Genomic DNA, 106,880 nt, shown 5'->3' with positions numbered 1-106,880 from the left:
ATTTCAAACAGTCTGATAGATTGTGTAAATCGGTGATTTCATCGTATGTGTTAACTGTATTAGTTGTGTTGGCTGTCATGACTTACCAAAAACATAATAATCGCCAAATTTATTTCAGGACAAATTGCCAAAGGAAGTTGAAAACTAAGTGTTGATTAATTAATAGATAAATAAATGAAAATGTTTAATATACATGCTATCAATCACGTTAGTAACGAACTCTTGACGGACCACATAACTGATTATATACTCTGGAACTGATTCAACGAGCAGTGTCATCGAACCAGTGCAATAACAAAAAAATCTATTTATTTAAAGAACGAATGAAATATCCCAATAAAAGAAATTAAGGACTGAATTTGTGTATTGAGAATTAAATCAGCCAAAATACTGTATGCTAGATTACTGCATATAGGTGTAACACCACAAATTTTGTTCCGGTTAGAAAGCATTTACCAGAAACTAGTACATATTTAACACAAAATGGTTCCTATGCCTGGATGTTTCTTCTCAAATTATGTAGACCATTTTGATTATTTTGGTATTCAATGAAAACTGAATGACTGGTGAACATTGTAGAACACTTTTGACTTTTAATTTTGAATAATACAGTTAATGAAGTTCCGGAGACCACTTCTCTCGTTTATGCAATTATCGTTTTTTTTTTTTTTTTTTCGTACAATACACCATGAACTGTTTCTTTGACATGCAATGATTGTCATATTATTTGGTCTTAACACAGAATACCTTTGCCTGCTTGAAACTGAGAAATGAATCATAGTAATACGGGATTGAATTAGTGGTGTACCTGCAGTTGTGTTTTGTTCACGCATTCGTTGTAAATATAAGGAAATTTGATGCGATTGTCATATAAGTGGGAGGTTTACCGCTTTAAAACCAGGTTTAATCCACCATTTTATACATTTGAAAATGCCTCAACCAAGTCAGAAATATGACATTTGTTATCCATTCGTTTGATGTGTTTTTCATTTCATTTTGCCATTTGATTCGGCACTTTGAAAGTTCCTCGGAGTTCAATATTTTTGTGATTTTACATTTTCTAATACAATGCACATGCTGAACACAAAATTTTACAAGAACATCCATGACTGTGTTCATTTTATTTCAAAACTCAAACTTGGTTTGATCTTCTTTCAGTCGGAAAGACAATTAATACCACAAAATTTAACTAAATTCAACCGAAAATAAAGATAAAATATAAGGGATATAACAAGTAACCTATAATACATAATTGGTGGTCGTCGTGGGCTATTTAGTCGGACTGATGGTTCTTTGACACATTTGTTGTTTTAATTCTCAATTCATTGGTCTACGACGAATTGTCATTGAAGCATGCATGGTCACAAAGATTGAACGTTCTTACATCTTATGAACAATGTAAACGTTTGTATATAACATGAAACCACTGATACAGTCTTCTCCGAAACGAAGATTGAACAAGCATGAACATTACATATTTTACAATTTAGAAAGGAAACGGTGAATGTGCCAAAGAGACAACAATCCGACGAAAGAGGTGGGCTTCAGGTGGCCCCTTAACAAAAGAATGTACTTGTTCAGCGAGAATGGAAAATAATGAAAAACAAAACAATTATCAAAAATGATAAATATTGTTCAAACAAGCATAAAATAAAGTAGATAAAGAAAGACAAATATACATCGTTGCGTTCACTGACTATCTCCGAATAAAGCTACTTATATGTCGTGTAGTAAATACCTCGAGAATTTTAAGGCCTTGCAATCCTGGTATTTCATTGCAACTATATAAAATGTATTTAATTGTATCTAATCTTGTGTTTAAAGGATAGTGACGTATTTCATGACACTGCCAACATTTTGATTTAAAGGGCAGAAATAAAAGACGCAAACACATCTCCGATATATCTTGCCGTTCTAAGAGAACAATATTCTGTTAACACCAGTCTGTTGTTATTTTAACCGAAAGTTTCTGAATTTATCTTTTGTCATTAACCTTTAGTATTTTATGTGTCCTTTAGAATCGTCTGGTAGCTTACGTATATTGTTTGTTGCTGTATATCATATTCGTTTTCCATTTATTGTTTTAACCATTAATCAGAACTGTGTTTTGTTGTTTGAACTGCTTTATATCCAATTTGCCATTTCAGGGATTTTATAGCTTGCTATGCGATCTGGGTTTTGCTTATTGTTAAAGGCCAAGCGATGAACTATAGTTGCAAAATTCTACGTCCTTTTGGTATCTGTTGGAGATTAATTACATGAGCAATATACCTTATCTTCATATTCATATTTAAATTGATATACTCTATCTTAAAAGAGGGACGAAAGATACCAAAGGGACAGTCAAACTCATAAATCTAAAATAAACTGACAGGCCATGGCTATAAATGAAAAAGACAAATAGTAGACCTGCACAACATAGAAAACTAAAGAATAAACAACACGAACCCCACCGAAAACTAGGAGTGATCTCAGGTGATCCTTAAATTAGTGTTTGATACTTCGAAAATGTTATTACCAGGCATTTACGTTTTTCTCTTCCAAAGACAGATATTCTGTTTTTACATAAAAAGAAATACAAGGAAAACAAGAGAAACATCTTTGTTAAAGGTAAAAATTGAAATCTGTAAATAGAAACATAGATGTGATCTAAATCAAAACTATAAACAAGGCATAACCTTGTATTTTGACATTACATTTGACGACTGTTTCATGATAAATTCATTTATATATTAAAAATGCGATGCTTTATCATGCCAGGAATAAGACAGTTGTGTTCAGTCTTCAGACCATTGTTTGATACAGTCGATCGTTGAATTTTTTTCAAATCTCTAAAATTGTATTTTGATCTACTTCAGAATGCTAAAAGTACTACTAACTATTTGGTAGATGTTATATTATTTTGTTATATGTAAGAAACTAGAGTTAAAAACGATATGAGCACCCTTTTTGATATCTTTTACAAACATGATTCAAAATTGTTTTAAATCTATCATCCATCGAAATGTTGATAACAAACAACAACTAATACCACTTCTGTGTTGACCTGAATTATCATTGATATAGTCATAATCATAAATAAACTGTTTACAAAACATTGATTTTTTGAAGTAGTAAGGCTTTTCTACCTCAGGAATAGATTAACTTTTAAGCTAACCTTTAGGAATTTTTGTTGCTCAATTCTCTTCAACATCATACAATATTTGGCCTTTTAAATATTTTTTTTTTTATTTGATTATAACTTATGAGTCTTTTTTAGACGAAACGTGAGTCTGTTGTCAATAAAAAAAATCTGGTATCTATGACGAGTTTATTGGCAATTACAAAGGTTAAATGTAGTCGCCGCTTAATCTAATATTCTTCGATAACAAGATACCTAATTGTTTCTGTAATGCATATTCGTAGATCTGTTCATATCAAATCCTCTTAATAAATCATATTCTAAAGATATAGAGAAGGAAGGCAAGTATATAAATCAAAATGATAAAAAAGTCAAATAAGTTTACGAAATACATTCTATAGAACTTAATACTGAACAACACGAACTCCAACAAAATAAGGATAGATATCAGCTACCCCTGAAAGTCCTTAACTTTTATTCTAAATTGATTTACCAGAACGTTAATAGAACAGATTGGTGAAAAAATTTCAGTTTAAACATAAGACAAAATTTGTAATTCATTTTTTTTTTTTTTGTAATCCATAATCACAATAGGTTAACGGAAACTATACGGGAAATCATCCTTTAGTCTTGGTTGCTATGCGACTCAGTGTTGTTATGATGCTGTCCTTGAGGTATGCGGTATTTGTATTTTTAAACACCAAAACATTTTGCTAGTTCTTTCATTTTGTTATTTGGTTGTGTTGTACTTTCTCAAACATGATAAAATGCGCATCTATGATGTCTTTGATGACTTTTCATCCATTAGACGACTATTTATTTACAAAATGACAGCCCTTTTTTATCCCTTTACAACCATCGTGAAACAACAAAGTCAAATAAACCATATAAAATAAATGTACATACAAAAAAAAGAAAAAAAGAAATGGAGAAAATCAAAGTACACAACAAACATCCATAGATACTGAAACGACTATTTCACTGTAAATAATGGGAGATGTGTAAGGTGCAGTATATGTTTATGGGTTAACTGATTCGCATGTACTACAATTAGTACTACGCAAAATCTGCAACTATAGGTTTCAGTATTATTGACATAAAGATTAAAGGATATGGTATCTAGCTATCGAACAGAACTCAAATGCAAGTAAGTGAAAAAATACAAGTGATGGTACGGCTTTATGCTTTCCACAGAGTCTGTGTTTAACGTACAAAACATACGCACAAAATATATCAGGCATTTATAAGTGTTTTGTTTTAATATATTTAATATATTAGCGAGAGAGAGAATAACACAATTAACATAATTAACACCCGACTACGCACTAAAGTTTGACCTAACGTGTTTGACATTTACTTTGCAATTAACTTTTATTAGTTAATTATACTTATTATTTGTATTATAAGCATGCGTAAATCTCTGATTTTCTTATTATTTTTGATAACCCTATATTTATTCTATGATGCAATACCAGACTATTTAGACTTCGCTTTAATCACACGTGTAATAAAACTAATAAGAAAACGATCTGTGATGCGATGCCACAGCATTTAACAAATGTTATAATAACACAACTAATCAAACGTGTAAGAAAACAGTCTGTACTTCCTTGTGCTTTGGTCTATAAAAAGTAAAATGACAAAAATACAGAGCTCCGAAAAGAAATCAATATGGGAAAATCAAAAGTTCAAACACATGAAACGAATACATAACAAGTGTCATATTTCTGTATTGGTACAAACATTTTCTTGCGTAGAACATTGTAGATTAAACCTGACTTTAAAGATATCTAAAACTTGTATGACAATAGATAGAGTCTCATTGGAAATGATTCCTTATATGTTGCATGTAAGATATAAATAGAAACCTGCCCGTCTTTTTCAAACATTGAAAATTTGAATATGGAGATGAAGAGAAGAATAACTGTATATTAATAAAACGGCTTTACGATAAATCCATGTACATGCACTAGAAACTATCGCAGACAAATCTGTTTTATCAAACTAGCTGAGTGACCCTTAAAACCAATACTTATTTTATTTTATAAAGTAATACATTGTCTTGCAGCTATTCCATCGCATATTCTTGAACAAACAGACAGCAGAACAAGACAAAATCATACTCAGACATACAGACATATCCAAACTTCCAAGGACACATAACAATGGTCATACTTCCAGCGAACAATTATTCAATGGAATTTACTACCACAAACTGAAATTGAAACCACCACTGTTGACAGCTTGAGAGATCAACTAACACCAGCTGTGCTCTCGGACTTCAAATAAACAAATTCAAACCAAAACATGTACATGTATTTTTAATCACAATCTGTATATCCAAACACTTAAATTGTTATAAAAAAAATTATGAGTTTGTCTAAATTTTTGTCAATAACGCAGGCGCAACAACATGTATTCTTCAGTATTGAAACCTTGTTGGCCTTAAAGAAAAAGAGAAGAAGAATCGTTCATTAACCAAGAGGACATAAGCTTTTGTTATTGTAAATGTACGTGTAAACAAAACAAACTGATCGTACGAAAAGGCCAAATCATTAATACGTTATTTACTAAATTCAGACGTTTCAAGATACAACTTTTAACAATATGCTATGTGGTAATGATACCTAGACAGTTTCATTGAATACGGAATAATGGTTATTGGGAAGCGACGGATTTACGTGAACTACAATGTGAAAATATGACGAAATTTATGTTATCACAGAGTAAGCGGTTCAGGTGAAGCTACAGATAAGAAATATGGAACACAAGGACGAACACACGAATGGTAGGGCGAGCGAACGCATGAACAACAAAGGGAAGGACTCTCCCATCACTACTTACCACCTGTTGTAATTGTATTGCAAAAATCAAATTTTGGTAAACGAAATTTTTATATATCTGTTGTGAACTCTGAGGAGCTAAGGTCAAAATAAAGAACATAAAATGTGACATTGACTTCAGCTCCCATTTATTAAACCAACGACAAATTTAATGTCCTAAGATATCTGCTGTATACATTTTATGTAAAAATAATAAATAAATCACTTATCAAAAAAATCAGAAACGGTAAAGTCAATAAAAAAGGAGTCACTGTTCGCTTTGATTACATAATCATTGTAACATTGACGTGGCTCGGTACTTATACATCCTGTCAATGTGTTGTTTGTATTATCTTTCACTTTTGCTGGTGCGATTTGTACTTTTTGTGTTTCTTTTGTACATATGTACCTTTAAACATCCCGCCATTATGTTATTGTTCTATTATAATGCTATTATGGTTTTGTTCTATTATAATTTTGAAAAAACTTTGAATGACAAAATTATTTTATATCTCTTCCTCCGCCTCATTTTTAGACTTATATCTCGAATTTGACTTACACAGTCGTCTCAATACCAGAATCTATGACAAACAGGCAATTTTAATTTTGAATTTATGAATTTTCCCCACCTTAGTAGCAATATACCACCTGCATATGGGATATACATTTCCCAACTATTCGATATTCAAGAGCTTGCAGCTCCTAATCAGACTTTGTAAAACTTCATCAGTGTTCGAGCAGAAAGTTGATAAGCCAGGGGTATGTCAAAGATCGTCCAAAAAAGTTCATTGGAAGGAATTCCGTATCAACTTCACAAATAATACATGATGGTCTGCTTGCTGACGTTGATTATCATCTTAACAACGTGTTCTATTGTTCTTTCATTTGTCTTTGTTCTATTATTAATATTACTTTTACTTATAACGTGACTCTGTACTTTTAAATATCCTGTCAGTTTGTTATTGTTCTATACTATGTATTTAGGTTATATTTCTATTATAAATTAGAAAATACGTTGAGCCACAAACGTCAAAACTATTTAATCGCGTAGTGGTATTAACCAGATATGGATTCTTTTAAATTCTATATAACTTTTGTACTATTTTAAATCTCGGTCTATTCCTAAAAATAATTCTTACTGCTTTTGATTTTTTTTAACCCTGTATGCTAACATTGCCCAGTGAAATTTTAAAATTGTTTGTATAAACATTGAACGACAAAAAATATGTGACGTAGAAATTTTCGGACGTCAGACACGCGAAGCAATGAGTCTGTTTTTTATTTGATAGATGCTTTTGTGTTCTGTTCAAGTGTTTCTTTTAAAATTGTAACACGATGATGACTGATGTACCCATATTTAGACTATTTTATTTAATTATGTCTGTTTAGTTCACGCATCACTGTAAATATAACGGAATTTGACGAGACTGTTGTACACAGTGAGAGGTTTACCGCTATAAAACCAGGTTTAATCTACCATTTTCTACATTTGAAAATGCCTGTACCAAGTCAAGAACATGATCGTTCGCGTCCATTCTTTTTTTATGTGTTCTGTCATTTGAATATGCCATGTGATTAGGGACTTTCAGATTTGATTTTCCTCTGAGTTCAGTATTTTTGTGATTTTACTTTTTCCTGTGATACGTTTACATTCGAGTAATGTATCATTATGAAAGAAAAGTGCAATAAAGATATTATTTTAGAAAAAAAAAAGAGAAACAAAATTAAATTCTGACGTTAAACACGCAACTCTACAATAGAGTGGATGTGAACGTTGCCATTCAGTCATAGGACTTCAAACATTTCAGTCCTTTACAGGTTGATGATTTAAAATACATATATAAGTAAGCATTGAATGTGGTTGTTAAATTTCATAGATGCTTGCTTGTGCTTCTTTGTTAAATATTTGTTATTTTTTGTTTTATTTGAGATTCTGAACGGTGATGACTGTTGTACCCCTATTTTGACAATTTTACCTATTATGCCTGTTTTGTTCACGCATCGTTGTAAATATAATTAAAATTTGATCCGACTGTCATACAAGTGAGAGGTTTAACGCTATAAACCAGGTTCAATCCACCATTTTCTTCATTTGAAAAGGCCTGTACAAAGTCAGGAATATGACAGTTTTTGTCTAATCGTTTAATGTGTTTTATCATTACGGATTTTCCGTTTTGAATTTTCCTCGGAGTTCAGTATTTTTATGATTTTACTTTTTAATTCAATCTAAATCTTTGAATATTTTTCGTCTCCATTGTTTTATACATGTGTGCAGTCTTTGCAAAGGTAGTAATACCCGAATATTTTCTCTATGAATTTGGACCGAGGTATTGAAAGAGTGACGAAAGATACCAAAGGGACAGTCAAACTCAGAAATCTAAATTAAACTGACAACGCCATGGCTAAAACTGAAAAAGACAAACAGACAAACAATAGTACACATGACACAGCATAGAAAACTAAAAAATAAACAACACGAACCCCACCAAAAACTAGGGGTGATCTCAGGTACTCCAGGAGGGTAAGCAGATCCTGCTCCACATGTGGCACCCGTCGTAATGCTTATGTGATAACAAATCCGGTAAATAGTCTTTTTCGGTAGGTCACATTCTTGAAAGGGAAGGGGATGGTAGTTACGACGTAAGGAACATACCCGATATCATTTGTGAAACGGTTATTCCATAACGGTCAACCAACTCGTGATGGCGTCCGTAAAATTTACGAAGGGATGATTTCAACTTCACCATTTGGAACTCTTGGTTTAATAGCTTCCTTGTGAGCAGCACCCCCTATCAAGAAAATCATTATAGGAAATGCAAGCACGTGAATATCGTATCAATTGGGAGATGTATACCCCGTATGCAGGTGCTGCTGGAATGTTGCTACTTAGAAATAGAAAGTTCACAACTGGAAAGCCGAAATCATCACTTTTGTCGTAAAGTTTTGTTTTCAACCGACCCTCATTGTCAATTTCTAGATGTAAGTCAAGATATGAGGCCGACTTAACTGAATCTGTAGTATCCTTTATCTCTAGTTTGATTGGATAGATGCGTTCCACATAGTCACAAATTTTGAATTATTTAGTGAAAGAACATCATCTATATAGCGGAAAGTAGAGTTAGAGGATATTGCTAACTTCTTATCTTTCTTCCTAAGAAATTCCTGCATGAAGTCAGCCTCATAATAATAAAAAAACAAGTCGGCAAGTAGAGTGGCACAGTTTGTTCCCATTGGATTGCCGACAGTCTGTTGAAAAACACGTCCTCCTAACGTAACAAATATGTTGTCAATCAAGAAATCAAGCATTTTGATAATATCAGTTTCAGAGAATTTTTTGTTTGAATCTGTCTCTACGTTGGCCATTCTTTTTTGTGAAGCAAAGGAATACCAACTCTTTCAATTTGTCTTTTAGTTTGGCTTGCTCATGTAGAAACCAAACCAAAATATAAAATAAATCATTTGGAATGTCTATGCATAACAATATTCTAAACTAAATTGCCATTAACCTCCTTCTATTTTTTACTTACCACATTTATATTCTCACATGATGTCTAATACTCAACTTCTGGACGTTCTGATCTGTAACTTGAGAAAAATGCAACTAAAATCTCGTACATGTGGTCATTATTTAATGAATAGCTATTATTTATTTTGAATTTATTGAACCATAAAATTAATTTTTGACTCTTCACATTGAATAATCCGCGAAGCGGATTATGTAAAATGTGAAGAGTCAAAAATTAATTTTATGGTTCAATAAATCCAAAATAAATTATTGCCATTCATTATAAATAAATTTCTATCAAAAATAAAGCTCAAAGAACTTTTTATATTATTTATATTAACAATAACAACGTACACACATGTTGGCGTATGAATACACAACGTCAGAGTGGGCGTGTCCCCATGAAAATTGACAACATTGAAAATAAAACTAATCATTTTAACCAATCAGAAGACAGTTAATACACCAAATTTATTTATTTCAAAGTATAAAAGTCTTTATGTATAAACACAGTATGCGATAATAGCATATTAAGATGATACTTACAACCAAATTCAGGCAGCTGATTGTCTACCTTTTTTGTTTTTGCTATGGTGATATAAGTTTTTCTTCTTGTTTGGAAGTTCAAGATCTTTTTAAATCTTCTACATTTTTTATTTTTTACTAAGTTAATATACTTAAAAAGTATAAAATCAGGTGTCAGGAATGTTATTTAGAACTTTTACGAAAATAATTATCAACAAAAATGGAAATAAATTTCTAAAAATTCCCTGTAGTATATATAAAACAAAGAACATTTCAGACACATAATACATTATATCTAGTTTCGATCACTATTTGTATCCGTATTGTCCCTCGTGTCACAAGTATAATTACCAACTAATACAATCGTACCGTTTATGTCATCAGATGTCGTAGGTCAAATTTATGTTTATTATTATATACAGAAATAACCTCATAAAATTAGGTAGATAGTACTTAGTATATATAAGTTCTTAATTTTGTGAAAAAACATTTAAAAAGGATGTGGTATGATTGCTAATGACATCTCAAACAGAGACTAAATGACGTAGAATATAACAACTAAATGACACCATACGACCTTAAACAAAATGAGCAAAACACATTGCGTTCTTGTGTCAAAAACTCTGGTTTTTGATGTGTTTTGTTATTTGATTTTGACATGTGATTATGAATTTTCCGATTAGATTTTCCTCTAAGTTCAGTATTTTTTTATTTTACTTTTTTTTTATATAGTTAGCTTCACTCAAGATTTTTATGACAGGTATTTATAGGTCCGTTATATTGACAAAATCTGACGAGCAACACAACCAGACATAAAAGGTTAAGATGACTATAGTTGTGATCCAACAGTCAAAACTGTGAAAACATACATGACAGAATATAACACAACTGACTTAAAACTCAAAATCGACAGCGCACAAATTACAAAATAGAAAATTAAAGACAGAGTAACACAAAACCAACACAATTTTTCTTAGGTTTTCCGGAAGGTTCAGCAAACCATGCATCACACGTTGTATCTGTCCTTTTTTCTCATGTATTAACTAACTTGTTAGTGTAAACATCTTTTATTAATTAAATTCAAGTTAAATAATGTATACAATTTTGCATTAACATATTAATAGATTTCAATAATTTGCTCGTATTCCAAAACGCATTTATACTATATTTAAAAACAATTTGTATTTCCCATTATGATTTTCTTGACAGAGGGTTGCTGCTTACAGGTAAGCTATTAAATCAATAGCTCAAAATGCTGAAGTTGAAATCATGCCTTCGTAAATTTTACGTACACCATCTAGAGTTGGATGACCGTTATGGACTATCCATTTCAAAGATGAAAGCGGATATGTTTCATTATTGCTGTTTTGTTCATTTTTCGCTTGATCTTCTTTTGTGATAATGTTTCATATCATACTACTCGCTTGAGATGGGAAATTATGGCTAAAAAGTAAGGAGGCACGTGGCGTTGCTAATGAAATTGACATGAAATTGACAACGTCGTAATAGGTAAAATAGCGATAAATAGATTATCATTGGTCATCTCAACTCGATTGCTTTTCTGGCTTTCGCCGTACCGGCTCAAGCGAGAAAATCAATCTCGTTGAGATGATCAACGATAATCTATAAATATCGTAACTACAACCCCGTCCGCTTTTCAGCGAATGTAATCTTCCGAATAAGACTTATCATCGGATGTGTACCACATGACCAACATGACGCGTTACATGTGGAGTAAGATTTGCTTACTCTTCCACCTCCACCTCTGATCCACCCGATATGTTCAATTTATCTTTGACTGATATGTTCAAATGTTCCTTTAATATTTGTCGCCTCTCTTTTACTGTAAATCCAAATGATACAGACATTAGAATATTTTAAGATTGATAACAAAGAATTTGAAATAGATTATATAGAAATTGTGTATGTCGGTCCGTATACGGCATTCAAAAATGAGCAAAGCCCATACAATACTGTCAGATATACAAGGTCCCGACATGACAAATGTAAACAATCTTGATTATTTATTTGTATTCAATAAATAATTGATTGATGGTTGGTGTTTGAATGCCACCTTTAAGCGCCGCATTTTTGCTATTTCTTGGTGATCAGTTTTTATTGGTGGAGGAAACCGGAGTCTCCGGAGAAGCCACCAGTCTTTGCTAGGAAAACGTACATTCCTAGTCAATTAAGATTGAAGTCGAGTGCACCTCGCCGACCGAGTACCCTTTCAATAAATAAATTTTAACTATAACTTACATATTAACATGTGTTTTGTTTTGAAAAGGGTTGATCTTTGAATAATAATTTAAATGTGTAAAAGGAAGTAATGTGAAAGCATTATAGATACATTATCTCTTCGTTTATGGTCGAGATCAGGACAATAAAACAAAACGATATAAGTAACTATTCTGATTATTTTTTTTCGTTAAGAAAAAATCTTTTATCACTGACAACGTCTAAAATGACCATTAACAGATATGTCCGTACAAACGTTTCTTTTATTATTGATATAGTCATATTTATAAATTAACTGTTTAAAAAACTTTTTTAATTTTTACAATAATACTAAGTCTTTTCTACCTCAGGAATAGATTATCTTAGCTGTATTTGACAAAACTTTAAGGAATTCTGGTCCTCAATGCTCTTCGTACTTCATTTGCCCTTTTTAACTTTTTTTGGATTCGAGCGTCAATGATGAATCTTTTATATACGAAACGCGCATCTGGCATAAATACAAAATTAAATCCTAGTATCTATGATGAGTTCATTTACAATCACTGGGTCGATGCTACTGCTGGTGGAGTTTTAATTCCCAGAGGGTATCACCAGCCCAGTAGTCAGCACTTCTGTGCTGACATGAATTATCATTGATATGGCCATATTTATAAATGAACTGTTTACAAAACATTTGAATTTTTTTATAAACTAAGGCTGTTCTACCTTCGTACTTTGGCATTTTTAACTTTTTTGGATTAAAGCGTCACTGACGTGTCTCTTGTAGAAGAAACCTGCGTCTGGCGTAAATACAAAATTTGATACTGGTATATATGACGAGTTTCTTTACATTGACACAATTCATATTCGATTTCTTAAAATAAATAACAAAAACAAACCGTTGATCGAAAGTTACTTCTAACTTTGATATCACATTTCACTGATTAATTAGTGAGATATTGTTATATTAATACACTTTGGATGTCATCCAATTAATTTATCTTGGTTTATTTTCCTAGAATCAACGCTTCGTAATGCGGTTGCCGACATAAAGTCGGTGACCTATATTAGCTTACATGTACGTTATCACGTCCTTGATATTAATACATAGTTGTCGAATAGGCAACTACATCAAAATAAATTATTATAATATCGACCACATTTGAATTGTATGGTTTATATTTCTAACATTTCTAACAAAGAAATTGTATAATTTTACTCTTTTAATTATTCATTAGATGTGCTCTTACATGAGCAAAATTAAGGGTGTCACATGTAGAACATCTGCCTACCCTGCCAGAGCACCTGATATTGCCCTCAGATTGAGTTGCTCTGTTGTTGTTGTTTTTTTTTTTTTTTTTTGTGTTTTGTGTACTGTTGTGTCTTTTTTTTTATATATTTTTCCGTATTTTACATGGCAATGTCAGTTTATTTTCGAGTTTGAATGTTCCTTCTGTATCTTTCGCATCCTTTTACCTCCATCATTTTTGTCATCAGACTTTTATCAAAGAAATGACAAACACTGGTACAATTGACGCATGTGGCGTTTTCCACTTTTTATGTAAACTGCGTTCGTTTTTATGAGTTTATAACCACTGGATAGATGCCACTGCTGGTGGCGTTTTTATTCCCCGATGATATCATCAGCCGTGTAGTCAGCATTTCTGTGTTCACATGAATTATTATTTAAATGGTCATATTTTTTAATTAACTGTTTCCAAATTTTCGATTTGTAATATACTAAGGCGTTTCTACCTCCGGATTAGATTACCTTAGCTGCATTTAGCAAAACTTAGGAATTTTTAGTCCTCATTGCTTCTCAACTTCGTACGTTATGTGGCCTTTTCAACTTTTTTTATTCAAGCGTCACTGATTAGTCTTTTGTAGACAGAATGCGCGTTTGGCGCAAACACAAAATTTTAATCCTGGTTTCTATGACAAGTGCATTATTATACATATAGTTCGTAACCATGAGTTTAAAACGAAATAAGGCATTACCTTGTTGAGTAAAATTTGTAGCTGTATAAAAGACTCTCTGTTTAATTATTTTTTTTTTTTCTGATTTTGTATGGAATTAAGAAAGTAAATGCCGTATGGAATTTCATTTTTTTCATATGAGATTAATAGCTGTGGTGTGATTGTCAATGGTACAATTATCCGCCTGAAGGAGTTGAATTGGTGCATATATATTACTGCTTATATTATACTGAAAATAATCCGTGGAATTCAGTGTAAAAATATCATAAATATCTATAAGCCTGCACATAATCTGTTTGCTTACTTATTTATGTCTATATCAAATTCTTATTAATTATTCAACTCTCAAAATTAAGGAGTGTGTATGTCATGATAAATCTATCGAAAAACAGCTGAAATTTTAAATAAATAAGAAATATTTTTCGTATTTTACTCCCATTTTATTGTTTGTTAACCTATTGCCTTGACCATGTTGACCTAAAATATCATTCATTTGTAATCTACTGTGGTTTGTATAATCATCCACTTTCTGTATTTGTACGAAGTAATACAGGTGGGAAAGAATAAAACTAATTATCGCTATTGAAAAACGCAATTGTTTGGGGGTTTTTTTTGTGGGGGAGGGGGTTCAGCTGAATTATGGGTGAATTCACATGACTGAAACTCTGCTGAGGCATTGTTATAAAAAAAACCGAAGGAATTCAAATTGTGCTGTTGGTTCTTAGTTTTTCATAATAACATACTGTTAATGATTTGTTAAAACGTTTTGCTTTTTCTACAAATCGTACTACTTCATTTAGTTTCCGCAGTCTTTTCATGCGATTTTTGTTTTGTCTTGAAAAAAAAAGCGAAAATACAAAAAAAAAGAGAAAAATAAACATTCATTTTTTTGTCCTAACGTTTTGCTTTCACCCAAATTGTCATCTAGATGTAAGTAAAGGTGTGAGGCAGACTTAAGTGCATCGGCTGTACGTTTTATCTAAAGTTCGATAGGACAGAGGCGTTCAATCAGTCAAAAAACATTCAATATAGTCACCAAACATTTAATTATTATGGTGATAGATCATCTTCTTCATAGCGGAAATTAAAGTTAAGGATACTACTAACTTCCTTTGTTTTATTTGTTAGGGGTTCTTGTATGACTTCAAACTCATGTGAGTCATGTGAAAAAGTCGGTAAGAAAAGGGACACAGTTGGGTCCATTAGAATGCCGATTGTTTGTTAAAAAACACGTCATCAAGACGTCACAACACATCTGTCATGGAGGTAAGACAACTGTTTTGAACCATTTGGGATGATTTTTAAAGATGGATGTATCATTGGTATTCTTACAACCATTTATTTTCTTTTATTTTTGATTTGTATTGATGATCCCACAGCTTAAATCTATTAAAAAAAGCTATGTCTTTCACCAATTATTTTGAAGTTGTGTTTCAAATTGATATTACGGGTCTTTGGAAAACATTTCGTAGAGAAGTGTAACTGACCGTATTCAAGTCACCATTATTAACGTCTTCGGCAGGATTGTATATGAATGGCGAACAAGCAAAGGTGCAATCGAGGAGTTGCACTTTAAATCGTCAATATTGAGGTCCGGCAACACGTGTTTGTAATTGAACATTTTAGTTGCAATTGGTTCAGTAAATGTATAAATAATGAAAAGTACAGTAGGATCTTTACAATAAGAAGGTCCTTTTTTAATGATTTATGGTGGAGGATGTCCATGTCATGAAGCCCTTCGTCGATTTTTCCAAGGCGAACTAGTTTAAAAAGTCTGTGACTAAAATAATGATATTAATAAATATGGTCTGTGTATTAAATAAGGAGTTAATCATTTATTGTTTTGCCTCACAGCACAGGGAATTTCAAATTTGAAACTAATAAAAGTGACGGGAGGGATTGTACTTGATTTTCATATGATGAAGACATAATCTTTCTATCAGTTTAATTGAGGTAACTGTTAGTAGTCCTTTGTTGATTTATGTATCATTATCATTTTGCTTAGCATCTTTTGATAACTATTCTGATATTGGAGTCTGACTTCTTTTAAATTGAGTTTTACTGTGCGTATTGTTCTGTGTTTCCGTATTCTACATTGGCTACATGAAATGGGGGAAGGTTTAGATCTCACAAAACATGCTTAACCCTGCAGCATTTGCACCTGTCCGAAGTAATAAGCCTCTACCTGTTGTTAGTCTTGTATGTGAAAAATGTATGTACCAAGTCAGGAATATGACAGTTTTTTGAGCTTTTGATTTTGCCATTAGATTAGGAATTTTCCTTTTTAAATTTTTGAGTTCAGTATTTTTGTGACTTTACAATTTACATGTTGTACTGCACGCACGTATTATATGTTTATGTATTTCTATGTCCTGTCACGTTATGTTGTGACTTTAGTGGTATTTTTAACATTTTCATACAAGCGGGAGGTTTGGTTCACCGTAAAACCAGGTTCAACCTATAATCTATATTTAGTTGTCCTTTTCTAAGTTAGGAATATGACAGTTGTAATCATTTAGTCCGTTTCTATGTAATTTGACGTTTGTTTTTTGTTCACATTTCAATGTGCATGTTGTTTCGTTGTTTTTCTCTTATAATTGATGTGTTTACCTCTGTTTTAGTTGAAGATTTTTTACTATTAAACAGCGAGATACTAATGTTGCATTTATTTATCGAGAAAACTTAACTTTGTTATTTTTTTTTTTTTTTTTTTTTTATTTTTTTTTGTAGTTACAGGGATTGCCTGACTGATCTTTAACTGATATTTCTTTTAAATTTATATGGGAGAAAAAACGCGTGTAAAAAGGTGCGTGAATTCATCACATTATTCTAATTATTATACGCCAATAATCTAGCGATTTCCTGTAATTTTGGTTTCATTTAGTATACAAAAACCCGTTCAAGTTTTCATAAAATACCAGTCCATCACGCGATGATCAGATAAATGGGTTCCATGTTTATTTATATTGGGTATTCAGATCAAATCAAACCTGTGATAGAATTCTGTCCTCATCGTTTTATAATGGGTTCAAATAGTTTCATTAAAACATCGATGATCGTCTGTATTTATACAAGGAATACAGAGTTATGAAGCACACCGTTTGTTCTTCCTTATTACCCGCCTACTGTAAACTATTATTTTTACGACATGTATTTTTCTTATCAGAGTTATACGCTAAAATAACAAATAAAAACCTTTGACATAATCATCAGATAATTATGTGTCTAAAATAAATAATGTAATTATATACTAATAAAAATACGTAGTCGATGACATTTGTCTATTAGTATCACTATATACCTGATCCTCCACTATCTGAACCAATTTAAAAACAATGTATGATAATCGCAATATGTTTGCTGGTTCTCAACGAAACTTCTAATTAATAATATTTTATTTGCATCGAAGTATTTGAACTCTGAAATATGTCAATAACAGCAACCAAACGACATAATAAATACAAAACAAACTCAATGAGTAGAGAGTTGTCTCATGAGCACTCATTGTGCATCTTATTATATCTATCGAATATATCACACTTTTCATTGTGTACGCCAGATACTTATCACAAACCTCACTAGTGATACTCTAAATAAAATAATCAAAATGTCAACTAAAAAGTTGAAGAACATCGTGAGCTTAAATTTTCGAAACAGTTCAAAGTTTTGTAAACCGGGCCGTACATTAATAACTATAAACATACCAATTACATTTTATGTCATTACAATCGTGCTACTAGGCATTGTTTTCGCCTTTTCATAGATTATGTGAATGATTCTCTCTCTTCATAATTCAAAACGCGTGCCATGCGTATTGGAGTCGGTATTGTATGTGCATGTCACACACAGAAGACATGGGCTATTTAGTTTCCTATATATTCAATGCTCCGAAAGGAGAAAAATCGCATTGGTATTTGATATTAGCACTTATAATAGCTAGAGTATTATGACATAAGTCAAATATTCAAAAGTAACATAAAGTAAGAAGATAGATAAGTTTAAACATTCCAAGACTACAAATCTAAAAAGGACATAAAGCACCATGGTAAACAAAGACTGAAAAATAAATTAAATAGTCCAAAGATTAGGCACGAACACAAATCTTATCACAGACCTGCTATTTAAAATAGATTGATTTCAGGAAAGTCTAATTTTTTCTTGTTAGTTCCATGATGAGTATGATTGAAAATATCGTTTCAAATCTAATGTTTATTTTACGAATATTTTTTATCAAACATGAAATATATCAATAACCTTTAATATATTTCTTGTTAATTCCGTTAGTATGATTATGATTGAAACATCGTTTCAAATCTAATGTTTCATTTTACGAATATTTTCTGTGGATTCTTTAAACAAGTATATAATATAAAAAAGAAGATGTGGTATGATTGCCAATGAGACAACTGTCCACAAAAGACCAAAATGACACAGACATTAACAACTATAGGTCACCGTACGGCCTTAACAATGAGCAAAGCCCATACCGCATAGTCAGCTATAAAAGGCCCCGATAAGACAAGGTAAAAAAATTCAAACGAGAAAACTAACGGCCTTATTTATGTAAAAGAAATGAACGAAAAACAAATATGTAACACATAAACAAACGACAACCACTGAATTACAGACTCCTGTTTAAACTATCTAAATATCTAATATTGATATATTTCATGTTCAAAATTAAAAGGCGCATTTTATCCGGCTTGCAATTCTTTAAGAATCATCTAATTTAAGAATTATGGTTGAAACGAATGACTTAAGAAACATACATTTTCGTCTTTGGTGTTGATTTATTAATTTTTTTGGATTCGAGCGTCACTGATGAGTCTTTTGTAGACGAAACGCGGGTCTGGCGTATATACAAAATTTAGTCCTGGTATCTATGATGAGTTTATTTACAACCACTGGGTCAATGCCACTGCCGGTGGAAATTTATTTCCCCGATTTTTGTGCTGACATGAATTGTCATTGATATGGTTATATTTATAAATTAACTGTTTACAAAATTTTGAATTTTTGAAAAACTAAGGCTTTTCTACCTCAGGCATAGATTACTTACCTTAGCTGTATTTGGCATAACTTTTAGGAATTTTGGTCCTTAATGCTCTTCAACTTCGTTTTTTATTTGGCCTTTTTTTACTTTTTTGGATTCAAGCGTCACTGATGAGTCTTTTGTAGACGAAACGCACGTCTGGCGTATATACAAAATTAAGTCCTGGTATCTATGGCATTGTGTTTTGTGTTTAAGAATATTTGCAATTACTAATCGTTGTGGCCAAAGATATAGATTTTTTTGTTTTTTTATTATGTCGAGTGATTAAAAAAAAATGTACAAAAGAAACAGACTTCGATTGAATTTTCCCATATCTATATGACACATTTTTCATGCAACGAAGTTTTTTAAACATTTATGTTTCGAAAAATAAACGGTTTTCATTTAGGAGTATTGCTATGAGTACAGAAATTTCAACAAAGGTACTACTAGACTGACAAAAAAATATAATAGGTCTGATTTATCCAATTCAGAATGCATTGCATGATATTGTGGTTGTAATGTTTGCTTTATAATATTTCTAAATGAGACTCGATAAAACATAAGTATACGTGAATTCTCAGAAGATCTCTGTAATGGTTGGATTGACACATTTGTTTTTAACTACATTATTTTTTATTGTGAACTTATTGGACATATTCCATTACAGTTGAGAGAAGAAAAGACGAATTACTTGCCGTAACTATTGGGAGTAATATCAATAAATTCAGCATGATCTACGCTGTCCCCGTTGTCAAATATATAAAACACTTTTAATGAGTTTGTACTTATATCAGCACCACGACGGGTGTCACATGTCGCCATGATCTGCTTTCCCTTAAAAAGCACCTGAACTAGTTTTCGGATTTCTTAGGGTATGGTTTTGTTCAGTCTGTAGTTGTCTATAAAAGATAAAAAATGAGAATGTCAAAGAGTCAACGACCTGACAAAAAATTTTTATGAGTTTGAATGTCCGTTTAGTATATTTTGCCTCTTGTATCTTAAGCATTATATTCTAGCACAACAAAAGCTAATCATCGTGTTACATTATACAAAGGGAAATAGATATATTCGGTGAATAAGTAGAGTCGGAATTTCTCGCTACATCTAAGACCTGTTGTTGTTGTCTGTTCTATGGTTGAGTTGTTGTCTCTTTGACACATTCCCCATTTCCATTCTCAATTTGAGTATAAACGTGACTACGTAAATTATTCCAGAGCATACACGTTCGATTACATAGAAGTACGACCCTTCGAGTAATGCGATTGTAAAATTCTCATCAACCTTATTTTCATAAATTGAGTTAATAACAATGATTTAGAAGAAAAAATATCAATTATTTCAATTAAGCACCATTTAAAGAGGGACGAAAGATACCAGAGAGACAGTCAAACTCATAAATCGAAAATAAACTGACAACGCCATGGCTAAAAATGAAAAGGATAAACAGACAAACAATAGGTCACATGACACAACATAGAAAACTAAAGAATAAACAACACGAACCCCAACAAAAACTAGGGGTGATCTCAGGTGCTCTGGAAGGGTAAGCAGATCCTGCTCCACATGTGGCACCCGTCGTAATATAATATACGTAAGGCTATGATTTTATAACACAATTCCACTTTGAATTGAAGCATCAAACGTTGCTGTATACTAATTCAGAACAGGGTTATAACCATAAAACCAGGTTTAATAATAATGTTTACAGCTGTATATTAATAATCGTCTCGTCCTTCAACTTGGCATTTTATAATAAAATAATACGAATATTTAAGTTGATATTGTAGCAGCTCTTCTGTATTATTTCTGTGTTAAAATATATATAAGAGCTTTAGTCGTTATGAACGACATAAAAATTATCATTAAGATGTCTTGTCGACTTGATTCTATATTCATATGAGCCTGATTTTATACAGAAACTTCGTAGGAACAAAGAAAAGAGTTAAACAATATCCTTTAACGTCACTTTCCGCTATAAAATGATGTTATCTCACTAAAAAAGTTAACATTTGGTGACTATGTTGAACGTATGTATGTCATTCAACTTGGGATAAAGGATGCAACAGATACAGTTAAGTCTGCATCATATCTTGACTTACATCTAGAAATTGACAATGAGGGTTTGGTGGACAAATACTACGACAAAAACACATGTATTCAACTTCCCAATTGTGATTTTCAATTTTTTATGTAGCATCATTACAGTATGCATACGGTGTTTATATCTCCAAGTTGATACGATAATTCATGGCTTGTATTTGAACATGAATTAGCATTACTACATATCATTGCTCTCATATCTCAACCATGTCGTAGTCCAATAGTAAGATTGAAGTAATTTTTTGGCTAATGAAACATCAAAAGAATATCAACTCTTGTTAAAACTTATGTTTAATCTATTTATTTAGATAGTGTCATCGGTTATATAACTGAGGCATGATTAAGAAGACTGTGTTTATAATTCTACTTAGTAGTTAGACGCGTTCTAATGTATCATCAAATCAATTATTTCAAGTTTATCATATGTTCAAATTTTTAATGCCTTTTCACCATCGTATGTGACGTAATTTTTAATGCCTTTTCACCGTCGTATGTGACGTCATTTTCATAATTTACTGCGTTGAGGCCTGGACTGAGTCGGGTGTGTCTATTCTGTGTTGGTCATTCATTATGTATTCGTGTTTGTTTTATGTAATGAGTTAATACTTCAGTTTCATTATGTATATCTGTTATATTCATTTGATAAAATTTACTGTTTGCAATAGCATTAATTGTTCTAAATAATTAGGATGTTCTTATCCCAAGCATACAAACTTAGCCGTATTTGACACAACCTTTTTCAACTTTTGATCTTCAGTGCTGTACAACTTTGTACTTTTTTTCGCTTTCGATCTTTTATATCTGGGCGTCACTGGTGAGTCTTGTGTGGACGAGGCGCGTTTTTGGCGTATTAAATTTTAAACCTGATGCTTTTTGTTATTCATTAATCATGTGTTTCTTTGTCTAATACGTTTTCCTATTTATTTGTATTGTAGTCCTGTAATATTATGTTGTCATTTCTATGTTATATTTAACATTGCCATTAAAGTGCGAGGTTTGGCATGCCACAAAACCAGGTTCAACCCACCATTTTTTCCTTTAAAAATGTACTGTACCAAGTCAGGAATATGGCCATTGTTATATTATAGTTCGTTTCTGTGTGTGTTACAGTTTAACGTTGCGTCGTTTGTTTTCTCTTATTTTTGAGTGTAAATTGACATTGCGATAAGACGTGACACGGTACTTGTCTATCCCAAATTCATGTATTTGGTTTTGATGTTATATTTGTTATTTTCGTGGGATTTTGTCTGATGCTTGGTCCGTTTCTCTGTGTGTTAGTTACATTGTAGTGTTGTGTCGTTGTTCTCCTCTTATATTTATGCGTTTCCGTCAGTTTTAGTTTGTTACCCCGATTTTGTTTTTTGTCCATGGATTTATGAGTTTGAACAGCGGTATACTACTGTTGCCTTTATTTATCTTCATTTTTTTTTTAGTTTATGGAAAATATTCTAGTTTTTGTTTGTTTATTTTAAAATGATGTGAAGAATTTCATCATGGAAAAAAACTCCATAAAAAAACTGATTGTACTAAAATATAGTTCAATTCAATTTAATTCTTTTTCAGTCTTTTCTCTCAACAATACATAATACAACATTACATTAATGTCCAATAAAGATATAAAATAAAGAGGCATTCTGTATGGGTTGATGTGAGACAATAAAAATACAGCATTACAGCAGTACAGCATTACAGCTTTACACCATTAGCATTACAGCATTACAACATTACAGCATTACAGCATTACAGCTTTACAGTATTAGCATTACAGCATTACAGCATTAGCATTACAGCATTACAGTATTACAGTATTACAGATTTACAGCATTAGAGCATTACAGCTTTACAGCTTTACAGCATTACAGCATTACAGCATTACATCATTACAACATAACAGCTTTACAGCATTACAGCATTACAGCATTACAGCTTTACAGCATTACAGCATTACAGCACTACACATTTACAGCATTACAGCATTACAGCTTTACAGCATTACAGCATTACAGCATTACAGCTTTACAGCATTACAGCATTACAGCACTACACATTTACAGCATTACAGCATTACAGCATTACAGCATTACAGCATTACAGCTTTACAGCATTACTAATATGAATCATTTTATTATCGGAGAATCGAAATATTTATTCATGTTCTTTTATCAAAAGTCTTCAAACCGTTATGAAAATGCACTTCTCCGTAAAATAAGGTTTGTCTAAAATCGTCATACGATCGGCACGTTGAAACTACATTAACTTGATCTTATTTTTATAATTATTCTAGACTCGGTGTTCTCTAAGTACGTTTTCGAATTCTCTGTTTTGATTTTAATGTTGCAATCCCAGATCGAAAGTTTTTTTACAATTATCAAGTCAGGAATAGGCCAGTTAGTTGTATCAAGTTCTGTGAAGTCGAAGTGATACCGTTTGATTTTCGTCGGTTTTTAAGAAATCCCTGTACCAAAAGAGTAATATGACAGGGTTTTTTTATTCGTTTGATGTGTTTAAGCTTTTGATTTCGTCATTTGATAAGTGAATTTCCGTTTTAAATTTTCCTTGGAGTGTTGCTTAACTTTTCAATACATTTTCTTTAAATTTACATTAATATTCTTCATTGTACTCTGAAAATGTTTCCCACACAGAAAAGTCCCTTTTCATACGCTTGATGGTGTAACATTTAATATATATTTTTTTAACCGTGTAGACTCATATTGTTGAATGGCATCAAGGTCGTATGAAACATTCATATTGTTTTCGAAAGATAAGAAATCAGACGGCGTTTTACTACTGAAGTACAAACTATCAACATTAAAGTCTTCCTAGTTCTAGTCCTAGAGTACTTCTGGAGATTGTAATTCTGGTTTTGAAATTAGCCTTGGACTATAACGTAACAATAAATCTACTGAACACTTGCATAATCTTAAATTTGAAGCATTGGCAGGTGTTATGGTGAATTAGAAATTTTTCGGCTTTTTTTATTTTTTGTTTGAAGTTGTTTATGTGTTACAAACATAAATTATCACTCAGGAAATAATGAGAACTATTAGTGTATTATTCTGAAATATTCTGTATGGTTCATTAAACTTAGTAGAACAAAGCACGAAAGATACCATCCTTTTATCATAATATTGAAAATATTGTATTTCTCATATTTCGCTGAGGGGGTATTGTAATCCATTTCGATAACATCAATATAAGCATTGTTTGCCTCATAAACGTCTATTATACGGAACATGTCGTGACCGGAAATGATACAGCGTTAGTCATTTTTCTGAACCGTCTATAATCAAGCTAGTGCGAATTGACCAGTCGCATAGACACCTACATATATATCATTATAAGGATTGAAAATGCTAGATGGAATGGAAAATCACGATACAGTATTTTTTTCTGTATATTTTACCTCAAGTTCACCTTATAAAACGCAACATTTAAATTTGTTTTTAAAACTGAAGGTTTTACAGTAATACTTTGTATGATTTTTTAGCCGGATCCTCGGAGAAATCATGTCTAAAATAAATTGCAATCTAATTCTCCTCAACAATATTTGTTATTCAAAGGCATAAATAAATTCAATGAATATATCTCCCTGAAATCTGATTCCTTGTATGGGTTTAGTTAGTCTTTTTTTTTACCTTTTTTGTGTTATCATCTCATCACCGTTTGTTCGAATAGCGGTATACTACTGTTGCCTTTATGTATCATTTATCCCGAGTGTAATTACACATTTTGTCAGAAATGCATCCCAAGTATCCAGATACAAAAAAATATCAAACATAATGTGCTCCGTGTATGGCTTTGTCTTTTTATGAAATTTATTGTTGTACAGCATATTTAATGCAAAGGTGATGTTGAAATATTGGTATTGATTTTTATAAGATGTATTTATACCGTGTAGGACATTTCGCCTTTGAAATATAGAAGATTCCCAAGATGTTGAGCTGAAATAAATATAAGGCGACAAGCCTATGAAGGTTATACCCTTAATTCTCATTATAACATCATCTTTATACAATTGGTATACGTAGTGTACTCTTTCTTAGGTTATAAATAATGGTCAGCAGTAATGCAACTGAAAGAGACAAACAGCTCTATGGTCAATAATTACCCTGATAATGGACGGAAAACAATAAATCTTTGACCATAATGGAATGTCAGTATGATAAAATATAATAGCCATCATTAATAACTAATACATAAATTGATAACCGTAGATTAGTGATAAATATGAACAAATATGTTATGATAGCATTGTAAGCCTAGCCATGATTCTTCTCAGCAACAAAGGAAAAATTGGTATCAATAAGTAAAATCAAGAGCTCAAACACATCAAACACATAAAACGAAGGGATAACAACTTTCATATTCCTGACTTGGTATATGCATTTTCACAAATATTTACAAAATATTCCTCATTGAATATATGAAGTTTGATACTACGATTAAAACCATCATTACATGTCCATTTGACAGTTGTTCGATTTTTATCCTTTTTTTAACATGATAGGGTTATTACTGAGTAAACACCGTTTTAAAATAATTAAAAGTCCACGTCAACTGTAATATATAGTAGAGTTAGTTGTACTTAAGAGCGTGACAGGAAACTGTACGTGTAAGAAAATTGGACGAACTTCCTGTTATATGGTGTGCCCCAGAAATCAATTACAGCTATTTGAAATTAAATGCTTTAGCATTGTGTGATAATAATTGACCTATGATATGTCACACAACATTGCCATCGAAAAATGATTAACGTTTGTCTTTATATACTTTTTTTCTGCGGTGATCATTAAGTACATCAAGAAATTTAGACAACGTTATTGTTTTCTAAACACAATTAACTGCATGTTACTCTCATTACAAAAAACACGATCCCTCTACCAAAAAGGTATAGGAAAATTAATAATGGATTTTTCAAAATGTTGCTTCAAATGTCTTAAACATGAACAACCATTTTGAGAAAGTTTAAAAATTATAAGAAGGGTTGACAAAGATACCAGTATTGCTATAAAAAGACTTTAACCAGACTGTATTCAAATGATAAACAGTACTTATATCATTGCCGAAGTTACTGTCCATATGTTAAAAATACACATATTTAAAATTTGTCTTGATATTGATAAAAATTCTGTTCACGTTTCGTTACGTCCACAAAGGATTGACAAAGTAAGTGAAACCTTAAACGCACTTAAACTTTAGAAAATATCTAAATTTTACCTGCCAAACAAAATTAAATATACCTATCAGTAAAATATCGCAAATTTACAATAATGTTTATAAATGCTGCTAAAGTTCTGTTAAATTCTGTTAGTTTTTACAAAGTTTTTGATTTAGTGATGTCTTAAAAATCGTGAACCACAAAAAGTATTATAAAAATACTATTTATCAGAATGTAATACAAAATGGCGCAGGTACATATTAAACAACAAAATGAGTAAAATTGAATAATAAAACAAACTCGGTTAAAGAGTTTAAGAATCTGAAAGTTATTTTTTTGTGTCATCAATTCCATTATTCTATTGTTTATCTACTGCTCTTTAAGGTTGTTTGTCTTTTCAATATATATCTTTACAATGTTCATATAATACTTCTTAAAGGTGGCGAGTCTCTCACATCACGTCCATTCCGTCTTTGTACCGGAAAATATTGTCATAAACACAATACCTCGTCAGCTTCAGCGGAAGCTACAACAAGAGATTGGTCATCCGAAATAAAAACTATTATAATAGAATGTTGTAACTTGACCACTGGGATGAAGTTAACGTGGGCTAAATGCTGTTCTCTGTTTGGACATTTTTGTTATTTACTATTGATATTAATGATTTTGTATAATTCTTATCATATATGACGACAGCGTGTTTAAATTTAAAAAAGGCGTGAAAAAATTGGAAATCAATCCTTATTAACCTTACCATCAATTAGTTATCAATTACGCAGTGTTTATGGTATTATACAAATAACGTCAGTGCTAATTATCACACAGTAAGTACCATGATTACCTTGCTGTAATTCATTTTGTCGTTTGCCTTTTGAATAATATTACTTTTAATAAACGAAAACAACAAAACAAAATTATACAAACACATCTTCATTGACTCCTATGTCTTAGTAATATTATCAATGTTTGACCATTCTTCTTTTATTCTTACTGCTTTATTGTTTGAGTACATGTTAATTCTATAATAATACCTAAGCCATTCAATTGCTTTAGCAACAGATGGGACTATTATCTTACTCTACATAAGTTAAAATATCTCTTCAATATCAAAAGAATATCCTTAAATACATGATATTTAACACCTAAAATTATATTTGATAAGGTTTGGAGAAAATTTCTTTTACATACCTCTTCCAACTTTTGAAATGGTTCGAAACCCAGAATGTTCGAACATATCTGCATTCCAAAAAAAAGGGATGTACATATCTTTCTTTAGTTTTTGTACTCAAAGTGCACAGTTCTGTTTCACTATATTTGAAGTTCATTAAAAATGGTAAAGATTAAAAATTATCATTCTTACTCATAGGGATTCAAAATTGCTATTTACAAATGGGATAATGTGGTTTGATTATCAACTATCAATATGAAGTCCAAAATGTGATCAACTACAGGTCAATAAGCGACGTTTAACAAAGAGCAGAACCGTACGTATGAAAAGCTATAAATAAAATCGCTATGAGAACCAATTTAAAAGACAAAACCAACGTTGTTTCTGTACAATAATGAACGAAATCCACATATGACAGACATGGAATTAACATACACAAAGATTGAAGCGGGGCTTGACGTGCATTTGAGACCGCAAAGCCGATTGAATAAGTTTGACCCAATAGATTCGAATTCAGCACTATTTCGGTTGTTTCCTGTAATTAGTTAATACTTCAGTTTTATCATATATATATTTTGTATAGTCATTTTATAAACTTTACTGTTAGCAAAAGTATAAATCATTCTAAATAGTAGGGATGTTCTGGTACCTAGCAGATACCCTGGCCGTTTTTGGAACAACTTTTTTGAACTTTTGGTCTTCGATGCTGTTCAACTTTGTACTTGTTTCGGCTTTCAAACTTTTGCATCTGGGCGTCACTAGTAAGTCTTGTGTGGACAAAATGCACTTCTGGCGTATTAAAATTTTAAACTTGTTGCCTTTTGTTAGCTATTATTCGGGTGTTTCTTTGTCAATTGTGTTCTCCTATTTATTTATATTGTAGTCCTGTAACGTTGTGTTGTCATTTTAATGTTATATTTCACATGGCCATAAAAGAGGGAGGTTTGGCATGCCACAAAACCAGGTTCAATCCACCATTTTTTCCTTTAAAAATGTCCTGTACCAAGTCAGGAATATGGCCATTGTTATATTATACTTCGTTTCTGTGTGTGTTACATGTTAACGTTGTGTTTCCGTTGTGTCGTTAGTTTTCTCTTATTTTTGAGTGTGAATTCACATTACTATAAGACGTGTCACGGTACTTATCTATCCCAAATTCATGTATTTGGTTTTGATGTTATATTTGTTAATCTCATAGGATTTTGTCTAATGATTAGTCCGTTTCTGTGTGTGTTAATTTTAATGTAGTGTCGTTGTTCTCCTTTTATATTTAATGCGTTTCCCTCAGTTTTAGTTTGTTACCCCGATTTTATTTTTTGTCCATGGATTTATGAGTTTTGAACAGCAGTATACTACTGTTGCCTTTATTTATGCAACACCACTAATTCTTGCCACAAAGTAAAAATTTATTGAGAGTTACTCAATCAATAATTTCCTTCACAAAAACATTATATCAGGTAGTTAAAAAGAACTTTTCGGAACATGTCATGATCGTAGATTGTTTGTGGATACCACACGATACAAAGTGATACAAAATCATTAGAAGTATTCGGTAATAAGATAAATTTCTGAAACAGTAACTAATAAACAGGTACCAAGCTTATAATTCAATTTGCCAGACGCGCGTTTCGTTTACATAAGACTCATCAGTGACGCGCAGATCAAAATAGTTAGAAAACAAAAAAGCACAAACAGGTACCAAGTTGAAGAGCATTAATGACCCAAAATTCCAAAACGTTGTTACAAATACGGCTAAAGGTATCTGTAAGTGGGATAAGAAGATCCTTAGTATTTCAAATAATTTCTATTTTTGCAAACAGTGAATTTATAAAAATGACCATGTAATTGATATTCATGTCAAAACCGAAGTGCTAACTACTGGGCTGGTAAGATATGCTATTCATAGTATCTAACCGATATGTTGTGAAACAAAAAGTAATTTAAAGAAATAATGTTGGCGATAAAAAAATAAATCATTTAAAAAATCAAAAGTGTTTTCAATGTAAGTTGGAACTACCTAAATATCGACTTCATAAGACATTACATGTCACATATGGGCAAAGGGGAACAACTACAACTTATATCATTCCTAAATGATTCTCTCTTTTGTTTATAATTTTTAGTTAAATACATTTATTTATAGTGCTTTGGAAACAAGTTCTTGTGACTTATACTAATCCCTTTCTACTTTGCGGATGCGAGTGCTGCCTTGTAGCGGCATTAGCTTGCTCCGAAATGTACAAGGGTTTCTTTAACGTCCAAGATATATTGTTCTCTCTTCACAAGAAAAACTAAGGATTGTCTACCCTGGAAATATATATCCCCAGCTGCCTTTGGGAAAACCTTTGATGAGTTAAGCCTTTTTCAACTGATTTTTATAGTTTGTTCTTATGGTGTACTGCTATATCATTATCCCAGGTTAGGGGAGGGTTGTGATCCCGCTAAAATGTTAAGCCCCGCCACGTTATTTATGTATGTGCCTGTCCCACGTCAGGAGCCTGTAATTCAGTGGTTATCGTTTGTTTATTTGTAACATATTTGTTTTTCGTTCATTTTTGTATATGAATAAGGCCGTTAGTTTTCTCGTCTGGATTGTTTTACATTGTCATATCGGGCCTTTTATAGCTGATTATGCGGTATGGGCTTTGTTTATTGTTGAAGTCCGTACGATGACCTATAGTTGTTAATGTCTGTTTCATTTTCGTCTCTTGTGGACAGTTGTCTCATTGGTAATCATACCACATCTTCTTTTTTATATTTAAGTACTGAAGATTACTTTGAGATAGGCTCGACGAAATTCATTTACAATTAATATAAACTATTAGTTGATAAACCTTTTCTGTCGATTTCCGATTAATAAGTTCTTCAACAAAAAAAATAGTGAATATATTGGTTGATTTTTAATTAAAGTCACAACATTGACAAATCAAGAAATGAAATAACGCGTAAATTCAAACCTAATTTCATTTAAACTACTAAACAAGTTGCTTTTTTAGAAAAAAAAGTCAATACGTGCACCTTAGAACTTTTTTTATGCAAATCTTATTTCAACTGAATTGTAAATTATACTTTAGTGTTTTCATTATCATCTGTGTGGAGGATAATGTTTTCTTTTTATTGTAAATCAGGATGATTTGGATATGTTGAGAGTGGTGTTAAATATAAAGTGAGGAGATAATCAATGTTTTTAATTCGATATTAATTTTTACCAACGTGAAAGGTCAAAATACTACCAATGGATGACACTTCTAGGGTTCTTATTGGTAGAGGTAATATTTCACCGAAGTCAAACAGTCATTTTATTTACTTTTCTGTGAAAAAAACATATTAGATAGATATAGGAAGATGTGGTATGAGTGCCAATGAGACAACTCTCCATCCAAGTAATAATTTATAAAAGTAAATTATTATTATAGGTCAAGGTACGGAATTTAACACAGAGCCTTGGCTCACACCGAACAGCAAGCTATAAAGGGCCCAAAAAATACTAGTATAAAACCATTCTAATGGGAAAACTAACGATCTATATTAAAACGAGAAACGAGAAACACGTATGAACTACATAAACAGACGACAACTACTGTACTGTCAGATTCCTGACTAAGGACAGGTGCAAACATTTGCAGCGGTATTAAGTACGATTATTTTGCTTCATAGAATATGGAATGTTTATTCCTACCAATAAGATAAAAGCAACTTACTTATCATTTGTTTGTGCATGCCGTAAAACCCCGTTCCACACAAGAAATGAGTTTGGATCCAGCAAATACATTTAATTTGCTGCTTATACATGTATATTTAATATACCTGTCCGAAATCAGGAGCCTGTTTTTTTGTTTGCTTATTATCGTTGTTTGGCATAAAAAAAATGCCATTAATTTGATGCATATACATGTATGTGCATAGTGATGAAAATATACCACCCATGGGCGCTCTTATGACTTGTTTGTATAACTGTCCATTAAACCCAAATTCATTGTTTCTTAGAAATAATTTAACAAATGCAGTTAAACCTTTTTGTTGGGAATCTTTAAAGGATACTCTTGTGCATCAATTAATTCTACTGTATTGATAACCGTTTCTTTTAAATTAACAATGATCATATTTGTGTACATTTACATTGTACGTTACATCATAGGCAATAAGAAAGGATTCCCTTTTTATCTTGTGTGTAACTCTATCTTATTAATGAAATCCGATGTATCTAGAATTCAATTCTTAAGTTATGCCTCTTCAATAATGGTTTTATATTAGGTCAAATAATTTCTCAATCTCAATCCATCTCGTGGGAGAGTAACATCTATTGATGGTCGGTGGTAAGGAACATTAATTAATGTATATTGTATATTACTAGTTGACCAGTTCGCAATGCCTCATTAATAATTTCTAAATGAATTTTATGAATGTTTGGAAGACTGATGTAAATGTGTCCATGTTTTGAATCATTATTATTCTTTAAAAATTATACGTAATATTGTACCTTTTCAACACTTCGTATGGTTATGACTTTTTGCGTTCAGGCGTGGTTTGATAAAATTTACTGTTTGCAATAACATAAATTGTTCTATATAATAAGGATGTTCTTATCACAAGCAAAATCCCTAGCCGTATTTGGCACAACTTTTTTCAACTTTTGATCCTCAGAGCTGTACAACTTTGTCCCTCTTTTTTTTGACTTTCGAACTTTTATATCTGGGCGTTACTGGTAAGTCTTGTTTGGACGAGGCGCGTTTTTGACGTAATGAATTTTAAACCTGATGCCTTTTGTTATCTATTATTCATGTGTTTCTATGCCTAATACATTCTGCTATTTATTTGTATTGTAGTCTTGTATTATTATGTTGTCATTTTAATGTTATATTTAACAATGCCATCAAAGTGCGAGGTTTGGCATGCCACAAAACCAGGTTCAACCCACCATTTTTTTCTTTAAAAATGTCCTGTACCAAGTCAGGAAAATGGCCATTGTTATATCATAGTTCGTTTCTGTGTGTGTAACATTTTTACGTTGTGTTTCCGTTATGTCGTTTGTTTTCTCCTATTTTTGAGTGTGAATTCACTCTCAATTCCCTCAGGAGTTCACACAATAACGGTAACAGTAGTATACTGGTGTTCAAAATTTGTGCAACAAAAATAAACGCCAAAATACATAGAAACGAGCTATTTGATTACAACTGCTATATTCTTGACTCGGTACATGACATTTTAAATGAAAATTAACTAACAATTATCATGAAAACATATTTCATAATTCTTCATTATATTGACACATTTCCTTAGTTGTTATTTCATTACTATTTATGTGACTTGGGTTTTATATAAGACACCAATAAAGATGTCAACCCATTTGAGGAATTTATAAAATTTTTACAGAAATTTTATTATAAAACAACAATTTCTTGCGCAAAATACTGAAAATATCATTTTTTATTTTCTCGTATTTCTCTAATTACTTTGGCAGTTAACTTTGAGTCAGGTGTAAAGTTAAAGTTTTTTTAAACATTAAATTACTTTGTGACACATGGAATTAAACGAAATCTGGAGAGAACTTCTTTATTTTCACTTGACAGAATTAAGAGCAACATTTTTCAGAAATAAATATTGGTCTTCAACTTTAATGATAAATAGACACAGTTTGTTAACAGTTTATGTTAACATACAGTCTAGGATCAAATCTTCGTGGATTTTTTCAAAAAGAAGATTACCCATGAGTAAAATACATTATATGGAGCAAAATTCTGTATTTTTCTGTTGAGTGGAATAGTTTTATTTTTACAGTAAAACTTACACTTTAAAACTAACATAAGAATCGTGGATAGGTTCCGTTGAAATAATTGCGAGCTTATCTATACGGAAAGAGACTTGCAACGGATCACTGTATGTACACCACATCTTAATAAACACATGATTAAAAGTTTTTTATCACAATTTGATCGTTGACGTTGTGTGACAAATCTTAAGTCAAATTATCATCAGATACAATAATACTAAGTTATTGAAAAAATAAATAATATTACCATAAAACATTGGATGTGAAATACCTGAACGTATAAGATGTCTGCATGTTGAATTATATTTCGAATAATGTCCTTGTACCGATGATAAAATTTAGTAAATGTTTTGACTAGTTTGTGATGTCGAAAACCCTGGTGTTATAATTTTTCAGAAAAGGACAAATTTCTTTCACTAAAATCTAATACGTTGTTACATACACGAGTGAATCTTGCAAATTGAGATATATAAGAACGTCACCATCTAAAAATGGATAGCTAACGAAAGGAAATTAATTCAAATAGCTGAATTTTCCCCATTATCTGATTACTGATTAAAGCAAAACCATAACTGAACGAAACTTTATACTCTACATATTTTAACAAGAATGTTTCTTTCGTATAAAGTATTTGAAATTTAGGGACCAAAATTTAAAGTACTGCATGTTTTCTTTTTTTTTTTTTTTTTTTGTGTCCTTTTCAATCGATTACTTTAGACAAACTTCTATCTGCCTGTTCCAAGTCAGGAGCCTGTTATTCAGTGGTTGTCGTTTGTTTATGCGTTACATATTTGTTTTTCGTTCATCTTTTTATATAAATAAGACCGTTAGTTTTCTCGTTTTGATTGTTTTACATTGTCATTTCGGGGTCTTTTATAGCTGAATATGCGGTATGGACTTTGCTCATTGTTGAAGTCCATATGTCTCATTTGCAATCATACCACATTTTCTTTGTTATATTCTTATAAAAGATCCCATTTTTGCGATAGGCTACTGCTGAAATAATAGTTACTAACATAGTTTCCACTGTCTTGTTCGATTTTGAAGCGCATAAGGTGTCTTGAAATATCTGTTTGATGGTTGTCTACGTAATTTGGTCTATGATGAATGGTTGACCCTTTTCTTTTCTGTAATATATATTAATCGTTTCCACAATTTACTGAACTGTTTTTCCAAAGGCAAACATACCAAGGGCATGCAATATTCATTAGTCGAAGACAACAGATAACCGTTGTCACATAAAAAAAAAAAAAAAAAAACGAACAGGTGAAATATATATATAGAAAAGTAAAGATGTCCAACAAAATTCAAATCGGAAACTTCGTTATCAAATGGCAAAATGAAATTTCAAACACATCAAACGAAGGGAAACAGTTGTCATATTCTTGACTTGGTACAGACATTTCATCGTCAAAAGTCCATAATTGTTAATTATATAGACATAATAGGTTAATCGTTAAGTAATTTATGCAGTGTTATTTTCTTGTTTTCTAAGGAGCTTATTATTTGAAGGGTTCTTAGAAATCCTTTTAAAAGGTTGGGTCTTAAATTTGTAAAACGTGTAAATAATTTGATAAACAACTTACGACAAGACCTATGCAAACGGAATTAAATACTTTGCATATATGTTTTATTGTTAATTTTAAGACGAATTAAGTATCTCCTGTTTAACATTTTCCGTTTGAATTAAAAGTGCACTAGTGAGCCCCAAAATGACTAGTTTATAACAGTTTAATTTCAATCTAGTCCGTTGAATATTTTTCACATCCACATACCATATGGTATATGTTGAAATACTAAACAGTATACGTATAACAACACTGAATTGATGGTGCCTATATATAATGAAAGTCGATTTCTTGAAGAACATATTATTCCGAGGGAATCGCTACTTCAGTTTTAGCAGATAAAATATTTGTATTTTTAAAATATTAGCACCATCTCATTAAAATCATATCAATGCAGAAGCACTGGGTAATGACATGCATCTAAGGAAACTGTGCGTATGCTGTCTATCCGATTTAAATATTAAACTATCGAACAGTGGCAGTATACTGCAACCAAAACTTCCAACTATTCAAATCTATATGATTCTTCATAAAAAAAAGTCTCCCTTTATCAAAAGTTTGAATTGATTTTAAGTTGAATCACACAAATAGTTGTTAATTGAAATGTTTGACCTGAATATCTTCCGATTAAGTATATTATTGTTTGTTCTATATTCTATCATAATTGCTTTCAACAAAGCCTATAATAGATTTAAACAAAATTATCTAAACATTTCAAATTATGACTGTGATTCATAAAACTTGTGAGCTTCAATGTATTACTCCTTATGTTATAAATACTTAATTATGTCTTTGCATAACTACATTCTGCGAGTAACGTTTTCTTTTAATCTCTCCTTCTTGGATTAAAAACATTTAGTTTGTTTTTGCAACATTTTTATTTTTTCTTTCTTTAAGATCCATTATAGTGTTTATAGTGTTTAAAATTACACAATTAAAAATTGTAAAAACAAAATATTCTTTTCGATTCATTCCTGCTGTTAGATTTGTAAATGTTTAGCTTATTTCAATCTACCTCAAATAGTTTGTTTTAAAATAAGATAAGCATGATAAGTCAGATGCCGATAATTCAGTGCTTTCCGTTTATTGCAAATTTTTTTATTTTATAATATTGTTCTGTGTTGTATGTTCTTGAACTGTATAGCTACACCATTGTCACTGGTAATTGGGAGTTTGACGTATCATACATGTCTGAACCCCGACATATCTGATATGTGCCTGTCCCAAGTCAGAAGTCTCTATTCCAGTCGTCGTTGATTTAGGTATTTCATTGTATTATTGTGCTGTGGCACATTTTTGTATTTTTTTTCATTTTTGCTTATGTGCTTTGTCTTTATGTCCATTTGTGTTTCTTTGTTACATATTTGTTTGTTTTTGTAGTGATAAAGATGATAACAGATTGTTGAAAGTTGTACCATTATTTCGACAATTTTACTTTTCATGTCTGTGTGTTTTGTTCATCAACGTCGTCAATATAATATATATTTATGGAGCGTCATACAAGTGAGAGTTTTAGCTAGCTATAAAACCAGGTTTAATCCAACATTTCGTACATATGTCTGTACAAAGTCAGGAATATCACTGTTGTTATCCATTCGTTTGATGTGTTTGAGCTTTTGATTTTGCTATTTAATAAGGGACTTTTCGTTTCGAATTTTTTCCGGAGTTCGATATTTTTGTTACACTTTTTTTTTTATTTGTGCAAATTTGTCTTTAAATTTATAAATCGTGTAATTAAATAAACAACTTATGACTAAACCTACGCAAAATAGAATTGCATAATTTGCTTGTTTACTTATAACAATAATTTTAAGAGGATTTTGATAACTCATGTTCTAAATTTCCCACTTGCATACAAAGTGTATGATTAACTTTTGACCTTGCAGTTACTACAGTCTTGTATAAATAAAAGATTTCGTTTCAAATTCTATATATTTCTTAAATCAGTCCAGTGAGTGTATCGAAAACGTAAGTTTATTTTTTACTTTATGATATCAATGGTATCGGTAGAATGTTATATTGAAAAAAAAATAATGCAAGTAGTAAGAAACTCCTTCATAGCTTTTTCTAGTTTCTTAGTTTTGATTGATTTGACATTGAAATGTTTTATATGTAAAAATATACCCATCAACTGTTTGATTAGAGCTCTTCTTATGAGGTAGATGATTTTAACATGTGTGACGTGTGACGTACCAGGTTATAAGCCTGGTATCGTTGTTGAGTTGTTTTAAAATTTGACTATCTTACTTATGGTTATCGAAAGAACATATTCAAAACACATATTGTACGTTTACTGTCTATCGACCTTAATTTGATATGGGACAACTGGACGATTTTTCATTCGAGCACTAACACCAGTCTACATAATTATTCAGAATTTTTTAATAATGATATCTCACGTATTCTTTGTTTTATAATTAAGCTTCGTATTGTAGATGTCTTTAGTATTACGGATGACGCTTTTGTTTGTTGTTTGTTGTGTTGTCATTGGCATGTCGAATGCAGCTTGCTGTCACAAACCTTTTTGGAAACATTGCTGGGACTGCACTGCGGGAACCCCTTACTGTGGATATCGTTCATGTAACATATTCGGCTGTGGATGCACTTGTCGTACAGAACCCTATGGTAAATCGTGTTATGAACGTGGGAACCGATGTCGTTGTTACACTGACAAACGTAAACGTCGAAGTTTGTCGTTTGAAGACATTTCTCCAAACATAAAGTTTGCTGGTCTAGATATCAACAGGTTAGTACTGACTACAGAATTTTAGATTACATAAAATAAAGAAAGTTCACAGAAACATGTTTGCACCGTACATGATTTTGTCATTCTTTTTTGTTGATTCGTTGCCATCTCATTGTCATTTTACCTATAATTCCATTTTTTTCTTATCAAGGATGCTTTAAGAATAAGAAAAGGCGTTTCTTGAGAAAGGACGGTTATTTATTTTATATTTAATAAATTCTCGCTATTTTTTTTCTTTATACCGGTCGAATTTAACATGTGACATTTAAACCTTCTGATAGTCCTTTGTAAAAGAGACTAATGAAATATAATTAAAAAAATAAAGATACACTTGTATTTCAAACTGCTTAAGTTCAAAATCCCGATCGACAGGGAGAATCAGGAATAGTTTGGCGTACTAAATTATAATCCTGGTACTTTTTTACCATTTACTCAGTTGCAATAGCTGTATTACACAAAGTTGATTTGTCGATAGTCTTTACCGGTTTTTTATTCATTTTGTTTATAATATTATGTATTACTATGATTATAAATTTCTTAAAAAGATTAAATGTGAATATAAAGCTAATTAATGTTGAGTAGTAATTATGTAGCTTTTTTGTTATTTTGAAATTATCAATTTATATATTCGGCATTCAAGAGCTTGCAGATCCTACTCAGACTTTGTAAAACGTCAACAGATTCTGAGCAGAAAGTTGGGTCATGTCAAAGAATGTCTCGTCCTTTTTCTAAAAAAGTTCATCGAAAGGTTCCAATGTTGGTAAATATTCCGTACGGAATTCACAAATAATACACGATAGTCATGAAGTATAGGTTATGTGTACTACTGACGTTGTTTATCATCTTAATAACGTGTTATTTTGTTCTTTAATTTGTCTTTATGAAAAGACTTTAACTGTTTACTCTGTGTTTGGTGATATCCATTAGACGTGACACTGTACTTATTTGTCCCTCATTGCCATTTGATAAAACCTTTCCGTTTTGAATTTTCCTCGGAGTTCAGTATTTTTGTGATTTTACTTTTTGTTAACAAATTACAATATACACCAGGATAAAGCTCTAGGAACGATTGTTTGTAAAGGGTATTTTCTAACTCTTTTTTACCTTTAAGTGATGGATTGATTGAACAGTTTGAGTTCATTAAAGCCTTGGAACAGATGGACATAATAGACAACACAACGATGTTTCATCATTGGTCAATCATGGACGAAGATAAAGATGGAACAATCACTCTGGAAGAATTCGACAAAGAAAAATAGTTGACTCTGATTCATTATATAATTAGTTTTATATAAATATACAAATGATGATTGCATAATCGAAATGTATTCAATTTTGAAATGAATTAAATAGTATACTGCATTGATTTAGCCTTTTTCACATTCTTTTATTCGAGCGTTACTGAAGAGTCTTTTGTAGACCAAACGCGCATAAGGCGAATATACAAACTTTCAATCCTGGTGATTGGTTTATTGATCTGTGTGTTTTATATATAGTAATAAATGTGATATCTCCCAGCTCTAAACCAACAAGGTATGCAATCAATTTTGACGATCATTTCCATTAAAAATCATCACGGGTCCAGTGCAGGTCAAACTAACACATTTTATTCGTACAAAGTTTATTCATTGATAACAAAAAATTGAAAACAACACGTTTCATAAAATGGACAAGAAAATACTTGAAAGAAACATATAGGGTTCACTTCAAAACACTTCACGAAAAAATAGGCAACCACACGACCAGAAGACAAACCAACAGTAATCACAGAGGATAACCCCAACGCTGGGACACTAAGCAGCTCTAGAAGTGTCAATTATTTATGATTAATAGTAACATCCCGTTTAATATATGCACCAAAGCAGATTGTGAATGTCTCTTTGCAAACATGTGTTCATTAGAATAATCATTAACCAAAAATGCAACGGGAAACTTAATAAAACTATGAAGAGGTTTTCTTATATATATGATTAAAAGAATGTTACCAGTCGAATCAATACGGACATTGCAAATTTCAAAAAATTATGTAACAGCAACTTCAATTTACCATTTCTTACACTTTGATCAGTATTTCTCTTGTGAGAAACGACCCTTGACCAATACATAGATGGACAAAATAATAATTATTGTTAGAGAAAATGAGACGCAGGGTATACATCGATGAAACAGCAATTTCTCCAAAATTCAAAAGACAAATGCTGTGCTAATATGTCAACCTCAATAGCGTCCTGAGCTTCAAAAAATCAAATAAAATTAGATAAATTTCACCAACAACAGTTTTACTAGAAGACTGAACCAGTGATAGCTCAACGACAGATTATATCCATCGGATCACCAGTGATCGTGATACAAGACTAAAAACACTTTCTGTATACATAATTCGTCTAAATTACAGTTTAACATCTGTAAATTATTAACTTCGAACTCATGTTAATTTTATTACTACCACTGGGTCGATGCCTCTGCTGGTGGACTATTAGTCCCCGAGGGTATCACCAGCCCAGTTGCCAGTACTTCTGCACTGGCATGAAAATACGGAGTTTTTGTGTTATTAAAATTTGCTGTTACAAAATGATACAAATTATTATAAATTAAGGAATGTATCTCCCTCATGCAAAGCTCTGATTCCTTTCACGGATTTTGCTATACTTTTTGGACCTTTTGGATCATCGCTCTTCATCTTTTATATAAGCTTTGGATTTCAAATATTTTGGCCACGAGCATCACTGAAGAGACATGTATTGTCGAAATGCGCATCTGGTGCAAGAAAATCGGTACCGTTAATTTTATTACTACCACTGGGTCGATGCCTTTGCTGGTGGACTATTAGTCCCCGATGGTATCACCAGCCAAGTTGCCAGTACTTCGGTATTGGCATGAAAATACGGAGTTTTTGTGTTATTAAAATTTGCTGTTACAAAATGATACAAATTATTATAAATTAAGGAATGTATCTCCCTCATGCAAAGCTCTGATTCCTTTCACGGATTTTGCTATACTTTTTGGACCTTTTGGATCATAGCTCTTCATCTTTTATATAAGCTTTGGATTTCAAATATTTTGGCCACTAGCATCACTGAAGAGACATGTATTGTCGAAATGCGCATCTGGTGCAAGAAAATCGGTACCGTTAATTTTATTACTACCACTGGGTCGATGCCTTTGCTGGTGGACTATTAGTCCCCGAGGGTATCACCAGCCAAGTAGCCAGTACTTCGGTATTGGCATGAAAATACGGAGTTTTTGTGTTATTAAAATTTGCTGTTACAAAATGATACAAATTATTATAAATTAAGGAATGTATCTCCCTCATGCAAAGCTCTGATTCCTTTCACGGATTTGGCTATACTTTTTGGACCTTTTGAATTATAGCTCTTCATCTTTTATATAAGCTTTGGATTTCAAATATTTAGGCCACGAGCATCACTGAAGATACATGTATTGTCGAAATGCGCATCTGGTGCAAGAAAATCGGTACCGTTAATTTTATTACTGAGATATCGTGGCACCAAATCGCCATGCAAAATTTCCGGTGCGTTGGACCATTCGGCCACATTGGTTCGACAAAAATCAAGCTTTTGGTGGTCGGGTGTGACCTTCCCGCGACCCCGAGACATAAGTCTGCCTGACTTTCATATACAACTGTCGTTCACGTCTTTGGCTTAACTTGGCCGGGGGTTGAACCCACATTCTCTTAACTCGAGGAAAACACGAGACGAAGTTTATCATTTGGGAAAAACTTTTGCTATGTGTTTTGGATAAACTAGGTCTTTAGAGATATAAGAATTATTTATTTAATTTGTACCAAAAAAATCAAATGTTTTAAAAAAGATTCTTGAATAATCAGTGCAGAAAATGGGATAATCAGAACAGACAATAAAAAAAAATATCAGAATAATGAGATGTTTTCACTTCAATACTATAAATTGAGGAAATGAACTCAACATTTAAACCAGAGAAGAACTCATGTGCTCAAGGTGGGTACGAAGATTCAGATAATTTTGTAGAAACCATGGTACAAATCAAATAAAGAGTTACGCTTGGTGATGGGTCAATCGAGGAACAGAAGACAGGATCGAGGCTACGTAAAACGGCTATTGAAGTTATAATACCGGACAATAATATTCAGAAACAACTAGAAGCTCTCAAGAGCCTGTGTCGCTCACCTTGGTCTATGTGCATATTAAACAATGGACAGAGATAAATTCATGACAAAATTGTGTTTTGGTGATCATGATGTGTTTGTAGATCTTACTTTACTGGACATTTTTCTTGCTACAATTATCTCTATCTATAATGAACTTGGCCCAGTAATAACAGTGGAAAATGTATTCTTAAAATTTACAAAAATTTACAAAAATTTATGAAAATTGTTTTAAAATGACTATAAAGGGCAATAACTCCTTAAGGGGTAAACCGACAATTTTGGTCATGTTAACTTATTTGTAGATCTTACTTTGCTGAACATTATTGCTGTCTACAGTTTATCTACAGTTTATCTCTATAAATTATAAAATTCAAGATAATAATCAAAAACTGCAAAATTTCCTTAAAATTACTAATTCTTGGACAGCAAAAAAGGTTGTTTGTTTTGTCTGAAAATTTCAGGGCAGATAGATCTTGACCTGATAAACAATTTATTCCTGTCAGATTTGCTCTAAATGCTTTGGTTTCAGAGGTATAAGCCAAAATCTACATTTCGCCCCTGTGTACTATTTTTAGCAATGGCGGCCATCTTGGTTGGTTGACCGGATCACCGGACACATGTTTTAAACTACATATCCCAATGATGATTGTGGCAAAGTTTGGATTAATTTGGCCCAGTAGTTTAAGAGGAGAAGATTTACGAAAAATGATTAAGAATTGACTATAAAGGGCAATAACTCCTTAAGGGGTCAACTAACCATTTCGGTCGTGTTGACTTATTTGTAAATCTTTCTTTGCTGAACATTATTCCTGTTTTACAATCTATATTACCTAAGGAAAGGATTATTTATTATGCCTTATGTTCTTCCCTTCATCATTTGTATTCGTGTATCTTTCTTTTACAAACGTTACTTGTAAGTACCGTTCTCTGTTTATACATTTTGTTAAAAAAAAAAACAACGTTTTTCCGGATAACAATGTAGTGTTAGAGTATTTTTTTACAGCGTGAACGTACGTTTTATATTCAAGATCTCTTGATATTATATCGGCGGAATGTTAAGTTGCGTAATTGTATAAGAATAACAACTAAGAAAATTTCGAACGATTACTATGAATGATGAAATCAGTATTGATTATAATTAGATGTAGTTTTTTTATTGGAAAGTTTTGAATTTTTGAAAAATCTGAGTTCTTGAAATACCAACGCCCTTACTAAATTGTTACTGCTTTAATAAAAAGTACTCTTCGAATACTGAACATCATTTAAATACAGACCAAGCTACACAAAATTGAAAATTAACAGTAAGTATTTGTGGATCCAGTTTTAATAATTTCCTGTCGAAATTATAACCATATGTTCCTGTACAGAAAGGGTTTGTATACTGATAAATAAAGCACAGGAAACATATGCTGTCACCAACTTTGATTAAGATTCTTTAAATAATTAAAACTGTCGCTATTGTTAGTAAATTGAGACAACGATTAAATTATCAATTAACCACAAAATTCTGGTGCAACGGAATTTCATACTTTGCATGTACATTGTAAACAACAATTTAAAAAAGAACCTAGTATCTCAATTTGCACATTTTCCTGTTGTATATAAAGTGCATGATTAATGTATGACCTTGTAAGCTGGAGCTATTCCTGTCATACGTTGAAAGTTTCTCGGTTGACCACAGCAAGTATATCGATTAAGTAGTTTTATATCAACGTACAAAATAACTTCAGAAACTTGTCTATCCAACAAAATTACTTTTTATGTAATCATGATGATCTTAAATCCTATGCTAGAAAAACGGTCGTTTAATCTATTGAATAAGCCTGCATTTTTATTTTTTATTTTTTCTACAGATGACATCTTTTTTTCGGTAACTGTAGCATAAGTAGATGCAATACGTATATAATCACTGCATTTTTTTTTTTCAATCGTACATTAATCACATTATGCAGTTACAGTTTTATCTATTGGTTATCTTTGTTCAATCATACTTCATATTTACACACAACAAAATTATCATACAATAATGATATATCATAGTTTGAAGATAACCTTACAGTATAATACAAAGATTTTGTTAAATAGGTTTTTTGTTATATTTAAATCAGAATCGTCAGATTGCTTCGATCGTAACGAACAAATAGTAATTCTTATTCATATTTCAGATACCATTTAATTTAGTTAAAATCAAGGATCTTTTCTTCGATCAACTTCGGAGGTTTTGTCCTTGAAATCTTTTATATTTCAAAACATACCTTTCAATTGTTTAGATTCGTATAACGTAGACCAAAGGCTGATATCTTTTATGAGTTGTTTTATAATTTGGACTTTCTACTTTTTCTTTTGTTCTTTTCTTTATGCCATCTTTTCATGTTTAACCTTGGCGTTTGTCAGGGTTTCTCATGTAACTCTTTGGCCTCTCTTCTACTGTCCATCGACCTTAGTCTTGGTATGATATTTAATTTTGTGTACTTAAAGCAGACAACATTATATAAATAACACATAGCTGTGAGGGTGATAGAGCAGATTGTAACATGTAACAAATTTCTTTAAAATATTTTCTTTCTTTTTTCACCTGTATTGATTGAACAATTCGAATAGATGGACATAACAGACAACATAACGATGTTTTATCATTGTCTAAATAAAGGCAACGGTAGTATACCGTTGTTCAAAAGTCATCAATCGATTGAGATAAAACAAATCCAGGATACAAATAAAACTGAGAGAAACGCATCAACTATAAGAGGAAAATAGCGAAATATCAGAACACAGAAGTGCAAAGAAAAACCAACAACAATGTAACATTCATAGAAAACAAATTATTAGATAACAACTGCCACATTCCTGATTTGGTACTAGGCGTTGAACCTGGTTTTGCGGCTAGTCAAATCCACGCGCTTTATGGCAGTGTTAAATAAAATGCTAGAATGACAACTTTACATGACGGAAACAGAGTACAAATAAATGCATAAATAGAAAACAGAAAAATACATTGATGAATAACATTATAGTACATTTTGACATGTAAACTACAGAATAACAACAAACAACCAAATAATTAAGGACAGTACACAAAACAGCTTCATAGAATTACGGGTACATTTTATAAGCATTAGATATAAATCAAGGTTAGGTTTTTAATTATGTTATTTCGTGTATTTTATAACATTTATAAAAAAAGTAAAATCACAAAAATACTGAAAAAAGTAAAATCACAAAAACACTGAACTCAGAGGAAAATCTAATGGGAAAGTCCCTAATCAAATGGCAAAATCAAATGATAAAACACATCAAACGAATTAATGGACAACAACTGTCATATTCCTGACTTGGTACAGGCATTTTCAAATGTCGAAAATGGTGGATTAAACCTGGTTTTATAGCGCTAAACCTCTCACTTTGTTGACAGTCTCATCAAATTTCGTTATATTTACAACGATGCATGAACTAAACAGACATAATAAATAAAATAGTCAAAATATAGGTACATCAGTCATCACAGTGTTACAATTTTACAAAAAATACAAAAGCATCTCTCAAATAAAAACACAGAAAACTTATACGTCACATAGGAAGAAATTTTGTCGTTCAATGTTTATACAAAACAATTTTATAATTTCACATGGGTAATGTTGGCATACAGGGTTTAAAAATCAAATGTATGTTAGAATTAATTTCAGAAATAAACCGATATTTAAAATTGTCCAGAAGTTCTTAAGAATTGATAAGAATCCACAAATTTGTAATACCACTACACCATTAAATAAGTTGACGTTTATGGTTCAATGTATTTCTCAATTTATAATAGAAATATAACATAATGACATATGATAGAACAATTACATACTGACGGGATCGTTTAAAGTACAGAGCCACGTTATAAGAACCAAAGAAACACAAAAAGTCGCACATACAAAACACCCTAGCAAAAATGAAAGATAACAGAAACATTGACGGGATGTATAAGTACCGAGTCACGTCAAATGGATATCACAGAGAACAATCAGAGTAAAAGTAATATTATTAGAACAAAGACAAATGAAAGAACAATATACGTTGTTAAGATGATAAACAACGTCAGTACGCAAAATCTATACATCAAGACCATCATGTATTATGTGTAATATTTATCAACAAGGCCTTGGTACCTTCCGATGAACTTTTTATTTTTAAAAGGGCGAGACGTTCTTTGACATATCCCTGGTTCATCAACTTTTTGCTCATACACTGGTGACGTTTTACAAAGTCTGAAAAGGAGCTGCAAGCTCTTGCATATCGAATAAGTTGCGAAATGTATATCCCATATGCAGGTGAAGTTGGTTTATTGCTACTAAGGCGGGGGAAATTTATAATTTCAAAATTACTATCGTCTCGTTTGTCATAGATTCTGGTACTGAGATGACTGTGTATGTCAAATTCGAGATAAAAGTCTAAAAATGAGGCGGAGAAAGTCATGTCTGTTGTTTCTTTAATTTCTAGATCTGGGTGATATATTAATGCATGGAACCCAATCAGAAAAGTTCGGATTGTTTATGGAAAGAACATCATCAATATATCTGTAGGTAAAATTAAATAATCTGGCTTCTTTGATCTTATTATTTTTGACAAGTGTCTGAAGGAACCCCGATTCATATGAAAATAGGAAGAGGTCGGCGAGAAGAGGCGCACAGTTAGTTCCCATAGAAATGCCGACAATAGAAGTCTACCTCAAAACTCAACAAATATTCGTGGTACGTGTATATACGTCCGTATAGTGTGAACATGTTCGAGCATAACGTATCAATTGAGATATGAAATCGTCCCGTTTGTCATAGATTTTAGAGTGAAGTCGTCCCTCTGTCTCAATATTGAGGAAGAGATAAAGGTATGAAGAAGTCCTTCTAGTATCAGTAGTATCCGTAATTTGAAGTTCGCTGGGATATATAAGATGTAAGTACTGGCTGAAATATGGTTCTTTACACTACACTTCCACACTATCTTATCAAACAAAAGTTTTCCTATTTAATTAAATAGTCGTTTGGTAAATCTGAATGCAAATATATTTGCTGCAACTCATTTAAAGCCTTCTTCTCTTATAAGAAAGGTAAATATGCTAGATATACTTACTGGAGGTGTGATGAGGTGTTTGAAGCTGTTAATTTTCTCCTTGATAATATTTTTGTACGTTCCGGCAACAAAGTTTATCGACAGGTTGTAGGTATCCCTATGGGCACTTATTGCGCCCCTTTAATAGCAGATTTGTTTTTGTACTGTTATGAATCACAGTTTATGACTAAAGTCAGTAAAGACCCGTCAAAATTGCATTTAATTGATAAATTCAACAACACTTACCGTTATCTTGATGATATTTTTTCGTTAAATAATCAAGAATTTTCTCAACACACTGCTGAAATTTACCCCAAGGAACTTACTTTAAATAAATCAAATTTTAACTATAACCAGTGTCCTTTCCTAGATTTAGATATTTCGATTTTAAACGGGAAACCACCACACTAAAATTTTAGACAAAAGGGACAATTTTTCGTTCCTTATTGTTAATTTCCCATTTTTAGATGGTGATGTTCCTTTGGAACCATATCACGGTTTTAATATTTCACAGCTCGTTCGCTATGCTCGTGTCTGTTGTGACATTTTTTTATTTTAACGAACGTAATCTATGTATTACCGGTAAATTATTATGCCAGGGATTTCGGTACCATGAATTACTTAAACCTTTACTAAATTTTTCCATAGATATAAAGATTTAGTTTTGAAGTTTGGTTGTACCTGTAGAAAACTTATTTCACACGGGATAGCATATCCTCATTTTTACGGAAATGTTGTTAACCGTGCCCGGTAATTTAGAAATGATCCTGGTAAACTTATTGCTCCTTTAAATAAACTTATCCAAAAATGTTACCATTCCAACACTGTATTAACATCATTGAATATTGTTTTCATTGGTATAAATATTGATTTTGTAATCAGTAAATAAAAAGCAAACTAAATATTACTAGTATGTTATATACGTATATACATTCATGGATCTATAATCTGTCGACACCGAAATCTTAGGATTGCACAAGGTCATATTTTTCTCTGACGGTTTATGACGTCTTTACACTAAATCCATTGGATGTTGGATGTGTATGGATTAATAATTAAGTCTTAGATGCTTGATTTGTTGTTAGTGGCTTCGAACTACCTAGTGTCTTTTTGTTGTTGGGATGTACAAGTACCCGGCCAAGTCCACTTGTATTTTTGTCCATCTGATGAGTTAAGCCTTTTTCAACTGATTTTAATAGTTCGTTCTTATGTTGTACTGTTATACAAATGTCCAAGGTTAGAGGATGATTGGGATCCCGCTAACATGTTTAACCCCGGCACATTATGTATGTACAAAAAAAAGGCCGTTATTTTCTCCTTTGAATTGTTTTACAGTGTCATTTCGGGGCCTTTTATAGCTGACTATGCGGTATGTGCTTTGCTCATTGTTGAAGGCCGTACAGTAACCTATAGTTGTTAATTTGTGTGTCATTTTGGTGTTGGAGAGTTATCTCATTTGCAATCATACCACATCTTCTTTTTTATAATTATTCAGTTATAGAACATCGTAAAAATAAAAAATTTCGCAAGTTGCTTTTTCATTTTGTCTTTTAGAAGGTTCGGAATGAACTCTGCTCCGTACGAGTACAAAATCAAATCGACCAATAGGGATGCACAATTAGTACCTATTGGAATACTGACTGTCTTTTGAAATATCAATCCTTCAAACTAAACAAATATATAGTCGATCAAAAAGTCCAACATTTTGATAATATCACCTTCGTGATATTTTCTGGTAGGATCAGTGGGGATCTTCACAAAATATTTTATAAATCAAAACAGGAAATTTGTATCTTCATGGATGAAGATAAAGATGGAGCAATTATTTTAGATGACTTCGACAAAGAAAAAACCATAGTTGAGTCTGATAACATTTCGTTTTGTTTACAGAAATGGATACTGATTGCACGATCGGAATGTGATCAATCAATGAAATAAACAAATACTGCATTGATCTGTGTGTAGATATTACTTTATGATTGGTCTAAGCAGAAAGTTGATGAATCAGGGGTTGTCAACCAACGTCTCGTCTTTTGTTTTAAAAAATAAAGGTCATCGGAAGGACTGGTGTTAAGACCTTGTTGATAAATCTTCGGTATAAACTTCACAAATAGTACACAATAACCTTGAAGTATAGATTATGAGTACTGACGTTGTTTTTCATCGTAATGGCGTGTTAACGTATTTTTTGTCAATATTGATTTGGCAGTTTGGTCTAATGTTGGTGTTGTATTGTGCTGTGGTGAGATTTCTGTTTTCTTACCTTTCGTTTTTTGCTTATGTGTTTGAATGTGTCTTTTAATGTTTCAAGTTCTTTGTTAAGCAGGTGAATGCCTCTCAATATTGTTTTTCTGATTGTATTACATTGTCGGGATGATAAGAAATTACAAAGGTCACAAATCAATCATGAACTATGCATACAAACGAAACATGTAAAATAAAAGATACCAGATTGCTCCTAAAATGCACTTTATACATGTATTTGATAAGTATTTAATTCGTTTTGCGTATGTTTTCTCATAACATTGACACGATTTACAAATTTAAACCACAACGTTACACTTTAAAAAGTTTTCTTAGAACTCTTCAAATAAATAGCTTTTTAGACATAAAAGGACAACACTTTATACATTACGTCACACTAATTCGTTGAACTTTATAAAAGCCTTTGTTTCAGATATTTCAGGATATGATCCTCAAAAGATGTTATTTTTAATCATTTAGTGCAAGTTGTCACCGATATGTTTCTCAAAAGAAAAAAACACGTAGATCTGGTACTGCTTATCAATCAACTGCACACAAATTTTATGACGATTTTTCAGTGTTTCGTATGTACTTTGACTATATGGCATTTTGTTTTTCTTTGATGACATATTTGTTTGTGTTATGGTGATTAAGATTATTACATAATGTTGACTGCCGTACCCAAATGTTAAGATTATTACATAATGTTGACTGCCGTACCCAAATGTTAAGATTATTACATAATGTTGACTGCCGTACCCAAATGTTTTACACTTTAACCTTTATGTCATTTTGTTTTGCTCACAATTATTTTCATTATAATGCGACTTTTATACAATGACAGGTTAAGCTAGCAATAAAAATTTGAATTAATCCGACATTTTCTACATAAGGAAATGTTTGTACCTAGTCAAGTTGTTTTCTATTTGTTATTTTTACTTTTTTATGCTGATGTAAGCCTCTATGAATATTTATTTTTGCATGTCTCATTAATTCTCTATTATCTTCGACTAGTGAACATCGCATGCCCTTGTTAGGAAGTTTGAGTAGCAGCTGCGACCTCTTGAATGCGGAATGATTTGGGAAATGTTTATCCCATATGCAGGCAAAGCTGGTATATTTGCTACTTAGGTGAGGGAAATAGATCATTTCATAAAGACTGCAGATGCTGATATATCTCGCTTTGTGTTATAGATAATATCATATACATGAGTATTTTAAACGTTGACCAATGAAACATTGATTAACAAAACCTAACCTTTCAGTACATGGCAAAATTAAATGAATACAATGAATCATGATACTTTGAGTTTGAGGGAGGCAGATCTAAACAAAACTGCAAGAACCATTTACAGGTAAACAGTGCCTGAGGTACTTTAGTCGTACCAGAACAACCACAACTATAGGACAACAGTGCCCGAGGGAGTTAGGTCTAACTAGCACATCTATAACCAGTTTAATGTACTTGAAATAAATGAAAACTGTGTCATATAAAGTACTGGTTATTAAATGGATAATATATATTGTACATTAACTCATTCAACAGAGTTATCGATCCCGTGGTAGTGAAATTCTTTCATCAGATACGCCAGGACCAAAACTTCACCGAGTATGACTGATAATATGTATGGGACATTTACTCATTCAACAGAGTTATCGATCCCGTGGTAGTGAAATTCTTTCATCAGATACGCCAGGACCAAAACTTCACCGAGTATGACTGATTAAGTTTGGTAATGATAAACACAAGGTGTGTCTATAGTGCACCAGCAACAGCTAACCCTCCTGGAGCACTGTAATGATAAACACAAGGTGTGTCTATAGTGCATCAGCAACAGCTAACCCTCCTGGAGCACTGTAATGATAAACACAAGGTGTGTCTATAGTGCACCAGCAACAGCTAACCCTCCTGGAGCACTGTAATGATAAACACAAAGTGTGTCTATAGTGCAGCATCAACAGCTAACCCTCCTGGAGCACTGTAATGATCAACACAAGGTGTGTCTATAGTGCAGCAGCAACAGCTAACCCTCCTGGAGCACTGTAATGATAAACACAAGGTGTGTCTATAGTGCAGCATCAACAGCTAACCCTCCTGGAGCACTGTAATGATCAACACAAGGTGTGTCTATGTAAAGCAAAATTATATCCGGGTGAAATTTGATCCGGAGGAAAAAATGTCACAGTAGTTGTTGTTATTTTTTATCCGGAGGAAAATATTTCCCTGGGATATTTTTTCCTAAGTCGTGAAATTCTATCTGGGTAGTTAACTTATTGAATAGTTATTAGAAAAAAAACTTATCCTTTAAAAATACTTTGAAATAATTAATAGTGTATTTGAAATAAAGCGAAATTGTTAAAAAAAAAATGTACATTTGTATTATAATGGGAAATAATTTCACAAATTATTCAAGTCAATATCATCCTTTTAAAAAGAAAATTATCATGAAACATAGGGAAGAAAACCAGAAGTAATTTCAGAGATCGTAATTGTGAAAATAATATCATGATTAAATAAAGTTAGTGAAATACATGTAAAAGTGAGTTGTTTTCAGATCTCAGTACAAATATAAATTTAAAAGTAAGCAAGGTAGAAATATAGTTGAATTACTACTGTTAACAGTATTAGAATAATTGATTTTGATGATATTTTTAACTATATAAATTTTTGTCTGGGGACAGAGATGTAGTTGTTGATTATATGGAAATCAGATAAACCATGGCATAACAATATATTGGAACAAAAGCATGTTTAACAGCTGGATAGTTTTTACCTGTGAAATTTTATCAGTCTTATTAAATCAAGTTGTAAGTCATCTTTTTATATAAATGAATATATAAAAAATAAGATTCAAGTAAAAATTTCACTATAAAATTGATTCAGAAATATATTATACTAATATCTTTTAAAATATAAATTGCTCATAATTACCTCCCTTTGATAACTTATGCAAATTTGGTCTACCTTTGTGAAACATTTTATAATTATAGTCAGGTATATAATGATTGTGAGTAACTAACATAGTAGTTAATGGGACTCTATTTCACACGGTTCTGTGAAATATAGTACGGCAAATATATACCGGTACATACTATCCGCATTACACAGATAGATTTTCACTCCTCTGGAAAAAATCAACCTGTGAAATACCATGCCTGGAAAAAAATCACCAGGACAAATTATCCTCAGGATAAAATATCACAGAGGAAGAAATAAACCGTTACATCTATAGTGCAGCAGCAACAGCTAACCCTCCTGGAGCACTGTAATGATAAACACAAGGTGTGTCTTGTTCTGGAACTCATTCATCATTTATTCTTCATTTGATCATCATTTTATATTGTTAACGTTTCATTGCGTACATCGCTTTATGTGCGCCAGTTTTAGGAGTTTTATACAGGACAGTGTAGGAATCCGCGTTACTTTCCCCTCTCTTCTAATGACGTAAACTGCTCAGCGAGTCGTGTGCACAACTGCAAAGAACATTCAGCGGACACGTTGTCCAAAAGAACAATTCGTGGCTAACCACAGCGTGAGTTACCTTTAAAACATTACAAATTATGTCTTTACATTAGCGATGAACTGTTTTAATATATTTCTCTATGTTATAAAGAAACTATGAACATTTAACCGTTCAAACTACGTATCTGCGATAACACAATTTAATGCAAGACAGAACCCGACGTGCGCAAGAATATTCATCTATTTATAATTACAAAGAACTTTAACAGCTTTATATATCTACGAACTTTTTATCCGTATTTTTAATGGACTTTAATTATCATTGAACACATTGTAAAATTGTATTTATATTTGTATTTTCAGTTTTTCACCATTTGGATTGGTAGTGAAATAAAAGTCAGCTCCTGATTGTTTTATCTTTACCTAAACCCAGTCGTCTTGGTTACACTCACTGGTCAGGCCAGTACAGTGAAAAAGCTTCAACTTGCCTGTTGCTTTTCTTGGATAACGTACGCCACCCCACGACAGTCAACAGACCAACAACGTAGTTTCAACGACAACGTTTCGTGCTAGTAAATTGACAACAACTTGTCTACACATCTCCTGATCAGGAAATACAACGGAGCATCGTTCGTAGCTGTTACATCGACACTACGCAACACAGTTTGTGCGTCCTAGGCAGCAAACCAACAACGTTGAACAAACATTGCCGATTTACATCATGGAACCCAGTCACGCGGAACAGCAAGAAAAGGTTCAGCCCCCAGAGGGAGATGTCACTGAAGAACCTATAGAGAATCCGTCTATAACCACACATGTAGATGAAAATCCCGAGACGAGGCGAGTACGCGACCTCACAGAAAAAGGTAAAGGCGTTTACACAGAAAAACGTAACAAGTTCTGTGAGGAACTAGAGGCCCTTTGGTCAGATATAACAACCCAGTTATTGGAAATCACCACACCTCCCAATGAACTTCAGCAAGTCTTAACAACTCAGGACAATCTTGTAAAAGCCTGTACAAATTATCGTAGGCTCACAGACGAGTATCTGGACTTCCTAAAAAGGACCAGAACGTTGGACAGTCAAAAAGACATTGACGCATGTAACCTCACATTAGATCTTCGTCTGTCCAAAGTGGAACTGGCCATGGAATCTCTACACGAGCATCGCCTTACCCTCACTAAGGCTAAATCAACTAAAACAAAGACCTCAAAGGGTAAGAAAACCTCACGCAGTGGTAGCTCTAACGTGTCAGACATGTCAAGTCTAGCACGGAGGAAGCGTGCCAAAGCAGAGGCCGCTAAATCAAAAATAGCCTTTGTTGAACAACATTCACTTATCTTACAACAAGAGGCAATGTTAGAGGAACAAGCCCTGTTCAGACAATCTGAAATGGAACAGGAAGCAGCACGCAAAAAGGCTGAAATGGAACAAGAAGCAGCACACAAAAAGTCTGAGATGGACCAGGAAGCTGCACGCAAAAGAGCTATAATTGAACAGGAAGCCACATTTAAAAAGGCCGAAATGGAACAAGAAGCCGCACGTTCAAAGGCTAAAATGGAACATGAGGTAGAACAAGAGGCTTTACGCAGAAAAGCACAAATCAAACAAGAGGCTGCACGTGTAATCCGAGAAAAAGCCGAGCTGAAGGTCAAGTTAAACCTTCTAGAAGCACGCAGAGAGGCTGCAGCCGCAGAAGCCGAGGCTCGTATCCTGGAATACGATGACAGCCAAACGTTTAGCGATCTCCCTGACGAAAAGGAAGACCCGATCCAGCGTGTGCAAGATTTCGTCAATAAACTTCCTGTATCAACCGCTGTAAAGGAAGTAACAGGACCTCAAAAGAAAAAACAAATTCCTGTTAAAATTGAGCTGAGTCATGAAGCACCAGCGTTCGTGCCATCTGTGGCACTGAACTTGCCATCACAAACACCTGAGGTCTTGCCTACACGTACTAAGTCACCAGATGTTAATGTATTCCCAGATCTGGGAACTATAACTGGCATAGGAAAACAGGGCGTTTCAGAAAAGATCCCTGTCTTACACCAATATCAAGGCGTCATAGAAGAGATCCCTGCTGAACACCAAAAACAGGGAGTTAAAGAAGAGATCCCTATTGCACACCAGCAACAAATCAACCTTACATCGGAGATAACAAGATTCCTCTTACGTAAGGACCTGCTTTTCTCCCGGTTAACAAGCTTCAATGATCGGGCAGAATCCTTCCATACTTGGAAAGCAAGCTTCAAGAACGTGACTGATGAGTTACAAGTCTCTGACTCAGAACAGATCGATTTACTGATCAAGTGGCTCGGTCCAGAGTCTGCTAAACACGCCATTAGCATAAGAGCGTCGAACGCCAATAATCCTACCATAGGTATACAGAGATTATGGAAAAGGCTTGACGAGCGGTATGGTGCTCCAGAAATGTTGGAAGCCTCTCTCATATGTAAACTTGCCAAATTCCCAACCTTGACGAATAAGGACAACGCACGTCTTTATGAACTGTCTGACATTCTATCAGAAATAGAATATCACAAAGAAAATCCCAAGCTGGGATGTTTGCTAGCTTACTTCGACTCGTCAAAGGGGGTAAATCCTATTGTGGAAAAACTACCATACGGACTCCAAGAAAAGTGGATAACAAGGGCTTCAAGATACAAGTCTAAATATGAAGTTGCCTTTCCACCTTTTACAGAATTCTCTGCCTTCATCAGGGAAATGAGCAAAATTAAGAACGATCCTGGGTTCATCTTTGGTTCAAAGGTAACACCAAATACAAAAGACGCTACGCCAAGGTTCACACCTCAGACCTACTCTAAAGTCAACGTCCATAAGACGGCTGTTGAACGGCAAACTGAAGACAGCAGTCAACAACAAGGTCTGTGTATCCTACATAATACAAAGCATACCTTGAATGAATGCCGAGCATTCCGAGCCAAAACTATAGAGGAACGCAAGGAACTGTTGAGGCAAAAACAATCTTTGTTACAAATGCTGTGATTCGACTATGCACAGAAGTCGTGATTGCAACGCGAGTATCAGTTGCAATGAATGCGGAAGTAAACAACACACCACCGCATTACACACTAATCGAGTGTACCAAACCAAAGGTGCACCGCCTTCAACGCCTAGATCAGTCGACGGCGGAGAGCAACTTGAGTTAGCTGAAACCAAGCTAACCTCTGTTAGTTCAACTTGCACAGATATCTCCAAAGACGGCAACAGCAGTAAATCTTGTGCCAAGATACTTCCTGTGAATGTCTTTCACAAAGATAATCAGGACAAAGTAATTCGCATGTATGCAATTATTGACGACCAAAGCAACCGGTCTCTCGTGGCTCCTGAATTCTTCAGCCTATTCAACGTACAGGCAGAAACAAAAGATTATTTGTTATCCACATGCTCCGGCAGCAAGGTTACTTCCGGTAAACGAGGAAACGGCTTTGTCGTGAAGTCTGTACAAGACAATACTAGATTCAATCTGCCTGAACTAATTGAATGCGATAACATTCCCAATAATCGGAACGAAATTGCTACACCTGAGGATATATTGCAATATCAACACTTGCAAGAACTACAAAAACATATCCTCCCGATTGATGGAAAATCCAAAATCCTATTGCTCATTGGAAGAGACCTTATAGAGGCACATCATGTCCTTGATCAACGTCTAGGACCACCAAAGGCTCCATTTGCGCAAAAGTTAAACCTGGGTTGGATTATCGTTGGAGAAATACGCTCCGATAAGCAACATGTTCACCTTGAACTCACTACAAAGGAAACAAATCCAACTTGCAGTGTTGTGAAACCACAGACAAAGAAATTACCTGAGTGTAATAAAACCAACACCCAGTCAAGTGAAATTCAAACTGATTCGTCTAAACTTTATCCCCGTTTACATGGGCAACCGAAAACGAAATCAGCGACTTCTATCGTCAGATTTGCAGAAGCCGAAAACTTCACTTCGGAAACAACGCCACCAAAAGTGAATGCCGACAAAGAAAAGTAAATCCGAAAACATTCAATTCCCATAGAAAGCTTCAATTCGCCTTTGGATACGCAAGGACAAGAGGAAAGCAGAATAACCAATTCCAACTTAAGTCACAGAGAAAAGGAACATGGTACCGGATGTTCTACTGTGCGCCGTAAACGTCAAGGAAAGCATCCGTCTCGCAAGACGTCCTCGTTAGATCGCATATCCGTGTCGAAAGGAGATTCTTCCATCAGAACTACAGCCATGGAGTTGGATCTTAGATCGCCGCGATCTCGTCGGAAACACCATCATATCTAGTATAGAAGCTGTGAAATACCCAGCCTACCGTTGGACTACTTCTAAGTGAATATTTGTACTGTTGTTATATATTTAACATTTTATTTGTTTTCGATAATGGAATAGTGATGTCAGATAGACCTCAGACGGGGAGTGTTCTGGAACTCATTCATCATTTATTCTTCATTTGATCATCATTTTATATTGTTAACGTTTCATTGCGTACATCGCTTTATGTGCGCCAGTTTTTGGAGTTTTATACAGGACAGTGTAGGAATCCGCGTTACTTTCCCCTCTCTTCTAATGACGTAAACTGCTCAGCGAGTCGTGTGCACAACTGCAAAGAACATTCAGCGGACACGTTGTCCAAAAGAACAATTCGTGGCTAACCACAGCGTGAGTTACCTTTAAAACATTACAAATTATGTCTTTACATTAGCGATGAACTGTTTTAATATATTTCTCTATGTTATAAAGAAACTATGAACATTTAACCGTTCAAACTACGTATCTGCGATAACACAATTTAATGCAAGTGCGCAAGAATATTCATCTATTTATAATTACAAAGAACTTTAACAGCTTTATATATCTACGAACTTTTTATCCGTATTTTTAATGGACTTTAATTATCATTGAACACATTGTAAAATTGTATTTATATTTGTATTTTCAGTTTTTCACCATTTGGATTGGTAGTGAAATAAAAGTCAGCTCCTGATTGTTTTATCTTTACCTAAACCCAGTCGTCTTGGTTACACTCACTGGTCAGGCCAGTACATGTCTATAGTGCAGCAGCAACAGCTAACCCTCCTGGAGCACTGTAATGATAAACACAAGGTGTGTCTATAGTGCTCCAGTAACAGCTAACCCTCCTGGAGCACTGTAATGATAAACACAAGGTATGTCTATAGTGCACCAGCAACAGCTAACCCTCCTGGAGCACTGTAATGATAAACACAAGGTGTGTCTATAGTGCACCAGCAACAGCTAACCCTCCTGGAGCACTGTGATGATAAACACAAGGTGTGTCTATAGTGCACCAGCAACAGATAACCCTCCTGGAGCACTGTAATGATAAACACAAGGTGTGTCTATAGTGCACCAGCAACAGCTAACCCTCCTGGAGCACTGTAATGATAAACACAAGGTGTGTCTATAGTGCAGCAGCAACAGCTAACCCTCCTGGAGCACTGTAATGATAAACACAAGGTGTGTCTATAGTGCAGCAGCAACAGCTAACCCTCCTGGAGCACTGTAATGATAAACACAAGGTGTGTCTATAGTGCAGCAGCAACAGCTTACCCTCCTGGAGCACTGTAATGATAAACACAAGGTGTGTCTATAGTGCACCAGCAACAGCTAACCCTCCTGGAGCACTGTAATGATAAACACAAGGTGTGTCTATAGTGCAGCAGCAACAGCTAACCCTCCTGGAGCACTGTAATGATAAACACAAGGTGTGTCTATAGTGCACCAGCAACAGCTAACCCTCCTGGAGCACTGTAATGATAAACACAAGGTATGTCTATAGTGCACCAGCAACAGCTAACCCTCCTGGAGCACTGTAATGATAAACACAAGGTGTGTCTATAGTGCACCAGCAACAGCTAACCCTCCTGGAGCACTGTGATGATAAACACAAGGTGTGTCTATAGTGCACCAGCAACAGATAACCCTCCTGGAGCACTGTAATGATAAACACAAGGTGTGTCTATAGTGCACCAGCAACAGCTAACCCTCCTGGAGCACTGTAATGATAAACACAAGGTGTGTCTATAGTGCACCAGCAACAGCTAACCCTCCTGGAGCACTGTAATGATCAACACAAGGTGTGTCTATAGTGCACCAGCAACAGCTAACCCTCCTGGAGCACTGTAATGATAAACACAAGGTGTGTCTATAGTGCAGCATCAACAGCTAACCCTCCTGGAGCACTGTAATGATAAACACAAGGTGTGTCTATAGTGCACCAGCAACAGCTAACCCTCCTGGAGCAATGTAATGATAAACACAAGGTGTGTCTATAGTGCAGCAGCAACAGCTAACCCTCCTGGAGCACTGTAATGATAAACACAAGGTGTGTCTATAGTGCACCAGCAACAGCTAACCCTCCTGGAGCACTGTAATTATCAACACAAGGTGTGTCTATAGTGCAGCAGCAACAGCTAACCCTCCTGGAGCACTGTAATGATAAACACAAGGTGTGTCTATAGTGCACCAGCAACAGCTAACCCTCCTGGAGCACTGTAATGATAAACACAAGGTGTGTCTATAGTGCAGCAGCAACAGCTAACCCTCCTGGAGCACTGTAATGATAAACACAAGGTGTGTCTATAGTGCACCAGCAACAGATAACCCTCCTGGAGCACTGTAATGATAAACACAAGGTGTGTCTATAGTGCAGCAGCAACAGCTTACCCTCCTGGAGCACTGTAATGATAAACACAAGGTGTGTCTATAGTGCAGCAGCAACAGCTAACCCTCTTTGAGCACATGTATGTATCCTAATAGTTGTCCGTCTCTTTCATTTTCTAAATTTGTGACTATTTAGATTCTTTTTAGGGCATAAAGCTGTCTATTTGCTTCGGTTCCTAGCATCCTTGGTTTATACCTATTGGCTTTGAGCGTTTCTGGTGAAGATATATTCAGAATAAAAGTGAAATAACAACAAGAATAATGTGTCCATAGTACACGGATGTCCCTTCCGCACTGTCATTTTCTATGTTTAGTGGACCGTGAAAATGGGGGTAAATCTCTAATTTGGCATTAAACTAAGAAAGATCATATCATAAGGAATATGTGAATTAAGTTTCAAGTTGATTGGACTTCAACTTCATCAAAAACTACCTCGACCATTACCTTTAAACTGACGCAGGACAGACGGACGGACAAACGGACGCACAGACCAGAAAACATAATGCCAATAAATGGGGCGTAAAAAATCGTGAATGATTCAAAACGATCAAACGAATAGGAAAAGAGCTGGGGGGCACATAAAAATCTTTTTCTTCTGACTTTTTGTTTTATGGTAATTTTTGTCGAGCCTGCAACTTTTGTTGCAGAAAGCTCGACATAGGGATAGTGATCCGGCGGCGGCGGCGGTGTTAGCTAACTTCTTAAAAGCTTTATATTTTAGAAGGTGGAAGACCTGGATGCTTCATACTTTGTATATAGATGCCTCATGTTACGAAGTTTCTGTCAGTCACATGTCCAATGTCCTTGACCTCATTTTCATGGTTCAGTGACCACTTGAAAAAAAAGTTCAAATTGTTTGTAATGTTGAATTCTCTCTTATTATAAGTAATAGGATAACTATATTTCATATGTGCATACCTTGTAAGGTCCTCATGTCTGTCAGACAGTTTTCACTTGACCTCGACCTCATTTCATGGATCAGTGAACAAGGTTAAGTTTTGGTGGTCAAGTCCATATCTCAGATACTATAAGCAATAGGGCTAGTATATTCGGTGTATGGAAGGACTGTAAGGTGTACATGTCCAACTGGCAGATGTCATCTGACCTTGACCTCATTTTCATGGTTCAGTGGTTATAGTTAAATTTTTGTGTTTTGGTCTGTTTTTCTCATACTATATGCAATAGGTCTACTATATTTGTTGTATGGAATGATTGTAAGGTGTACATGTCTAGCGGGCAGATGTCATGTGACCTTTACCTCATTTTCATGGTTCAGTGGTCAATGTTAAGTTTTTGAGTTTTGGTCTTTTTATCTAATACTCTATGCTATAGGTCAACTATATTTGGTGTATGGAAATGTTTTATGATCTTTATGTCAGTCGCGCAGGTTTTATTTGACCGTGACCTCATTTTCACGGTTCATTGCACAGTGTTAAGTTTTTGTGTTTTGGTCTATTTTTCTTAAACTATAAGTAATAGGTCAACTATATATGTTGTATAGAAGCATTGTTAGCTGTACATGTCTGCCTGGCATGGTTCATCTGACCTTGACCTCATTTTCAAGGTTCATTGGTCTTTGTTTAGTTATCTTGGTTAATGTTAAGTTTATGTGACAGTTGTTATAAAGCTTAACTTTATACTTAGGACTATCAACATAATATCAATGATTAGTATAGAAGGCGAGACATTTCAGCGTGTGCACTCTTGTTTAATTCAATGATTTGGGGAGACAAAGACGATAAAGTTATGCATTACTTTTAATATTTTTATTTCGAAAACGTATAGAAAAAAAACAGCCAACATAAAGTAAAAAAAAATTACAGCATAACAATTGTAAAATATACTTAGTAAATATATCATATATATAATCATTGATACATTTCAAAATCAGTTGTAATGTTAATAAAAAAAAGAACTGCAAATATATTTTTAATATATTTAAATGTACCTGATTCATTGGTTATTGCTTGCTCAAAGGCACGTGGTTAGAAGATATTAAGGATTAAGACAAGACAACATATTTACTTTTATATTTTAGGTAAATATGCAACCTAAATAAGTCTCGTTGCAAAAATTAACAGGTAGTAAGTGTCGACTGAAATACATGGTAGGTTTATTTTTATACATGGCAACAAATAGTATCTGTTAAACAAACAGATGAACTTCCTGTTGTTTGCTGTGCCTAAAAAAACATTTAAGCTTTTTGAAATTATTTACTACAGTATTATTGCATGTGCTGATAATTTGACCTAAGTTTTGTCACACAACAACAACGGTCAAATATGACATACAACGTGTAATTGTATGTTTAATAAGATGTTACATGTGATCTGTTTACAGTATTTTTCCGTAAAGATAAGCTCGTAATGGTTTCGACGAAACCCAATGACTCGCGCATGACTACTGGTGTCGGTGTAAAAGTGTAATTTTGACTGTCAAAAAACAAGTCCACTTTACACAAAAATATGAAATTGTGTTCTAGATACTGTCTTTTCATCATGAATAAGCTTCTTTTGGTAAAATTTCACGAAGGTTTGACTGTCATCGGATGTGTACAAAATATTAAACCTAGATTGTATGTTAACTGTTAAAAAAAAAATTCATTTATCATTATAGTACGAATTAAAAGTGAAGACTAATATTTTTGTTTCAAAATTTTGCTTTTAATACTGTCACGTGATAATAAAGAAGATTCTCTCCAGGTTTGAATAAATTTCATGGGGGTTTCACAAAGAAATTGTTGTCGAAAGAGGTCCATTTGTCAGTACAATACGGGAAAATGAGAAGCAATAGTGTCAGTATTTTGAACAAGATACTGTTTATAAACAGAATAAGCTCTTGTCAAAATTTCGTAAATTCCATGATTGAGCAGGAAGGCAAAAACATGTTTTAACAATAGAAGAATAAAAATTAACTTCAAATGGAAAACAATTCTTGTCAACATTTTCATTCTTCCATTTCTTCTTTATGTTTCAACAATGTTGTTTTATTTCCCTTTATATCCATATAATGTTCATCTAATACTTCTCCCTAATGCCAATGGTGACGAGTCTCTCCCATCACGTCCATTCCGTCTTTGTGCCGGAAAACACTGCCATAAACACAATGCCTCGTCAGCTCCAGCAGAAGCTACAAAAAGAGATTAGTCATCAAGAATTAAACCTTGTTTTATAGCTAGCTTAACCTCTCACTTAAATGACAGTCACATAGAATTCATTTACTTTGACAACAATGTGTGAGCAAATCAAACAGACGTAATAAATAAAACGTCAAAAAATGAAAACAACACGTTATAAATGTATGCGTTTTTTTGTATTTACCTTCATCAGGAATACTCAAAGCCTAATATGTGATAGCCAATGATGTATTTACCTTCATCAGGAATACTCAAAGCCTAATATGTGATAGCCAATGATGTATTTACCTTCATCAGGAATACTCAAAGCCTAATATGTGATAGCCAATGATGTATTTACCTTCATCAGGAATACTCAAAGCCTAATATCTGATAGCCAATGATGTATTTACCTTCATCAGGAATACTCAAAGCCTAATATGTGATAGCCAATGATGTATTTACCTTCATCAGGAATACTCAAAGCCTAATATGTGATAGCCAATGATGTACTTACCTTCATCAGGAATACTCAAAGCCTAATATCTGATAGCCAATGATGTATTTACCTTCATCAGGAATACTCAAAGCCTAATATCTGATAGCCAATGATGTATTTACCTTCATCAGGAATACTCAAAGCCTAATATCTGATAGCCAATGATGTATTTACCTTCATCAGGAATACTCAAAGCCTAATATGTGATAGCCAATGATGTACAAAACATGAAACAGTTGAAGAGCTATAACACCTAAAAGGGACAACAGCAGTCGTCTCAATAACATAATATTTTGGAAATTGGGACACAGCATGCAGTTAACATTGCAATATTTTCAAAATTAAAATCGTCATGTTTATTTTAAATTCTGGTATTGAGATGACCGATGTTGTCAAATTCGAGGTAAAAGTCTTAAACTGAAGCGGAGTAAACTGTGTCTGTTGTTTCTTTAATTTCAAGTTCTGGAAGATATATTTATGGACCCCAATCAGAAAAATTTGAATTGTTAATGGAAAGACCATCTTTCTTAATCAGAATATGAAATTAAATGATCTGGCCTCCTTTATTTTCTTGCGTTTGACAAGTGTATAGAGGAACTCCGACGCATCTGAAAATAAGAAGAGGTCGGCAATAAGAGGCGCCAATTCTATCCTATAAGAATGCCGACAACTTGTTGAAAACAGTCTACCTCCAAATTTAAAAAATATGCTGTCATTGAGAAACTCCATCATTCTGATCACTTGTTCCTCTTTGTATAGATATAAGAAGATGTGGTATGAGTGCCAATGAAATAACTCTCTAATACTCTCTATCCATGCATGTTTAACCTATTTGTTCACATTAAAAAAAAATATGACGTATCCCAAAGCAATAAATTAATAGCATTTACTACACTATTTATATTGAATAGCATTGTGGATTATCTATTATAGACGATTTTTCAATTTAACATGGGAAATAGTGGTATACAGGGTTGAAAATTCAAAAGTTTGGATTGGATTAATTTTAGACACAGACCGAAATTTAAAATGATCAAGAAGATTTAGGAGGTTTTTTTTAATCCACATATGGTTAATACCACGATGCAAGTGAACAGTTACAGAGTATTTCTGAAGACTCTTTCTCTCACTGCGCCAGAAGTTTTGTCAATCTAATGGACAATTTCTTTTAGAACGTGCAAATTCGGCATTGAACTCTTGTTAGTATGGAATTTGGTAAAGCTTAGGTATCCAATGCAAACAACGTAAGTCCTCAGATTTGCTGTTCAATACAATGTTCATTGAAACCATGAAGGATTTTGAATTCGCCAAGATGAAATCAGCCGTCATATGAATAAAGGAACAAGTAGAGAAGAACAGGAGCATATTTGGTTCCTATTGGAATGCTGATGATTTTGTTGACGTATATATAACAAACATGTTGTCATATGCTGCTGTTCAATTGGTACCGCTAATGTCATTGTACATTGATTAGATATAGGAAGATGTCGTATGTAAGTAACAATTTATTAATTAGATATAGGAAGATGTGGTATGTAAGTAACAATTTATAAAAGTAAACCATTATAGGTACGGCCTTTTACTTGTTCATGAAATTAATTTGGATATATTGTAACAAAACACAATTAAAAACATTCATATACGAGAACGTTCTCAGTATCAAGCTAGAAACAATCAATCAGCCTCTTATGACAAATGATCAAACATTGTTAATCCATGTGAATGCTATAGAGATTAAAAGAGGTAGTTTGTTGAACCTTCGTATGATAGGCACATATCGTCGATCAAATTAATTCAACATCTCAGCACTGAAAACACAGATTTGAGTATTTTTTGTTAATTATCATTAAATGCTCTAAATTATAGGACTGAACTGTTAGTGGACAATGACTGATGTGTATATGCTTATCTAGTGAATTATGTCATTTAATATCATAAATATGTTATGTACTTGTTCTTGAACTGAAAATTATAATGTGCTTAAGTAATACAGTATTAAATTGAAGCATTCTAGCAAAACTTGAGCCCAGAAACCCTTTCCAAACTTACCGACTGTGGTTTTGTCGGGACTCAGTGACATATGAAGGGGTCTTCCTAAGTGTTGACTCAATCTTGCCAAGGGAGAAAACTCAAACCGGTTCATTCTCCAGAGAATTATATCATTATCATCGGCTTTCATTGACCCATGTCCTGATGCTAACTCCCTATAGTTTTCTGACCACAACAGACTGCAAATCTACAAAATGAACAAACATTTACGCATGGATAATCGTTGGCAATATATGTTGTTTGACGTCAGTTTGCTGTTAGGTTTATACAGCGTGAGGTAAAAATCAAAATCGACATTAGTATTTGTCTTAATATAAAATATGTAAAAATTTAACATTATGTAAAACTATGTCGTTTACTAGATAAAATTTCTAAACATTCCAGTTCCACCTTTTATTTTTCAAATTGTTTTTTTGAGAATTGACCTGCCACCATTGGTCATGTTTTCTTTCCGACTGGAACCAAATATTACAAACTTAAAGATTAATTGATTGATTAATTGATTGATTAATTGGTGTCTAATGCCACTTTCAACACTATTGTGCTATTTCATGGCGGACAGTTTTTATTTGTGTAGGAAGCCGAATTGTTCGGAGAGACACCATCGACCTTCGTCAACACAAGCCTGAATGCACACGTTGAAATGTCTCGCCCTCTTTACTAACCATTAATTTAATGTCTATAGTCCTAAACAAAATCACTAAATCTAGTCACTAAGCATTGAACCGTGAAAATGAGGTCAAAGTCAAATAAAACCTACGCGACTGGCTTGTACATCATAATATAAATTATATTAGATAAGTTGACCTATTGCATAGTGTTAGGAAAAAAGACCAAAACTCGAAAACTTAACTTTGAACACTGAACAATGAAAATGAGGTCAAGGTCAAATAGAAAGTTGGACATTTACACCTTACAATCCGTCCATATACCAAATATAGAATACCTATTGCTTATTGTATCTAATATATGGACTCGACCATCAAAACTGAACCTTGTTCACTAATCCATGAAATGAGGTCGAGGACAAATGAAAACTATCTGGTGGGAATGAAAACCTTGCAAGGTACCAACATACTAAATATAGTTATCCTGTTACTCATAATAAGAAAGAAATTAACATTATAAAAAATCTTAACTAAATCTTAAGTGGTCACTTAACTATTAAAATGAGGTGAAGGGCTATGGAGATATGACAGACGGAAACTTCGTAACATATGGCATCTATATATAAAGTATGAAGCATCCAGGTCTTCCACCTTCTAAAATAAAAAACTGTTAAAAGAAGTGAACTAACGCCACCGCTGGATCACTATCCCTATGTCGAGCTTTCTGTAACAGAAGTCGCTGGCTTCGACAAAAACTAACAGCTTTACTATTTACTTTCATTCAACATCAATTCCTATAACATGTATAAATTCTCATAGAAAATAAACTCTAAATAGATCGTATATGAACATCTAACTCAACTTGCCTGTGATTTCGTGTATATTTCCGCCATTTTTTCTCCCGTATGCACATGCCACAGTTTGATATACCCATCACTCGATCCACCACCTGTAGCGATGACGCTTTTTCTCCATGGACACCAAGACAAAGCCTATAAATACATCTTTTTCTAATATATGCTTATGTGTTTTGGTTGTCAGAGGTGCATTACCCATGAGTTAGCCCCCACCCTTATAAAACTGTTTCAAATATATATAAAAACAGAACTGTGAAATAATATTTTGCCATTAACAGTCAGTTAAGATTAATTTTGTCAAAGTATCAGCACGATGAACCCCAAAATCTATAAAAATAAAGTCATGAACGTCGGAAGAGTATGACAGTTCTGTGCCACTTAATATACCAGTGGCACCAATCATGCTGACCAGTACATTAATCCAGTAATAAGTAGTATGTTATACGTGTCACCATATTTATCAAATTGCATACCTGTTCTGCTCTTCACAAAAATATCTTACGACTAAAATTGAAAGTAAGAATATTCATGAATTGTAAGTATACGGAATTGTTGATGACTTTTGAGTAGTTTTTGTCCGAAAATATTCAGTGAAACAAGGACAGGTGCAGTAAAATTGATACCGTTGATATTATTTGATGTCATGTCTGATGAAAGTAGTAGGTATATCATTTTTGAAGACAGTCATTCATAAAACTTCCAAAGCAATGAAACATTCAAAATTAAGTAATAAGATCAGGAGATAATTGTTGTCTATAAGAAAAGATGTGCGAAGTATAAGCTTTTTATCTTTGGAGTTCTGTGAATTTATATTATCAAATTCTAACTTACTTTCGAACATGCAGAATGAGCGTTTATTTCTCTGTAACATTTTATTGTTCTCAATTCCCAAATATAGACTATTCCCTCATCGCCTCCGCTAGCCATGTAGTTTGTACCGTCTGCTATTTCTAGTCCGCAAACCTCTCTTTTATGTCCCAGAAATTCAGCCACCACCATATTGGGGGTTCGAGGGTCCAGTAATACAATTGATCCGTTTCTGTTGCCACTGAAATATGAATTCAGGGGCGATAACTATCATAGCAATATTCTGCCAACTTTATACCAAAAATTTCCACCAATGATCTGGCAAAAATTTACAAAAATTGGCATGAACATCAGTTAAATTATGTGGAATAGATTAGCTTAAATGCAGAAATGTTTTAATGGTTAAATTTGATATCTATCAAGAAAACGTGTACGATAACCCAATTCATTTGTTTATCCTCTCCATAAAATGAGAGCTTTTTCCTTATATTTTATTTCAGAATTGTATCATTTTGTTTTTTATTATGCAACAAACTGTGTTTTCCGAGTTTTATTTTTACAAATTATTAGATTTAAGCACATTATATAGCTTAGAAAGAAAAGAGCTGCGTCCTGGGGAAAAACTCCCCCCTTTTTTACCAATAATGAAAAACGTTAAAACAGATTTTTTTTAATCGAAAGTGATTAATTACAGTCAGAAAACTGGAAAATCTTCAATTTGCTTATGCATAAAATTTCAAAACACGGAATCGTAAAATCTTAATACATTTCTAAAGACGTCAATAGATATAAAATCGTCAACACCAAATGTTCAATTACCTAAAAAAAAATAATATTCATAAAAAAAAATCAGTAGAATTAAACTTTAAGGGCATACGATACAGTGTTGATCCCGTATTTACATTTTTATAAAATTTCAATATAGACTATTTTTTACCTGATTAAATCAAATATGTAATAAAAAATATACCATCATGTGCTACTTTTTGAGTAAAATGAGGTCGAAATTTTGTATATATTTGCTCAAAATTCGGATTTGTGGCCGTATTTTCCCTTTCAAACGAAAGACATAACTTTTTTGTTTTAAAAGATACACACAAATTGTTTTGTGTTAAATAATTTGTAATTTCTGTATTTTATAAGTACCCTAAAAATTTATACATTTTTTATTCAGAAATAACTTATATATATCAAATGTTCATGATTGTAGAAAAAAACACAATTTTTTGCTGTATATTTAAAAAATGCACTATTTACGTTTTCATGAAAATTGGCATACATAATCTTCGCACGCAAGCAAACCAAATGGAATTTTAAAAAGGAGGGGTCCATGAACTCGTTTTCAAGTTAAATAAATTTGAACGATAAAAATCAGTCGAAAACTGAATATTTTCCCGATAAGTCATAGTTTGGTCGCGAAAATAACAATTTACGTTCGCAACGTCAATAACTCCCCTGTAACTGTATCATATCCCCTTAAAATCATAATGAAAATATAAAACTAATCATTGGAATCCATTTTCTGCGCTAAACAACAAATACATAGTGCAAGATATAAGTTACCATGGCTTCTTATTAATACTGCATATGCATCGATACTCTGTAGAACGATAATTATGTCCATTTTAGTAAAATTTTGTTCATTCATTGGATCTAGTTGGTCTATTTATGAGTTCAGTCATGTTTTCGAAGATGAAGCTGAAGGTCTTTTGTTTATATGAACTAGATGCATCCAAACAGATTTATTTATATGTGTTGCGTTTCTCACTAGTAGGGTTAAACACATACCTTTTAAAATACAGACCACCAATTCAAAATTACTAACTATTCGACCATTTTTTGAATAGTCAAAGCTGTATATATCCTGAATTGTACATACATAACCTTTCTATATGCCATTTGTCAACCCATGTTTGTTATCTTGAACTACTACTAAAAAAGCCCTTTTTCTGGAAATTTAAATTGGTCTAATGCAAACTCACGGACAAGTGGTTTTGGTTCAAAATGTCTAAATATATTTCTCGTTTACCAAAAGCTGCATTACTGCATATTATATGGTTTGTTTAGGTAAACAATGACACCAAAAGCACTATTTGTCAGGGAAGATCTATTTACAACTTTCTAATGTACTGGCTTGGAGTATGAACATTGGTGTTTTGACACCCATATGATATATCCTTCTAGAGCACGTAAGGATATAATTTATGAAGTCAAGTTGTCCTTCTTTAGAATCGACCGATTTGCTTATTAATGATTAAGTGATGTGATGTATAAATGTATGGCTGGTGCTTACATGATAGAGAATAATGTATAGAAAAATTGGCCAACATTAAAGAATAGACAAAAAATAGACAAAAGATAAAATGTGGTGCTTAGATATAACGAATAAAGGTTAAGGGACAAAATAAAGAAAACAATTTGTAAGGGTTCCGCGGAACCCAGTGTCTCGCCTACTTTTTGCTGTAAATCGCAGGCTAAACAAAAATGAGGGAAAAAATCAATAAAAATATTCCTCTTGATACTATCTTATGATTGTAAGAAGCTTCTGTCCAGGTTTGGTAAAAAATTAGGATAGTTAATGAATCTAATAAATGTTTTGAAAACTTTAACTGCAGACTGTATGTAATGTTAACTGGAAGAAAATCTAAGTCCATTTAAAAGTAAAATACCCAGGATAGTTTAAGCAAGTTATTAAAATTTTAAAAACTTTAACAACAGAGTGAATGTAATGTTTCCCCGCAGAAAAACTAAGTCCATTTAAAAGTCAAATACGGAAAAAATGGATTTATTTTTTTACAAAATTTACTTCTGGATACTATCTTATGATCATAAACAAGCTTCTGTCCAAGTTTGGTACAAACCAAGGATAGTTTAAGAAAGTTATTAAAATTTTAAAAACTTTAACCACAGAGTGAATGTAATGTTTTCCCGCAGAAAAAACTAAGTCCATTTAAAAGTCAAATATGGAAAAAATGGATTTATTTTTTTACAAAATTTACTTCTGGATACTATCTTATGATCATAAACAAGCTTCTGTCCAAGTTTGGTACAAACCAAGGATAGTTTAAGAAAGTTATTAAAATTTTAAAAACTTTAACCACAGAGTGAATGTAATGTTTCCCCGCAGAAAAACTAAGTCCATTTAAAAGTAAAATACGGAAAAAATGGAATTTTATTTTTACAAAATTTACTTCTAGATACTATCTTATGATCATAAACAAGCTTCTGTTCAAGTTTGGTAGAAATCCAGTATAGTTTAAGAAAGTTATTAAAATTTCAAAAAATTTAACCACAGAGTGAATAAAGTCGAAGGCTCGACAAAAAAGAAAAATTGCCCAAAATATTCAAAAATACTTTTATGAATATCTGGTTCAGACGCTCATGTTAAGATAGAAGCGTAATATTACACCCAATGAGATATCAAAACTTCTTTAATATACATACCAGAATATGCCATTTTGTGTCCACCGCATGACCCCAATAGGTGCGTTACATTTCAGGGGTGTTTGTTGTATTATTTTGGCTTGCTCTGGGTCACATATCTAGAAACACAAATATTGTTCATTTAAATATTCATTGCAATAATGTTCATGGCACTGATATTTATTGAAACCGCGTTGATAAGTGAAACTATGTTCCATCAAATTCTTTTTACGTTTTGCTTATAAGAAAGATGCAATTTGTCAAAATTATGTAATATGGTATAGAACTTTTCCAACCTGGACTCATCAGATCGCCATGAAGCACAAATTTTAACGAACAAAAAGATACATGCTATGACTAATGTATGTATTTCTATCACAATGTACCAGCAAAACACAATGAAATCAAAATGACAACATATTTTAACGATGTAAACTACAATTAAAGATAGCAATGAAATAAAAAGCGGAAGTTCGAGTAAAAAAACGTATATTGGAACAGGGATTTGAGGGTGAAAATCAGAAAAAAAAAGTCTTTCGGTTAGCTTTTTGGGGATTACTTAAAGGGAATTTGATAAGCTTTTTTGTATTTTATAAAAACGATATTGGTTAAATAATGGATTTTCTTACGACTAGTTTTAAACTTACCATGACTTCTCCACTGTTATCAGCTATCCCTACAAGTTTCCCTCCTGGATTCCAGGAAAGAGAAGACACGTAATAGTTGTCTACATCTCCGGACTTGACTTCTATCTGTATACACCGTTTAGTGTCAGCGTTCCATATGTACGTTATGTGTTGTAACGCTACTGCTATCTGGTTTGTAGAACCCCAATCCAACACATTTGTATCTGACAAAAAAAATACTCAAATAAAATTAAATATGTTAGTAATTGTAGTTTAACAGATTAAAGGAAATCGGAAACAATTCTAGTATATATCAATAGTAACGCTGCACAAACAGGAAAATTGTATTTGCAAAATTCCGAGTTTATTTGGGTTTTATTTGGGGGGGGGGGGGGGGGGGCGAGAAGAGAATTGGTTTATTTCCATGACTGCAAGACAAAAACAATTCCAAGTTAGATCAAATAGACCAAAATTATTCGAGGGATCAATAAGTTTATATGACTCTACCTTACTTTATGAGCTTTATAAACAACATGACCGTAAAATTGCAACATAATATCCCGTTTTTAACAAGAATTCTATAGACAAAATAAAGCTGCAATACGTATATCTATGAAAGAATCTAGAAAAAGCTGTAAGAAGTTTACAATTACGTAATCCCTGACTTAAACAATAACCAATTATATATAGAAAACGTTCGTTGACATCTATTTAGCATCACTACTGACATAAGCAAAGTGAACGAGTTGGGAAATGTAACCACCATATTAGAAAGACATAAAGAAAGGACGACGTCCAAAAAATGAAAATCATCATTAGGGAACTAAAAAATTGTCCCTTCGAATTTCCCTTGTGAAACTGAAATATCAAATCTATAAATTAAAGGACAATTATTGCTGTTAAAACTATGCATTAAAATTGAGCTCCCTCGGGGAAATTTCCGAAGTTTATTTAGATTATTTTTTTTTCTAATTTAAAGCATAAATATAATCAAAGTAACGGTAAGTGTTATAAAATAAATCCATTGAATGAAATGAAGATGGTTATACACTGAGTATTTTGTATTTGATAGAGTATAGACTTAATTTTAGTTCATTTATATGCTTTGGAGTTTAGTATGACGTTCGTGTTCACTGAACTTGTACACTTTTTTTATTTAGGGGCCAGCTGAAGTCCGCCTCCGGGTGCAGGATTTTCATGCTGTGTTGAAGACCCATGCATTGGTGGCCTTCGGTCATTTACATTTTTTCTCTCTTAGGTCGGGTTGTTGTCTCTTTGACAAATTCCCCATTTCCATTCTCAATTTTATTGTAGACAATTATTGGATGTACTCACAAAAATCGTTCCTTAAACAAGGCATATCCATGATACATGATGGAGAGGTAACAACACGTCTTCGGTCTTCTTTACATTCAGGGGAACCAAACACTTTGTCCATTGTGGAATCAAAAAATGGGGAGTGTAGTGGTGTTGTTGGACCTAGAACAAGATGATAAATATGATACACAAAACATCAATATGCCATTGTCGGTGTTGGGCCTAGAACAAGATGGGACATAAGACATAAAGCTTTATTTAGAGTCTGTATAAGCATTGCAAATACAAACATAAGCTCTGAAGAGCTTTTAAAACCGACATAACAACAAGTAAAACAAAACATACATATTAAGTCATGCACACAACATTAAACATATAAAGCAAGAGTTCATATCAGTATATGAACAAGCAGCACAAAAGATCTTTTAATAAGCATCTTACAACTTAAACATACACTGATTCATGCAATTATGAATTAAAAACAAAAAAGCAAAAATAAAATGGTTTGCACATAGAAAGCACATTAAAAGCACATATAGATTAGTTAGTTACTAAATTAGCTGCAGAAGCACTATATCAAAGATAACAAAATAAACTTGCCATGCTGCAAATAAAGCATTAAGCCAAAAATAATGAATATAAATTAACTGGTTTTGCAGGCAAAACATTGACAAGAGCTACCAGACAAAGAAATTATCAAGTTCTTGGACTTATTTAAAGATGATTGCTTGCGAATCTCATCTGGCAGCTCATTCCAAAGCCTAGCCTATACCTTAAAGATTGTAGGGACATATAATGTATAAAGCATCAATCTACCAGTGGTGTTGTTGGACCCAGACCAATATTCCTACTGTGACAGTTGAATCACAAGCCATATGTAATAATTATTATTTCGTAAAATGTCACAGTTGAAAAATGGACAATTCCTTTCTCGTTTATCAAATATAAGTATATTATAACATGAATATAGAGTAATATTACTTACTTGAATATCCCGAATCATTTCTTTGTATCGTTGGTAGAATTCTAGGTTCCTCTGAATCGAATGCACCAGATAATAGTTTGTTATAATACACTTTTTGTTTATCCTTGTATTGTCCGGGTTCTTTCTGTGAATGTTTCACTGGAGACAGTAATTTTGTATGTGACGTGTTTATATCCAAATTCGGACGATACGGTATGAATCTGTCAAAATTACACTTTTTCGAACGGAAAGGTTGACCACTGCTGTAGTATTTGCGTTGTCCTGTTTCATTTTCTGTCGCCTCCATATTTATTTACTCGATTGAGTAGCCATTAGTTATGATATAATGAGTGACTGATTGATAGAGAACAGTGACCACGCTATGCCCGTGAGCTAACCACATGCATAGGTAATAACCTTTGGCAATTTTCCAGAATTTCGAAAATAAGAAAAAAATGTCCGTAATGTGTTGTAGAATAATCCATTTATTTTTAATATATTACTCTTCTGAACTGATATTTCTGTTTTTAGATTATAAACCTTTTCGTTAGATATTAGCAATGCTTGGAACATACGACTATTCTCAGCTAGGTTAACGTTATGCTTAAAGATTTGTGAGTGCATGAATTAAGCAGTCGAGAAAGATCTTTTGTACAAGCACATTTGTAATAGTTATTCTATTCCCAAAATCATTCTTCAATGAGTCGTAAATGATTTGGGCGGGATTTCTTTATTTTTCTCTTTTTATGTCTGTATAGTTACTTCACTTATCGAATAGCTATGTTCGTGACTTTTAAAATAAATGTTTCTGTTTATAGAAGGAGTTCATTTATTTCAAAATTTGTAAATACTAGAGTGAAAATATTGTGTATAGAAAAAAAAATCAGAATCTTTGAGACAGAATATGGTGAGATAGAAACCATTACCTTTTAATTTTTAGGGGACATTGAAGAAAATAGAAAAATTCAATCAAAGATTTAAAATTTCACCAAAAAAGGGTCAGGATTAAAAAAATTGGATGGGAATGAAGTAGAAATTATTGTATTAAATAGTTTTACTTGAAAATTTTACATCAGATGAAGAATCAAAATTTATTTTACAAAATTAGTTCCAGGACACCAACACAAAGGAGTAAGACCCCTTTTTGGCCCCAAAATATAGCAGTTTTACAAAACTGTTTAAATGTGAACTTTTAGTTATTTACTGGAAAGAAGAATGCTTCTGCTACATAAATATGGTCTGTTTTTGACAATACAATGCACATATACCGGGTACTAGCATCATTAAGTCATGCTAAATTACGGAAATCTTCACAGTTTTAGCGTTTTAGTTAAATTTTAGACGGTTTCCCTCTAAAATGAAAGTGGCCGCATTTGTGTTCATTCTAAATATTGAAATGTTGGTTGTATTTGATAATAATACATAACATATATTAAGGTTGAGGATGAGGATGAACACGGATGCGGCCACTTTCATTTTTGACAAAAACCATCTGAAAAGTGACATTTTTTGGCATATTTGATAGATTTTTCATATTTGAGCTTGAATCAAAGCGTTTTTACAGACTTCCTTTAACTGGAAAACTTTGTAATAAATCTTATGATTCAGAAGATTCAATATTTCTTATGTACAACTACTTTTATTCGACACGAGTGGAATTGTCTGTGCTTTCAGAAGAATTTCCTACTTGTACATGTATAATTATCTCTTTAACTTTGTAATTTGGTTTGTGAGAATAAAGATATACATGTAACTTGTATAGATGTAAACTAACTCATTACCACACCAGAAAAAGAATAACAAATTGAACAAGTAAATTTATATTCAGAATGTATTAATTTGCACAGAGCATTATAATACAGAAACTGGTTTCCACTCTATATGGAAAAACATTGTTTGATATGATTTTTAATTTATTATTTTGTTCTGAAACCTTCAGCATTTATTTATTTCGAAAATGTTGATCCCGTGTTTATTTGTAAATGGCACAGCAGACCGAAAATAGATATGTGAACAATCTTTTGAAAATGAAATAAAAACCTTTTACGTTGTATACTAGAGTAGAAGTATAAAGCTGAATATTTCAGAGATTGAATTAAAATTCATAATAAATAACGTCTTATTTGTAATGAATTATCTTTATTTTATCAAACTAAGGAGCTGTGGTATGATTGACAGTGAGACAAATATCCACCTAAGTTCAAATTGAAGTGGATGTAAACAATTAACGGCAACCGTGCGGCTTTCGACAATGAGAGAGAAAAACATACCATGTGGTCGGCTATAAAAGGCCCCGACATATAACAAAATATGAAACGATTAAAAAAACTAACGACCTTATTTATAACTAAACAGTTTACGAAGAAAAAAATATGACAGACCTGAACCAACGGCAACCACTGAATAACAGGAGTCAGTTTAAAAAAAACTTACGACTAATATTTATCGTAATTATACTGAATTGTTCATAACTTACGTTTTTTTGTGAAACCAACTCCAAGATCCTGACTTGGGACATGCACATACAGAATGTGGCGGGGTTAAACATGTTTGTGAGCGCTTAACTATCATCTAACCGGGGACAGTGATGTAACAGTTCAACATAAGAACAGAGTATAAAAATCAGCTGAAATGGATTAAATCATCATATAGATGCAAATAAAAATACATCTAACGAAAACACAAAGTGGACGTGGCAGCAAACTTGTACACCCCCTCCCCCTTTTTAAAAAAAGACATTTAGTGCAGATCTGAGAGTATTCGCAGCTGCTAACAACTAGTTCAAAGTTAATTTGCATGTGTTACCTATAAAATAAAAATAAAACGTAATCAAAAACTGCGTTTAAACATAAACATTTGTAATCCCCAAATGCGCTCAAATGATTAGTAATAACTTCGTATGCGAGACGCACGTTTTATTTGCAAAAGACTTATCAGTGACCCTCGAATAAGATACAGTTCGTAGTTGAAGAGTATTGGGGATAAAGAAAAAATCCAAAATGGTTTGACACATACAGATAAAGTAAAGCTTTTGTGTGCTAAGGTGGTTGCAAAATTCAACCTGTTTTAATGCCTCGTCTTACATAGATACCTTAGCACTGGTGGTAAGCGGATGGTCATTACTTAGAACTACCATCCGAAAATGGGAGATAACTCTAGGGATAATTTTTTCTTATCCGATTTTTGTGCAGTAAAAGATTTATTTGAGCCAAACCGTTTGTCTCATACATAATAATCGTCAGTGCGTTAATATTGAAACAAAATGTGATACATAAAAGCATTCCAATTTTCGTAAAAAAGTCATTCAATAATTCGAGCATGATGGTCGTAACTAAAACAGCAAAAATGTTCAGGATGGTCGTAACTTAATTTTGTGATGGTCGTAACTTTTTATGAATAGGACAGAATAAACTTAAGACAAGTCAAGAGTTTTAGACGTATATTTTATTATATGAATATTATATATGATATATTTGTGAAGTTGATTTCACCAAATTATAAAAACTAAAAGGGGTGAAGAGAGGGGTACATGTAAAGTGCGAAACGGAAAAAAAATTGGAACGAATCGAGAAAAAACACAATACTAAATGAAATGAACAGACCAAGAGGCAAATAGTTATAAGCGGTTAAATTCATTATCAATGTAAATTTTTCAAAAGTGGAGAATTCAGTTTAAAACAAGAAACACAGTGCTGGTAATGATCATTTTTAGTTACGAATATAGAAAGGGCGTTTTTAACAAATTTGACATTACATGAAATAACAGTTTCCTGATTTTTTTGATTTTTTTTAAGATTTTGCATCTATTGTAAAGATAAACTTTTTAAAAACTATTATACCTACTAAGTGGAATTTAAAAGAAAAATCTACAATTTAATTTGATACTTTAAGTTGGAAGAGCACAAGTGAGGAATCAAAATAATGTTATGAGGGTCGTTATCGAGACTGGACCATACCCGCGAATTCGCAGGTCCGTACTCGAAATGAAAAACATACGCCTTATTCTTAGTCTGGATTTTGAAAAGTCGTATTCTCATTTAGTAGTCAAGCTGATTATAAGGTGCAATGTCAAAGTTCATGTATAATTATTACCCGTTGTTATAGAAAATTCTGAATACGCCTATTGGTACCATGCTATCCGCTATACATCTTTGCCTTTCTTATTGAAAATACCCTTAAACCCTGGACCACATGTTTATTATTTCCAATTCATAAAGGGAACGATGCATCCGATCTTAATAACGACCGAGGAATTACAATCACTGATTCATTTGGGGAGCTTTTTAATAAGATACTTGATACACGTCTTTATAAATTCTTAGATAAATATCATATCATTGGTGATAGCCAAATTGGGTTTACCAAAAAAAAAACATGACCATCTGAAAACACGTTCATTCTAAAACTATTGTATTGTGATATAAAAGAAGGTAGAGTGTTTGCCTGTTTTGTTGATTTCCAAAAGGCTTTTGAATCTTAGATGCTGTCATTCACCCAGGGATAAAACTTAAGGTAGTGTATAGTTATAGAATAGGGTTACAGATATCTTTAGAACTAAAGTTGGAGTAAACAGGGAGACAATTTGAGTCCAATTTTGTTCAAAATTTTCATAAATGAACTTCCTGATTGTTTTAAAAAGTCCCCTGATCCAGCTGTTATTAATTCACGACCAGTCCATGCTTTGCTATATATGCTGATGATATTGTCGTGTTTTTAACTTCGGCAAAAGGACCTCAGAGTCAACTTAATGCATTAAGTACTTATTGTTAAGATTGGTGTTTGAAAATTAATCCCATTAAAACCAAGGTGCTTGTATTCAACAAGGCAGGCAGACATATTAAACATGATTTTTATTTTAATAACACACTAATTGATTGTGCTCAACGTTGTAAATATTTAGGAATAACTTTTAGTGCATCTGGATATTTTTCCTTTACTCCGAGAGAATTGTATAGTAAGGCGTTAAAAGTCTACCATAAGCTACGCAAGGACTTTCTGTCACTGAATACAAGTTTAAAAAAGAGCCTTCATGTAATTGAGCATACAATTAAACCTATTCTCTTATATATTACTGTAATTTGGGAATATTTCAACCCTTTCACACAAAAAAATCTATAACTACAACTATAGATCAGGCTTATCCGAAGCTTCTTTCAGAAAGACTCCACATTAAATTTTGTAAACATTTACTTGGTGTTACCAAAAGAGCAACACATTTTGCTACTATTTCTGAACTCGGTAGATTCCCTCTGCATTTTAACATTGCAAAGTCTATGATCAGAAACTGATACAGGCTTGAAAATTTGGGATCATCTTTCCACTACTAGAGGAGGCATATTTAGAGTCAAAACTACTACACGAGTCAAATATTTCTTCAGTGGTATGGATCCTTAAACTTCTTTCTAAAGAATATTAAAAGGGGTTAGCAATTTACATTGTTTACTTTATGCTGATGATAATGTATTTTTTTTAACTTCAGCAAAAGGACTTCAGTAAACAATATTCATGCATAGCTTGTAGCCATGATAATATTTAAAAGATAGAATTTTATGCTTCAATTCAGTGAGCTTTTCTTTTAAATCTGAATACATTCATACACTATAAACATAAACATTATTTTCAACGTGCATATGTATGTGATAGTTGCCGCAGTACATTTAGTTCTATCTTGTAATATTATCCTGGCTACAAATTACTAATATTTGATTCAACGCGTGTAGCAGTGTAAAATATATACCAACAACATTCATACTTTCTAGGTTTACACAATTTCATTTGCGACACCATTGATTAAGTTTTTATTCCGTACCAATACTTAAAACAAATATCAATGATATACCGCAAGATCGTCATGCAGTCGATAAAAAATAAAAACAACATGTTAAAAACACGCGCATTTGTGGATTTTCATTCATCATAAACGATCAAAAGCCGAATATTTTATAAAAACTGCAATAGCTGATTAAAAATTAAGGATGATTGTTCAAAGTTGTACGTTCAATAATTTCATCTGCCGACATGATTGCAGGTAATAAAAAGTCTTATATAAAAAAAAATCTAAAAGCAAATGTGAGGGAATACACGTGTACTCAACAATGTGATGCCTTAACGTTCAGTAAAAATATATTAATACTCAACCCTACCATTATATTTGGCTTAATGTCACTGTTACTCCTAAATAATGGTCGTTCGGAATATATAAAAAAAAAAAGTATTTTTGATAATTCTTTAACTTAATTTCTGCATACCATTATCAGAGTAACATATTAAATAATATTGTTTTTAATGAACTAAAAATACCAAACAAGTTTATCAACATGGTTATGTGCACAGTGCTTTTTAGAATAATTTGATAAAAGTTCGTCTAAATACTTGAGTTACGGTCATCTTTCAAAGTTACGACAATCTTGTGTCAGTTACGACCATCATCAAAAATACTATATTTGACAATTTTTGGCAATCACAATAAGCGTATATGAGACAAGCGGTTTGACTCAAATGAATATTTTACTGCACGAAAATCGGAAAAGAAAAACTTATTCCCAGAGTTGTCTCCCATATTCAGATGGTCGTTAGTTAGTTGGTTGGTTAACGACCATCCGCTTACCACCAGTGCTTGGGTATCCAAATTCCTATAAGATATGTGCCTAAAATATTCTACATCATATTTATTTTGTTGGCGTTGTTTGCAGGATCTTGTTTTGTTAGAAATTAACTTATTTTCAGAAGTAGGAAAAATTGTTGTAAGCCATTTTCAAAGAAGCGTAATTTGATGAAAAAACGGGGACGAGTTAATGGGAGCAGGGCTAGTTTAGGAAAGTCCTACTTCAGATTAAATTAGAGTTATCTCTCTTTATACATAAAAAAAAATACGAATAAGACACCTTGGCAAGAGACCAAATGACACAGAAATATTAATTGACAACTATCAGTCACCGTATGGCCTTCAACAATGAACAAAGCCTATACCACATAATCAGTTATAAAAGTTTCCGAAATTACAAACATAAAACAATTTAAACGAAAAAACTAACGACCTAATTTATGTACAAAAGACTAAACGAAACACAAATATGTAACACAGCAGCAAACGACAACCACTGAATTACCGGCTCCTAACTTGAGCCTGTTATAATGCTACTCCATTGCAATCTGGTCGATTCTATACTCCAGTATTAGATTACTTAAGCTGTAATACTCCAATTTTTTTACATTTTTACCTATCATGTTCACGTTTTGCTCACCTTAAAAAGATATCATAATATTTTAACTAGTCAGTTCTTGTTGACTTATGTTTGAAATATTTATTAATAACTTGCCATTCTTAGTGTTTCCAGAACTTCTAGCTCCTATACTTAGGCTTGGTTTATTCACCTCGAGATATGCTCTTTTCATAATAGCGAGTACCTTATTTTTCAGTCAAGTTATTGAATATTTTTGTTAACAATCAATTAATTGTTTAAAGCTGGTGTTGCAGTTCTAAGATCCGGATCCCATTGGATAGTAATAAAACATTAAAGATATTCATTTAAATTTCTTTTCTTATTATCAGAATTCTATCATTTTTATTTGTTTGAATTATTCCCAGCGTTTTCTTAAAGGGCCGAGAGATAAGGGACGAAATATATCCATTTACATTGCATTCTGGGTAATCTCACATGTGCTTCCTTTTTAACTTGCTTTCTGAACACACGAGTTGGTACAACTTATTATACACTCAATTGCATTAAAATGTGCATACATTTTGTACTAAATAAATATTGGGAACACACTTAACGCTTTGTTATATGATTGAAGCATTATAAAAAGTGAAAAAATGAAAAGTACTATCTGTCTTGCCAACTGGAAATGTGGGGAAATCGGAAATCTCGAATAGGGCTCTTCACGGTTAGTTCGGCCATATTGGATAGGGGGCAGATTTTCATAATAGAGGTAAAAATGGTGTGAAAAATACGGGAAAACATCATTAAAACAGAGCTGTTGCTTGGAAACACACATAGGATTTCCCACACTTTTATACCATTTCCACCTCCTTCCAAAAAATCTGCCCCCTATCCAATATGGCCGAACTAACCGTGAAGAGCCCTATTCAAAAATATTACGTCTTCTTAATTAATCCCCTATTTACTAATAATCATCCTGAAAGCACATTTAAAATATTTTATCATAGGGTAATCTAATTATCTATGTCAAATTTACAGGTTGGACATGCAAATGATGTTCATAGCAAAACTGTTGTATATAAATTTGTGAATTTACAATGTAGGAGTCTTTACTCTAGGCGAAAAAGGCAATTCAAGTGCTTGTCCCAAGTCATGATCAGGAGCCCGTAATTCAGTGATTGTCGTTTGTTTATATGTTACACATTTGTTTTTCATTCATTTTTTGTATATTAATTTTTATTAGGCTGCTAGTTTTCTCATTTGAATTGTTTTACATTGTTATTGGGGCCTAAGTCTGACCGGGGGTGGGGTTTGCCGATTTTTTTTTAAAGCATGACACGTGAAAGTCAAATTATTGTGCTGTGAAAAAGGGAAATTAGAAAAAAATAAGAATTGCTAATGTACATAGTGTAAGCGGGATACAGAATCAGAACCCACCAATGAGACCCCCTTTTATTTCAGGGCCTTTATAGCTGACTGTGGTATTCCGTATATGCTTTGCTTGTATAATCCCTTTTCTCTAGAGATAAAATTTGTGGAATATCCCTTTATTTTCCAAATGATGTGTTTTGAAAAATCATGTTCATTGTAACCAACAGGAACAGTTATCAGTAATTGAATTTTGAGGTTTGCAGTCATGACGTGACCCCATGGCAATTATCTGGTTCACATACTTGTACCACAGAACTTGGTTTAGCTGTCATACAGTTCTATTTAAAAAAAAACTAATGAAATATTTTGATTGTAGGTGACTACCTTAGTTAACAAGATGCAGAACGAGCAAGGAGAATTCGTGGATATGTACATCCCAAGAAAATGGTAAGGCCATTAAGGTTCATCATAACAAACGGACAAAAATGGCTGTATTTACATGCCAAAAACTGCTCTAAGTACAGACTAAGCTGTGATGTTGGAAAATTTTTAATGCCTAGCATCCACTAGATATATAAAAGATAAATGCATTTTGTGTTTCAGAAAGATAAAATCTCTTTTGGATTTTGATGGGCATTTTTTTTCCTTCATGCATAAGGTGTGAAAGTTAACTAAGTTGTGGTACAACTTTGAGATGCTCCCTCAGGTAAAAAACCGGTTTGTATTGTTTTGATTTGCTTTAATTGACATGGACAAGAGGTATCTTCACAGCTATAGGTGAGTTAAAGAGTTTATCTGAGTCAGTGAGTGGACACTGGACAGTATCAAAGTAATTCAGGTGTTTGTTTATTTTTACACCTTCTGCAGAAAGAGAAAAAAATGCCCATCAAAAACCAAGAAAGATTCTTTCTTTCTTAAACACAAAATGCATTTAACTTTTATATATCTAGTGGATGCTAGGCCTTAAAACTTTCCAAACAGCACAGGTAAGTAAGTACATAGAGTAGTTTTTGAGGTGAAAATACGGCCATATTTGTCCATTTGTTATGATGAACCTTAAAAAAAGAAAATGAATTTAGACAAGTATTTTCAGTACTATGTTTATTGCTGTCAGAGTTAAATGTCACTTTCTACGATCTATAATAACAACTCAGACTAAGTATAAAATAAGACTTTTGACAAAATAAATTATTTAAGGGGGAAAATATGTCTTATGAAAGTTTTGAAGCCGATTTATATAAATAACGATAACTAAAATACTGTCTATGAAGAGACATCTATATAGACAATTGAGTGTTGTTCTCAAAAGACAATCCATTTTTTAAATTTTTTTATTTAATTCTTTTTTGCAAAGTCCGTAACATGCTGAAATGATGTTGCAATCTAAAATATATCATTTAGTACTTTATAATAAATCTTATACATGTAGTTCAAATCCTCTTTTAACACTTTGAGTCATCCTTATAGACCATCCAAGTTGTCTTCTTAGACAGACCAAGTTGTCTTCTTAGACAGGCCATGTTGTCTTCTTAGACAGGCCAAGTTGTCTTCTTAGACGGGCCAAGTTGTCGTCTTAGACAGGCCAAGTTGTCGTCTTAGACGGGCCAAGTTGTCGTCTTAGACGGGCCAAGTTGTCTTCTTAGACAGGCCAAGTTGTCGTCTTAGACGGGCCAAGTTGTCTTCTTAGACAGGCCATGTTGTCGTCTTAGACAGGCCAAGTTGTCTTCTTAGACAGGCCAAGTTGTCGTCTTAGACAGGCCAAGTTGTCTTGCATTCCTTTGTACAGGTTAAGGATGGGGGCATCCCAAAGGATTTATTGATTAAAATGTTGCTTTTAGAAATACAATGTACATGTAGATTTTGACAGAAATCATTCGACCTACAATGTAATGGTCGAGGAACCACCATTATATCCAATCAAATAATTATTTGTTTTAGTTTACCTTCGTTTTCTAACAAAAGATACATGTAGTTTTATCTGAACATTGAGATATACATGTAAGATATGTTGAATTAAAAAAAAATCATGTTTTTCAACAATTTGGTTGTGGGTGAGGAAAAACAATGTTGGTTTTTTTTGGGAATGATATTTTTTCACCCAATTATGTACAATTTTACTTTTTACAGTTCTGCCAGCAACAGAATTATTTCTGCCAAGGATCATGCCTCAATCCAGATCAACTTTGCTGATGTAAGTAATAGGAGGGGAGACAACCAAAATGGTCTATAGAATAACATGTGTTAATAGATATATGAAGATGTGGTATGAATGCTAATGAGACAACTCTCCATCCAAGTCACAAGTTGTGAAAGTAAACCCATTATAAGGCAAGATACATTTCTAAAGTGCTCAAACCGGAAAACCCAACTTTCTGATCTATATAAAAAAAAAATAAGAAACACTTATAAACCACATCAATAAACTGCCTACTTTTGTCAACAGACTTTCTTAACCCTTTCAGCGCTATACACGGCATATGCCGCGATGACATACGCCGTCCGCCACTGCTATTCGCAGCATATGCCGCGATGACAACGGATTTTTCATAAGGACTCTTAAACCATTCGGTTTTCATTCGGATCCTCTCTAATTTTTCCTTGTATGAATCGAGGATATGCAAGGTCTCATTTGCGCTTAAAATCCCGGGAATTTTTATTGTAAAATCATGCAGTAGAAGGAAAATTGAAGGAAAATAAAAACAAATATTTTGACAAATGCAAATGGCGGAAATCGGAAACAAAGCTATAAATATGGAAATATTTCAGCATTTCTATGGCGAAACTGATGACAAGGATTAGTTAAAAGGTTTCATGTTATCTCAATGTGTTTATAACATTCAATTCGTGTGGGAAATATGATTTGATCGATCATTACGAGACGTAGAAAAAGGGGGGAAAACGGAGGTTGACTGAAATTTTTGAAGACGGAGCCACTGATTTGTGCCATGATTACATAATACGTTGTGTATGGTGCAATACGCTACGGAATCGAGCAATTGGTGTCTTCTTTATTATATGGCAGATAAAAAAACAAAATAGATGAAGACGAAAAGTAGTTTTTATTCAAAATTCAACACAAATGTAACAAATTACACCTTTTACCTGTTAATTACCTGAAAATGCAGGTAACCTAATAAAAAATTTACTGAAATAACTGCCTAGCATTACAGTTCATACTCTCCTGAGCATTTTTCATGCAATAACTTTTTCTGTATCTCTTATAATAAAAAAGATACAGCAGTCTGAAAAGGAATATACTGTTCTAATGAATGAACACAAAAAAAATGCAGCAGCAGCAGCCATTTTTCTATTTTTTGTGTAGCGTTGAAAGGGTTAAGAAATGTCCAGAAAAAAATTGACTAGTCATTTATATAAGATTTATTAAATGATATATAATAATGTAAACCAGCTACAATATTATTAATTTATATTATATAAGAAGATGTGAGAGACAACATTAGCATTGTCAATTTGAACAAAGTTGTGATCTATATACAAGCATTATGTTAATCATAAAGTACCAACTTTATAGGCTTTGATAGACAGGAAATCTTAACAGAACACGAAAATTAAACCATCAAAATTATTGTAGAAATTAATCTATTTACAGGTTGACACTACCACAGGAAGAATGACAGGAAGTTATACAACTTTCGCCATCTGTGGGGGAATCAGGAGAATGGTAAGTTATCAGGGGAGGTAACCAATAGTTATACACCCTTTGCCATCTATGGGGGAATCAGGAGAATGGTAAGTTAACAGGGCAGGTAACCAATAGTTATACAACTTTCGCCATCTGTGGGGGAATCAGGAGAATGGTAAGTTATCAGGGGAGGTAACCAGCAGTTTACCACTTTTTTTCATCCCAGGAGGGGGCTCAGAGGCAGATTGGTCTAAGAAGTCAAACTGTTACACCCCATCTAAATTGAGGTTGTTAGTTCATATCTCCCACATGACAAGCCCCTTTACTCCAATCTTAATTGATTAGTTTTCTTATTTGACCCATGCATTCCTGCTTCCTCTGCCAATAAAAAGTCAACATGAATAACACATTAGTGCTGAAAATAGCATTAAACACCAATTAATCTGATTTATGAGGAAATCAGAAATATGGTATTTTATCAAGGGAGGCAACCTTATATAATTTCAGTTTTCATACCTAGACACAGGCCCTCATGCCCAGGCTTGTAATGTTAAAATTGTGTTTTGTAAGATTTTTAACTACACACTGGTAGAAACTATACAATTTTTATCATAATATGTGCATTAGCTTTATTGCTACATGTATTTTTTGTGAAGACTACTTATCGTTTTGATGACTCATCCAGGGTTGGGTTATCAGGACAGGCAACCGAGTTAAACCACTTGTTCCATCGGTGGGGGAATTCAGGGGGTGGTAAAATATCAATGGAGACAACTAATTTGTCAACATTGCTATTGCTATGTTTATATCTAAAATTGATATCTCAAAATACTAACTAATTTATTAAGGGTTGATCTGGGGGAATTTTGATTGCATGTTAGTTTGTAAATTAAATAGTCATGTTTGAATTGAAGGGGGGAATGCTCTCAAGTTATCCTAAATTTGAATATAAAAAAAATGCACCATTTACTTTGCATTTAAATAATTCTGTAATGTATACAATGTGAAACCATTTTAATAATTGACATTGTGTATTGTAGGGAGAATCTGACGATTCATTGAACAGATTGGGCAAACGTGATGGCCTTATAGCCAAGTAAGTATTACACTATAGAACAAATGTCAGGAAGTAAGATAAGTTATAAAGGATATTGGATCCTGGGACCTAAGGTAGTCTCAACACACCCCTTCATGACCAAAATATGTTTAAATGACTGATTTTAACAACCTGGCTCCCTTGAGGTACTTAAAATACATATAGATAGTCAAGTGGTGAGTGTTTATATATACATTGCCCTGATTTAAAAAAATAAGTTATGAAGTACAAAGTGTTTTTGTTTGTCATATAATATGTAAAATTAATTAATTTAAAAAAGATAAAGAATAAAACAATAAAACAAACTTATTGAATTCAAATATGATGAAACTGAGAATGAATATGGGTAATGTGGCAAAGAGACAATAACCAGACCAGACATCAGAGAACAGCACATGGCCAACCAAGATATATTATATAGTATACTAGGTATATAGTTATTCTATGATTATGGATTTTGTACTATAATCCAATGGAATTCTGTTATCATATATTGTTGGTTTTTTGTTCTAACCTTATGTTTTCTTTCATTGTAGGAATTTCTAAACCAGTAAGAGAGGAAGAAAATCAATGAAACATTAAAAAGACATTGATTATGACATTTTTTGTTTGTTTCTATAGCTATTGGTGCCAATTCTTTGTGAAACTAACCCAAATACCAGTAAATGTTGTTGCCCTCAGTTGGTGTACTAACCCAAATAGCAGTAAATGTTGTTGCCCTCAGTTGGTGTACTAACCCAAATACCAGTGAATGTTGTTGCCCTCAGTTGGTGTACTAACCCAAATACCAGTGAATGTTGTTGCCCTCAGTTGGTGTACTAACCCAAATACCAGTAAATGTTGTTGCCCTCAGTTGGTGTTCTAACCCAAATACCAGTGAATGTTGTTGTCCTCAGTTGGTGTACTAACCCAAATACCAGTGAATGTTGTTGCCCTCAGTTGGTGTACTAACCCAAATACCAGTAAATGTTGTTGCCCTCAGTTGGTGTTCTAACCCAAATACCAGTGAATGTTGTTGTCCTCAGTTGGTGTACTAACCCAAATACCAGTGAATGTTGTTGTCCTCAGTTGGTGTACTAACCCAAATACCAGTAAATGTTGTTGCCCTCAGTTGGTGTACTAACCCAAATACCAGTGAATGTTGTTGCCCTCAGTTGGTGTACTAACCCAAATACCAGTGAATGTTGTTGCCCTCAGTTGGTGTACTAACCCAAATACCAGTAAATGTTGTTGCCCTCAGTTGGTGTACTAACCCAAATACCAGTGAATGTTGTTGCCCTCAGTTGGTGTACTGTTATCTATTGATTAATTTAATCACATTTTTCAAGACATTCTTGAAATCTTTGAACAAATTTGACTTGAATAATTCTAGTGTAGGGTCTGCCACAACTCCTTTTAAGATTAAGATTTTCCATAAAAAAGGACAAGTAAAACACCTGTTTATCTCATCTGGCCCTATGTGTGTGATCATTGTTGTATTTTGTTCCTGCCACCATGGCTAAAAATAGAACATTGGTGAACTTTGTATGCCTGTATGATAAGACGAAAAAATATTATTCTGGTATTTAAAAATGGACACTAAGATTACACTAAACCATCCATTTAAGTGTTCTCAACAATGGATAACCTTCCAATGAATATTAACTAACCAGGCATAAGGTCTGGAAACTCCAATGAGAGGGTAGGGGTAATTAATGGTCTATCTGGAAAGAGTTCTGTATCCAATTAGATAGTACACAATGCAACTGCTCAAAAAATGAAAATTTAATTCTTTGAAGTTAGGTCATGGTGTTTCCAGAAGCTGCAATTTGATGAAAATCCAAATGGATTATTGTTACTGTTTAATAAGAATTGAGTTAATATAATTGCCAATGAAATAACTATCCAGAAGCTTTTCAGATCTAGGAATCGACTAGTGAGTCGTACACACATCACACCCTTTCAACAGTATCTACGAAAAGCCTCTCTTTGAGAATGAACCCATGTCCGATAAATTATCACAATGGCTTAACAATTATTAACTGTGGAAATGAGGTCAGAACATGTTCACCTTACTATTTATTGTTGAGACCTAATATAATTTGACTCGTTCTATCCCAAGATATTTCTCGAAAATTTGCAAACACATGCAAACTAGAAGACTTGATGCAGATTTAACTATGTACTGAGATTTGGGTTGGTATATTTTTTGGCAAGTTTCAACCCAACCCTACTGAAAATTTGTCATTATGTTGAGCAGCAACTTTTGTCACAGAAAGCTCAACATGGTGACGGTTTTCCAGTGGTGGTGGCGTTGGCCAACTTCTCAGAAGTGTTATATTTTAGAAGGTGGAAGTCGTGGATGCTTCATTCTATGTGTATAGATGCCTTATGTCATGAAGTTTTTATCTGTCACATTTCCATTGTCTTTGACCTTATTCATGCATGGTTCAATGATTTCTTGGAAGTTGGAAAAAAAAATTTAATGTTAATTTCTCTCTAACTATGAGTAATAGAATAACTACATTTGTTATGTGCATACCTTGCAAGGTCCTCGGACCGTCCTTTTCGAAAGTTTTCACTTGACCTCGACCTCATTTCATTGATCAGTGAACCAGGTTAAGTTTCGCAGTCCATACTATAGCAAAAGGTCCACTATATTTGGTGTATAGACGGAATGCAAGGTGTATATGTCAAACGGGTAGGTGTCATTTGACCTTGACCTGATTTTCGTGGTTCATTGATCAATGTTCATGGTTAAGTTTTTTTCTTGGATATGTACTAAAAGCAAAAGGTGAACTATCTGTAATGCATAGATTGGTAGTAAGGTGTACATGTCTGCAAAAGGTCAACTATATTTGGTATATTGAATGAGTGTTAGGTGTACATTTATTTCTCATTTGGTTTATCTGACCTTGACCTCATTTTCGTGTATTACCTTATTGTTCCAGCAGTCCATCCATATTGACTGGAAGTAATGTGTGTTGGGTGTCTTGCTGGGGAATTATTATTGGGAAGCAATTCTGCCTCAAAGTCCTTTTTACACATTTCTAATAAAACGATGACCCTAGATTTTAGACATTATTTCTTTTGGTCATTATATATCTCCTTGTGTTCCTGTACCACCCATGCATGTATTTGTTATAATAACAACAGCCCATACCAGTAACGTAGTGGCCATCAAAGACTCCACTCCTCAGTCACCTGAATCAGTTTTTTACGATTTTGAACTCGCCATTACAGTAGCCACGTTTTCATAAAAATACCTCTTAGAAGAGTTTATGGAAATGAATTGAATGATTGAAGTCCATGTAGTCGAAGCAGTTCTAAAAGGTATGGGTCATACACTAGTTTATGAATACTTTGGATTTGGTTCATTCAATTAGCCAAGAATCAGATATACAACTGTTTCCTTTTACAAACAAAAAAAGATACAAAATAGAATTGAGAATGAAAATGGGTAATGTGTCAAAGAGACAACACCCCGATCAAAGAGAAGAACACAGCCGAAGGTAGCAGACATGAATGCGCCATACCTTGTATGTAGATCACAGGCACTTGTCTCAGAAAAAAAATCCCTATATACATTTTAATGTCATGATGCAGATACTATTCTAACATCGGGCTCGGACTTCTTTTAAACAGTTTAACTGTGCGAATGGATTTGTGCTTGTTATGCCCCACCTACGATAGTAGAGGGGCATTATGTTTTCTGGTCTGTTCGTCCGTCTGTCTGTCTGTCCGTTCGTTCGTTCGTCCGTCTGTCCCGCTTCAGGTTAAAGTTTTTGGTCAAGGTAGTTTTTGATGAAGTTGAAGTCCAATCAACTTGAAACTTAGTACACATGTTCCTTATGATATGATCTTTCTAATTTTAAAGCCAAATTAAACTTTGACCCCAATTTCACGGTCCACTGAACATAGAAAATTAAAGTGCATGTTTCAGGTTAAAGTTTTTGGTCAAGGTAGTTTTTGATGAAGTTGAAGTCCAATCAACTTGAAACTTAGTACACATGTTCCCTATGATATTATCTTTCTAATTTTAATGCCTAATTATATTTTTAATCCAATTTCACGGTCCATTGAACATGGAAAATGATAGTGCGAGTGGGGCATTCGTGTACTTTGGACACATTCTTGTTTAATCTACATTGGCTAGGGCAGAGACATATAATATTGTATTATATGTCTCTGATGAAATACACAGTATCCCGTGGTTAAATCTTCAATGATAATTAGTTTACATGTTATCAAAACAACAGAAAATACCACGTTATAATTGACCCAGATACACACAGTGTACAGTGGTCGTTTTAAAATAAATATAATTGCGTCGTCAAGGGCCATCAAGGGACCATATCCAAGACGTAGATAACAACCTGTTAAGACCTGTATAAATGACCGAAAACTTTCGAGACGTTCCGAGAATTTTATTCTGACTTCCGGCCGAGAGATATCGAGTGGCCCATAGACACATCCAAAACTCGCCAATATATAAGCATGAACCCCTGGGGGTTCATGCAATAATTGTAACTGTACTGTCGTTGGCTTGTCGCAAGTGAGTCTTGTGAAAGTCGTGCGACTGTCGTACGACAATCGTGAGTTGTTGGGTCTATTTTTCAGATTTTCATGTCATGGAAATATGCGTGTTACCGTCGTGTCACTGTCGTGCCACTGTCGAACGACTGTCACACAACAGTCGTGTGTCACTTGTACGTTTGACTCCGAACTGCTAGTATATAAAGAAGGCCCGATTTATTGCGTGCCATTTGCCATTTGCTTTCAATATAGTTCAGTGTCATCATAAGTTTGGTCCAAATAAACGACGTTATTCGTATTGTATGAAAAAGAAGATGTGGTATGATTGCCAATGAGACAACTGTCCACAAGAGACCAAAATGACACAGAAATTAACAACTATAGGTCACCGTACGGCCTTCATAAATGAGCAAAGCCCATACCGCATAGTCAGCTATAAAAGGCCCCGAAATGGCAATGTAAAACAAATCAAACGAGAAAACAAACGGCCTTATTTATATAAAAAAAATGAACGAAAAACAAATATGTAACACATAAACAGACGACCACCACTGAATTACAGGCTCCTGACTTGGGACAGGCACATTCATACATAATGTGGTGGGGTTAAACATGTTAGCGGGATCCCAACCCTCCCCCTAACCTGGGATAGTGGTATAACAGTACAACATAAGAACGAACTATAAAAATCAGTCGAAAAAGGCTTAACTCATCACATGGACAAAAATACAAATGGACGTGGCCGGGTACTTGTACATCCCAACAACAAAAAGAAACTAGGAACATATCTGAGAGTACTCGCAGTTATTTGACAGCTAGTTCAAAGCCACTAACAACTAATAAAAAAATCATGCATCTAAGACTAAATTATCAATCCGTACACATCCAGCATCCAATGTATTTAGTGTAAAGACGTCATAAACAGTCAGAGAAAAACATGACCTTGTGCAATGCCAAGTTACAAGTATCGACAGATTGTAGATCCATGAATGTGTATACGTATATAACATACTTAGTTTATACTATAATTGTTCAGCGAATTTTATCCAGGATGCCCCCGAAAAGAAAAAGTAACAAAAGAAATGTGGTGGCAGTAAACGTGGGTGATATTGTCCAGACGGAGGACCCGCTACCACAAGCTGAAACATATGACGATTCGGAAACTGCTGGAGACGACCCTGCTCATAATATCGTCACTGTGACGGGAGACGTGGAATAGTCTACGGACATTCCCGCCGGATTGTATTTTTTCTAAATAAAACGAAAATATGTTGCCCGACAAACGTGCTACTGTCGTACGACAGACAATCAATGTTGTGCGAGCATCGTACGAAATTTGGTAATCTTGAATCAATCGTGCGACTGTATTGCGAGTGTCTTGCGACAGTCGTTAGATTGTCGTACGACAGTCATGCGAAAGTCGTACGATTGTTTTTGTTTTAATGGTTTATTTTGGTACCCACTGTCACGGAATAGAAGTTCCTTCATAATATAAGTTCCAAATGGAAACAATATTCTGGAATATCATTTCCACTGGAATAAATATTACAATAAATGTTCCTAACGGAATAAATTGTATAGAATATTTGTTCCAACAGGAACAGGTATTATGACATTGTTTATAACACAGTTTCCATTGGAACTTCTGTTAGGTGGAACACATATACGTTGACACCACGACAATGTGTTTATCGCACGACAGTCGCACGGCTGTGGTAAGACACTCACACGACAGCCACAAGACAGTGACACGACAAATATCGTAGAGCAAGACAGGTGCATGTTCAATTTTCGTCCCACGACACACGACAGCGCCACGATGCTGAAAAGATCGTGCGACTGTCGTACGACGATCACAGATGACCCACGATTTGACCAAATTTCATGTCGTGTCCCTGCATATATGTGTCGTGGGCTCGTTGTGACCAGGGCTTACCGAGAGCATGATTAACGATGGATGTGGGACCTAGCTCCCGTTTTCACTTTCTGCTGAAAGACGATATTTTTTGGGGAAAACTTAGATAATCTAGTGACATTACTTAAGGTTATTGATAATACCCGAAAGTGCTTGTTTATATACCTGAATTGTTTACCTTATACCACCTGAGCCCTGGGGTATTTACAATACATGAACAATACAATCCATATTTGAGTCGATTTGAGGCTCTATACGAGTGCGACAATGGATATTACAAACACAGTAGCGGAATTGAGCAATAAAAGTAGAGAAGTATTGTATGGCGAAACTAAGGAATGTGTATCACTTGAAAACGTGTATCAACTTATGGTTGGAATGAACGACCACAATTGAAAAGGGGATGCCACAAGTTACACAGATAAATAGAACTCTTAACTACAATGGTACATAAGGGAGCTACCATTTGATTTTTAGAGGGGGGGGGGGGTTGGTGCTAGGATGAAATTTGAAAAAAATAGGCAGGACAGGAGTTTTGAGTAAAAAAAAAGGCAGGATGACCCACTTGGAAAAAAAAGTCCGGACGACAATTTAGGTAAAAGAAGTCAGGATGAACTAAAAAAAAAAAAAAAAGAAAGGCAGGACCGTACAGAGTGAAAAATAAAAAGGCAGGACAGAGATTACAGCTAAAAAAAATGCAGAACAAAATGTTTCATCCTAGACCCCCCCCCCCCCCCCTCTTTTCCATAAAAATCAAATGGTAGCTTGGTGAGCTTAAAACGAAAGTAAGCAACGACGTCGTGGAGTCTGATGTAAATAAGCTAAAAAGCAAGTGTGATATGACCAAATCTGATATTGCTTCTATAAAGAAGTAAATAAGCTAAAAAGCAAGTGTGATATGACCAAATCTGATATTGCTTCTATAAAGAATAAGAACTTAAATTTCGAGAAGAAACTGATCTTCTGATTGAAGATCGGACTCGTAGGCGCGAAATATGCGAATTTGATGGTCCCGATTCAAACTTTTCAGATTGTTTGGAAGAAGCATCTGGGCAAGAAAACGTTCTTGCAAATTGACAAGGCGATCTCGTAGATCGTTTAGTAGATGTTCTAAAAATTGTATATATCGATGTACGCACAATAAAACTGAACTGATAGAAAACATGGAAACCTTTCTGGCAAATTGAAACACTTATATATATATATAGTTACAGCCATTCGAACTTTTTCTATCTTTGACTGTTATGATTGTAATTATGATTGTTTATTGGGCCATTCCGTTTGCGAACCTTGCGTCCTTGCTTCAGTGGTAGCTACGCCCTGAAATCCTCATCTTCAAACGCATTGACCGTTCGTTATATTTAGCGATAGTCTACAAACATGTCTTTGTTTAATGACTTGTGATGTATTAACCAAATATAATTAGTAATAAATCCATACGAAATTCCAATGAACAAACTATTTTCTCCATGATTTTGCAGTGTGTTATAGTCCGCGCGAGATGTAAAATTTCCTTTACTATTCTTTTTTTAGGATTATTTCTTTACGAAATATAAGTCCTTTAAGGATACACTATTTTTTTTCAAATACTTCCAGAACTTGACTTATATTAGACTCTTATATAAATAAGTATCACATGTAATCTTTAAAATCCCCCAAACATGGGAATAACTTAGTTCGGGTACACTCATGCTTTGTTTATCAAATGTGAATCAATCCTCAAAAATATTTTTGTAACTCGCAACTCGACTTTTGTAACTCGCAACTCGACTTTTGTAACTCGCAACTCGACTTTCTTGAATCACAACTCGACTTTCTTAACTGGCAACTCGACTTTTGTAACTCGCAACTCGACTTTCTTAACTCGCAACTCGACTTTCTTAACTCGCAACTCGACTTTCGTAACTCGCAACTCGACTTTCGTAACTCGCAACTCGACTTTTGTAACTCGCTACTCGACTTTCTTAACTCGCAACTCGACTTTCTTAACTCGCAACTCGACTTTCGTAACTCGCAACTCGACTTTTGTAACTCGCTACTCGACTTTCTTAACTCGCAACTTGCAACTCGACGATAAGAAACCCTCTTTTTAGGGAGGGTAATTGAAATGTGTTTTAACGTATTGCTACTATCATAACATTGCACAGGAACCTTTCTTTGGTGCTTCTCATAGATACAATGTCTTTAAAACCCTTACTTCCGGTAATATCCAAAATGGCGGACATAGAAATATCAATTTCTTTTTTTAATATTCAACTTTTTTCAAAATGTAAAGAAAATGTTGTTTTTTGTGATGGTAATTAAATTTTTAGATTTCCTCAAAACCACTAATTCTATTTTGTTGTAAAAGAGGGACGAAAGATACCAAAGGGACAGTCAAACTCATAAATCTAAAACAAACTGACAAAAACAATATGGCGTAAATTTCAAAGATGACTCCTCAATCCATATCTTCGATGTAGAGTTTTGGAAAGATTGATTAAAACAAAATAAAATCACTAAAGTACTTAACAAGTTGCTTTCTTTAAAAAAAAGAAATGCAATCGTAAACCCAAATGCTTGTTTGGCATTATATATATATTAGATAATTGTTTAATAAAGATGTATTGTCTTATATTACTTTTGTTGTGCATAAGAATTAGAAACTGACATTGCCTGTTTAGTGGTTTAAATAATGTAATACCGGCTTCAGACATCAACGTATAGATCCGACGTACGTCGGCCGAGGTAAAAAAAATCATGCACGCTACCAAAACGCTAGTAATTTTGATGCATTCAACCTGTCAATCATATCTGTATCGTGTGCACAACGAGCTTAAAGCGTGTATTGGGTGTGCGTAAAGCGTACCTTAGCGTTTCTCCTGGTCTTCCTACATTCCCAACTGCAGGTCTGTCTATATGTGAATGTTTGTCAATAAGTCTGTCACATTCGCCCGTCTGTTTACATGTTTACCAGTCCGTCTATGTCCACTGGTTCGTCCACATGTTCACTAGCTTTGAAATAGCTTTCGGTAAGTGCGATTATTTCAGTGATTTGTGTCTATTGTTTTTATGTAAGTGATTATTGTGCACCGTACCCATAATTTTAGGGACGCGAATTGCAACTGATATTTTACAGTTTTTTCTTGTGATGTGTTGTCCTTAAGGTTTGGTTCATTTGGGAGGGTTGGGTTTATGGCCACCACATTGTTTATGTGCCAATGTCCATTCTAAAGCCAGAAACATGTAGTACAGTGGTTGTTGTTCATAATTCATGTCGGTCAAGTTGTTTTCGTAAATTATTTTGTTATCAATAAGGCTGTTTAGTTTTGTTTGATTTTTGTTTTTAAATGTTAATGGTCGGGGCATTTAATAGCCGACTAAATAGTAGGTTTTTTTTTCATTTTTGGAGGCCGCTCGGTGGCCTTTAAAGACTTACTACCACGTCATTGTAACTCTGGTTGGTATTTGTATCATTAGTGCTGGACCATGGTCGATCCTATATGCACCTTTGAGGCAGGCGGGATATTTTTGTAGATCTTGTACAGCTCAAACTAATGTGAGTAGTTCCTGTACTTCTATGTCTAGTCCCATGTTGCATGGTTAGAGAGGGTGTTATATCTTCTGTAGGTTTGATGAAGTTTCACCCGTATCGGACTTCTTTTCCTAAATGAAAGCTTTAAGGCGACGAGTATTTTTGTATGCAATGTGCCCTTAACGTGTCTAAAACTTATCTGTAGCGTTTCCAACGCTCGTGTAGCGTGTATATTATGTGCGTGCAGTTTACAGGTACATGTGTATACGTTTGACAAACGCTTGAGCTGAATGATTTTTTTTATGTTCCATTAAAATTTTCCTGAAGTAAAAGCGTTCACCAAGCGCATACCTTTGCATTTCGACGTACTTCAAACTTATGGAACGCGTGTTTAAACGCTTGCGTAAAGTTCCTCTGATGAGCAACTAAGTTACGCATACGATAATACGGACTTTGTTAATTTTCTTTTTTGACTGATTGTTTTACATTGTCATTTCGGGGTCTGTTATAGCCGACTATGCGGTACGTTCTTTGCCTGTTGTTGAAGGCCGTACGGTGACCCATAGTTTGTATTTCTGTGTTATTTTGGTTTCTTGCAGATAGTTGTCTCATTGACACCAAACCCGATATCTTCTTTTTTTATATTCGATATCTGATCGCCGACCTGGTTAAGTCTGCTAAAAATGCATGCATGATTCATTTTTAGGTTATCAGTCGTAATTAAAGTGGCACATTTAATTCGTTGTTTCATTGCTTGAAGTATCAATTCTTACATCTGCATGGTCAAATGTGTATTTTTTTAAAATAAATTTTAGATTTAGATTTCAGTCACGGTTATTTTTTCCCCCTTCATATTGAATATCTATACTTATCAGTCGCATTTTAATGACGAAAAGGATTCAGAGGTTATTAAAAAAAGTAAATAATGTTGCAATATTTAAACAAAGAAAATAACTTTAAATTTGCAATATTAATGAAAATAAATACGGACATAACTTTCATAATTAATTTTAACGTTATTTTCAATAAACGATTTTTTTTTAAATCCTCGTTTTTACACCTATTTGAGGCACGTATTTATGATTATATTTTCATGTCCTTGGTCTATCCTAGACGTAAAATTTCAAAAAGTGCTAATACTTTTTTTAAAGATATTATTTTTAATTGTTCTCGTTCAAAATATTTTATTTTTTCATATTCAATATCTATTTAATTTTATTTTTAATAACCATTTTTTTTTTATTAAAGTTCTTAATCATATGCAAGAAAGACTTCCCTTTAATTTCAGTATAAAAAAATAAATAGCTTGCTTTTTACAACATGTACATCTTCACTAAACGTAAAATCTAAAATAAAATGCTACTAAAACTCTTTCTAAAGATTTTATTTTTAATTATTCTCGTTCAGAATATAAAGCGCATTGTTTACATGAAATCTTATCTCATATCTAAACACAGCTGGTTACATCGTTTGACTAATTAAAATACTACGCATGTAGGTTAATATTAGCAGCTTGTAATCGTGTGCAAGAAAATATTATATCATAATAAATTTCAGATCATACGTAAAATATCTCTATAGCAACTTAAGATGCTAATGCATATTCAACAGATTTGTAAGCTATTGCGCATGCATTTGAAAGGTGGTCATAGCTATTGCGCATGTATTTGAAAGGTGGTCATAGAAAGACCAGAAGTGTTCCGACTAACATCCGGTGTTCCGAAAGACTACATCACTCGTCCAATATATACTGCGTAAACCCTCAGGGGTTTACGCAATCAGTTTAAAACTTACTACTATTCGGCCAAAAATACATGTTTATTCACGGTCACCACCACATGCACACAAGGCAGTGAACGGGAGACCCGGTTTTCCACATGAACAACGACCGCGGCATCTTTTCTTGCATCCACAATGTTCAAGCTTCTGACAAAATTGTGAAGCCTCAGAAAGTTTTTTAAAAGGGATGCTCTTTGTCCCTTCGCCATCCATTAGCGCCTAGACTGGGTAGCATAAGAGCCAATTCCAAGCTCCTTTCGTTTAACACCTGCCTTAGTGCAAGTTTTATATGATGGCAAAGACTAGACCAAGTTAAGGGAATAGCCTCAAATAGTCTTCCCTTTTGCGCAAATAGTTATTTTTTTGCTTCGTTAACCATGTTAACCCCACCTGTTAAGTTAATGTTATCTTACAGTAAAACCCCGGTGATTTAGGTTAATCAATCATAATTCTTTATGTTAAAGTCACATCTTCAAATGCCATCAATATCTCCCACGCAGTCTTTTTTCTTTTCAAGCAAAGAGAGAATCGTATCACAACCGGTAAAGGCATGGATCACAATAAGTGTGTGTGATCACTCATTGCCTAGTGCATTTGAAAGGACATTGATAGATAGTAATTCAAAGTTTTTTGCCTTCCCAAACACAATCCATAGTTTGTCTACCCCCACGACTGTTCGAATCATGACTCGTTTAAGTTCGTGTTTCACTGCATTAGACACATGCACCATGATTCTAGTGACAGCCTCTTACTGTAAACCTGGTACTAAACTTGAAATACATCATGTGGTGGATAAGATAGAATATCCTGAGCATTTGTTGCTACAACTACCATACACATCCAACACTTCATCCACTCGCGTTAAGAGTTTCAAGGGATTTATTAAGGTAGGGACATAAGACCCAATCATCATACTCGTTAGGCCGCAAATACATGTTTATTTACAATCGGAGAGCTGATTTTCCACTTTTACTATGATCGTTGTATTGTTTCTTGCATTCATAATGTACAAGCTCCTGATAAGATGAAGAGATCTCACAAAGAGTTGTCCAAAAGGGTTCCCATGGATCATATTAGTTCCTTCGCCATTCATAAGCGTCTGGACCAGTTAGCATAGGAATCAATTGCAAGCTTGTTACTCATTCACACCCGCTATGGTATATTACACGCTTTACATGCTGAAAAAGACTAGACCTGGTCGTGGGAAAAGCCTCAATAAGTCCTTCCTCCTACAAAAACACATGTTGTTTTGCTTTGTTAACCCCATCTATATGGCAAGCCGTTTTACTATTTATTCGAATTTCAATATATCTCCTATAATATATAAGATATATCTCCTTTAATATATAAGATATCTTATATTATTTCATTTTTATAAGATATCTTTAATGTTATATGAGATATCTTTAATGTTATATAAGATATCTTCTAAAGTTTATAAGATATCTTATAAAGTTTATAAGATATCTTATAAAGTATATGAGATATCTTATAAACAATTTTTATATAAGATATCTTATATAGTTTATAAGATATCTCATATAGCTTATAAGATATATTATATAGTTTATGAGATATCTTATAAAGACAATTATATAAACTATATAAGATATCTTATAAACTTTAGGAGATGTCTTATAAACTAAATAAGATAAGATATCTCCTTTAATATATAAGATATCTCCTATAACATATAAGATATTTTATATAATTTCATTTTTATGAGATGTCTTATATATTATATAAGATATCTTTAATGTTATATAAGATATCTCCTAAAATGTATAAGACATCTTATATACTTTATAAGATATATCATATAGTTTATAAGATATCTTATAAAGACAATTATATAAGATATCTGATAAATTATATGAGATATCTTATAAACTTTATGAGATATCTTATAAACTTTATGAGATATCTTATTAACTTTATGAGATATCTTATATAAACTAAATAAGATATCTCCTAAAATTCATAAGATATCTTATATACTTTATAAGATATCTTTTAAAGAGTATAAGATATTTTATAAAGTTTATAAGATATCTTATAAAGTATATGAGATATCTTATAAACAATTTTTATATAAGATATCTTATATAGTTTATAAGACATCTTATATAGTTTATAAGACATCTTATAAAGTATATGAGATATCTTATAAACAATTTGCATATAAGATATCTTATATAGTTTATAAGATATCTTATATAGTTAATAAGATATCTCATATAGTTTATAAGATATCTTATATAGTTTATGAGATATCTTATAAAGACAATTATATAAGATATCTGATAAATTATATGAGATATCTTATAAACTATATAAGATATCTTATAAAGTTTATGAGATATCTTGAAGTAAGAATAAATAGCAAAACGGCTTGCCATACATCTGATAAGTTTTTGTTTCGATCTTACAACAAAACCACGTATCGTTTTATCGATGATATTATCAAATCCATATCTGGTTATGTTGGCTGATCAATCGTTCTAAATGCTAAAGTCACATCTTCAAACGCCATCCATGTCACCAACGCAGTTCCTTTTCCAGCAAACGTGTAATCTCTCAATGACTAGTGCATTTGAAAGTTCATGGATAGATATATATCTAAAGCTTTTCCCACTTCCAAATGCAAACCAAAGTTCGTCTGTCCCTATGTCACGCAATAGCGGAACAGCAATGACATTTATAAGTATCGACTATTCGAGTCATGCCTCAATACTAAGTCTGTGTTTCACTGCATCAGACACGTCCATCTTGATTCTAGTGTCAGTCTCTTCATGTAAACATGGTCACCCCGTATAACCCCGATACAAATGAATCCGGACGTTGACGCGTTCGAAGCGATAATCAGGACACCATTTGGGATGACAACAATTTCGAATGCCTCTCTAGAACTCATCTGAGTATATATAAATATGTCAATGTGCAAGTTAGTTTATTTATTCAATTATACAGTTGTTGTAAGTTATAGATATTGCTTAGAACGTTTGATAAAACTGCTAGATGCAAAACGCACATACATGGTGCAATTTCATACGTTTTATGAGATAAACAATGCTGAATATCTTTTCGTGCATACACTTTTGCGTATTAATACCTTAAGCAATAATAAATAACTATGCATTGAATTACTACGTGCCTTCAAATATTCCCTAGAACTCAAAATAAACGCAATATCATACTTCTTAAGTTTTCTCTTACTGTATCGTTCGTCTTACCAAATGTGTCGAGTTCGTTGTGCGTTTTTAAATAATCACTGTACAGTTCGTTGACAAAAAACGTCATAAATCACTTTCTTATTAAGGTATTCGAGATGGCATCGACGACCCTTTTTCTGTATGTTATTGTAAATTTTTATCTGTTAACTTAGTCGAAGTTGTTGAACATATCATATCAGTCATCCAAAGCCAAAATTACAATGTTTAACCAGTGTACATCTAATAGGAATGTTTCTATTGAAAATTGGGACTTTCAACGTTATTCCAGATGAAATAAACTGTTAATAAATTTATTCCAGAGAAAATAAAGTTTCAATAAGTGTAGTACTGCCAACAAAAAACTTTAATGACTATTTCTTTTCATAATTTGAGGCTCTTTCAAATGTCGATGTTGGTCCAAATTCGCCTAAACGAAAGCTTGAACTTAGTTTGCCGAGTGCCTTAGATTGCATTCCAACTGTTTTATTTTTACATATAATGTGGTGTGTTGGCCAGTGAGACAACTTTCCACCAAAGTTTAAACGAAGTACCTGTAGGTGTATAAAGCGAATCATTACTATAGTTCAACATATGAAGTAAAACTATACCGTATAGTCAGCTATAAAAGGCCCCGATATATTAAAAAAAGTGAAACATATAAAACTAGGAAACTAAGTAAGGAGCCTGTAATTCAGTGGTTGTTTGTTGATGTGTTACATAAAAATATTTGTTTTTCGTTCTTTTTTATACATAAATAAGGCCGTTAGTTTTCTCGTTTGAATAATATTACATTATCATTTCGGGGCCTTTTATAGCTAACTATGTAGTATGGGCGTTGCTCATTGTTGCAGGCCGTACGTTGGCCTATAGTTGTTCATTTTTGTGTCTTTTGGTATCTTGTGAAGAGTTGTCTCAAAAACAAATCTTTTTGATATAGACAGCAATCAAAAATAATCAATGGATTATAGGCTTTTGGCCTGAATAGGCTAGCAGAGGCGAGTTCAATGGGTCATGGATTACAATAGAGTTACATTAAGGCTAAAGAGTATGTGTATAAAATGAACATGTAATTTATAGCCATCGTTGATAAGTAATAAAGTTTCTTTAACGTGGAGATGAAAAGATAATTCTTAATATTAACAGGTCTGCTTTCTTCGATTATGTTTTTTTTTTAATTTTTATTGTATAAAGATTATGCTTAATTTCCTCGAACATTTCAGTCTTTCTACTGTGGTGCCAAAATCTAACTAATTGGTTAGTTTTGTTATTTTAAGCATCTTAAAGTCTATATCCATATGCATTTCATTGAAATTTTGACTTATTTCGGAGAAGACCAAACTTTAAGGGACCATATTTATATTCCACTGTTACCCTTGGTGTTATCGGTAAATTATGCGGTTGAGCAAAGCATCAATCATCAAGACTACCTTACCTTAGACATTTGCTTTGTTGCTACAACTACCTTTTCCATTGTTTTCCAAAAAAAATTATTGAGCAAGCTGCTGTGAATGAAAACTAAAAAGTTCTTTCTTATTGTCATCATCTCTCAGAAAACTTGGCCAATTTTGAGGAATTTGTTTTGACCCTGGATTCGTCTGTGTATTCTCTTTCCCCTAAATGTAGCTTTTGTTTCTTGTAGCAGCCTTCAAAATACCAGCATTGTCTATGTATGCATCCGAGACTACATCCATTGTTGTTACAGTTTCAGTGTGTTTCCTAACAAGTATGCTGATTGAGTATTATGTCCTTACCTTAATAAAATACCTTGAAACTGTAACAAGAGTGAATGCAGTCTTTAATGAGTATGTTAGCTGTAGCAACAAATGCTCATGATGTTCAGTGTTATTCACCACGTGATGTATTTCAAGTTTAGCACCATGTTCACATTAAGAGGCTGACACTAGAATCATGGTGCATGTGTCTGATGCAGTGAAACACGAACTTAAACGAGTCATGATTCGAACAGTCGTTACTGATGACGCAGTCATTACTGTTTCGCTATTCCGTGACATAAGGGTAGACGAACTATGGATTGTGTTTGGGAAGGCAAAACACTTTGGATTAATATCTATCAATGACGTATCAAATACACTAGACAATTAGTGATCACACACACTTTTTGTGATTCATGCCTTTACCGCTTGTGATACGGTTCTCTATTGACACAAAAGGGAAGGCTAATTGAGGCTATTCCCTCAACTTGGTCTAGTCTTTTCCAGCATATAAAACGTGCAATATACTAAGGCAGGTGTTTAGGGGGACGAGCCTGGGATTGGCTCTTATGCTACCCAGTCCAAGCGCTAATGGATGGCGAAGGTACAAAGAGGATCCCTTTTAAAAAACTCTTTCTGAGGTTTCATAATTTTGTCAGAAGCCTGTTTATTGTGGATGCAAGAAAAGATGCCGTGGTCGTAGTTAATATGGAAAATCTTGGCTCCCGTGCACTGCCTTGTGTGCATGCGGTGGTGACCGTGAATAAACGTGTTTTTTTGCCAAATAGTTGTAATTTTAAAAATGATTAAGTACTATAGTGATTTTATTTTGTTTAATCAATCTATTCAAAACTCTACATCAAAGAAATGGATTAAGGACTCCTCTTTGAAATTTACGCTATATTTTTTAACAAAAAAACAATATTTTCTTTACATTTTGAAAAAAGTTGAATATTTAAATTATGAATTGATATTTCTATGTCTGCCATTTTGAATATTACCGGAAGTAAGGGTTTCTAAGACATATGTCTTATACATTGTATCCATGAGAAGCACAAAAGAAAGGTTCCTGCACAATGTAATGATTGTAGCAATACGCTAAAACACATTTCAATTACCCTGCCAAAAATAAACTTAAGGACGCCTCTGGGTGCGGGAATTTCTCGCTACATTAAAGACCTGTTGGTGACCTTCTGCTGTTGTTCTTTTCAATGGTCGGGTTGTTGTCTCTTTGGCACATTCCCCATTTCCATTCTCAATTTTATTAGTTTAATAATACAATGTCCGCCTTGTTGGATTTTACCGGAAGTAGGGTTTATGAAGACATCTATTCCATATAATATATTCAAAAGTAGTACATAACGAAGGTTTGTACCAAATATTACGATATTAGCATGATAATAACACATTTTCACATACTAGCCTTCGTTATTAGGCTGATTCAAGTATGATGTCCGCCATTTTGGATTTTACCGGAAGTGAGACATCTTTTTCAAATTAATGTCTCCTTATCTGAAATACAAGAATAATAGTTGAAGAAGGTCTATGCCAAATTTCATGCTTGTAGCAGGATGTGCACAATTCGTCTGAAATATGCTTGTAGCCGCTGGACTAATATAGCAGAAAGGGGATTCAGTTAATTTATAAGAGATGGAAGAGATGGTGGTCTTCAGAGGACAACACATTTTTAGGCTGGAAAACTGGAAAAGTTGTTTTTCTTGATGAAACTATTTAATTTCATTTTCATATAGTCTAAACAAACACCACCATTGGTGGCCATCAAAGTTCTCCCTTATTTTAATAATGAATTGGTTGAGAAAAACAGCTGGAAACACTAAGAAAGATGGCAGACAAAGAAATTATCTAAACAAATTATTTGTATCTGAACAACAATCTTATTGTTTTATTTTGGACAAAAGTTGGTTTATTGGTTATTCTTGAGCAACTCAAATGTTCCAGTATATATAAACATCGCAGCTTTGAGGTATCTTTGACTGTTTTGGCATCTGTTAATAAGGGTTCTGACATTTGATTTTTCAGGGTGTAAAGAGGTGACGAATAATTTGGAAATAAAAAGGGGCAAAAATGCTGGAGAGCGTCAGTGGTTTCTACGGGAATCGAACCCGTTAAGATTCAACGGAATGAATTTTTGTGCCATTACAAATACGAAGTAACCACTTGACTAAGCCAACACATTTATCAAATGATTAGATTACAGTATATGGGTCCTACTAAAATGCGCCCGGGAGCGCCCGGGTGAAGAAAAAGCGCCCGGGGAAAAGAAAAAGCGTCCGGAGAAGAAAATATAGCGCCCGGGAAAAATATATTTATATTTTATTGGCATGAGACACCTTTGTTCAGTTATGAAAATTGATTTTTTTTTTTATTTTAGACAAGTAATTTGCCAATTCAGATAATATATACGTTTGTAATAAAGCACAAAAACAAGTATGAATATTTCAATTTTAACAATAATATATGAATACTATTTCGAAAGACTGATAATAATGGATCACAGTTTATGCGGAAGATTTATAACATGTAAGACATCAAAAGACATGTTTTTCAAAAACGATATGTACCGTAGTTGAAACAAGGGGGTAAAAAGCAGAAGTTTGGTTTAAATTTAAGTCTAAGCATTAAACCCTGATAACCATAGCCATTGAAACAGTTTTAGTTTTATAAAAAGATATAATAAATCTATCTCAGCATCTGTATAAAAAAGTGTTCACCATGCCGTTGCGAAAATATTAGACCTCAGGCACCGATTATTTTTAGTAACAAAATATACATTTTGATCGAGGACAATGTCTTTCATCATTCTTCTATATACTCTTATTTATATCTATTTACTTACTTTTAATATACAATTTTGAAATCTAAAATGTAAAAGTACAACAACACTTTAGATGTAGCATCGTACATATCCCCATTTATATTAAGGACAAAACAAGCAATGATTAGTTATTTTTTAAGGAAAAAAAATATTGTTATAAAATATTATTATTTTCTTCTCCCGGGCGCTAATTTTCTTCTCCGGGCGCTAATTTTCCTTCTCCGGGCGCTTTTTCTTTTCCCGGGCGCTCTCGGGCGCTTTTTAGTAGGACCGCAGTATATATACCTGAGTAGTGAGTTGGATCACATGTAGTTTATCGTTTAGGTCAACTTTCGTTCACAGACCGGGCTATGTTAACTAATAAGTTGTTTGCTTTGACTTGATGGTAGTTTTTGTAGTTAAAGGTGTCCGTGTTTTAAAATATCAACAAAACCTACACACTAAATATTATCGTATGTATAATAGCTACACACTAAATATTATCGTATGTATAATAGCTACACACTAAATATT

The 106,880-nt window shown here is 33.3% G+C and overlaps 3 protein-coding genes across 5 annotated transcripts; 2 read left to right on the top strand and 1 right to left on the bottom strand.

The window, feature by feature from the left end:
• Positions 1-5,901: 5,901 nt before the first annotated feature.
• LOC143062827 (small ribosomal subunit protein eS21-like) lies at positions 5,902-87,485 on the top strand. Of its 3 annotated transcripts, none has more exons than XM_076234652.1 (6): positions 5,902-5,906; positions 82,522-82,592; positions 84,273-84,336; positions 85,756-85,827; positions 86,829-86,884; positions 87,421-87,485. In XM_076234652.1, exons 2-6 carry the CDS (start codon positions 82,543-82,545, stop codon positions 87,428-87,430), a joined length of 252 nt encoding a protein of 83 aa, XP_076090767.1. In that variant the 5' UTR covers positions 5,902-5,906; positions 82,522-82,542; the 3' UTR covers positions 87,431-87,485. The 3 variants fall into 3 exon arrangements, with proteins under 3 accessions (XP_076090767.1, XP_076090756.1, XP_076090761.1); XM_076234641.1 differs by lacking the exon at positions 5,902-5,906 and adding an exon at positions 81,269-81,306; XM_076234646.1 differs by lacking the exon at positions 5,902-5,906 and adding an exon at positions 81,292-81,310.
• On the top strand, positions 36,838-39,078 carry LOC143062762 (uncharacterized). The gene is made up of 3 exons (XM_076234540.1): positions 36,838-36,934; positions 37,402-37,712; positions 38,824-39,078. Exons 2-3 carry the CDS (start codon positions 37,402-37,404, stop codon positions 38,969-38,971), a joined length of 459 nt encoding a protein of 152 aa, XP_076090655.1. The 5' UTR covers positions 36,838-36,934; the 3' UTR covers positions 38,972-39,078.
• On the bottom strand, positions 61,135-74,045 carry LOC143062754 (uncharacterized). Its single transcript, XM_076234528.1, has 8 exons — positions 73,633-74,045; positions 72,666-72,809; positions 71,352-71,554; positions 70,726-70,823; positions 67,306-67,522; positions 66,484-66,609; positions 65,010-65,196; positions 61,135-62,475 (listed from the first exon to the last, which is right to left on the bottom strand). The coding sequence occupies exons 1-8, from the start codon at positions 73,916-73,918 to the stop codon at positions 62,360-62,362; spliced, it is 1,377 nt and encodes a 458-aa protein (XP_076090643.1). The 5' UTR covers positions 73,919-74,045; the 3' UTR covers positions 61,135-62,359.
• Positions 87,486-106,880: the final 19,395 nt, after the last annotated feature.

Source organism: Mytilus galloprovincialis, chromosome 1 (assembly GCF_965363235.1).
Source record: "Mytilus galloprovincialis chromosome 1, xbMytGall1.hap1.1, whole genome shotgun sequence".
NCBI classification, from domain to species: domain Eukaryota; kingdom Metazoa; phylum Mollusca; class Bivalvia; order Mytilida; family Mytilidae; genus Mytilus; species Mytilus galloprovincialis.
Note: the sequence above shows the minus strand (reverse complement) of the source record. Positions and strands in the feature narration are given on the sequence as shown.

Coding starts and splice junctions, on each gene's coding strand:
- LOC143062762 (XM_076234540.1), top strand. CDS start 37,402: ATGTCTTTAGTATTACGGATGACGCTTTTGTTTGTTGTTTGTTGTGTT. Junction 37,713..38,823: donor GCTGGTCTAGATATCAACAG/GTTAGTACTGAC, acceptor TTTACCTTTAAG/TGATGGATTGATTGAACAGT.
- LOC143062754 (XM_076234528.1), bottom strand. CDS start 73,918: ATGGAGGCGACAGAAAATGAAACAGGACAACGCAAATACTACAGCAGT. Junction 72,810..73,632: donor AAATGATTCGGGATATTCAA/GTAAGTAATATT, acceptor ATCTTGTTCTAG/GTCCAACAACACCACTACAC. Junction 67,523..70,725: donor ACACAAAATGGCATATTCTG/GTATGTATATTA, acceptor TTCATATTTCAG/TGGCAACAGAAACGGATCAA.
- LOC143062827 (XM_076234652.1), top strand. CDS start 82,543: ATGCAGAACGAGCAAGGAGAATTCGTGGATATGTACATCCCAAGAAAA. Junction 82,593..84,272: donor ATGTACATCCCAAGAAAATG/GTAAGGCCATTA, acceptor TACTTTTTACAG/TTCTGCCAGCAACAGAATTA. Junction 85,828..86,828: donor GTGGGGGAATCAGGAGAATG/GTAAGTTATCAG, acceptor TGTGTATTGTAG/GGAGAATCTGACGATTCATT.